This window comes from Sabethes cyaneus, chromosome 2 (assembly GCF_943734655.1).
Source record: "Sabethes cyaneus chromosome 2, idSabCyanKW18_F2, whole genome shotgun sequence".
Classification (NCBI taxonomy): Eukaryota; Metazoa; Arthropoda; class Insecta; order Diptera; family Culicidae; genus Sabethes; species Sabethes cyaneus.
In genome coordinates, this window is record NC_071354.1 from 106,993,220 (window position 1) to 107,137,398 (window position 144,179).

The window sequence follows — 144,179 nt, forward strand, 5'->3', positions numbered from 1 at the left end:
GCAGCTAAAAAAAATAACCAGATGCATACAAGCATCTTTTCAACTTTCTCCGATGAACGTTTACCAGACACCGCTAATACGCCCATACGCCATACCACCGTATTCCGAAAAGGCAGGCGCACACAAGCGAGTTACTAAAAGTCCCTCTCAGGGGAGCAATCGCATACAAACAAATTTGCACTGTCTTCCCAGAGGCGATCAAACTACGCATACCAGCGTGTTTCAGCACGCGAATCACACACAAAGCATATACAAAAAGTCGCCCTTACAGAAGCAGCTAAAAAATAACCAGATGCGCACAAGCATCTTTTCAACTTTCTCAGATGAACTTTGCCAGACGCTACTAATACGCGCACACCAGCGTATGCCAATAAAGTCTGGCGCACACAAGCGAGTTACTAAAAGTCCCACTCAGGGGAGCTTTCGTACACAAACGATTTCGCACAGCCTTCTCAGAGGCGATCAAACTACGCATACCAGCGTGTTTCAATAGACAATTCTACCAAAATCCCTCTCAGGGGAGCTATTGTACACAAATGATTTCGCACAGCCTTCTCAGAGGCGATCAAACAACGCATACCAGCGTGTTTCAGCACGCGAATCACACACAAAGCATATGTAAAAAGTCGCCCTTACAGAGGCAGCTAAAAAATAACCAGATGCGCACAAGCATCTTTTCAATTTTCTCAAATAGACCTTTGCCAGACGCCTAATTCGCGCACACCAGCGTATTCCAATAATAGTAAGACGCACACAAGCGAGTTACAAAAATCCCTCTCAGGGGAGCTTTCGTACACAAACGATTTCGCACAGCCTTCTCAGAGGCGATCAAACTACGCATACCAGCGTGTTTCAATAGACAATTCTCGCGTCACTTTTCATTTCGTCCAATGTAACAAATGTAAACAAATCCGGTTTATCACAACAAATTATTGCTCTTTTTAAACTCTATGTTATACAAAAACACCTGCCCAAATAGAATTATTTTGAGGTGAAAAAATTAGCATTATCAAAATGTCCAATGTGCACATTCGAATTACGAATGACTGACTGTTACTTCGGTCGTTCTCATCTGATGTCCAAAGTGCAAAAAAAATCAAAACAAACCCAATCTGTACATTGGACGTTTAGCAAGTGAAAGTTTTTTTTCGCATTATTTATGCATTTTAAGTGAAACAAGCGGTCTAATATTGAAAAATAACCTCGAAAATAGCGTAGCACGGCAACGCACGTATTTTACAGTGATTTCGCTTAATTTATGTGCAATAGCCTGGAAAAATCAAACCGTCCAAAGTACAGCATGAGATGGTAAACAGTCCAATGTAACTTTTTCCATAATAAACCAAAACTACTTAGTTTTAATTAGATTTTTAAAATCTCCGTTAAATATTGAATGTTATTATTCATCAACCACGTTGAGTGAATGAGTGAAAATTATTTCATTTTGAAACAATTTAAAATTCAATTCGAAGAACTTCGATCTCGTTTTTCTCAATATGGTGGAATTGTTACATTGGACGAAATCAAAAGTGACGCGAGAATTCTGCCAAAATCCCTCTCAGGGGAGCTATTGTACACAAATGATTTCGCACAGCCTTCTCAGAGGCGATCAAACAACGCATACCAGCGTGTTTCAGCACGCGAATCACACACAAAGCATATGCAAAAAGTCGCCCTTACAGAGGCAGCTAAAAAATAACCAGATGAGCACAAGCATCTTTTCAATTTTCTCAAATAGACCTTTGCCAGACGCCTAATTCGCGCACACCAGCGTATTCCAATAATAGTAAGACGCACACAAGCGAGTTACAAAAATCCCTCTCAGGGGAGCTATCGTACACAAACGATTACGCACAGCCTTCCCAGAGGCGATTAAACTACGCATACCAGCGTGTTTCAGTAAACCATTCTGCCTTCCCGGAGGCACGCGAATCATACACGCGAAGCATATGCCAAAAGTAGCCCTCACAGAGGCAGCTAAAAAATAACCAGATGCGAACAAGCATCTTTTCAACTTTCTCAGATGGACGTTTGCCAGACGCCACTAATACGCGCTCATCAGCGTATTCCAATCATTCCAATAGTCAGACGCGCTCAAGCGAGATGCTAAAAGTCCCTCTCAGGGGAGCTATCGCATACAAACAAATTTACGCTGCCTTCCCAGAGGCGATCAAACAACGCATACCAGCGTGTTTTAGTAAACTATTCTGCCTTCCCAGAGGCACGCGAATCATACACACAAGTATGTACAAAAAATAGCCCTCACAGAGGCAGTTCGGCAAACAACCAGATGCGCACAAGCATCTTTTAAATTTTCTGGAATAGGCGTTTACCAGACGCCACTATATATATTCAATTTACTATACTCACTATTTGGGAGCACTACGCCAATGTCGTGTCCGTCGGTTATTTCCAACCGAGCCCTCCGGAATACGGAACAACGTCCGTCAAAGTCTACGTTCGTCCAAAAACTGACTTATTTAGAGCATGCTATATCATGCCACAGTATGCGTAAGTCTCATATTGAACGATTCATTTCTCTCCTTGTCTCTCATCGTTCGTATGACGGTATTCTTCCTATGCAAGGGGTTTTAGTTACACTCAAGTAAATAATTCAGTTTCATTAGATTTGTTTTACGCTGATTCATCTAACTCGGCTCGTTCCCTACATTTTCCTCTCAGGGAAATGTATTAATCTGTGACCCTCTCAGGGGAATGTAATATCTTTTATTTTCCTCTCAGGGAAATGCAATACCTTTTATTTTCCTCTCGGGGAAATGTATTAATCCGTGGCCCTCTCAGGGGCATGTAATACCTTTTATTTTCCTCTCGGGGAAATGTATTAATCTGTGACCCTCTCAGGGGAATGTAATATCTTTTATTTTCCTCTCAGGGAAATGCAATACCTTTTATTTTCCTCTCGGGGAAATGTATTAATCTGTGGCCCTCTCAGGGGCATGTAATACCTTTTATTTTCCTCTCAGGGAAATGTATCAATCTGTGGCCCTCTCAGGGCATGTAATACCTTTTATTTTCCTCTCGGGGAAATGTATTAATCTGTGACCCTCTCAGGGGAATGTAATACCTTTTATTTTCCTCTCGAGGAAATGTATTAATCTGTGGCCCTCTCAGGCATGTAATACCTTTTATTTTCCTCTCAGAGAAATGTAATACCTTTTATTTTCCTCTCGGGGAAATGTATTATTGTATGACCCTCTCAGGGGAATGTAATACCTTTTATTTTCCTCTCGGGGAAATGTATTAATCTGTGACCCTCTCAGGGGAATGTAATACCTTTTATTTTCCTCTCGGGGAACTGTATTAATCTGTGGCCCTCTCAGGGGCATGTAATACCTTTTATTTTCCTCTTAGGGAAATGTAATACCTTTTATTTTCCTCTCGGGGAAATGTATTATTGTATGACCCTCTCAAGGGAATGTAATACCTTTTATTTTCCTCTCGGGGAAATGTATTAATCTGTGACCCTCTCAGGGAAATCTAATTCCTTTTATTTTCCTCTCGGGGAAATATATCAATCTGTGACCCTCTCAAGGGCATGAAATACCTTTTATTTTCCTCTCAGGGAAATGCAATATCTTTTATTTTCCTCTCGGGGAAATGGATTTTTGCATGCAAAAAGTACTTATTAATTATCCCTACAGGTAGCATAATGCAATAACCCTTACATTATTTCATCATAGCTACCTTAACTAGCAGCAATGACTTAAAAATTGCATTTCCATCTGTAAAAACGCAGCCACATTTATATTACGATAAATACCGAATGCTCCTTAAAACAAAATTTGAAATATAAATCGTTTTCTATTTCTGTTACCAAGCGATGCTATACTTCGCACACACACATCGTTACCCCCAAGCTTATTCCCCCTCCGCTGTAAACGCAAGCTTCCACAAACCATCGCGCTGCAACCAGCGCCCATAGCGCAACCGAATAAAAACTTTCCACTCGATGGCTGCCGTACGATGCCATACTTTCCACGCATACATCCTTACCCCAAACTGTTCGGCTACTGCTTTTCGTTTATGTATGTGTCACATAGCTAGCTTCCATTATCCATTGCGCTGCAAATAGCAGCTGAAGGCAAAAAGCAACGAATTAAAACTTTCCACTCACTTGTCAATACTCATTTGTCCCCGAACGAAACTGTACTTCCAACACACTCACACATCGCTATCGCAAGTTCATTTCCTGCCACTATTTCACCCGTATAGGCGCCTATTCAACATGGCCGCCATGCACACATTTCATTCCTATGCACCCCGTTTTTTACACCCATCTACCTATGTTTTCACTGCCAACATTCTATGAACATCGTTGAATAATCAAAATTAACACTTGAGGAAATAATCCAACCCGTGTATTTTTAAAATAAACATATTTCATCATCCTTTAATTTAGGCTCATACAACAAAACCGCGACTTTTCAATGTCTTTATCACGCGCACATTATCTAAAATTCCATTAACATCTGAGCCAATATTTCAGCGTCTAGCAAAACATCTCATTTACTTATAATAATTGAACATAATTCACTAATAAGCCTACCAACTTGCGCCATTGTGGTGATTTCGCGAATTGACGGACATTTTGTTAAATGCGAACTGTAAATGCGAAATAAAATACGTCTTTACGCGACACGATCAATCACAAGACTGAGTTTATTTCTCCTTTCTCCCTATTCACACCAGTATTACTCTCTCAGTGCGGAGAGTACGTGACCCTATCTCTACTGCTTCTAAGTCCTCAACCACAGACAAACAAACAATATTTTTCTCTTATCGCCCCGCTCGATCCCTACAATAAGCACACACACGTAAAGCGCATAAATAGCGCACAAAAGAACACCGGTACTGGAAACAATTTTCTGAAAAAAAGGTCTGGTTATTTATGTATCACACTAAACAAAACAAACATTTTTGTGATTAGTTATAGATGCAGATTGTTTGATTTGTTTAGTGTGGCTACACGAACAAAAACTGAAGTTTGCAGATATGAATTTCTAATTTCCTTACCTATAGAATCGGAAACTGCAACGAGCAGCGCGTGTCATCTCTTCCCGGTCAACCACTCGTGAAATTCCTTTGTAGTTCTTCATACAAAAATAAAGCTTTGTGACGATAAATCTTTACGTTTAATTTTCAATAATATCGATACGAATATTTGAACTTCTTCATAGATCGATACTCGCATTTAAAACATTATCTTTGTCAGTAATTTGATAAAAATCTTTAAAGATATTTCACTAAATTTTGTTCAGTATGAAAGTATCGCAAAAACTTTAATTTTCTTCACAGATATTTATCTAAAACTACTTCTGTTTTGATATCATTGTATCTTTTAACATTGATAAAAGATAATGAAGAATGGCATCGATGCGTATACATGTGCATATATGATGTATACAGTCAACCAAAAAAGTATTCGGACAGCAGCGCATAAAATTTTCTTTTAGAAATTTTGCACAGTATTTTTGCAAAGAATGGTAACACATATTTTTTAAAACAATGTTTAACTAAAGCATATTTATATGCACAACAAAAAATCGGGGAAAAGCTTTCCGTTTTGAAGATAGGCTACATATAGTTTGAATTCCTCAAAAATGCAGCCAAAAAAGTATTCGGACAGTTAACTATTAGTTGAAACAAATGTCCTTTCTCGCTCAACTGCTACCTTGTAGGACCATTTACATTCTTGATGACCTGTTTTAATCTGTTTGGGATAAAATTAACAATTTTTCAAATATCCCTCTGTGAATTGCTGACCATTTTTTTTACAAGAGCTCGGTTTAAGTCATTGTGATAAGAAATCGAATGATTTCTCATTTAGAAATGAGATTATCTAAAAAGATGTTCAAAAGGGTTCAAATCTAGACTGAATGCTGATGTTTCGATAGCTCTAGGACAATTATATGGTGCCTACCGCTTACAATTATCGACAGTATGTTTAGATTCAACATCCCGGTACAATATGTATGTACCAAACAATTACAATTTTGCTTTAATTTCACCTAAAATTATTCAGTTCAATTATGCTCCTCTTTAGCTGAACTGCAAAATTGAACAATGTTTACATTTTTACATTCGAACAACAAACAATCATGAATGTATCCATAGTAACTCCGTCAGGGCGAACTCGACGCTCCTCCAATGAATGTCAAAAGATTGTGCCCACTTGTGCTCAATATCCGCCATTATCGCTCGTGGAAAGCTGGATACCCAAGGAACAATTTTTGCTTATTAAACGTTTAACCGACAGCTTTTATTCAGCACATGCTGTATAGCTGCTTTTCAAGTATGTCTAAACACCTCTGTTCAATGCTTATACAGTTGGTTTTGGAGAATTTAAGCAGCACAGTGCTGAATATGGGCGTGGAAGATGCGTTTGTATGACTGTTAAGCAACGTATAGTAAAATGTTTATTCAGTACGTATAGATATGTTTATTAAACTTCTGCTGATGACACTGAAGCTACGTTTATTCCACAGCAGTTCAACTTTTAGACAAGCAAAAAGAAAAAAATATGCAGGAAGTATTTTTTTTTATTTTGTGGGTTTCGCTATTTTCATGGCCATTTTTGTATGCATATATTATAATTTAATAAGAGACTTTAGTAGAAAATCATTGGTTGACTCTAAATTGATCAAGCCTGCCATATACTTTTTTTATTCACCCGGGTTCGAACTTACATCCTATCGGTCGGAAGCCGTCAACGAACACATCTGAGATAATCTGACATATGACAGGCACCGAGTTTCCAGCCGATGTAGATTTACCAGCTTAAGTTTGTCAAGTGTGGAACAAAAATTGGCTAAAATACATTTAAGCGCTGAAGAGTAGTTTCTTAAATCATGTTTGGCATCTGCTGTACAAGATTACTTTAGAAGTATTTATTCCGCACATTTAATAAACCATTTGTACTAACATAAAGCATTTCGCTTGTACCACCAGCAACATAACACAGTCGCAACGCAGAGGACTTTTTTCTTTTGAATATTGACGACGGTGAGCGGTGCTACTGAATAAAATTAACTGGAAACCAGAAATCCAGAATGTTCGGTTAGCGATTGTTCATTTAGTTAGCAGTGATGTGACTAGCAGCAGCAGTGATTAGTTAGCAGCAGGAGTGTTTCGTGTTAGTACCGCAGAGGAGTACTTTTGTCACTCCGTCATTAGTTTACGCAGATAGTCCTGAGCTTCCAGAAAACAAAAAAGAGCAGCGGATGACACGAGAAGCAGTGGTGTTTTCGCGCACCGGCAGCGGGAGCAGTGGTGGTATCGCCACTATGCCACCCGATCATAACAATTCTGGCGGCTTTAGCCCGACGGAATTCATCTCGCTGAGTAAATCCATTGTGAGTAACTCGCAAAGCGTCAAGCAGCCGGCTGCTTTTGGATATAAGTTTGTTAAAGTTAAATTTCGGTACGACGAGGGACAACAACACACCGAGGGAAAAGATACACACCGTACAGGCAACACTTTAAAGGATTTCCACGACCAGCAAAGATTTGCGGCGGCTAAAAGTGGTTATGCAAATGTTTTCTATTCTTAATGTACCAAAAAAAAATAAAAATAAAGTGTACCTAACATAAATTTAAAGCATAAATTATAAAGTGTAAAGTATAAAGTGTAATTCAAGTTATTGGTGTTATTGGCTGCCATCAAGCACCTTTTATTCCACACCTGCTACTGCTACTGATACGTTTGTACGACGATTAATCGACACATATTCCACAATTCCTCTTAGCAATGCAGCTGATGCATTTGGGCAACTTTCATTCCACTCTTATTCCACACTCGCTCTCAGCAATGCTGCTGATAAGTTTGCGCAATGCTCATTCCACACTTATTCCACTTTTATTCCACACCTTCTCGCACTAACGCTGCGCAACATTTATTCCACTGTTATTCCACACTTGCTTTCAGCAATGCTGCAAATTCGTTTGTACAACATTTATTCCACTGTTATTCCACTTTTATTCTGCACTTGCTCTCAGCAATGCTGCTGATACATTTGCGCAACGCTCATTCCACACTTATTCCACTATTATTCCACATTTGATCTCCGTAATGCTGCTGTTACGTTTGCGCAATGCTCATTCCACTCTTATTCCACTTTTACTCCACAATTTCCCTTGACTGACACGTTTGCACAACGTCTGTTCGACATGCATTTTCATGGTAGCTTTTAAGCGACCATTATTCCACATCTGCTCTTAGCCGTACTGCCGATACGTTTGCATAACGTTTATTCGACTCTTATTCCGCATTTATATAACAACGTATAGATGTTGATTAGAAGCTAGAAAAAATATAGGTTATGACGTTTAAACAACAGACAATTCAGTAAATTCGCTTATTCAGCACCGAATGCTATCAAACAACTCTTATTCCACACCTGCTTGTTTAGGTGCTGCCGTTTTGTTCCTTGGGTAGGTACCAAACTGTTAATTTTGACAGGAACCAAAAAATTTGCTGGGAATTCCCTTTACCGAGAACTAGAGTGACTCGTTCTGTTTGACAGTTGGCTTATCCGCATTTTGACATTTGATGGTATTGCCCGTTTCTTTGGTAACAAAACGCGCTGCTCACTTTTCTGATAGCTTGAAATCGTCGCAGGGAGAATCTGCTTGGCTGTATGTAAGTTATAAGTATATTGTGCTTTCACTTGATGGATGGATTCCGAGGGCAGTTCAGGTACTGTTTCAAACGTTCCAAAGATAAAAAAAATGATTAAATTGGCAACACAGTTCGTAATGTTTTATCGCCATAATTGGCAACACAGGCTCATTGCGTTTCTGTCGCAACCTTGATCGTGACTTCGTGTTAATCATACAAAAGCATTAAAAAAATTGCTTTCGAATACGAACGTTATTGCTTTGTTATTGCTTGTTTGCCAAACAATGTTTCGATAATGAAGAATAAACTACGCTTTATTCACTATGAAATTTCGGCAAACCGGCTTTAAAAAAACAAATTTATTTCATGCTGAATTTCATTCTGTTTCTTCTGATAGAACGGTAATTGATAGGTTTATTTACTTTGCTCGATTGGTTCCAAGAATGAAACAGCGATGATGACACAATTTGACATTTTATCTGTCAAAAGCTAAAAACGACCCTTTTTACGACCGTTCAGAAACACGACTGTTTCAACCGTCGTGTCCAGTAAGGGAATGCGCGCACAATATATTATGCTTGTCTAGCACGTAAGCTATTGATTTACTTGACAAAATAAACGATATTTGCCGCCGAGACGATTCTGGCGACGGTTATACAGTGGATCCCCGTTCGTTTGAACGATTCATCATGCAAACTAACGGGGTTACTTTTTAATTTGAACAACTGGTAACCCGAAATATGCTGAAACCTGTGAACTGGCCGCCCTGCACTTTGTTATTGTTTTGGTGGTTTGTTTTAGTTGGCAGTTGCAAGCGCGAATATTGCATTCTCCGATCGGATTTCTATCTTAATCGTTGGAAAAACGAAATGTGAAACCGATTAAACACGCTAGGTCAGTACAAACAAATCGTGTTTATGTGCATTGTGTGCATAAACAAATGATGTCATGTTGAGAATGACATTTGAACCATTTTTAATTTGTACGTCGTGCAAACTAGGGGGGTTCAAATTAAAAAGTGTTCAGATTAAAGCGGGGTACGCTGCTGAAAAGTAATGGGTAAAAAGATAGGACAAGAAATGCTCAAGAAATCGATTTCTTTTACGATTTCTTAAGCAGTACGCACTTCATAAGAAATATTATTTCACGTTCAGATGGCGCAGTTTTACATGCAGGTGAATTAAAACGTCACTTTTCCGTACGGAATAATATCCGGCGCAATTATTACCACAAGAAAAAATGACAGGTGGTTGCTTGCATTGGAGTTGTCAGAATTTCTTCGGTAAATAGCAAGATTTTTTCTTGAGCTGTTTTCTTTTCAGCAGCGTACCCCGCTTAAAAATGGTCAAACGAACGGGGGTCCACGGTAATTCATCGCGTACGAAAGGGTGGGAAATTGATAATAAATATTAGTAGCGAAAAATCAGAAAACGACGTCAAACTACAAAAAACCAGCTAACTGGCACCTTTATCTCATTTGCTTTGCGTTGACGAGAGCTAGAGAGCCTTAGAGAGGCGCCATCTGAAACCCCTTTTGTTAATTCTATCTACACTCTTAAATGATTCTACCTGTAAATAGGTCGGATTTAGTTAAAGCTAGGTTGAAATTACTCAAAATGCCCTTAAAGTGTACAAACTCAAACTTTGGGTAAAAATTTCAACCAATTTTGGCTACTTGCTACCGATAATTGAATTATTCTCTATGACAAATAACGCAATTTTAAGTTCCTACTACCAATTTTTTGGTTGAAAAACTACTCAAAATCTGAGTTTGTACACTTTAAGGGCATTATGAGTAGTTTCAACCTAACTTTAACTAAATCCGACCAATTTACAGGTAGAATCATTTAAGAGTGTAGGAATAATCTAGCTAGAGTGACTATATACAGAGTGGCGACACTGTCAAAATTGGAATGATAATTATCTGTCAGTGTCATTCCAATCGAGCAGACAACCTATCGAACGCGTATGCAGGAAAGAGAAAGAAAAACCTAGGATAAACCGCATTACATACATTTGGGATGACTTGGCGCCACTCTGTATATACCCAAGGAACAAAACGGCAGCACCTAAACAAGCAGGTGTGGAATAAGAATTGTTTGATAGCATTCGGTGCTGAATAAGCGAATTTACTGAATTGTCTGTTGTTTAAACGTCATAACCTATATTTTTTCTAGCTTCTAATCAACATCTATACGTTGTTATATAAATGCGGAATAAGAGTCGAATAAACGTTATGCAAACGTATCGGCAGTACGGCTAAGAGCAGATGTGGAATAATGGTCGCTTAAAAGCTACCATGAAAATGCATGTCGAACAGACGTTGTGCAAACGTGTCAGTCAAGGGCAATTGTGGAGTAAAAGTGGAATAAGAGTGGAATGAGCATTGCGCAAACGTAACAGCAGCATTACGGAGATCAAATGTGGAATAATAGTGGAATAAGTGTGGAATGAGCGTTGCGCAAATGTATCAGCAGCATTGCTGAGAGCAAGTGCAGAATAAAAGTGGAATAACAGTGGAATAAATGTTGTACAAACGAATTTGCAGCATTGCTGAAAGCAAGTGTGGAATAACAGTGGAATAAATGTTGCGCAGCGTTAGTGCGAGAAGGTGTGGAATAAAAGTGGAATAAGTGTGGAATGAGCGTTGCGCAAACTTATCAGCAGCATTGCTGAGAGCGAGTGTGGAATAAGAGTGGAATGAAAGTTGCCCAAATGCATCAGCTGCATTGCTAAGAGGAATTGTGGAATATGTGTCGATTAATCGTCGTACAAACGTATCAGTAGCAGTAGCAGGTGTGGAATAAAAGGTGCTTGATGGCAGCCAATAACACCAATAACTTGAATTACACTTTATACTTTACACTTTATAATTTATGCTTTAAATTTATGTTAGGTACACTTTATTTTTATTTTTTTTTTTGGTACATTAAGAATAGAAAACATTTGCATAACCACTTTTAGCCGCCGCAAATCTTTGCTGGTCGTGGAAATCCTTTAAAGTGTTGCCTGTACGGTGTGTATCTTTTCCCTCGGTGTGTTGTTGTCCCTCGTCGTACCGAAATTTAACTTTAACAAACATATCCAAAAGCAGCCGGCTGCTTGACGCTTTGCGAGTTACTCACAATGGATTTACTCAGCGAGATGAATTCCGTCGGGCTAAAGCCGCCAGAATTGTTATGATCGGGTGGCATAGTGGCGATACCACCACTGCTCCCGCTGCCGGTGCGCGAAAACACCACTGCTTCTCGTGTCATCCGCTGCTCTTTTTTGTTTTCTGGAAGCTCAGGACTATCTGCGTAAACTAATGACGGGGTGACAAAAGTACTCCTCCTCTGCGGTACTAACACGAAACACTCCTGCTGCTAACTAATCACTGCTGCTGCTAGTCACATCACTGCTAACTAAATGAACAATCGCTAACCGAACATTCTGGATTTCTGGTTTCCAGTTAATTTTATTCAGTAGCACCGCTCACCGTCGTCAATATTCAAAAGAAAAAAGTCCTCTGCGTTGCGACTGTGTTATGTTGCTGGTGGTACAAGCGAAATGCTTTATGTTAGTACAAATAGTTTATTAAATGTGCGGAATAAATACTTCTAAAGTAATCTTGTACAGCAGATGCCAAACATGATTTAAGAAACTACTCTTCAGCGCTTAAATTTATTTTAGCCAATTTTTGTTCCACACTTGACAAACTTAAGCTGGTAAATCTACATCGGCTGAAAACTCGGTGCCTGTCATATGTCAGATTATCTCAGATGTGTTCGTTGACGGCTTCCGACCGATAGGATGTAAGTTCGAACCCGGGTGAATAAAAAAAGTATATGGCAGGCTTGATCAATTTAGAGTCAACCAATGATTTTCTACTAAAGTCTAATATTAAATTATAATATATGCATACAAAAATGGCCATGAAAATAGCGAAACCCACAAAATAAAAAAAAATACTTCCTGCATATTTTTTTCTTTTTGCTTGTCTAAAAGTTGAACTGCTGTGGAATAAACGTAGCTTCAGTGTCATCAGCAGAAGTTTAATAAACATATCTATACGTACTGAATAAACATTTTACTATACGTTGCTTAACAGTCATACAAACGCATCTTCCACGCTCATATTCAGCACTGTGCTGCTTAAATTCTCCAAAACCAACTGTATAAGCATTGAACAGAGGTGTTTAGACATACTTGAAAAGCAGCTATACAGCATGTGCTGAATAAAAGCTGTCGGTTAAACGTTTAATAAGCAAAAATTGTTCCTTGGGTAGTCACTCTAAATCTAGCAACAAAGCAACTGCGTATGTCAGTGTTGCCGCATGCACAGATTATTCTGTGATCAACAGACATTTGGAATAAATAATTTTTATAAAATCTGGATATGTAATTCCTTTTCATGATAATTTTACCACAGTTAATGGTCGTACCGTAAATAGTTATGCTGCTGTTGTCTGTTATTGCTAATTCTTTTGAGAATCAGCGATTTAAATTGAAGGGTTTGAGGTTCTCGATGCTACATAAAATAATAACATCCTCAAGGAACCTTCCTCTGAAGCTTTCATTTTTAATAATTCATAAAAAGCTGCTAAAAATTTAGAAAGATCTACTCAAAAAATGTTCTTGATTGGAGATGGCGTCTCTCTATCATAAACAGGCTCTCTAGTCGTTACTCTTTTTAAGGCTCTCTAATCGGTGTTTTGACAAGTCTCCTGAGTCCTGTTCGATTGGGCTTACTTTTGACAACTCTCGGGAAATTTTTCAAAGGGACTTAAGTCGCAAAATGTCAACAAACGGTTTTTTATGCTATGTTACTATATAACATGTTATGAAAGCACTTATTAGATTAGATTAACAAAAATCGACTCTTGAATAAGTTTAAACAATTTTGACAATATGACCGAACATCCCTACAGTTGCATTTTTTACTTGCACTTGCACCGCTTCGGGACGAATGTATGAAACGAATTGTCATTTGACATACGCTTTTATAAAATCAGCCGAAGTAACCAAAGAAAAAAGAAATGCACCGCAGTCATTTCCGTCATTTTGTGTGAACTTGTGGTTTTTATTCGGATAGCTTTATTTTACTTTTTCCTCGAGTTTTTCTAACTCACAATGATACGAACAACGAACCAAAACACAACACTGTTTACGTAAAAGCAGAGGTGGGCACGATTCCGCTAATCCGCTAACAGCTAATTAGCTCAGCTAACATTTTGGTTAGCGGTTAGCGTTTTCGCTAATTTTTATAACCGTTAGCGTTTTTGTTAGCTTCCGCTAAATTTATGTACCGCTAAATAAACCGCTAACTTTTTTTTGCAGAAGGAAAATTCGTGAGAAATATCACAAAGGCTTCGGTCGAAGGATTCCAAATACCAAACTTTTGTACGTACTTTACCAGCCAAGAGCCGCAATGTCACCCCTGGGTCCTGGGCTACTCGTTTCCAAATCGTTACGCGTCTCGGCACATGCAAGTCGGCTTCAACCTGGTTAAGCCATCTAACTCGTTTGGCCCCTCTATTCCAGGTGCCGGTGGGGCTCTTGTAGAGAACAGATTTTGCTGCACAATCGTTCGGTATCCTTGCGATGTGACCGGCCCACAGTAGTCTCCCAACTTTTTCCAAATAGTGACTACAACTCATGGTGCATACGCCTATGCCACTCTCCGCTATCCGTTTGTACTTCACCAAAAATAGTTCGCAATACCTTTCATTCAAATACGGCAAGTGCACTTCCGTAAACAAAGTTGCTGTCTCAAGTCCGTAGAGGACTACTTTTGTACGCGGGTTCAAATAAATCGATATTTAAAAAAATTCGAGGCCTCCTACATTCACTGAAAACATCAAGGGAGATTTTTCGATTTTCTCGGACATCACTAGTTTTATAAATTCATAAGTGTTGAGCCAAGTATCAACGCAATAAAGTTTTCACAACAACCAAGGAAAATTATTATAAACAAAATATGGTTTTACAAATTTTCTACCTGCTAATTCCCTTTATTCTGATTTAATTGTATTTTTACTAAAAATTTGAAATTTTATTACTACCTTTGAAACAAAAATTATCTTTTATTGCCGAAATCAGCGCTTTTCGCTTAAGTAATGTTGATTCTACAGTGCTGACAAATTTAGCTGTTAGCGGTTAGCGTTAGCTTCCGCTAAATTGTTGATTGATTTAGCGGTTAGCGGTTATCGAAGCTAACGTTTTGATTTAGCGGATTAGCTGTTAGCGAAGCTAAAATTTCGGTTAGCGGTGCCCACCTCTGCGTAAAAGCCTTTAATGCAGCATAATATGCTTATGTTTAATTCGACGTTAGTAACATTCGACTGCATTGAACGATGTAAACATATTGACGATTTTGACGCATATAACATGGATCATTTTGCGATGACGTCATTTTGCCGTCAAATGACACCACTTGGTGGTTTGTTTACATGTTTTTTGTCACATCAAGCAGTTTCGATTTAAAATTTCGTGAAGGATTACTGCATCAGTTGCTTTAAAATGCATGTAAGGTGATTTCTCTTAAATAAACACTATAACTTTTTATCATTATCTGCCGGACAAAGATAGAAAACTCAATTCAAACTTTAACACCATGTAAACAAACCACTAAGTGCTGTCAAAAAAGTGTGGTTAGGAGCTCCCGTGTAATGATCTATAACGGTTTTCAATCTGACACAACATTTTGACGTAAGGTAACGCACCAGTTTATAGCGTGCGTTACGCTAAGTGGAGAGTAATACGCTAGCTGTCATTATGTCTTATGATCGGGTGTATGTGTTTTTTACTGAACCGAAGCGTTGTATACTTTATTTTTGCTCAAAATTCAGTTATTTTTAAAAATACTTAGAATCCTTACTACAATAATGAAAAACCGTAGTAAAAAGTACCGTTAGGCAGTATCCACTAAAATAAAAATTGCCGGATTTTTAAATAGGATTTAAAATGATGAGTAAATAGTTTCAATGTTGATTTTCTCAGTTCGATGCAAATGTTAAATAAGGCCATTTGAAAAATTTCCCGAGAATTCATGACTGTGAATTATAAAGCAGGATAGACAATTGCAATATTTGATTATATCTATACCATATATTCAGGAGTATTTAGTTGCGTGTTATAAAAACTGCGCAAAATAGAATTACAAATAGTTGTCAAAATTTTCGCACGTATATCGCCTCCACTTTGGTACATATATGCTCTTATATGGCGTGAAATATAACTTTTTCGTTCAGATATGATTTCGTATACCTCAGTTGCAATCGAGATATACAAACCAAATGGTTTACTGGGTATATCACATTGATATTTTTCGGGGCAAGTGGGGCAAGTAGCTGGCAGGCAGCCATATGTTTTGGATGCCAACATGTTAGCGTTAGCGTAAACGAGGAATCATATATTCGCCACTCTTCACACAAGTTAGCTCTTCAGCTGTCAGTGGGGCCCACTAGAGTGACATATCAAAATTGGAATAATGATAATTATCTGTCAGTGTCATTCCAATCGAGCAGACGACGTATCCAACGCGTATGCAGGAAAGAGAAAGAAAAACCTTCGGAAAACCGCATTGCATACATTCAAGGGGTTTCCAGTAAGGCGTATTAGTGCGTAGTAATCAGAGATTACTTTTGAAATCATTTACGAATTAATTAGGTAATCAATAGTAATCAGTAGAGTAATCAATGTTAATCTTAAGTAATCATTGGTAATCATGATTAATTTATAGTAATCACAAGAGATTGATTACTATAGTAATCAGAGGTAATCAGTAAAGTAATCAAAAGTAACTTTTTTCAAAGGTGCGTAGTAATCATTGCTATTGGAAACCCCTTGCATACATTTGGGATGACTTGACGCCACTCTGTATCTAGTCACTCTAGGGCCCACGACTCCTGAGCCCGCCTGATGTTAGCTCTCGTCAACGCAAAGCAAACGAGATAAAGGTGCCATAAAGCATTGCACGCAGATGTCAGTGCGTTTTTTTCCTCCCAGGTTTGACAGTGTTGTGGGGTTTGTTTTGATTACTTATTCGCAAGACCCAGAAGCAAAAAACTGCCAAAAGGACAAAAATATATGTTGTACAGAACTGTTATCATTTTCCTGCTTCGGAAAAGTCGGGTATTTCCGGTTTCCGCAAACAAGTGGTACGAATTACAAGTAATAAACCCACTAGCAATAATATTAGGTTACAAAGGGAATCAAAACAAAACACACAAAAACGTCAAACCAGAGTTGAGGTTAGGCACCGTGCAAAGGTTTATAGCTGGTTCGGGGTTCGGTGTGGTTTGTTTTTGTAGTTTGACGTCGTCGATCAAAGTAAATTGATATATACCAGGTATGTGCCCATCGAGGGTTGCATTAGTGTGTGTAGAAAGAAGAAGAAATAGTTCTGAAATATGATGGAACTTGCATGAAAATTAAAACTAAATTAATTGTAATTAATGAATGCAGCTATATTATTCCAGACAAATATTTGAACATTTACAATGAAATGTAAGGAATATATTTTAAAGTCATTTGCACTTGTAGCCTTCTTTATTATGCGTAAAAAATTTGAGAACATGGGTGACTAACTATTTCGATGTGCAATTGAAAAATGAATTAATGTTAATGTAATACTTCACGATCAATACGGTATACGGTTGCTTGAATTAAAACACGTTCCATCCAACATTTTGCTTGCATGATGCTCTTGAATATCTGCCTTTGATGTCTTCTTTTAAAAAATAGTCTTATTCGAATAGATGCTTGTGCTACTGCTTGAAAAGTCACTGTTCCAAGATGATACCTTTTTATCATAAATTTACCCGTCTCAACACTACGTAGAAAACCATAAAAAGTAATCTTAGATTGCTACAAAACGGTCTTAGAAGATAATTAACACTTTAAAAGCTTACCAGAAATCAGACGAAAAATATCGCGGGCGGATAACAATGTTGCTCATGCTGCTTATTGAACAATCATCTCCGAGCATTTTAAAAAAAATCTTTTTTGTTTTACTACTTGTAGGAAAGCGATATAACGACATTTCTTTGAGATCTTGATACCGCTCTGACGAAAAAATTTCCGCTTGCAATTTGGAATGTTGCACTTCATTGTATTCATGAAAACACATACTAGAAATAATGTTCTAAGCATAAACATAAAAGCTGTAAGAAAAAAAAGACAAATCTTGCGTATCCAACGATTTTTTTAAAAAATTAACTAATTTTCCATACAAAATGCTCGAAATCTCAGAACTAGTGTAGATGTGTTAGTGCAAAGTGTATATGACAGCTCGCATTGTCATATACCTGGTATATATCAATTTACTTTGGTCGTCGATTCCTGATTTTTCGCTACTAATACCATCAAATGTCTCCTTCTTTCTCACCTCACCTTTTTAAACCACAATTTGTGTGTGTGAGTCCTAATCCTAAGTGAATAAACCGAGAAATAAGCATAATAAATACAGAAAACAAAAAATCTGGAGAGTTAAATTTGCTTATAGTTCTTATTTTATCCATGTATAAAAATTCAATTACATCAAAAGTGCCTGGCGATGTGAATCGCGGCACTGAGAGAGAAAAACAAGGATATATTAAGGACTTGCGTACGCTGAGTAAGGGAGAACTACTGGATCTCAAAAATCGACAAGAACTTTTATTGCACAACAAGTAAGCATTCAAATAAATTTAGTTACTAAATAATAATAAAAAAATTTCGGGGTAGAAATCGCATATCAAAGCTTCCGGACAAAGGTGCCAAAATTCTAAAATTTTATGAAGAAATTCTTGGATATCTCAAAATTAACGACGATGTCACGCAAGCTGCGGAGTTGTTTTCGGAACTTAACATTTCTGCTGTTGGCAAAAGGTCTTTGGCTAAGATGGAATGGAACAATAATCACTCTAGTTCTGCTGAAATAGATACAATAATTGACAGTGATGATGATTTGGATGATCTAAAGCCAAACCCTTTAGCTGTGTTGGCACATAGTGTTAGCACAGAGAAAAAAATTGTTCTTCCCGTGGCACAGCCTTCGTTAATTACTGATCAAGATTTGATAGAAATTGAACAGCTGAAACAGGACCCTGTCGAATATGCCGCGGCTAATATAATTGAAGTTGATTTGAAGCGTGTTCCTGGCAAAGTTAATGGCTTTCTACAAAAAGTACAAGAAAAAGAAAATGTTTCCGATTTTCGTGAAACATTCGATGCTCATTCAAAAAAACTCTGTAAAAAGGAAGTAATTTCTGGCACTAAAGACAAATTTCTTCCATTTCGTACGACAAAAAGTAATGTACATGATATCGATAAAGAAAGAAGTCGATTTTTAAGACATGCCAAAGGTTGGGACAATACGGCTGCAACACCGCCTTACAGTACTCATTGTCCAGCAAAATTACTCACTTTAGACGAATCAATACAAATACAAGCTGAAAAAAATAAAATGATTCAAGAAGCGGTGAACCTTCACGCCGAAGAAAGATTGAAAAGACGAGTTGAAATAAACGAAAAACTGCAAGGCGTTCAGCACGATGTGATTGACTTCAATGTCTACAGATCTTCGTCAGAGAGTGAGGACGAAATCGAACCAGATGAACGGTTTAATTCAGACGCTGAGTAAGAAATATTTATTAGACGTTTCTATCGTTTATTGTACAGCTATTATGATTAAATAGAATAAAATTGTGTTGCCGTTGACGATTGTAATTCTATCTGTCCCATTTTGAATTGAAGACGTTGTAGCCATTTGAGTAGCGCCTCTGAGACATGTAGATCTTGGTCGGTGGCATTCGGTACTGCGTCTCGACAATTTTGTAAGCGCACATGCAATGTCCCAGAAAGTTGCGTATTGGAGGACAACACCGGAGTCCATAGAGGCAGCAGTTTCGCCAATATGGTTGAACGAGTTTCTTTAAGCGCTTCTAATAAACTCAGGAAATGCAGGTTAACACTTTCAGAGAGCTGTAAGAAAATAGGATTGATTAAATTAAGGTAAATCTAAATCCTACAGCATGATTCATGCTGAACAAATATGGCTCATTCCAATGTTTGATCATAAGGTTGCATGCAGGGATACACGTTACGTTTATTGTTAGAAAAAACTGATCATCTGTTCGATCCTAGGACCCAAGGCCTATATTAGGCCAATTCAAATATTTTATAAAGTTTTTGTGTGTTGGGTTGCGAAAAAACAAAGGTTTTTTAAATTAGCATTAGCATTAGCATATGAGGTTGCACACATCGTAGATGGAAGATGGCTATATAATCGTATTATATACCTGGCTACGTCCGAACAAACGCAGGGGAAGTGGGTAGGAATGTTAGTGATAGCATCTAGTTTTGAAAGTGCAAGGAACCCATACTACTTTCATAGACGTTATTCAAAGAGGTGGAAAGAAGTATGTTTTGAATGAACAATATAAATAGTTTTTTAAAACAGAATTCTTGATATTTTGGGAACAAGATTACAACGTTCTGACCATGCGTTCGAGAGTTATCATCTTTCACAAACAAGAATTCATGAGAATTGTAAACAGATTATTCCGTCATTTTTACTTTTAGAGAAAAGATAATCAAGAACAAATTAATCGACCACAATATTTTTCTGAGAGTTGTTTATATACTTTATTTAAATTTTGTAATGCATTTGATTTTAAAAAAATATTCAGATATAGCGTTAGAGACATGGAAATCATAGACGAAAAGCATTAGCTCGAATGTACGTTACAGTAAGTTGATATCTTCAATAGTTTCGTCGCAAATATCTATGTCCGTCTTTTTTTGAATCCGTCCCACTGTGGCAGGTGACTTTGATTTTAAAGCCAGAAATTTTGCCACGGCGAAGGCCATCTACGCTAGACTGAAAGCGGAGGCTAGGAGGATTGGGCTTAAAATAAATGCGACGAAGACCAAATAAATGTATGCATGGTAGAAGCTCAAAGGAGACGAACGTGCGCTCTTCGCGGACTGTAACCATTGGCAGCGACGAACCAGAAGTGGTGGATGAGTTCGTGTATGTGGGATCGCTGGTGGCCGCGGACAGCGACACAAATAAGAAGATCTAGCGGCGTTTTCAAGCAGGATATCGAGCATGCTTCTCCCTTGCAAATAAAAAAATTGCAACTTCACAAACGCCTGAGACATGGGCGACGAGTAACCCAATATTGAGTCATTCAGCTTAAAACAACACAAACCACCCCGATTCTAAGCTCCTGACGATGACGCCGAGCATCGCACAACCAGCTTCGTAAATTTTCTTGTGCTCTAAACAGCTGGCAGTGAAATTTCAAGCTTGAAAGAGGTTCAAGCCGGCGCTATGCCCATGCTATAACGTTTTGTTGTTTCACTTCTATGTATGTACAGATTTGCTCAATTGTATCAACCGTGCCTTCTCAGGTTCAAAAAACAACGTTTATGTGTCGCATGAATGTCGTGACATGATTTTTTGCTCCTTTATAAGCCATGTTAATGGCCCTTTTTTGGGTTTTCTTGGTTTTGTCCGTTTTGGTTTTATTTCAAAATTTTAACGATAAAAATATTTTAAACATATTCGGTAGTACACATAAAAAGTGTTCAAAGACCGAAACATTTGTTCAGAAACGCCCTTTTTTAAAGGTCCCGCTTGCCTCGGGCGCTCTGAAATGTCGCCTTATTTCATACCCTTGAATCAACTTCGTTGGTCTATTGAGCTAAAGAACAAAAACTACTAAGTAAAAAGTCTTTTTCAGCACAATCTCACTCCGGTAGACCTATCTATTTGGAAATAAAAGAGGAGTTTACGAACAACATATAATAAAGACCATGAAAATATTGACCTACCTTTGAATGAGACACTAATTGTAATATGCAAGGAGTGACTTTCGCCCAAAACTCAAATAAAACGCCCATAGTAATATTATGAGTTTCAGTAGATGGAGCTGCAACACAAGCAATTTGTTCCAAGTACACTGTCCACAGCTGGCATAATGTAAAAGCATGGAACAATGATGACATGTGTAGAACTGATGTTTTGGATTGTTCTGCGAAGCCAGCAAAAATCACTTGAATGTGATCGGCGATGTGACAGCTTGATTCTTGTGGGACAGGTTGCGAAACAGTGTTAATCGGATGTTGAAGATGATAGTGTACGGCAGCACCATGCTGTCCGATCTGGCCACCACGTTTGGCCATTAGGGCGGTGTGTGTTAATGAGCCCATTAATAACCATGATAATAGGCGCATGTGGCCTACACAATCTGTGAACTCCTTGGGCCTAAAAAAAATCACATAAGATGAAATGAAATAAGTCGTTTGCTAGCATCAATACCCTTGCTGTAGCGAAGATGGCGCATTATTTAACCACGGAAGGTATCTTGACACTGTACGGTTATCCCGGGAAGTACCTCGTGACATTTCTAGTGCAAGATACTGTGCTATGGCACCCTTAAGTACACCTCCCAGTGTGTCTTCGCTTAATCCTGACGTTAATCCTCCAGTTTTGAAATTCTGCCGGGAAGTGAAAAAAATATACATATAAACGCTTTAAATGCATGTAACTTTTTTGTTATATTATATGCATATGCAGGGTTTATAGACAGAGTGTGTGACGACTTTTTGTAAAACATGTCTTAGAAAATTAACACCAGTTAGTCATATATGCGAGGAATGTTTTGTGGCTTATTCTCTTTCGTAACATATGGGAATTGTAAATTATTTAATTAAAAAAATCGCCTTTTTCAATGACTGTTGATAGACGCTTTCGGAAATTGCACGTTTTACCATGTTTCCATCCATAGACGTCATCACCCCGATGATATTAGCTTTGAGCGACCTAAGCGTGGTGTGAGGCGTCCTAATGGTATCTCGCTCGACGACGCCCCACACAAAATAATCCAAAGGATTGATATCGGGACTGCAATGGGGCTAAATTTCGTTCTCCTAAAACTCCGGAATATTTTCAGCAAGCCATTTTTGTGTTTTGTTGGCTTTATTAGCAGGTGCTCCGTCTTATTAGAAAATGAAATGACGGCCAGCAACAACCTCCTTCATCCACGGGACAACAACATCCTTCAGAACCTTCAGGCTGTTATCGTTAGTCATCGGCTGTTACCGTTAGTCCTTGTTCAAAGAAATACGGAAACATTCCTCCTCGCTGGAGACAACGCTTAGAACATCACGTGGGTCGGAAACTTTGTTGACGTGACGATAGGAACCTGACTACGATCTGGTGTAAGCTTTTGTCATCAGTGAAAAAGTTGAGAGAATCATTATGATGAGGACGCTTCAAACGACTCAGAAGTTTTTTAGCTTTCTCCAATCGCCGTGATTCGGTCGCAACATTCATAAATTGACCTCTGCGTAGCGCATACGACTTATAATCAAGGTTTTTGGCCATTACACGCTGGATTGAGAAGTCCGAACACCCGATTTCCCGAGGCATTGACTTAGCAGGATTCTTTTTAATTATTCTTCAACTCTGAAAATACAGTTTTGAGAAAAAGGCGTTTAAAGTTTCACGTTCCTTCTTACAAGTATTGTTCGCTACTGGAATGTTCTCTTGTTTTTTCATATGGGAAAATGGTTTCTGTATGCAGTAAAGTTAATTAGCAGTTGATGATCTTTCCGCTGGTGAGCAGAACTGCCCATGGATTCATAGTTGACGTAAAAACCAAAATTACCAAAATGTACTTTTTTTAACTATTTACTTTTTTAACTATGTCATATACATGATTAATGCTCAAACATTTGTTTGCTTGAAAATATTCGAGAAATTTGTCAAAATAGAGCTACTCTGCATAGTTGACGTAACTCCCCGCATAATCATCTAGCACAGCAACCTGCTTTTCATGGACTTTACGCCAAGCTATGAGAATAAACAGTCTGTTTATTCGCATAAATTGGCGTATGCATTTGTTGAATACAATAACCGAGAAATGAATCACGAAACCCCGTTGGCCCTCTTTTGACTCATTATCTCTACTGAATTGACAGGTTATTTGATTAAAACGTATACAGTTAAGATTATATGACCTTAAACCTTTTTCCCGATAAAAATGCGTTTTCTCAACAATGATGATGTAGGTCGTTACGTCAACAATGCATCCATGGGCAGAAAAGACTACAATTTCGTCACTTCATAGCGCTAGAGTATGGGTCAGTTTTCTGAATGTGTTATATACACGGAATATTCGGCAGGTCCTATTTTCAAAAAAAAGGGCCGGTGAACTAATTACGTAGGCGCTTTTCTTCATTTTTGAAACCCCCTCCATTTCCCCCTATATAAGATTTTGGTAATAGGATCTGGGAAAGTGCCTTGGTGGCGTTTACTAGCGTTAGAGCCGTTACCATCGTTTCTCGGCCATATCTATGAAGCTCTGCCGATAGTCGGTCATTGCCAGCAGATTTATTGGTCTTTCTTCAGCAACCCGGTTTCTTGTTTGACATCTTGGAGATCAGATGCTGGGACATAACTATCTTTCATGGGTACTCAGGCGTTAACTTCCATTCCGCCTCCTCTTACGAGGAGGAAGCCACCTCGCGCTCGTTTGTGATTAAATTTCCTCCCTTGTCCCTACACATGTCAGGTTTCAGGTCAGGTCAGGTGTGTAGCCCTAACGAGTTTGAGTGACCTTCTCGTATAACTTGCGCGTCATTAGCCTGGAATAGCTGTTCTAAATATTCACGATTACATTTCTCCTTTTGGTGGCTCTCAGACTCGTGGTCAATTGGTTTCTTGCTCGTTGCTATTTGACCAAATTCTCGCTAGTAGTAATGCTCAGATAATTCGTTTAATTTTTTTCTCCATCGTTTGAATGTCGTTCACAAAGGGTTATTTACTGTTTAAAAACCCTCGTCCACTTTCGTTTATACCGACTAAACTGCCCCGACCTCAAGCCTTGTTGGCATTCCCCATTAAACCAATCATTTTGTATGTTCCGGGGTTTTCATCTAGTGCTCTCCGATGGCCGAGCCTGTCCTGTCACAACCATCTTTGAGGATTAAATCACCTAACTCCTCGGAAGAAGGCAGTGCCCCATCCAGTATTCGCGCGTAGTTCTCGACACACTGTGGGTTATGTAGCTGCCTGATGTTCAGCCGAGGTGGACGGCTTTGACGTGTTTGTTATACGGTTGACAGTTTTGAGCGCACATATATTGCTACTAGGTGATGGTAACGGGTAGCAACTAAAATTTTTTCGCGGCCCTTATGCTCAACAACAAACGAGCACAGAGTGAAATGAGAGTATCCAGCTTTCCACGAGCGATAATGGCGGATATTGAGCACAAATGGGCACAATCTTTTGACATTCATTGGAGGAGCGTCGAGTTCGCCCTGACGGAGTTACTATGGATACATTCATGATTGTTTGTTGTTCGAGTGTAAAAATGTAAACATTGTTCAATTTTGCAGCTGAATGCGAATCAGCTGAAGTGGAACATATCTAAACGAATTCAAACTTTTATAGTGGTTTGCGGCCATAATTTGCTGAAGGCGCTGGCTCGGAATACTTTTTCACAATCGTGTGAATTAAACATTCGAAACATTACACATAAACGCAAACATTAACTGCCCAACAACTATTTGCAAGCAAGGTAGTGAAAGACTAACCAAAATTATGGACGCAGAAGGACATTGTTCTCTTTCTCGTGTCTTCAACAACAAGCCCTCTGGTTTGGCTATTATTTAAGATGCACCAGACGAAGAAAATTTTGATCTTGTTTCTACAAAAACATTATGCAGTTGGACAATACGTGTTTTGGCTGGATAGAGCATCATCGCATTACGCCAAAAAAACACAATCGTTCCTGAATACCCATTCGATCCCATTTTTATCCAAAAACCACGACCCGCAAAATCTGTCTTAGTGCGCCCAATCGAAGATTTCTTCGGGATTTTGAGTTGCTTGGTGTACAGAAATAACTGGAGAGCCACGAATTGCAAACAGTTGATTGGTAGAATCAAGAGAGTTGACATGACGGCCGTACAACGCTCCTGTTTCGATGTCAAACGAAAGCTTCGCCGAACAGCCGATTATGGACCGTTTCAAATGCAGACTAATTTTTTTCAACAATGGATAAGGCCATTACAAATATTTTATAAAGTTTTTGTCCTTCCGGTGTTCGGCCACTGAAAAAAAAAACAAAGTGAATTTTTTAATCGAGCAAAATAAACATGGATTTTAGGAATTTTTATATAAGGTTTAAACGTGAAAACCGAATCTATTCTTGCTTATAATATATACGTTATTATTTTCTATGCAAAAATATGCGAAAAAAGACAAAAACGAAGAAAAATTTTTTTGGACGGTTTTCGGAAATTCCATTGAACGAATTTCCATTTCTGTTTCGTGCTAGAAGCGTTAATTCAACTCGGAGACACATTTTTCGAGTTTTTCAGACTGTAGAGCCCACAGACAATTGATTTTATAAAAAGAAATTTGACTCATATCCTACAAATTATTTTTTTGCCCCCCGATTTTTCAAGCCAATTTCCAAGGGGGAGGTGACAAAAACTTTAAATATGATTTGCAATGCCCTAATGTATCTTTAATTTCGGTAAATCAGATCTTCTTCATGTATCTTTGTCTTTTTTTGACAACTTGAAAAAAAATTCCAAAATTTTAGTTGCCACCCGTTAAGAGTCAATATCCGCACCCAGTAGGGAACGTAGGTTCGTGATGTTAGAGAACCGGCCATCTATGATAACGTGGTCAATCAGGTTCATACGTTGATCATGTGATCTCCGGGTAGCTTTGTGAATATCTTTGTGTGGGAAAAAGGTACTTCGGATCACCAGGCCTCGGGAAGCTGCGAAGTTTATATCCTGCCCGACACTACAAAGCCCGTTCCCAATCTGTCACCGCTCTGGTAAAACTGAGCCTTTTTCGCCGCGGATCTTCCACACCTTCTCTCCTTTGCCACAGATTTCCAGCAGACCTCCGATGTCGAGTTTAAGCGTTTCAAGCTGTTCGAACAGCACTCGGTCGGCCACGCTATCGAATCTCGTGATGGGGCTGCCACCTGACAGCACAGTAAGGTGGCCCTGTCGGTATACGACCTTAGTTTCCACCGGGGTTAGTTACCCAATCTCCGCTAAGGTTGCTTGTATTTCCACTAAACACGTTGTACGTGAACGAACGTCATGTCAATGTTTTTTCAGTGAGGACAGTTATATTATGACTTAGGTAATCGGTAGTGGGTGCCTTCTTAGAAGTAGAGTTTACTCCAGAGTCTATACATAAAATTTATTGGTTTGGATGTGGTACCTACCTTAATTTTGCTAAGAGTATGAAAATCCGCCAGAAACTCCATTATGTCATTTAAATACGTTTGCCTCATACACTCTGCTATATTGCAACTGTATGTTGGAGCTGTATCTGGTAAGTCTTCAATTATTCCGGGCGGCATTGAGCCACCTGCGTCTTGCAGTAGGATGCCAACCAGAAGCAACAGGTTGCAATCTGGTATATTGGTTTTGAATTTCAGCGCTTGAACCAGTTCGAACACTATTTGCCTGCATAACTGAAGCTTATCACGCTCTTTAGAGAATGCTCTGGTGTTTAGATAGCATAGATCTACTAATACTTTATGGGTTAAAGTTAGATTTTGAATTCCATAGCTTAAGATTTTTGAAAATGGCTCCAGTACATTCTAAAATAATATAATTATTCTTAATAACGACCGTCGATACCGAAATAAGTAGTAAACTCACCTTTGAAAGCTGAGGCACTTTCAAAATAGATGTCATAATATGCAATAAATTATCCGCTTCGTCTAAGCTGGGAAGAATAAATACAATGCGGCGGAATAAACTGTCAATTCCTTGTACGGCTGTTGACCATACATTACCGCCGATACTGTCAATGGAAACACATTGCAAGTATTCAGATAAATTGCGTAAAATGATAGGTAGAATATCCACTGGTAAAGTTTTTTTCGAGTTCAATGTTTCAACCAATAGGTGCACAGGGCTCGTTGGATTGAGCTCAGAAAAATCTGTCAAACTTGTAGCAACACTTTTGAAAAACTTCTTGCGTGCCGATTCTAAAAAATAGAAAAAAAATAAATAAATGTGTAGAAATCTAACTCGAAAAGAAAAGATCTAGTATCTAGTTTTAATAGTTTAAATCTGCTACTCCTTCATCAGCTACTTTTATAAGTTTTGACGTAGGACTACGTCTTACAGCAAGGTTTGGCTGGGTAGGGTGTCATACCAAAAATAACTGGGAACATTCCCCTACATGCTACTATCGCTACAAAGAAGCTTACGTAGTCCTGCGTCATCTAAGCGGTCGTGTTTTGTACACAACCTCTCTGATTTTTCTTTTCGATTATGTTTCGCGTTCTAAAATTTTAAGATTCCCAAAAATAAGATTCACTAAAAATATATCTCGCAGCAAAATAGTGAACATGGAATTCCGCTTAAGAGTCCGCGACCAAGAAAAGGTTGGAAACCATGCAAATTGTAATAAGAAAAAAAGTTTTTAAAAATATTTACCATTCACTTGAGATAAAAATATTTGATAAAATACTCCATTTGGTGCTAGCTGATGTAAAACGCAACGTATAAATTGATGAGCAACCGATTGTGATCCACCTGGTAAATGAGTTGTGCTTTCACACTGCCATGGAAATGTGGAATAAAGGGCAACTCTGAAAATATATTATTTCGAAGGACTTTACATGGTGACAATATTAGTACATTTAGATTACCTGGAAACCGTGGTTAATACCTCTGGAAGAAACGGTGCAGCCAGAGCAGGTTCCCTATGGATAAACGTTCCCAAAATAATTAACATTATACCCATTTCTTCATCTGTATATTCTTCCTTAATGGCACCACATTCGGCGCATCGTTCACAGACGCATTCGTCACCAATTCGGGATGCACTCTGTAAAACCGAATACATGTTTGAACATTGCCACCAAAAATGTACGCTTTCATACCGGTTTTTCAGAGCTTACATTACTCTCGAGTTGCGGTTCTTCGTCATCCGAATATTCCTTGCTGGATGTAGCCCATGAACCTGCGTACCGCAATCTACCATCAGACGAGCTAAATGAACCAATTGTAAATGGTCCAGCTTTTCTACAGCGCTGTCTTGTTTGTCTAATGCCGGTGGTTTCGTGTATGGTTTTATCGGACCTTGCGTTTGTATTTCGTGCAGCGGTGCTATGCATATCTTCTGCTTGAGGGGGAGATTCTAACGCCACCTGTTTGATTAATTTCCGTGGCGACGCAGCCCGGCTACTAGAAGTTATATCTTCTCTATTGCTACCAGCGCTCTGTTTAAATTGAAAGAGATTACTAAAGCTTAAAGTTTCATGATCAGTATTACAGATATAGTCTTACGTCAGATTTATCGAAACTATCATGTTTTAAATGACGAATATCGGGAATTGTCAAAGCTTCACGAACTTTATCAGCAAGCGCCGATATGCTCTCTTTGCCTGGTTGTCCAATCGGAAGCAGACGTTCCGGTGTTGGTATTTCCAGTTGAGCAATACTCTTCGGACTCAGCAGTTCATCTCCAGTGTCCATTGTTAACGGCGGTATCATCAGATCCATCTTCGAGAGCGGAGTCTCCGGTGATGCATAGTTGTTCGTCCTACCAAACTGCTGAATTTGGCTTTTGTGAAATATTTTAAGCCCTTCTTCTACGCTAGGTTGAATGCCATTGTTAGAAGTTGGCGTACTTGCTGGAGTTAGACTTGGTTCAATTATGCGTTTTTGTCTGCCAAGTGTCCTTTGAGCAGGAGAAACAGATCTTTGTTCAGACCAATTAGAGTGGGGCTCTTGACTAGTTGTTAATGGTTTTGGTTTGTTCTGTCTGCCAGATTCAGCTGCAAAAGAATTTGTAAATATTAAATACTTTCTTGAAGAAATTCTAACTTTTTTCAAGACTAACTGACTTATTGCTTTGGAAACAAAGGCTCATTAATTACCAGTGGATCGCAGGTATTGGTGAACCTTTAGATCCAGTGCGCTGTGGTTTACAGTTTCAGTTACAGTTACAGTTACAGTATCTGCGATCCACAGAGCTCCCATTATAGGTTTGTTTAGTTTGTTCAGCGGATCCCCCGGTAAAGAAGAACGGTTAACCGTTGGTTCATTGACCGTCCTTTATCTAATTTTCGGTTTTCTACCTTTCACGGCTTGTACACATTGTAACTTGGATATTATAACCTAACACCTTTTATTACTTTCTTCTACCGTCTTTTTCGTCAATTGTACAAACTACCGTTATAAAAAAATAATTAAATTCTGACCTTATCATAAAGTTCATTGATTAAGAATTGGGAAAAAGATCAAAATAAACTACATATTTTTGAAAATAAATCTATTTTCACCAAATAGTTTATTGAAAACGCACGTTGTGAAATTTGAATTCGATTTTCTTCTTCAAAACTAAATGTCTGTCATGATGTTTTGATAAATGTATTGTTATAACTAAAGTTCCTTTCACCAATAGAGTTTTTTGCATACATACCAGTTATTATTTGCGTTGGTGAAATTCCTGTAACCATTTTTGAAATAGCTGTATCCTTCGGCTTATTGATAACGACTGATGTATCTTGAGTTACTATAACTGCTTTTTGAACATTTGCTGGAGGGTTTAAAATTGCCTGTGCCTTTGGTTGACCAAGCATTGAGGATGTTACCATCATACGGACGCCTTCTTGCACCGAACATTTGTTTGCTATTGTAGAAGGGGAAGTTTTGTGAACATTTATTCCACTTGTACCTGGATCTGAGCTTGTTTTCTCACTTCCACTTGCGGACGAAATTATTTTATGCAGCTTCTTCGAAAGCTCCATTTTGTCGTCTTTTTCGCCCGTTGTGATTGTTGAAATTGCAACCTGAGCCGTTGCTAAATTTGCTGTGGTAACATGTACGGTCACTTTATTTTTAACTTGGTCGGGCTTAAGTGGTGCACAAATGTCGTCGAAATGGACAGTATCATCGAACGATCCCTGTAAAGAGCATCGTGGTAAATATGTGAAAACACTAAAAAGCTTCATAACGCTCAATATTACAGAAATTGGTGATAAGAGAACGGAGATCCGTCGAGAAACAACCGAGACATGGCCCTTTCAGTGAAAACAGTTCTGGAAATGTTGCCAGTAACGTCCTACCTTTATGGTTATTTAAAACATAACTGAAACCATACCAATACGGATGTTAAACTTCAAGAATTTACGATGGTTGAAAATCCTGAAGTTTGACACCCGTATTGATATGGTTTCGGATATTCCTTAAAACGACCACTTCCGCCGGGATACCTAGAACCTGCTGCAAGGTTTGCCATGACAAGCTGTGGAGCTGGAAATGCTTCCAGTGTCAATGGCTCATAAAACCTAAAGTTTGATGGTCATATTAATATGGTTTACGATATGCCCTAAAATGGTAAGATACTTGCCCTTATTCTGCGAGTCACGTGACTCAATACGACAATTGTCACTCGCCGTGACTCGCCACGGCGAGTCGAGTCACCTAGGTGACAGCCGAGTCACCTAGGTAAGAAACCCCTGTCACCTAAGTGACAGACCGTGTCACCTAGGTGACAAATGTCACCTGATTCGCGGTGACTCCAAATAGTCACGTCACTCGCCTCGCAGAATAAGGTGATTACACGGAAATGGCCGTAGCTTGGTTGTTTCTCGACGTATTTCATTCCTCTTTTCGCCAATCGACTGAAAATGTAGTAGGCGCCTCCTTCATATGTGTTGCGTAATTTGTGAATGGTCTATAAGCTGCAGTGTTCTAGAGTAATAAAAAAACAAAATGGTGTATAAAAAACCAAGATGTTATCGTGGAATTTTAAACTTTTCGATCACGCTTTTGTAGAAAAGTATGGAACTCCTTTAGTCCCAATATAATGGAGACGCTTGATGCTGTTAGCCTAAATTTATGTAAGAAAAGGAGTAGTTATGGGTTTAATCCTCGGAAAAACTATATCATTTCATATGAAGCGACGTAAGTAATCTGTTGTCTGTTGAATTCTATATTACCAATGGTAGTGTAAGGGAAAGTCATAAGAGTTGTGTGGTACCATCCACACCAGTACAGCAAAGCCTAGGTGCAACATTTCGTTATCGAAACTTGACCTTCTGTTTTTATACGACAGACTTCGCAGCCAGTTGTTAGAGTGCAGGACAATTGCAGGACCAGTTGCTACGATCCTATTAACTCTAACAGCCTCTCCCAGGCGAGATTCGAACATACGACGACTGGCTTATTAGGCCAGCGTCATACCTCGAAACCAACTGGGAGGCATCCACACAAGTACGAATAATAGTTTACAAAACATGTCGCTTTTTCAATACCGACACTGGAAATATGCATCACAATAAAATCACAAAGGATCAATATACTGGTCGCAGTAATGGTGTTCGAATAAAAAGTAGGTATAATAAAACCAATCGTATCGACTAATGAATGTAATGAAAATTTTGACAAAATTTAAACGAAATAAGACATTTTAAGGTAAAACCAATTGTATTCGACGGGGAAATTTTTCTAGTTTAAAAATATTCCGAGATTTGGCAATGGCCAGCGGATATCGGAGATATTCCGGGTTATCCGGAGGGATGTCAAAAATTGATTTTTTTGCAGTAATTTTTTTTCCCAAAACTAAAATTAATTAGCAGTCGACTGATCGAAATCAGTTCTTGAAATGTTCCTAGTAACGTCCTACCTTTCTGGTAGGGTTGTCAATTCTGAAAATTACAAAAACCGGCCAGTCGGTCCTGCTGCCTTTAAAAAAAGCCGGTGGGGGGGGGGGGGATGTGGTAGCGTATTAGAGGATTTGCCTGGAGTAACCAGCATAGAGAGAAAGTGGAAGTCGAGTGACAGTTGTAAATGGGAGCAGTCAGTTTAGGGTTGCCAGGTGGCCGGTTTTTGGCCGGCCCGACCGGTTTTTCACTTGCAAAGCCGGTGGCCGGTCAATCCAGCAAAAAGGCCGGTTTTCTGACGTATAAAGCCGGATTTGTACTTTTTGCCTGGTTTGTTAAATTTTCTGATAAATTTATTACCAATCCTCAGTGTTGGGCACCGCTAATTCGCTAATTCGCTAACCGATACAATTTGCTCGATAATCGTGGAAATTTCGCTAATCACTAATCGCAATGGATAAAATGCTTTACAGTTTATTAATTTTAAAATAAACAGCGGCACTTCATTTGGAATCATGGCCCAGCAACAATTCGGCTAGTCTGAGTATAAATTATAAAGTATAACTATAGCGTTTCTCGATTGGTCGGTTAGCGAATTAGCGAATTAGCGTTGCCCAACACTGCCAATCCTGAACATTGGATCATTGAAGATAGCTAGTTTTGCAGTGATAATACCTTGCTTCTGGCGGTAATATACATTAAATTGTCCACTGGTGCACACGGACAATAACACTAATAAGGGGTCTAGTTGCGCATGTAAGCGGGAAATTAGGCTTCCTTTGCCCTTCGCAAATCGCTAGGTATACGCTATGTTCGAGTTGAAGGTACTGCGGACGATATTTGGCGGAGTACAAACTGAAAGCGGAGAGTAACGGAGACGCATGTATCATAAGCTACAAGCACTGTTTGGAGAGATTGCCAGCGTCATCTGGAGAAAGTCAGTAGGCTACAGTGCGACGAAAACAGTTCTCTTTAACAACTGCACTAGCATCAGGAACAGGGAGGCTCAACGTGCAAGATGGCTCGACCAGGTCGAAACTGGCCGACTTCTGTGACTGGGAAATTTGCGACGAGTGTCTTAAGATGTAGTTGAATGGAGACGAACGCTTGAAACAGCATGAGCCGGGATGGCTACTAAGCTACTGACGACGACGACAGCTACGCTTTTGCGATGCCTAGTGAAAAAGAAAATATCTACACAGCAGGAACATATACACTAAGTTTTTTCCCGGTTTCCAATTCCAATGAGGAAAATTTCTGGAGGGGGCCTGCAGAATTCTGGAGGGGGCCTGGTACCCCACGCACCCCCTCTAGCTACGCCAATGATCACCGGCTTTGCAAGTAAAAAACCGGTCGGGCCGGCTAAAAACCGGCCGCTTGGCAACCCTACTTTCTGGTCATTTAAGGACATGACCGAACCCATACTAATAAGGGTGTCAAACTTCAAGATTTTACAAGGCATGAAAATCCTGAAGTTTGATACCCATATTGATATGATTTCGGCCATGCCATGTCCTAAAATGATCAATTCGTGATTGAAAATCTTCTAGTCTAGTTTCTGAATAAAATATGAATGTTATGAAATTTTCGTTAGAAAAAGAGATACAAGCAAAAAAAGAATTAGTCTATGACATATCCGCGTTAGTATCTCCAGTGCCTACTGATTACTGCAAACACAGACAAACAGACGAGACATCGTCCATCGTGTATGCAAAAAGCACTCTTTTTTTAAAAAAAAAAAGCATGTTACGCAACATGACCACACCGCAGCGCTCGAGTCTTGCTTCCAGTACAAATGTAAAAATTCAGTATAAAACCCTACAAATATTAGTTACTCCGCAACATGCATAACAGAGGGTGTTTTTGTGCAAGCAAAATGTGTAGGACGATGGTTTTAAAACGTTTTCTAGTATGTATCATGTCAATTCATCAGTGCTGCAAAAATACTGAAAAACCTCGTCGAATGCAGTTAGTTTCATTCAAAAATATCTCATGTTGTAAGAGTTATGATCGTTTGAATTTTGTCAAAATTTTACTTATCCCGATCATTTTGTCTAACCCTTGTACATGAGTACAATATCTTATTGTTTTAGAACTTACAGGAGCACTGCTTCCTTGCAAGGTGCTATCAGAGAGGTCGCTTTCAGGAATGGCTACCAGTTCCGATTCCGTGTCATCAGCTTCCAAACTTGAATCCGGATACTTTCTGTATCCCAACGGATTCACTTTCGATGCTTTTTGTTTGGAAGAGTGTCCATGTGCATGAGATTGACCTTCTGAAGGAATGATAGGACTTGGAGGTGGAGTATCCTGTAATTTATCGTCTTCAGTACCTAATGAAGGCTGGCTCAAATCGCGCGATCTTGTGGTCGGTACGTCCATTACTACAGTAGCGGGTATTCGTTTACATTGATGAAAATGTGAGTCCAACGAATTCATAATTATACGAATCAAATTCTGGATGTGATCAGCATATGGTGGTTGGTTGTATTGATATTTATATAAAATAACTAGTAATGACATCATCCAGTTACGACGAATGTGACTTTCTATGTACCATAAAGAGAAGTTGTATGCTATGCTAGGCATTGATTCAGTTCCAGATTGCAGTAACCCGTTGCCTTGATTTGGTGCGTACAGCAAAACTTGTATTACAGTTGATAGCAAAATCCAACCCATTAAATGGTTTTGATCTAAAACTTGTGGTAAGTTTGCCATAAATGAATTGAAAACTGCCGATGTGCGTAGTCTGTTAGGGGGAATATGAAATATTTTCTCCGTTTGGTTATACCCCAGTAAAAGATATAGATGTCTAAGGACAATAGACTGCTGTTTCACCATAGGTTTTTCATCAGTTGGATAGGCCTGTAAAAATGGTGAGATAATAGACGATCACACAACGTACAATCTTAACAACTTACTAAATCAGCACGAGACATGAATTGCATTAACAGAAATATCAACAAGTGAATCGTTTCTTTATCTGATTCTTCGAGGTCTATTATGCGATATAAGCAACCAGACACATTAAATTCATCTCCATGTCCTCCGATTGAATGAATATGACCATCTACGAATAAAAAAAACTATTTATAACATATAGAGGATTAAATGCAGTTGTGTATATTTATAGAGAGGGTTAGGTGACTATAAAAGTAGAAGTGTTGTGACAAACAGTATAACACGACGCATTTAATTTGCGGGACTTTTTTTTCTTTCAAAGGAAAAGAAGCCAGTTTAACGTACCAGATTACAGATGAGTCTGAAAGAATAAAGTACACCAAATAACAATTTACTTTTAATTTGAGTATTGATAAGAGGCTAGTTACTGTTACTGGGATGATGCAATTATAAAATGCTTCAAGCGAGATATTTACTAAAAAACTGAAATATGAAAGAAGCGACAACACAATCACCTGGCCATACTTCTCGGAACCAACGCATCACAATGTAAGAAGTACGGTAAAGTGTCGTATAATAATTCAACTATCATTTTTCCAATTGAAAATACTGGAGTTATTTGAAATGTACCTAAGTATTCTCTGATGGAGGTCAAAAAAATATGCTTAAGGCAATCGGGAAATAAATATTGTCCTGAAGGTTTCTGTAATGTTTTCATAGAAATTGAGGATGGAATTATTATTGAATCTGTCCAGAAACCACTTCTTCAACCGCTCTTCCTGAACTAAAGTGGACAATATTACTATTATCTTCTCAAGAAGCACGTTGCATGCTCATTTATATACAAACACTACAAAATACCGCAAATCTGTCATGTATTAATGTACATTATTTCCAAGCGCATCCAGGCAGCAGAATTGCTTATGGTAGCTTTTTTGGGTTGGGATGGAACCAATCATCAATTCATAACTTTTGAATAACTAAACCAATTTTAAAGATTTTGGTACCAAAGATATTTGAGTTTTTGAGGAAAAATATGGAAGCTTTTGTGAAACCACATTGGCGTATTTTATCATATACTAGCTGACCCGACAAACTTCGTATTACCAAAAAATATGCTGTGTTGTACATAAATCGTGAATCTCGGATGACCTTTGTCGCAATCTTGAGTTTTACAAGTTTCTGAGGAGTTCAACCTTAAATGATTCATTTGGGCAGTTACGTAACTATGAAAGCATGGGTATTTTAATATAGAAAATTGCAATTTTTCCGCACAGTAAAGAAGAAAACAACTACTCTATTGCTTAGCCAGATAAAATAAAGCGGATAGCAATATTCGCCGTAATTGTATAACATTTCGCCGAATACTATTTCGCGAAAAACCTTATGCGGAATGTACCATTTCACAGAAAACCTTTTTGTGGAATGTACCATTTCGCAAGGGTGATCCTCTCCTTACTCGCTGTCGCTCATTCGGACCCAACTGAAGGAAAGTAATAGAAGTCAGTACACCTAGGAAAACAAATAAACCTAGAGGGTGGTGGTTTCTGCAGGGAGGCTCCCCTCCGCAGTGGCCAAAACACTCGCGGCCGGCGACCATCTTGCACTGAATCATCTTGTGTTACTAGAAATAGTTTTTGGTGGTCTTGCTATTGACTAATGCTTTATGGAAAAGTTTAAAATTTCTCGAGTTTGATTAGTTTTTGAGTTACGCAATTTTATTTGCATGAGAGTCCTCATCCCCCTACCATAGGTGTGAGGGGTCTCAAACCATAAAAAAATAAATTCATGCCTCCAAAATCCCCCACATGCCAAATTTGGTTCTATTTGCTTGATTAGTTTTCGAGTTACGAGGAAATTTGTGTTTCATTTTTATACTACCTCCTGTTAAAGGACGGAGGGGTCTCAGTACAGTTGGATTTCGAATTTGGCAACAAATGCGTGTCGCCTATGTTGCCAAACTCGAAACTATGCCGAAATCGAGACCTTTTTTTGATTTAAAAAAATTGAATGTAAATGCGTCAGAAATTGAGTAAATATTATTAATCAACGGTTGTAATCATTTTCGTCAAGAGCTTTAAAATTAAAAGTTCGCCAAGAGCTATCCGTCCGATGCAAGAAAGTTTTTGGCAACCTGCGGTGAGACGTAGTCCTACGGCAATAAAAATATTATTGTTCGAAACATTCTATTACAGCAAACTTTTTTTTCATGGATACACTGAGGGCATCATTTCTGCGTCATTTAAAGCATGTATGTGAAAACTGACTAATATTTAAGCATATTTTTGTAAGGGAAATATTTTGTGTTGCCAAAAACGGATACTTTTGTTGCCGAAATCGAGGCATGCCAAATTAGAAATCCTACTGTACACTATAGAAAAAATTTCTGCTTCTAAAAACCCCTAACATGCCAAATTTGGTTTTATTTGCTTGACTAGTTCACGAGTTTTGTATTTCATTTGTATGGAAGCCCCTCCCCCCCCCCCTCCCCCCCCCCCCTTTTAAAGAAAAGACGTCTCAATTTACCATAGAAAAAAAGTACCTACTTTACATCCACATTCCAAATTTGGTTCCATTTGCTTGGTTAGTTCTCGAGTTATACTTTTATAGGCATAGATATTCAAAATATTGAAAATAATCGTTTTTTTCGTGGTTTTCTGATGTACAGACTAAGGAACCCCCATTTTTTATATTTTTTAAAAGCCGAAAATGGCTACAAGTCAAAAGTTCAAAAATGTACAACGTTTAGTTTATGTGATACAATTCTTTAATGAAATACAGCTGCCAGAATGCAAAGGGAACGCGTGGTTTTTTCTACTTGCAATGAAATGTGTACTTTGGCAAAGACGAACTAGCAATACACATATTTTAAGTGGTGGAAACACACATTCACAGTAGTCAATATGGTCGAAAAGATAGGAAAGGAAGAAGGTGATTGATTTGGTCTTCTTTTACCATTTTACGTTCTGTAATGAAGCATGCTTCAAAGTACATTCATCATAAACTATATTACAGTTGCAAGGCGTATAAAATGAAAATCATAGCCGTAAAGTCTTTAAAAGATTCGACCACTTACGCATACGGAATGCACCCCTTAGCATTAAATATCGACAACTCCAAGAACACTAGTAAAGTCATAAAAAAAACAAATCGAAAATTCAAATTTTTATTCCAAAATTTGAACTATATAAGTGCAGAAAAGATTGAAAGTAAATAAGTCTACTACACCTATATAATTTTTTTATTAGATATCAGGACTTAAATGTTCGTTTTATGTGTTCCTCACCCAGAGGTGTCGGTCTAGGCAGCATGGTGCAAGTGTTCAAGCTTTTAAGAAGAAGGATCGACAACATACAAGCAATGGTATGTATAGTTGTTGCAGACGCAGGCACAAAAGTTAATTTTATAAACAAACATGCTCTACAACTTACCTGGCGCCCCCGTATTCGTTGCAGATGTGGATAAATTTTGTTGGAATAATGATTGCTGGAGTTGCTGGTTCGGCTGGGATGTTATTTGGTTGGGAATTGCAGGACAGGATGGAATTGTCAGAGAGTCCACACGATTGGATTGGTTATGAGTACCGCTAGAGTGATGATGAATGGTATAAATCGAGTGAGGTAATTGTTTACTATTTGAGGGGGCGCTGTACTGTGCTTTGTGTACATTCAATTGTGTATAATGATGCTGAGAAAAGTTCTGTACGTATGCAAGTTGTGAAGTTATTGAATGATTTTGGTTTGATCCTGATGATAAAAACTGACCCAGTCCAAATCTGGAGCTTTTCCGTTTCAATATCGGTGCTGACACCTGTCGGTTGTAAACCTTTTCCTTTTCTGCAATTAAAAGATAAAATTTCTCTATAATTATTTACGTATTACGATAAAGATGATATATTCACCAATTTTGGATTCCTGTCTGGGTATTATTGTTGCAGGTGCAGACATAGTGCGCTTATATGGCCATTTTGTTCCAAAAGAAGCACTTAATGTTTTAGACATACTACCAGACGTATCCGATTGACTCAATGCCTCTCGAGCTTTGCTGATTTTGGTAGATAGTACCTCACTACCGTTTTCTGAGTTGCGTAGATCACGTAAATGTGAGATATCTCCATTTTTCTCAAGATTAACCTGTGCTTCTACGAAAAGTGTATCAAAGCGATTCAAGAAGAAATCCCACGTTAATACTTTTCGATCTGACAGCATGTTATGTAATTGATACACTGACTGCAACACAACTGGTCTGTCTACAATAAACATGTCAAACTGGGATTCCAGACAAAACAGTAATGCTTGTATAGCTTTATCATGAATAGTTCCAAGATATAAAGTTGCACGTTGCGCTACATAAACATTTAAATCGTCGCACGCAGCAATAAGGTGACAGAATGCTGTTGCGAGTGACGCTTGCAATCCGACTTCGGATCGCAAAGGAGTTGAATCCAAAAATCTGGTGATTACTAGAAATAAACGTTCATTGCTCATTTCAGTGGTTAAAGATAAATAATCTCACCTGTTACACGTTCAACCGCCTGAAACCTAACTCTCCAATCATTGTCATGAAAAGCATCTTGAACAACATTCCAGAATACATCAGATCCTAGTGGCAAAGTAATGCTATGCAATAGAATCGGAACAGCTACCTCACAAATATGCGAATGGTCAGCATTGCAAACTTCCCATAAACTATAATGTATTTCACATGAGCTTTGTTACTTGGTGTCATTCCAAAATACTTCACTTACTTGCGAATCAACAAATTTTCTTGACACCAGATAAAAAATCCGCGATCGTCACGAGCTGCTTTAGTAAAAGCGTCACCATGCAGAACCATTATTTTCAAACACTGTAATATATAATATAAGATGTCTGGTTTTTCTATGGTTGGAATCTCTTTCAGTAGCTGATATATGTATTGCAAAGACTGTGGCAAATTGTCAATAGAAAATTTAAACTTTCCGACTGAAGTGTGCCAAAAATTATCTCGATCATCCAGATCGCAATGTGTATCAGCATCCTCGCAGTCCTTGAGGTCCTGATATGTGTCGCCCACAATGGTTGGTTTCGCTATCTGTACCGTCGCGGTGGCTGCACGTATGTTAACAAAAACGTTGTTAGTAGTTATCATTATGTTCATTATAATGTTATCACCGACGAAATGACGTGATGCAAGTAATTTATTTAAGAACTCGTAAACAAGCGAATAACCCCTTTTTCAAACAGAAGAAATAAAAAAGGTGTAGTTAGGACACATTTATGAAAAAAAAATTTCGCTTCAATAAAAATTTGTATGCATATCAAAGGACAAGTCCGAACGCTCCTCGTGCGTCACCAGCACGACTCTTGGAACTGGAACCAATTGACATATTTTTTTGTATATGTTTCTGAAGAACAACTGGTGCAAGTTTCGTCAAAATATTCCAACACGTTGTGGTCCAGTACAGAATGGAACCCGAACGACGTAGACAAATCTTGCACAGACGCCTGGAAAATCGAGAACGGTGTGGATGAAAGTTGGCAGTTGGCTAAAATGCTAACAATGTGAAAATCAAAATTAAAACGTTCTCGTATGTAACTGTATGTACACATATTTTGTTAGACGCGTTATTTAAGATAAAAATATTGCTAATTTCCCACCCTTTCGTACGCGATGAATTATAACCGTCGCGGGCAAAACCGTCGCCAGAATCGTTGCGAGGGCCAATATCGTTTATTTTGCCAAGTAATTCAATAGCTTACGTGCTAGACAAGCAAAATATATTTACTTATAACTTACATACGGCCAAGAAGATTCTTTTTGCGACGATTTCAAGCTGTCAAAAAAGTGAGCAGCGCATTTTGTTACCAAAGAAATGGGCAATATATATGAAGTTGTAAATTTGGACTGAAACGTGGAATGTGCAAAAATAGGAACCATGCACAGAATTAGGCGCGCTTACGGTTTATTGATTTCAAATTTCGGTACAAGAAAAACCGATGGGACACCATGTCGGTTCGTCAGTGATGTTACCACACTCACCAACATCTGCGTCAGATAGTGTAACTGATCTCGCTACTGCGGTGACAATTTTCTCTGAAGGAATGATGGCCGCCAAATCCAGTTGCTCGCTTACAGTCTCAACGGTAGCCGTCATTATCTGCAAAAAAATTGCAATCAAAACAATGCACTAGGCTTGGTACGACATCTAGGTAAGATCGGGTAACATCTAGACACTTTCATTCATGGGAACAAAATCTATTGTATATTTGTCAGATGATTTCTATACTTTGTTTCGACAAGTGTTCGAGCGAGCGGCTTGTTGTTGTTTTAATACATTATTGTTGTAAAGCAAAGTGAATTAAAAAAAAGTTGGCAATTGGTAGCGTCATTCTGCGTTACTCAGCTTATGTGAATAACAAATTTATGATGATAAATAAGCCAACTCATGAGTATATTACATTGACAACGACAAGTTATGTACCGAACTCTCAAACTTGTACGGTAATTTGAAGCTTTTAACCAGTTTTTTTTAATTGTGCTTTTGTACTAAAAAAGATTTGACTAAAATTTGTTTTTGAGTCTCTTTTCTACTAATAAATTCCATTATTAATTTTATTGCGAAAGCTTCGCATTTCGCCTACTATTTGCAAGTATCGTCAGTATTGATTAAATCTAAAGTCGAAGGCGAAATGCGTGTCTGTCGGAATAAAATTAATGGTAAAGTTGAATCGTGGAAAAAGTTTTGACTTTTCTAACCATATTAAAGGTTGTAATTTATTAATTTTAGTGAAAAAACGTTTGAACTTTTGGAATTCGAATTTTTCATGATCCATAAAATAAACTTGACAGTTTCCAGTGGAAACATATCTTATATATGTATTAGCTGACCCGACAAACTTCGTATTGCCACAAGTTAAACTATGTTGTACATAAATCGTTAGTCTCGGATGACCTTTGTCACAATCTCGAGGTTTGCACTTGCAAGTTTCTGAGGAATTCAAGATGATTCATTTTGGCAGTTACGTATGAAAGCATGGGTATTTTAATATACAAATTTGCAATTTTTTCTCACAGTAAAATAGAAAACAACTCCCCCCATTGCTTAACCAGATAAAATAAAGTAGATAGCAATATTCGCCGTGTTTGTATAACATTTCGCCGAATACCATTTCGTGAAAAATCCTACGCGGAATGTACCATTTCGCGGAAAACCTTTTCGTGGAATGTACCATGTCACAGGGGTGATCCTCTCCTCACTCGCCATCGCTCGTTCGGACCCAACTGAAGGAAAATAATAGAAGTCAATAGACCTAATACATTAAATAAACCTAGATAGTGGTGATAGTTGCCGGCAACACTCGGCAACGTCTCGTCCTGAATCATCTAGTGTTACCATAGATTGTTTTTGGCGGTCTTGTTATTCACTAATGTTTTATAGAAAATAAATTCATACCTCCTAAATCCCCCACATGTCCATTTGAGAAAATTTATGAGGAAATTTGTGTTTCATTTGTATGGAATCCCCTCTTCTTAAAGAAGGCAGGGGTTCTAATTCACCATAGAAAAAAATCCTGCCTCCAAACACCCCCACATGCCAAATTTGGTTCAATTTGCTTGATTAGTTCTCGAGTTATGAGGAAATTTGTATTGCCTTTGTATGGGAGCTCCCCCCCCCCTCCTAAGGAGGGGAAAGATCTCCATTCACCATAGAAAAAATTTTTGCCTCCAAAACACCCACATGCCAAATTTGGTTCTATTTGCATGATTAGTTCGTGATTTATGCAGAAATTTGTGTTTCATTTGTATGGGAGAACCCCCCTCTTAGGAGGTGAGGGAGGGGTCTCTAACTATCATAAGAATCTTCCCCGGCTCCAAAAACCTCTACCTGCAAATTTTCACGCCGATCGGTTCATTATTTTCCGAGTCTATAAGTTCAGATTCATTATTAATATTTATAGATATAGATGAGAGAATTAGTCTTTGTATTTTAGAAGCCGGCGACTATTTTATTGTTTCAAAGAATCTAAAACGAAAAAATAGTTCGTATAGAGTCCAACTCTTTGTATTATGAATTTTGAAAGACTAAACGATGCTGGTGCCGAGGTGGAGCTAGATGGGGAACGGTATAAAGTAGTTGAGGACTTCATATACCTTAGCACGCGCGTAACATGTGGCAACGATGTAAGCTGCGAAGTGAAATGACGAATTGCAGCCGCGAATCGGGCTTTCCACGGATTACGTAGCCAGCTGAAGTCGCGTAGTTTGCAAATTCGCAAAAAACTGGCGCTCTACGGAGCACTTACCCTTCCGGCGGCCCTGTTCGGGCGTTAATTATGGACGCTAAAGGAAGCTGACCGACGAGTGCTTGGCGTTTTTGAGCATAAAATTCTGCGATCAAAATGGCAAAATAGAAAATGGAGTGTGACGTTCATGCTCAAACTATATCAAGTATACAATATACAGCTAATATAGTAAATGTAGTACAATGTGGCAGGCTGCGACGGGCTGGGTACGTGGCCACAAAGCCCGGCGAAAGAGTGGCCAAAACCATTTTCATCAGAGAACCAGGAAGAGGACGTGGACTTCGGGGCAGACCCCACACCCGATGGATGTGTGCTATCGAGGACGACGCACGGTCGGCTGATGTTTGAGGGGATTGGAGAACGGCAGCCCAGGACCGACAGTGCTGGAGCACCATATTTCGTTCGGCGCAGGATCGATGACGATTGATTTTCTGGGTCTTTCACAACTGGAGAACTTTACTGTTTCACAACCGGGGCGGATGCCATTTTACAAAAAAATCAAATAATATTTTTGAGTCATTAATTGCACTTAAAATTTGTCTGTGTGATGAAATAGAGGACCAAAACTTTGATAATGCTGTGACCTCACACAGTTTCGATCAGTTTCTATACATTTTACTATTTTTTTCTAATCCATTTGATACACAAAAGATAAATCTTAAAAAACAAAAAAATTGGTTAAGATATATATTGTCAATTGCAAGAAAAATTGTCCAATCAATAAGTGCACAATCGCTCATAAAAGTGCTATTTCAGCTTAAATCGTTTCGGTCTCTTCGGCGCACTTATTGCTTGGAAGATAACGAAAAAGTGCTCCGAAGATACCGAAACGATTGAATGCAAAATAGCACTCTTATGAGCGATATCGCACTTTGGATGGTAGAATTTTCCTTGCAATTGACAATATTTTCGAACACATTTCCTACAAAACATTCTACAAGCTGTACATATTTTGATCGTTGTTTTCTCAAAAGCAAGAATCGAATAAGACGAGACGTGGTAGTTTAATAAACACGTCAAAAATGACGGGTGGTTCACAACTGGTGACAATTCAGTTTTCATGTTCTAGCGTCAAATGTCATACGGAAACTTTACATCGTTCTATAAACGATTTTCTTTCGTCAATAATGGACAGACAGCAATAGTTTACAGAAATATATGCTTGTAAACATTTTTTTCGGCCTAGAATAGAGTATTTTATCTTAGAACCAAGTATTCGAATCATAGAACATACTTTGAAGCTAAGATGCCGAGTAATTTTAATGTGTCAGAGAAATTGTATTCAAAATATATGAGTCTAACATTACTTTGATAGACGTTTTTGAGTTATCTGTCTACAATTTATTTTTGAAATGCTACAGAGTGAAAAATAGTCTATATTAAAATGTAATATGTACATTGACTTTAAGCAACCTCTATCAGAATGATTCAATTGAATAATTTGACATTGCGCAAAGATTTGAGTAATCAGTTAAGTACATTTATGTTTTCTCCACACATATACAAACATTTAGACATTAAATCTTCTGCAAACACTTCAAAACATGGATATGCTAGTGGAAATTTGCTTAATGACATAAAACACAAACACTTCAAGTCATTAATTCTAAACGAAGTGTATTCCAAAGACAAACGAAAAAAGAAAGCAATAGAATAGATATAACAGAATAATAAGAATCACACTGGTTACACTTCTGGTATAATTTCATACGAAAATACCTCGTCTGTGGCGTGTATGAATTGAGAAATATCCTTTTCACGTCCACGTTCGGGAATCTGAGAGAATAATATAATTTAAAAAAAGTGGGGAAACCTTTACAAAAAATAACGCTAATAAATGTAACATATAAAACGGTGCCAAAATGTTTCCTTCCAGTGTATGTACGGTATAAAACAACCAATCGAAGTTTCCTCGATATGATACGCAGAATTTTTCATTCACTGATTTCACCTGCTTTGAATTTAATCAATCTTTGCACTTATGCTGACTGCAAAGCAAAAATAACAATCTTTGCTATCATTTTATCATTTTTGCGAGACTATTTTTTATAGAGGATCACGAATAACTGCGTTAACATAACTGCGTGTAAGCGGATTTTACCGACAGTATGAAATGCTTAACCGAACCTAAGATTAAGACTAGCTTATAGTTCGAGCCCAGCGGCCCCCTTGATTCGCCGATATTGTGTAATACTTGAATTATGTGACCATTGTTATCACAGAAGATCAAAATAATGGTCGAAGTGGCCCTTTTTTAATTGTTTAAAATCATTTTTATAACTAAAGTCTCACCAAAAGACGAAAGGAATGGTAGAAATGAAAGTAATCAAACAAAAGTTTTGTAGACTATTCCTAGGACGCTCTGGGAAAAAAACCTTTTTTATAACTCTTGCTATATTACTCTATCGGAAAGATTTCCGTTAAAAAATTATTCGAAAAATGCCTGCCCTCAGGAAATTAAGACAAAATCACGATATTGATTCTAAACAATTGATTGTTCAACTTTGATTTTTTTTGTAGAAAAAACGCTTGTTATTGAATCTGTATTAAAAATAGTCTCAATGATCACATATAATGACAAATGCTATTTTAGATTGCATCTAGCATATGTACAAAGCTTAATTTAAATTAACATGGGTTGACTGTTCGGAATTTTTCGAAACTATCGTACAGATTTGGACCGCAGACTCTCAAAATTTCATGAAATTTTGCATACGGGCATAGTATACAAACTTAGTAATGAAAACTGTGTTAAAAAAATTCAATTTCTTCTATTTCCCCAAAAAACTCCAAGGATTTTTTTTTCAATTTTCTCGGATAACGCTCGTTTCAAAAGTTTATAACTTCTGAGCCAAGTATCGTGGATGAATATATTTTTATGGAGATTCAAGAAAATTTTCTCGGAAATCTTGGGATAATATTAGTTGGGAAAAGGCTTTTGCGACTTTTCTTTACAGTTTTCTACCATCGTGAAAAATTTTTTGAAACAAAAATTTTCTTGCATCTTCAAAAAAAAATTATCCTGCGAAACTTTGTTTTAAGAGTTACGAACTTTTAAAATAGGCGATCTCCGAGAAAATCGGAAAATCCGCCATAGATTTTTTAGACATTGTTTGCATTAAAAAGTCCATGAACTATGCTCGTATGGATTTTAAGAAATTCTGAGCCTCTTTGGCCCCTTTTCGATACGATAATTTTGAAAAATGCCCCGTTCTTTGAATGATACTGCGCGGAATTGATATCGAATGAATCTGGCCTTTACGTTAACAGGATTACTACTTAAAATAAATTATGATGAATAAAACATTATTATACATACAGAACAAACATGCGGCATATGCACTAAGACGCCACCAACCGAGTGAGGTTCAGGTTGAGGAACAGCTACCGGCACTGGCCCTGCGAATTAGGGAAATAGAAAATTTTTAGTGAGCTTTCGTTTATAAAAAATATGAATTTAACCCAAAATGAGCAATACTGTTAAATATATTTATTGAGTATTGATATGTTTAGAAAATATATTTTATTGTATCATGTATCAATTAACCCGTATTGATATGTAATAAGTGTCCTTTGGTAGAAGCTGTGTAAGTTGATGCTGAGCAGAATCCAAATGTGTGTTGTATCTAGTAACTACTATTACTAAAATGAAAACATATTTGTAAAACTAATATAAAAAAACATGCTTAGAAGATGCTATATATTCGCTAATATTCGCGCTCAACTAATAGAGATTGTAGATAGATAGATTGCAGGATTAAATTCAATCATAGAGTTTGCATATGGCTGTCGCAATACTTTTTTGTGATACATTCCAAATCAATTAAAAGCCTTTTCATTTTTCTGCGATTCCATCGAGAATCGAGAAAATTCAACTCGAATTTGGATATGTTCGAGTACGCAACAGGATGGAATTTATTATAGGAAATTAATGAACACGGTGAAGTGGATGCAATGTCCTGTTTTTTCCACTCGTAACATCGAATAAGATCGACGACTAGATGGAATTTATATTAATTTGGCAATGTTACTGACATACATCTGATGCTTTTTTCGTTCGAGAATGACATATTACGACTACAATGGGTCGCATGTCCGCAGGGTAACAATATTAGATTTCTTCCGAATTTCTACTATTTACAAACGACGATATAATTAATCTTGGATAGCTCTTGTGTAACACATAGCGACGGTTTCAAACTGTATGTTTCAGTAGAAAGCATCGAAGACATCTATAGTTTCAAATATTGAGCATATAGGGACCCTCTTCGTCATACGTAAACACGATCCAGACTTTATTGCGAGTTTTTATAAGAATTAATCCACAAGTACTCAAGTTTTTTACACCAGATAAATCTGACACATCTTGCCTGTACATGTATACCTAATTTGTTAACGTAGAGTACAAACTATCCCTTGGTGTTACCAAAATTGAAGGATTTCCGATTTACCGTGTATATAAACTTAAATAAACACTTTGCCTTTTATCATCATTCGTACCGCACGTATTAAAGTAAAATATCGCGCATATATCACAGCCTCTGATTTCCTTATATAATTAGCCTGAAAAAATATTTCGGAACTTACATTTGTCAGTGGAACAATTTTTCATGCTCCAGCGGCAGTTCGTCATACTAAAAATTTACTTCGTCATGAACAAAATTTCTTTCGTTTATCATGGACAGACAGCAATTATTTTAGCATTGGGCGATACTGTATCTGTATCGAAAAAATCGATACTTTTGGGCCGATACATCGATATTTTGGATCGATACTGAGTGTCCCGATACCGGTCAGTATCGATGCTAAAACGCCGATATTTGTATCGATACCTTTATAATAAAAGCTAGAGAAACTAAAATACTTATCCTAATTAATAACCTTTCCTAATGCGATGTCCGTTAGGATTTCACCTGCATAACAAACTCGGTCCATGGCTGTTCGCCTCCAATTTCTCGAATGTCCCACACTTTCCAGGACTTGCTCCATTAAATGGAGTCCATTTGGTCTAACCGTCGAGCACGCTGCGTACCTCTGCGCCTTGTACCAACCGAATTCGAGGCAAACATCATTTTTACGGGATTATTTTCCGGCATTCTCACAACATGTCCCGCCCATTGTACCCTTCCAGCCTCAGCAACTTTCTGAATACTGGGTTCGCCGAAAAGCTGCGCCAGCTTGTGATTCATGTTTTTCCTCCATACACCGTACTCACATATTCCACCAAAGATGATCCTAAGCACACAACGTCCAAAAGTGGCCATGGCCGCTGCAGCGCTTTCAAGTCTCCGTCGAGCATTGGCCACGTTTCGTGCCCATAGACTATCGGTCTTATTTGCGCTTTGTACATGGTACATTTGGTACAAGGATGAAGCATGCCAGATTTTATGATCTTGTAGAATCCGTAGTAAGCACGACTTCCAAGAATGGTGAGGTGCATTTCTCTGCTACAGTTGTTATCCGACGTCATCGACGACCCGAAGTATACAAACTCGTTCACTACCTCGAACTTTTAGAAATTAAAATAAGAGGTGTACCTAATTCAAAGTACGGCGGCTAATTTTTTTCGATAACTCTAACTAACTAACTCTGCAAAAATAGATGCATTCCTAGTTCCAGTCTTAAATCAAATTTTAAGTAAAACTTCAATTTCAATTTGAAATCCAATTTCAAGTCGGATTTCTTGGGCAATGTAAAAAATCAAATTCAATTTCAAATCCTATTTCAAGTCCAATTCGAAGTTCCATTTTAAGTCCGATTTAACTCCAATTTCTGGCAAAGTTGTAAGCATAATTTCTAGTCAAATTTTACATCCAATTCAAGGTTAGTTTCAAGTAAAATTTTAAGTTCTCTATTGTGTCCTATTTCAAGTTCAATTTCATGTCTCATTATAAGTCGTATTTCATGTGGTGATTGTGGTGCTCTTACGTTGCACAAAAAATTTATTTGTTAACTTCACGTCCAATTTTAAGTGTAATTTGAAGTCCAAATTCAAGTTCCACTTTTAGTTTAATTTTAAGTTCAATTTAAAGTCTTAATTCCAGTTCAAATTTAAGTTGAAATTGATGCAAACTGAAGTTCAATACCATTTGATCATCAATATCCCGTATTTTGCACCGGTGTTCAGCGCAGTCTAAAAGTGCGACTGGCACAAAAACTGCGACAATGCGAATGCTATGAGTGAGAAAGAGAAAGAGTAACAACTGCAATGTTGCTGTTTTGTTTTGTCATATACATTGGCATTAGAGAAAATAATCTGGATTAATCCAGGTACAGCTGCAAAGCACAATATCAATTTGAAGTTCTATTTTAAGCATAATGCCATGCTTAATTCTAAGTTAAATTTCAGTTCCCATTTCAAGTTCAAGTTTAATTTCAGATTTTTTAATTTTCAGAATTTCGATTTTAAAATTAATTTCAAATGCGATCAATTAGACAACTCGCAAGTTGCTGAGAACTACGCGCACTTGCTGAGTGAAGTTTTGCTTTCCTCAATGGAGCTAGCTGTCTTGGCACTCGAAGATGGATGTCGTTGGATACGCTAGGCCGTCAACCGCGTTGTTAAGTGAAAAAACCCTGAGTGCATGGAGTGACTTTTGACGGAGATGAACTGGAAGGGGTTGATGAATTCATAAATTAGGGATCTTTGGCAACCGCCGTTAATAATACGAGTAAGCAGATTCATCGACGCATTCTAGCTATATCTGGTCTACTTTTCCCTTCGTAAGTGATTTCGATCAAGGAGCATAAACCGTACGCAAAATATAAGTGCATTTGCGGTATTTGAACGCAAGGTGTTGGTAACTGGAAGCAGAGAGCGGTCCAGGCGTATAAACCACGAGCTGCAGGCACTACTTTGAAAGATTCCCATCGTACACCTGCCAGCTGGCATGATGTACGAATGCCCCATCGGCACCAGGTTGAAACTGACTTACGAGTTCTTGATATAGCACAATCCACCCCGGCTCGTTACGACGTAGCATTTTTTTCTTGGCTCTCTTGCTGATAGCGCCATCACTGGTCTGCAACGTGCATTCAACCAAATTTCAGCAATGTTTGACTTTCATCTGTCTCAGCAAGTGTTACGTTCTACATTTATTTTAATGTTTCGATGTTTACTGTATTAGGTGTTAAGGGCCATTGGGGCATTGTTGCCTATTGGTAAAGTTATGATAAAGTAATAAATGTTTTTCTGATACTTGACAGATTTCTTGTCGGCTTTTGCACTGGTTTTCGGTGCACGTGCAATTTCCATGATAGTTACGATTAGCTAACTTCGTCATAGCGTTCATACTAGAAAGCATTTGGCTCCATAGCGCGCACGAGCACGAGGCACCTCGGTTAAATTAGATGTACCCTCAGCCATTAAAAAAATAATTTACAATTCTCCTCCACCTCAATACAATCCGCATGTCGCACGGATCATTTCTAAAAGGGGCAGTTTGGTCATCGCTGATCTGAAGTCTCCAAAACACTTGTAGAGCAAAGTGTTTAATTTGGTTATCTGTATGGTTGTAGAGGTACATTCTCACAGTCATCATATTTATCCAGCTTTGTATGGCTTGTACCTTCTGTAGCGTAAACAGAAGTGGAAGGGGGTTAAATTAGTTGGTTTGTCGAATCTAAATCTTAACCCGCATGTTTGGGCAGAAAATGTTCTGATTTTTTAGTTCGACCTCGTTTAATATTTATAAGTTCCATTTCTAGCATTTTTGTCTGTAAGGTTGCTGAGTGTTCGATTTCTGGCCGGCCCGGCCGGTTTTTCACTTGCAAAGTCGGTAACCGGTCAATCTGGCAAAAAGTCGGTTTACCGACTTATAAAAACGAATTTGTATTTTTTGTTCGATTTTTAAAATTTATTTTTTATTTCCATCATTCCGCTAGATTTTCTAATAAATGTATTAGCAATCCTGAGCAATTCGTTGCAGTTTCCGGTCAAAAGAGTTTAAAACCGCATGCCTGACCAGTCCGACATCAGCTATTATTTCGTTCCTAACAAGATTTCGTATGAGTAGGAAAGAGAATCAACAGCAGCAATAGCACACGCATATAATTTTCTAAAAATTAAGCTTATTTAGCTTAATAAACTTAAACAAAAGTATGGTTTTCGTTGTGGTTGCGTGTACCCTGCCAGTGTATCGATACCGATATCGATACCACTGGTATCGATGCTTGCGTCCGATATTTCAGTCAAATCGATACTTTTGGAAAATTTGTATCGATATTCGAAAATCGATACTTCTCGGAGTATCGCCCAATGCTAAATTATTTACTAAAATCTATGCACGTATTCCTTGAGCCGTGTCCAAGAGCTACCCAACTACTACAAAAAGAGTGGAAATAGTTTGAATCACAGCTCAAAATTTCTAGTAGTTACTCTTCGTCATACTCAAAACTGGTAGAAAAACTGAAAGGCCTTCTATTTTTTGAACAAATATTGAAAAATAGTAATTTGCTAACGTAATCTTTTCCTCGATAGAGAAGAGACAATCCAAAAATATCAATACCAGGTTGGTTTGACTGTAATTCGGATCGAAATTGATTATAATAGGGTAGTTGATCCAATAGTTGTGGTAGTACCAATAGTTGCGCTACTATTAATTATTAATGCATATTTTCGTCACCGTAGCATTTTAGATAAAACAATTACATTCATTGTATAAAACAGGCTTTTAGAGTTATTGGTAGTTAGACTACACCATTTAAAATTAATGCATTATTTGCTAAAATGCCAATTTTCCAAAATCTAACGCGCAGTTGGAGCGCACAACTATAGGCGCTCATCTATAGTTTTGCTACGATGTTTTTTCACTTAGCAACCTAGCAATGTATATGGAATAACACAATTAAAGGAACATCAAACTTAATTAAGGATACAGCGCAACTGTTGGTACAATATAATTGAATCGGAAAATTCATTTTTTCTTTCTAAAGCTTCTCGTACAACGAAAGTAATTATTGTCTTGCGTTGTGACAAATACCTTGTATTTGATAAATTTATATCCCACAAGCATTAATTGAAGCATATACCTCAATCGGTAAACAAACCCGTCCGAATGCTTCGGACAAACAGCTACTGGCCACAGCGAAAGTACAATTTGCTGGTCCACCATCAAATACGGACCACCCAATTGCAGGACTTTCAGTGCCAAAGTTTATTGACTTTCAAAAGGGTGAAATTCTAAACCCCTACCACATGGGCCACCAGACAAAACACAATAGAATTGAATCACCACCAGCGGGAAATAGCACTGCGTCAACACCATCAACGTCATCATCGCACTCAACATCTACCTGGACACCCGACCCGATGCGTCCACCTATCGTCAGCTTAACGCAGCAATCAGCTGGCGGAGACGGACGTTTCCTGAAAGCGCGACTGCGAGATCCGAAAATTATGTATCTCATTCGTCTTTACCTGGCATACATGCACGACAAGGAACCGACGTTCTGCTACGAAGGTATGACGAACACCAGCATAAAAATGAATTTGGCTTCAGAAGGACTACCGGTCTCTGCGCAGGACCTGCAGAAAATCTTTTTCGAGGTACATGAGGAATTTGGTGTACCGAAACAGGCAGCATCTGACGACTTGGAAGGTTATCGACGGCATCTCAACAATCAGAGAATCCAGTACCTGCAACGTGCGAGGGAAAGCGCCGGTAAATTTAGCCATCCGGTCCGAAGCACCAACCAGAATTTTCGGAAGTGACGACTCCTTTCGATGAGAAAGAGGTAACTAATTTAAGTATTTCTTCAACCGACCCTCTTCCGTCAATTTCTTCACTAAAACAGAATGTGACTGAAATTTTGATTTATTGTCAAAATTTCAATCGCATGAAAAGTCCAGCCAAAATGAAGGAAATTTATAAAAATTTACATAGCTCATCCTTTTCTGTTATTCTGGCAACTGAGACAAGCTGGAATGAAAGCGTAAAAAGTGAAGAAATTTTTGGAAGTGCCTTTAACGTATTCAGAGACGACAGAAATTTTCTTGAGTCTCAAAAGAAGTCGGGTGGCGGAGTCCTCATAGCTTTGTCGTCTAATTTCAATTCCGAAATTATAACGACAACAAAATTTAAAGAATTCGAGCATGTCTGGGTAAAATCACATTTAGCAGGAGAAACACATGTATTCGCCTCGGTGTATTTTCCTCCAGACCAAGCTCATAAAACAACTTACGAAGCATTTTTCCAAATTGCCGAACACATTCTATCACAACTGCCTCCCGAGGTTAAAGTTCACATTTATGGAGACTTCAATCAACTTCATTCCAGACTCTGAAAATGAATGCCTCTTACTCCCAATCGTTGGGGAGAATGAAACACTGCAGTTTATTTTCGACAAAACTGCCAATTTGGGGCTGAACCAAATTAACCATGTTAAAAACCAACAAAATTGCTGTCTAGATTTTTTGCTTACGAACATTTATGAAGACTTCTGTGTGACTGAATCATTAAATCCACTATGGAAAAATGAGGCGTTTCACACAGCAATTGAATAGAAGTTTTTGAATACGAAAAGGCAAACTATGAAAACATTAGACGTAGATTAAACTGTGTTAATTGGCAACTTATTCTCAAGAATGAAGAAAATGTCGAAGTTGCTGTAGACACATTCTATAAAATTTTATTAGAAGTAATGATACAGAACATACCGTTAAAGAAAAGAAGACGTCACAAAAATACAAAAAGTCCAGTCTGGTATAACAGTAAGATTAAGAACTTGAAAAATCGCAAACAAAAGGTCCATAAAAATTATAAAAAACATGCCAGTACTGAAAATTTAGCAAGATATTTGGACGTATGCAACCAGCTAAATTTTGCAATCAGCAATGCGTTTGAAGAGTACAATTCAAAAATTGAACTTGAAATAAAGTCCAGTCCTAAAAACTTCTTTAATTACGTGAAAACTAAACTAAAATCTGACAATTTTCCATCCATAATGCATCTTGATGAAAATGTTGGGGATAGCCCGGAAAATATTTGTAAGCTTTTTGCAAAATTTTTTCAAGAAATCTATACAACATTTTCTGAAGAAGATCGCGATCGCGACTATTTTGCATTTTTTCCGGATTCTTCAATGGATATTGGCGTTAACCAACTTCAGGCTCAGGATATTTTGCAGGCTTTGAAAAATGTGGATGCCTCAAAAGGTCCTGGGCCTGACGGAATCCCTCCAGTATTTATAAAAAATCTTGCAATAGAGCTCACTGCTCCTCTGTTTTGGCTTTTTAACTTATCACTAAAATCCGGAATCTTTCCAAAAATATGGAAAAGCTCATTTCTGGTGCCTATCTTTAAATCGGGCCGGAAATCTGACGTACGTAATTATCGTGGTATTGCCATTATCTCTTGCATTCCAAAACTTTTCGAAGCTATTATCAATGAAAAACTATTCCTTCAAATTAAAAACAGAATTACAGAAATGCAACACGGTTTCTTCAAAGGACGTTCGACTACGACAAATTTACTGCAATTCATAGACCACTCACTGAATGCAATGGATAATGGAAACCATGTAGAAGCACTCTATACGGACTTTAGCAAGGCATTTGATCGCATTGACATACCAATGCTGCTTTTCAAATTGCAAAAAATTGGAATTGAGCCAGGGCTCCTGAAATGGCTTGAATCGTATTTAACTAATCGCCAACAAATAATTAAATTTAACGGAAAGACCTCGAATCCAATTCAAGTCACTTCTGGTGTTCCTCAAGGCTCTCATTTGGGACCTCTTCTTTTTATCTTGTATGTAAACGACATTTCCTTCATTCTCAAGGAACTTAAGTGCTAATAGTGCAATAACGCACGAAGAAAGAATAGAATCAGTACAAAAACAATTTCTCTTATATGCTCTTCGTAAATTAGGTTGGACAGCATTTCCTCTTCCATCATACGAAGCACGCTGCATGCTTATAAATAAACAAGCAAAATGAAGTTATATTGTGCTTAGTGGCGCAACTAATGGATCATCTACCCTACTGGTTTCTGGTCGATATGTCTAGAAAGTAGACGAAGACCTGCCGTAGACGAATCTATCCAGCACCCTATGTGTAAAATGTTGATCAGCTCACCGAATGCAAATGGGTGTTGCATCAAGAGTTTTTGCAAAATTAAAACATAAGATTTACATCACTTTCATTTCATCACATTTTCTCACAAGACATGAGTTCGGAATATATTACACGTAAAGCCCCAAACACAATGCATACGGATTTTACTACGTTGCGGCAATTTGGCAGTTTTTCCATGGGTTTTCTGTCAAATTTCCGCAACGTAGTAAAATCCGTATGCATTGTGTCTGGGCCTTAACCGTCAAACTTTTGCGCGTGCCGTATAAATAAACCATATTCAATGAAAAAAAATCGGTTCGCTTTTAAGACATCACCTTAGTCTAGCTTCAAGCGAAAAAAACAATCTCTGTCCTGTTGGAATGGGGAAACTGTTAATTTTTTTCGTAAATGGAATTATTAGAAATTCACGTCGTAGCATGTGTTTAATTGTCGTCTGCAGCGATGTCAGATCTACGGATTTTTGCGCATGCTTAAATTTGGGACCCTTCAATTTTCTCAATTTCTGTGAGTTTAGAATAGAGCAGCAGAGTTCAAACAAAGAATACTTCATATAATTTTCATATTATGTACATGTTCAGACAGCATAATTTCTCTGATCTCGAGTAAAAGAGTGGGTCCCAAATTTAAGCATGCACAAAAATCTGTAGATCTGATATTGCTGGTCGTCTGTGCTTGGGAACCCGATCAGATGATTCTAGCAAAAAAGTTGATATTTCTATCAAAGTTTGTTATAAATGTGATAGAAAAACTTGCGACACACAAAATGTTTCATAAAGATTATATCTCATTCTGTTAGTTATAACACGATTTGTTGCATTTTGGTTATAAAGCAGGGCAGAATGCTGCTTTTTGTATCTCTAGATCAAGTTATATCGCAATTTGATATATTTTTGATATGCGCAGACTGGAATTTGTTACAATTTTTGTTATTTTAACTACTAGATCAAATTTATAACAAAACGCGAAAAAGGTTTTGTTATAAAAAATTTGTTATTCAGAGCTCATCCTGTTATAAATTTGTTATTTTCATTTGATCGGGAAGCAGAACGACCACATTGAAAATGCATGAGAAATTTTGAACTTGATACTATACGTTGGTTTACACTATTAATCAATTGTAAAACAATATTATACTAATTTCTATACAAATAGTACATCTTTTAAGAAGCGATTGGTATATAAACCGTCAATATCTGCTTAAAACCGAGAGTTTTTTTTTCTTCTGTGGACTCATCACTGCGACCAGTACAATTGATCCAATGTTATATCGCCTGGTGGATGCTGTATGAGCTGCACTGCATTTCTTTTTGCTATAATCGCTATTGAATGAGCGATATGCTTATTAAATTTTATGCGTGCCCGTGTGTATTAGGGTTTACCCTTCCTTCAAAGCTTGATCTATTTTACCCACTTATTCCTCGCTGCCAGTACTATCCCATATTATAGCCGTCCCTGGCGAGGACTCGTTCGTTCCTCTGACCAGTCCACTTAACTATATAGGAGGGACTTTGGCACTGTCAAGAGGCTTCAGTGGGTAAATATAGAATACAGCATGAAGGAAGGGTAAAATGAGGGGCCTGAGAGTAAACCCAAGCTAAAGTCACTTGACATCGAATGGCTTGATTCTACTAAGATTCAAACCCATGACTACTCGCTTGTCAAAACAAACTCGGTAACCTTGCGGCTACGAAGCCCCTCTGACCGAGAGAGTTATTAGCGTTCAAGATCTTTCATTATTTCGTGACGCTGAATTTAAATATTGAAATGACACCCTGCGGAGAGACGTCAAAATATTCTTCATATCTCTGTCGATCAAATTTATTCGAAACTGCAGTATAATAATAACTTAATAAGTATTTATCACATTCTTAAGACTATAAAAATAATTTTCCATAATTTGTCCTCAGTATTCCTGATTTTTTTTTCTGTATTCGTATAAACATCGTATCGCCGAAATGCGAAATTATTGCTGGGCAATAACTGTTCATAACTATTTTTCTACTCGGTTGAAATATCGCGCAGTTTCTCTTTAAAGTGTATTATTTTCACCCTGTGAAATTCGTAGTTGTGTATTTTGTTTCTGCCAAAATAAACGCGAATTAAGTAGACACGTGGAAAATCCAGAGCTGTGCTTTGGGCAAAATGCTGAAGATTTGTAATTTGACCATCTTAAGACTGTTAAAAAGGTCAAAGGATCGATTGACATTGGATTACAAATCAAGGAAACCAGAAGTTTGCTGGAAGACGGAAGGAAAAGTCAAGGTTAATTTCAACACATCGTGTTGCCAAGGATGTCGTTGTTTCACAAAGCTACTCTAACAAAGTCAAGCCAAATGCTGAATTATATGCATGATGCATATAATGTATAGAACATCCCATATCGCGATGCCCGAAACCCGCCCTAGAAAACTACTATATGGAGATTTTGACCAGCTATAGCTGCTGTGTGAGGGATGGCGAAACATACGTCAAAGCTGATTTCCAACAAATCCTAGGACAAGAGTTCTAAGTTCAAAGTGGATGATCGCTTCAAAAAGAAGAAATTGTCGAAATTCGCATCGAAATATCTAATTTGGCAGGCTATCTGCACCTGCGGCAAGCGAAGTGAAATTTCCATCACAAAAAGCACCATCATTAGTGAAATTCACGAGACTGAACGCCTCCAAAACCGTATTTTGCAATTTTTAAACAGTACATAGAAAAACCACCATTTTGGTTGGATTTAGTTTGATGTTACTGTCATAAAAACGTGTCGGAATAGTATGAGCCTAAAGCCTGGCTAAAGGTAATTTGGACGCCCCTGGTGCGCCATCGACACGCCCCTTGGTAGGAACTGAAACCATTTGACATAAATTTGTTTACATGTTTACGTCAAAATATTTTACCACGTTGCGGACCAGTACAGAATGGAACTCGAACTATGTAAAAAATCTTGCACAAACACATGGAAAATCTAGAGTGGTTTGGATCAAAGTTGACGAAAGTGCTAAAAATGCTAAAACAGCGTGTATTGTTCTATAAGGTTATAAGGTGTGAAAAGGCGGCAAAGAACTTTTATGAAAACCAGAACAAGGGACCGAAAGCTGAGAGGGAAGATATCGAGGTACATTAAGTCCAGCCGGGATAGGGCTAGAAGGTACGATTCCAACTATCAAACCAAGTGGAATATCATCGCTGTAGAAGGCTATAAGTCTTACAGTGCCAATTGGCACTTGAAGCAGAATTCGGTACCCAAAAAGCGTGCTTGGCGTTTGTACGAACAAGTTTTGACGAAATTCACCGGATGGACGACGCAACCTACGTGAAAACGGATTTCAAGCAACTTCCCGCTCAAAAATTTTACATTGGATTTGGGCGTGGCGATGTGCCAGGCAAGTAGAGTATGGCGGGGCATAAGTGCGATGTTTGAATTTGTCATCAATTTTCATGAGATATAAAGAAGCACAACAGTAAAATTATATTTTATATTGATGCAATAACTCAATATCTTCACATTCAACTATAAATCATCTGGGGTAAAAGTGTTATGCAAAATAAATTCTTCATTTTTCTGATCAAGTGCTGAATCGAACTTTTGCCCCACCTGCGGCCTGCGGGGCAAAAGTGCGAAGCTTAAATCTATGAAATTGGTACAGCAGTAGTTAACAAAATCTTAATATCTTCAATCTGCGATAAGTTTAAAAAAAGAATATTCTCAATTTGCACCTTTTGTATTTTCCGCTGGTGTACTGCAGCCTCCGCCAGATCGAAACTTTACCAAACCTTTATTTTTTGTATCACCACCGGATGACACTGTTTTACTTCGGCCAGCATCTGTAGAGCACACAGTATCCTGTCGATCTTCCATTTCTAGTGTCTGTAATACAGTACCTAAACCGGAAAATAACTACATATGCATTTTGGCTTCGTCCATGAATCGAACTTTTGCCCCGTTCGTGAATCGTACTTTTGCCCCGCTAGGCGCTTGACGGGGTCTGAGTAAATTGTGGAAAAACAAAAGATATTTTGCAAATTGTTCTCAACACATTTTTAAAAGAAGTGATGTAAAACGCTGCTACAATTTTTCGACAAGCAAAATCCTCCTGTTGATACCGTATTTGCCGTATAAGGAAATATTACCACAGAGAACAGACTACCAGGTAATTGACAAAAAGTGTGTAAAAGGTTTTTATGTAATCTACGAGTAATCCTTCAATAGAGCACTTCTCGAGCAGTAAGTGGCAAACTAAATCTTGATGTCGCTGCCATCTCTGCTATGTAACTCCAGCACAAAGAAATATTAATAAAGGTACATTTATATTTTTTGAAGCGTTTGGCAAACTATTTCTGGAGGGCGCCACCAACAGATTTTACACACAAAAATTCGATTACTTCCTTTGAGCCTGTTAATCTGTTCTCTGTGATATTACATCAAAACCCCTCTAAAATACCATTTACCCATAACTCAGCAACTATGCTTCGTAAACAACAAATGTTTACGATAGATTCAAGCTGTCAAAGTAGTCACTCATCCATGCCAATGTAGTCAATTTACTCGGAATCTGCACGGATAAATTATTGAATCGCACTTTTACCGCTCCTTACACTATAGTTGGTGTTTGCTGATAAATTCTCAAAGAAGGCCATGATCTGCCAAGAAATATGTAGCTGTGGACTGAAGACTGAGCCTTTAATCACTTCCCCAACAATGTCATCAAGTTTATACATGGAAAAAAGTTTGAAGAAACGGGTTTTGCCATTCATTCGTAAACATAAGGCTAATGTTATATCCTGACCCGATTTAGCTAGCTGTCACTGCTGTAAAGTGGTGCTAGAGTGGTATGCAGCTAATGACGTTAATTTTAGTGCCAAAAGAGATGAACTCTCCAAATTGTCCGGAGTTTCGACTCATTGAAAAATTTTGGGCAATTGTTAAACAACGACTTCGGCGAAGCAGGAGGACAGTCGACTGTGCTAAAGAAATGCGATCAAAGTGGAAGAAACATGCCGACTCAGTTGCATCATCAACTGTGCAGGGTATGATGAGTTCTATTAAGAAAAAAGTTCGAGATTTGATCAGAACCAGAGAAATGCAATAATGTAACACTGTGAAACTTAAAGCTGAATAAAAATACGGCGATCCAGTCATTTATGGGTGGTTCTGCGACACTCCGGTCCCGAGGTAAAGATTGTTCTATGCGTCCAAAATTAGTTTTAGCCAGGCTTTAATTCAGTTCATTTTGCTCTCAAGAACATGAACCCAATGAACTGCTCTGAGCTGCGTCCAATAAGGTTTTGCAAGGTGACGTCACGAATGAACCGGAATGAACGCAATTCACCCACTTGACATCCACTCGTGGTTTGTTTACTATTTGTTAGGCGAACGCGTTATGCATAAATTGGAGTTAAATGTTATAAAGGCGTATTCAGCAGTGTCGCCATCCAAACTACTCGGAATGGCAGTTTTTGTGTTTTCTAACTTGCCGTTAAGGCCTTAAGCAATATTCAGTTTCAACATGTTAACCCATGTTCCAAGTCCATGTAAACAAACCACTGATAGACGTCAAAGAAGTGAGGTTATGCTCGCCCGTGCAGAACCTTATTGAAACCTTTACGGCCATGATGTAGCGGGAATTCAGAAATAGTCAGAAAGTTAAAAAATACAAAGGACATGCTAAGAAAGTGGAAAAAATGACAAAATGGACCAGATCGACTGTACAAACTCTTATGCACGGTGTTAAGCGCAAGTGTCGAGTATTCGATGACCATATTATACCAAACGACCTCTAATGATTGATATCATTTGTAAATTAAACTTAATACATGTATAAAACTGCCCTTTAAATTTGAAATTGATCCGATAAATACAAGAGATAGTAAATGATAGTAAATTTTCTGTGTTGCAATTATTGCGTATTCACCCTTTATGCAGCAGTATTGTTAAGATCTGAGAGAGAGGAGCCAGCTGGGAATGTTTTTGTTCACTGAACTGTCAGCGCGACCGGGTATGAACTGTCACTGTAAACCAGACTAACTTGATGGAATAAAACAGGGGAAGTATCTATTGGCGACAAAATTTCAAACTACTCACAAACCCGGTATACTGACTTGATTTAAATGGTACTATTCGAATTGTATGCATGAAAAATAAGCAGAAGAAAAAAAGGAAAACAATAAATCTGTCATTGAGATGGCTTCTCTCTCACAGGTTAAGATAATGGAAGATTGATTAAACTATCCGAATGAAAGCAAGCTGTGATCATTCTTAAATTCTACTCTGAAACTTTACATGGCAGATAAACTAGGGCAGACTACATCTGTGGGAAGTAGTTTAATTTATTGCATGTGAACATATGTGCTACGTGAAATTATGAAAAAGCGATGTGAAAAAACTCTATTTAAAACAACTAGCAATTTTCAGTCTAATAATGCAAACTGTAACTGTTTGTAACTGCAAAGCAAATTATGCAACTTTCAGCAATCTGTGCTTCTTCAATATAATGCAAAGATAACTAATATAAAAGCATTTCCAATGCTAGCAATTTTGCAATGATTCCTGGAAAATGTTTATTGTGCAATCACCTGCCATAATTATAATTTTCCCAACGTCATCTAGGAGAGAAGGTACAACTATTGTTTCAACAACAGGCAATTTTTGTGGTGTAATACATAGTTTAGGAAGATGAAATTGATAGATGAAAATAAGAGAAAATTGTGATTAAATATATCATAAAATGCTGTTGCGTGATAGGTATTAGACAAATGGAAACTATTTTGTTTAAGATTTAATGATTCAACTACCGTGTTGAATGGCTCTGAGTTTATAAAGTAGTCAATTGAATTTAAATAGTCTTACCTAGAGGCCCGAGAGGTATAGGCAAGGGAGCCATTGAAAGTGATACGTCCCGATCACGGTTTTTACTGTCTTTTTCCGACTCCGGTGGACTTTTTCTAGATGGTTTTTCATCCTCAATAATTTCAAGCAGTGGGGGCTAGAAAAAAATCAACTTTACTTGGTATATATAACAAATTACATTTTTCGCAATTCACATCTGGCGGTCGAACTGGATTTAATGGTGCTAAATATTGTACTAGTTTCGTAGAAAGCTGATGCCACATTACCGATGCTTCACAATATCCACATTCCTGTTTAAAGAAAATAAAACGGTTATCATACTACTCGGTTTCATATCATTCGAATATACAGGACAAACAATAATACATGAGAAAAGCTCGTCGACGTCTGATTCGATATCAATAAACAGGCCCCAAGCTCTTATTTACCTTCGACGAACATATATGATTTCCCAATCCAACTTTTGCAGCTGTGACCATGCATTTCAGCAAACGACAAACGCTTTCAGATACTGTTGTGTAAATCCCACTGTGTTGTTCTATGTCTTGCAACTCCATCTGTAAATGAAAAACAAAATATGTTGTATTTTATATTCTAATTTCACGCAAATTAATTAGGTCCTTCAGGTCATTACATATATAAACATAACATAAAGTTTGAGTGCTTCCGCTGTTGGGCAACTGAAGGAGAAGGTAAAGAAAAAATGAGATTAAAAAAACAAATATTTAAATGTTTTAAATGTTTTCACCTCAAGTTTAAAAAGTGTTATTCTAACGAATGCGAAAACATTTGCAATCAAAACTAAATTTGAAATTACTTTTACGGTGTGCGAAGAATAGAGCCTCCCTTTCAAATTGGCTTTAAAAATCGGGGGCCAAAAAAGTTGGTTGAAACTGACTAAAACGTTTGTAACTACAGTCAATTGTCCGAGGGCTTATATTATAGTTATATTATCTTTATATAACGAACTCTAACTCTAAGGGCCCAAAACAGAAAAGAAAGTTTGAACAACGCATTGATCAAAAAGTGGCAAGGTCATTACAAATATTTTATAAGTTTTTGTCCTTCTGCTGTTGGGCAACTGAAGGGAGGGTGGCGCAAAACAATGAGATTTTTAGAAGCAAAAATAATTAACGATTTAAGCGTTTCTACTTCAAGTTTGATTATTAAAACATCTAGGTATTGTTGCTTTTCTGTATGGCCGGACAGGCCTCTATGCCCGGTCACTGGCGATTTCTCGAAAACAAGCAATGATAAAAGTATTTGAAAAGAATGGCACAATAGTACTTTAATGGTACTATTGTCCTATTCGTTCCAAATAATTTTATCATTGCTATCGCTAGTGTCTGAAATCGCTAGTGTCTCGGCATAGAGGCCTGTCCGGCCATACAGGACTTCCCCCTGTACACTTTATTATTTTCAATGTAAAAACCCACCAAACGAGAGAAAAAATGTTGACTCGTTTCCTACAAAATGTTTTTTTTTTGTTTTTGGTTTTTTTGGGGGGTTGACAAAAACTTTAGAAATAATTTGCAATGGTCTAAATTCGATTTGGGCCCTCTTTTGCAAGGTTTTCGCACGGAAACCGAAAACGCAAACAAAAACAGATCATAAATAAAGTTGAGGTAGATAAAGCGGCAGGTACAGATGGGATTTCCCCAGCTCAGACTCAAAATGGAGAATCAGCGCTAATTTCATCTCTGACCAAGATTTTTAAGGCAAGTCTGATACTAAATCATATTTCGTCTACGTGGAGAATGTTAAAAGTTGTATTCATACCAAAAGTAGGAAAACGTGACAAATCACTTCCAAAAGCCAATTAGTTTATCATCACTCATCAGTATTGTTGAAAACTATGGAAAAAGTATTATATAAATACATGATTAGATATCATTATCGAAACACCAGTTTGCCTACCAAGCTGGTAAATCTACAATCACATCGCTACACACGCTCGTGACTTTCATTGAAAGAAACCGCATTAGGTGCGTTTCTAGATTTCGAAGGGGCCTTTGATAATGACCCATTCCTGCGTTACAGGACACTATCCCTACTATGCAGCTCGGTTCCTGTTTCGTCAAATCCCTGGCATTCTAGTGGAAAATAAAGTATTCTTTAAACAAATTTACAAGGTATTTGCCAAAAAACTGGTGAAACAGGAGGCGATTCACACGGTAACAATGCTCCATAATGCTATACAATTCTGTGATGGAAATCGTATGAAAATCAGTCGTCATCATTTTGAATGATTGCATATAAACTAAGGTGCGATTTAATAAGCTTTGTGTACAATTTAGATTTTATTTAGTGGGCATAATAATATACGATTTGTGGTTTGCTGGGTGATGATCTTCTGAGAAGCTTAGAGGCAAAAGGTTTGGAAGTTGTGGGTTTTGCTGATGATGAGTTCGAGGAAAATTCGACGACCTGATATCGGATAGAATGCAGAGGGCGTTAAACTTTACATTGCCTTGGTGTAATGAAGGCCTGGGCATCAATCCGACAAAAACAAGAATTGTTCCTTTCACTAGAAAGAAGAAACTGAAGCTACAGTCTCTACAACTTAGGGAAGAAGAAATTAAATGAACCGTCTCAGTTAAATATCTGGGAGTTATCCTAGACACTATCTTGGAACGCACACTTAGATTCAATAATTAGCAAGGTAAACACTGCCCTATGTTCTAAAATGGTAAGAAAAACATAGGGCCTCAAACCAAAAATGGTGTTGTGGGTCTATATCGCCATTGTGAGAGCTAGGATAGCATATGCTTCGTTGGTATGGTGGCCAATAACTAAGAAGGCCACAGCTATTCAAAAGTTGAACAAACTTCAACGATTAGCATGTATGGCCATAACTGGAGCAATGAAACGTATGCCTTTAAAGGTTCTAGAGGCTATCCTCCACTTGCTACCCCTGAATCAACATGTTCAGTTAGAAGCTAAGAAAAGCGCCCTAACACTTAAACAATTGAAAACATTACTCGACGGAGATAAAACCAGTCATTTGAGTATCCTGAATTTTTAGCCTGTTGCTGTGCAGTGATTGGATGGAAGCTAGAACCAACTGTGACATCCCGTGTATGGGACGTGTAAACGAACCCTCTCATTCGGTATGGTATGGGGAGGACCAAGTGTCCGCAGTGATTCAATCAAATTCTATACCGACGGGTCAAAATGGGAGTCAAAATAGGTGCTGGAGTGTACGGCTCCAGAACAAGAATGCCTGTAGCTATCGGAGACTGGCCAACAGTCTTTCAGGCAGAAATAGCTGCTATGTAAAAACGTCCTTTTTAAAAGGAAATACAGACATGCTAATACCTGCATTTTCTCTGACAGCCAAGCGGCACAAAAAGTTCCTAAAGCGTTTAAGTGCTCCTTAAAACTTGTCTGGGATTGCATTTACTTCTTACGGCAACTAAGCCAAGTGAACTCGGTAAATTTATACTGGGTTCCTGGTCATTGCGGTATAGAGGGGAATGAACTTGCAGACGAACTAGCCAGATGTGGCTTTAACTCTCCATTCACGGGTCCAGATCCATTCTGAGGAATCTCTGACTGTGTGCTGAAGGGTATGCTGAAACAATGGGAAAGCCGAACAGTCATGGCCAATTGGATAGCCGTATAATCGCACAAACAATAAAAAAAAATTATAACGCCAAGTATTAAGGTTACTCAAAAGTTGCTGAGTCTCCATAAAAGGGATCTCAGCACGCTTACCGGTTTTGTGGCAAGACATTGTCCGAGTAAATATCATCTTCAAAATCTCGATTTCGTACAAGATGATATTTGTCACCTGTGTAATGCCGAGAGCGAAACCTCGGAACACTTGCTCTGCAATTGTGGAGTACAAATAGGACAAAAAGCAAAGCAAAGCCATGTGTATAAAGGTCCTGTTAAGAGCTTGTCCCTTCTTTAGCGACAGACTTCGCAGCCGGCTGTTAGAGTACATGACAGTTACAGAGCTAGTGCAACAATCCTACTGACTCCATCTAGCAGTACCGTCTAGCCGAGATCCGAACATACGACGACTGGCTTGTTAGACCAGCATCGTACCTCGAAACTAACTGGGCGGTGTTAAAAAAATCAATATTATTCGAAATTATTGAATTTGCTTTAATTTAAGAAACAACAATCATATTGTACTCGAATTTTTCATCTTCGTGTAATTTTGGAGTCAAAACAATTTGCTTTTGGCGCTAGAGACATTAAAGCGTTCATATATTACTAGCACTAGAAGAAAATTGTTGTCTCTCCAAAACTGGCTATCTTCAATGATTAATTATTCCCAAAGCTGTAATTTACAACATTACTATTATTATCTATTAAATACGAACCTGCTTCAGCAATATATCAAGCATAAGGATACAGCATGTCAAATTATGTTCCGCGTCTGTAGAAAATTCGGTGTGTCTCGAAATAGGTGCTTCATCATCCGAAATGGCAGATGTATTACCGGAGTCGTCTTCTTTAACCGGAGCTGAAAGTTGTAGAGTTTGACATCATTATAAGATTCATTGCACTATACTAAACGCTTACAAATCGAACTTCGGCGTGTGGTGGATCCCTCTTTTTCTTTAGCTATCTTACTCGCACTGCCACCTTTGCCATCTCTATCTTTATGGAAATCAGACTGCATGCCATGTTTCATGATTCGAACGCCATCGCCAAACATTGAGAAGAGCTGCTGTAGAGGAATCAAGATTTCTAGCTTGGTAAGGTTTTGCAACCAATGTAACGCTTGTTGTTGTACTTTGGCTGTCGTTTTTTCGAACCGAATCGTAACAAAACTGTACATAGCTTCCGCGTTAAGTCCTAGAGGGGACATAACTGGGTCCAATATTTTGCTGAGCACTATTTTCAATTCGGGTAATTCTTTTTCTGGAACATCATTAGTAATTGCTTCCATCCAGTGTGGCATGACAGTGTCCCAGATCTGCTGTGTAATGGTTTCATACGGAATCAAACAAATCAAGCGTTGCAATCCTTCCTTCAAATGTGATGTTCTAGAAGCCAACGTGTCCCAGTGGCCACCAACTCTGGCATACTCGGGTGGATGGGGCAGAAGGCAATCAATGAATTCTTTATAATGACTTGCGCAGACGTCTTTCAGCCACCCACATACATGATCATGTTTTAATTTTTCCAATGTACTCTCTACTTCACTGTCACAGGAATACGCGGTAACATGAAACCAATGAAATAGCATAGATAGCAGGCGACCGAGAATTTCAACTGGAGTATCTGCAGTGGGCTTACATCTGCCTACTAAAAGCCATATACCATAGCGGCCCAATAGCTGACGATCTTCTAGAGTAAGCGTATCTTGAGTACCATTGGTTGTATTCATTTTCGCGTCATTAGACAACTCTCGTCCGAAATCCAAATTCAAAGGCTTAGCTTCTCTTAGTAGGCTTATAACTGCTTCAACCATGTATGTTTGCATTTCTGCGTCCATCATCATCATTGGTGGGAGACTGCGATGAACAATGTGATCAATACCACGTCTACTGTTGTGCCGATTTCCGTGACATTGTGAGCAATATCTAATTGGATGATTGCCATTGTAGCTGGCACATTCACTCGAGAAACATATAGACACCGCGGACTTATCAGTAGATCTACAATTCTATTAACGATGTGAAAAATAGAAATATGTATAATAATAACAATTAAAGGAAAACATGTCACATCAATTACCTTGTTTTCGCAAATCATGGAAACCTGCTGCATAGGATGTAAAATATCACCAAATGAAAGATCGGGATGATCCCTATGTATTTCATTAGCACATTCGATACATAAATAAAGTGGGGGAGGAGAGTCGACCGCATATAATATGCTAATGCAATGATTGTAGCACACTTTCACGGCCTCCGCGTTACCCGCATTGGGGCATGATTCACGTTGGCAAACGAACGGGATTAGGTTATTGGTAAATTTGCACAACAATCCTTTACGATCAAATAAGTTCGGATCAAATGCGGGCCAATAATAGAACAGAAGTTTGGCAGCTGAAGCTCTACTGGCTGACGTTCCGTAAGCAATTACGCAAAGCAAATCTTTTACAACATTGTGTTTCAATCTCATCAGAGACTCCAATAGTTGACAATGATGGGCTGGGTTGTTCGAATACTGAAACACAAGCATGATGACTGCTGACACTGATTGGCAAGCATGACATTCTTGGTCATCGTCGCTTTGACGAGCTGTAAGAAATAATTTAGTTAATGTATTGTAACGAAATAGTCGAGTGCCTTCCGGGGCGTACTTATCGTAAATGGTAATATATAATAGCACAGATAGTTTATTATATCTTGATGTAGCGATGGTGGTAAAACCGAAATGCAAGATGCAGTAAGATACGGTAAATTGTCGATCAGATCTTTATCCAGAAAGGGCAAGATGCACCCAAGACTTTGTAGAAAAGCTTTTCCAAACAAGCTTAGCCCGTTTTGAATATTGGAAGCGACATCCAAAAGCATAGTGAGAGCATTGTATAGATTTTGATATTCAAGGTTCGGATAGCTGGACATCCTAGCTTGATCAAGCGATGGATCTTTGATCATTTCCAGTGGCGAGCATGGTACATCCTTTAAGACAGCTGAAATGGATTAAATGGTAGGTTGAGTTTATTCAATTGATGTGCCTGTGTCTTATTTTTAATTTCAATTTTACAATCACAATTTTCAATTTTTGAGATGGCATTTTTTGGCAAATTAACTTTTAGTTTATACAAATGTATTTTTTTCATTTTAGGAATTTGGTTTTAGTTATTTCAGTATTTTTTATGATAATTCATGAGATTTTCTAAAAATCAACCATAGATTATTTTTTATGTCTTTTGTTTTCGAGTTATATCTTATTTTATAAAAAAAAAAAACAAAATAAAGTGAGCCCTTTCCAAAAGTTAGTCCGGACAAATTTTAATAAAATAAGCCACTCACCCAGCTTGTATTTAATTCTAAAATGGCCATGCCAACCAGCTAGTATAGTTGGTGTAATGCCTGTCATTTAACCCTGTATAAATAGTTGCCAGTGGCAACTATTTTGTCACCAACGAAAAATATTTATTTTGCTTCTATAATTATATTGATGTTATAATAGACGCAAAACAAATACTTTTCGTTGGAGACAATATAATTGCCACTGCCTTATAAAGGGTAAACAAAATCGATATTTTGCCAGTAAACTTCAAAGGAAATTTTCTAATTCTTACAAACATAGCTTATTTTTAAAGTTTATTATTTATAAACCAGTTCGGAAAGACTTACTTACTTTTGGAAATTTTTTATATTGTTTTGCTGGTTTGTGATAATAATTCATGATAATAATTTGTGTTGTTTTTGAGTTATAGCCTAAAAATTCACGAGTGGTTTTCGTGAACATTTTTCTATTTGGAAAATTCAAACATATCTCGTGAGCAGACATTTGTTCATGCAAATACAAATAACTTTTATTAGCGCTCTTTAAAAAATGGTAAGGGTATGCGGGGCAAGACCGCCCGCCTAAGCAAAACCACATGTATAAAAAAAAGTTGTAGCTCAATTTCTAATTTATCTGCTTTAAATGAACAATTGATCTATTACCTACATATAAAAAATAAAAACATAAATATCTGTAATGATTTTCTATTTTTTATTGCGATTTGGAAACACGTCCAAAAAATAGAGTATTTTTTCCAAGCGGGGTGAAACACGCCCACTAACGGGGTAAAACCGCCATAGCGTATAACTTTAACAATATTCAACCGATTTGAATGAAACTGGTGGCATTGGATTCATGAATTTATCTAATTTAAACAAATTGAATCAGTTTGCTATCAAACAATACATAGTTCCCCGAGATTCGCAAGTTCGAAAGAGTGTCCGGCAACCACTCGTATTGGAAGAATATCAGTAATATAGGTACCAACAGTCTTGAAATTGATACCGTGTAGTTTCCTTAGACAACAAGATGGATCGGGTTAGGCATCCTGGAGTCAATCTTTAAGGACTAGAGAGGATCTAAGATAAAATATAACAATATGGGTATTAAAGTTCCTGGAATTGATCCGGTAGGTCATTTTTTGACCTTTCAAATTGTTCTGATTGATAAAGCAGATACATATTACTTTTCCATTGCTAAGATAATTTGCTATATTTTCATAAAAAATATGTTTATTCCATGTTATTGGTTCCAAGAGGGAGGAATTATTAAAAAAAAGCTATATCCTAGAAAACAAGATAATGTCCATAGCGCCCGCAGGGAAAATTGGCGATTTAGATTTTTCTAAACAGTCCACCAGCTATAAACTAAGCACATTTAAATTGTTTTATGTAAATCTGAGATCCTTTGGTCCAAACTATGCAATTATTTTAAAAATCTCCTTATCGCACTAGCATTATACACGACGGTCTTGCGCCGTTCGTTGTGGGCGGTTTTACCCCCAAATGACCGATTTGCACATTTCACTATTTATTTCAACAAAACTGCATGAACAGTTACCTAATTTAGGTACTGTCGGATGAAGACAGGATCAGAGAAGCGATGTGGGTTGGATTTACTGAAAGTTTTAACGTTTTGAAGAAAATAAACCCTAAGTTCTGCGGGAACAAAGTTATAAAAAACGAAACGATTATAACGAAAAATCTATTTTTATTTATTTCTCCGATAGTTTATACGATATTGCTGTACAAGGTATTGTAAAATATTGCGTACGCATTCAGTAATATGACTGTCATCAACATTTAACACCAATTTGAGCAAGGCCCTGTAAAACCATGGTGGGCGGTTTTACCCCGGCGGGCGTTGTTACCCCGTTTACCCTTATCTGAAAAAAATTTTGCAAAAGTTTTCACGACGGTGGAAAATTCCAAAGTAAAGTTAGAAAAACTGTGCACTACCTCTTTGAAATAATATATTTTTATAGGAATTTTTATAGGACTGAATAGGAAGTAGCGGGCGCTTATGTCTGTACTCTTGCCTGTATTAGTTTTATTTTCACTACAGTCAGTAACATCTAAATGGGTAAACAATTATCTTAGAGTTTTACCCACTTTGATGTAAGTTTCATGCATACTTCAATCGGAAAGCGCTGAAATTATGGAAGACATTTCATTTTAAAAGGTTTTCCACCGAGTTGAATCACCTCACTTCAAATTTCATTAACAATTTCTACACGCTTGACCTGCTTGATAAACAAGAGTAATTTCTATTATAACGAAAAAATCTGTTTCCATAATTCTTTTTAGTTATGTATATAAATTTTCCAAATCAGTAAAGTTTATTTTAATGAAAAAATATCAAGATCTGTAATTGTCTTATAAAAATTTGTGCCAATTTCTAGAAGACTTCGCTAGTTATCATGTTTGCCAATATTGGTCCTATCGGTAACCAATATAGCACTTATGCGTGTTATTAACGAAACGGTTTGTATTCTTAATGTACAAAGTGAAAGGTAATATACAAAGGTTTGGAGAAACAACAGCAGATGAAGAAATTTCTATACTTCAAAAGTATTTTCCAATCTTTGGTCTGATATTCACATGACTAATATCTGCCGTCGTCAATTGAAACAGCCACCAACTTTAACTGAAGCTTGCTTGAAACGTTCTGTTCAACAAATGAAGCAAGTCACATCATGCATGAAGCGAAGGTAAGAGGAAGTCAGTCTCATTTATTTGTTTCGACGATGCCGGGCCCTGCAAGTGACACAAGACTGTCGGGACTTCTCAGCCGTTATCGACGTCAGCTCCTATCCAAGCGCTAACGTTGATTCGGACCACTACCCAGTGATGGTTAAAATGCGCCCAAAACTCTCCGTTGTGAACAACATTCGGTACCGACGCCAGCCTCGATTAGGTCTCGCACGGACCTAATCCGGACGCATCCAGACGTTGCCGCAAACTACGTGAACTCACTCAAAGCTGCGCTGCCGGAAGAGGACGAGCTGGATGTAGCCCCGCTCGAGGACTGATGGAACTCCACAAACAGAAAAAGATGCAGCGAAACCAAATCTTTCGGAAGAAAACTCGCTATCTGGAAGAGCAGGAATATGCAGAGTTGGAGCGGCTGCTTCGCTCTCGGGAAACGTGAAAGTTCTACCAGAAACTGAACGGATCCTGCAAAGGTTTTGTGCCGCGACTCGAAATGTGCCGGGTAAGAATGGCAGTAGTTTGACGGACGATCGTGAGGTGCCCGATAGGTGGAAGCAGCACTACTGGCGCCCAGGTAGAGAACCATGGCGGTAGAGAAAGCGATTTCGACGGTGCAACAAATGGGAGCGAGGTGAAGTTAAGAAGGCCATCATGCAGCTAAATAACAGTAAATCAGCTGGAAAAGATGGCATCGGAGCTTGTTAAAATGGGACCAAAAAAGGTGGCCGTTCGTATGCACCGGCTAATTGTTAAAATTTGGGATGTGGAACAGGTACCGGATGAGTGGAAAGATGGGGTTATCTGTCCGATGTACAAAAAGGGCGACAGGTTGACCTGTGAGAACTATCGAGCGATCACCGTTCTCAATGCCACCTACAAAGTGCCGTCCCAAATCATTTTTCACTGACTGTCACCAATTGCGAACAGTTTTGTTGAAACTTATCTAGCCGGTTTCGTCAAAGGCCGGTCTACAACGGATCAAATATTTACACTGCGGTAGATCCTCCAAAAGGGCCGTGAATACAGAGTTCCCACGCACCATTTGTTCGTTGACTTCAAAGCCGCATATGAAACTTCCCCAGGATGCTTATCAAACCGATTCAATCTACGATGGATGCTAGCTTTAGATGCTTGGGTCGAAAAATTTTGAAGGTTGGTGTTTGGTTTGAACTAAAATTTAAGTACTCTTCAAAATTGTTGTATTAATTTTTAATAATATGGAAAAATTAACACTGATCTCTTCAGTTTTGTTTATTTTATCTATTTGTCCAGATATATGGGCTTGCCCGTCAACTAATTTAAAATTAATATAATTGGCCTCTTAAAAATAGCCTCAAAAGTTTTTGCTTTATAGTGTCCAATGACATATTAAGATTAATTACATTTCTAAAGTTATTCATGAGCATCATGTATCGATAAGCTGGCGTATTACGGGCATAATTAGGTCGTCGATTGTCTAAGGTGAAGAGCCTAGGTCTCCTACCTAATCACATTTCCATCTAAGGTATAATCGAATCCAACTGGGCTCGAACAACGGGTAAACGGTATTGTAGAACATTTTTCGTGATTGATTTGTAGTTTGCATCTACAACAGAATTGCCAAAAAACTTGCCGGTCACTTTGGAGCATTAAGCAATCCTCCCTTTTTCTAACTGGATAAAAAATCTTCACATCGTCCGCGTAAATTAATATAAAAGCATTGTTGATTACGGTGGGCAGCTCACTCATTAGTAGGTTTGATATTACAGAGAGAAATTCGGCCAAGTATCGACGAGCGCGGAATGAGTTGACCACGATCCTGAGGAGGAAAAAGCGCCAGAAGGAGGACAGATTCGTGAGCATCTGGAACAACTATTCCGGGCTAATGACACGACCTGTATTTGTTACTTGTACTCCAGGGGGAGCCCTTTAATAATATTTTCATAGACCTGGACATAAACTTTTTATCAAATATTTTGCTCGTATTGATATTGCACGGTAAAGCTACGATATATCAGTAGTAACAAAACATTAAATTGTGTTATATTTTTACTGCGCGTATTTAATGACTCGAGCAAAGTATGAAGAGAAAACCAATATTTATGTTAGTATATCAACTGATATTTTTTAGTGGTTCATTAAAAAAATATTAATTGTGCTGTCTTTAGAAATTAGGTTGAGAATAGGTGCGAGATTCATATTTCGAATCTGCAATCTAAATATCGTTGTAAACCAGAGTAATCCGAATAGAGCTTTCCTATGCTAGATTTGAGGAGAATGACTCTCATTCGGTTCGTTTACATTTGTAGATAAAACCCATCCAACAATCAAGTCCAAATAATTTCTTTTTTGTTTTAATTATATCCCAATTCAGATATATTTTACCATTGCAATGATGTTTCTTTTTCAACTAGCTAAACTTAACAACAAGTACTCAATCAAAGTAACAACATAAAAATTGAGGCAGTAAAGGTCGAGCAGTAAACCATAAACTGTTATGACTTTGATGTCTCATTGTTTCTAGGTCACACACATCAATGGTATACTTACTAAGTAAAGTCTGCGAGAAATATTTTATGGTATTTCCAATATCAGACCCCGAAGGTGCAGGAATTTGATTACTCAGAAGGCGTACATGATACTCGTGTAAGCAGCGCAATTTGGCTTGAACTGAAAAAAGGCATAAAAATTATTGCAATGGTGGTGTTTAAAAATAGTCAGGCAATCTTACAAGCGGCTCCTCGAGTGCCCATATTTACGAGCTGAACCCTAAAACTTCCCGTCATTTGTTCAATGTATCGTTAATTAACTAATTTCATACACTACAATCACTCTGTGGTTGTTTTCTGGACATACATATGACTGAACAATTAATATCCAAAGGTCTAACAAAGATTTTACACATTCCGAAACAACGTACATACGTTTTTAATCACATTTCTTGCATATCAAATCTTCCATATTACAGTTAGTTGTATTTTTATATATGAAACACGAGGAAACAGCTGGTAATTCCTAAGTAAAATAAATTTTCTTCAAGAGTGGTAACTTCCAACTTCCAAAATGGAAGATGAGATGAAAAATCAATATTTCATGGCATGTATCGGTATGCATTTATTCTCCGTTGATGGAAAATATTCTGTTAGAGAGGGTGGCAATAGCAGAGATGCAAAATTACAACACATGCCGGTCGAATCAGCTGTCTGCTGAGTTTGCGCCTTTCAATCGTTTACATTATATTGTAAGTAAGCGAAGCACGTGATATGAACAGTATTGGTTTGCATCCTTTAGTAAAACATAACGGTAAATTGTTTGTTTGGGTGTAACTTCTATATGGTTAGATGCTCTTATCTTAAGGCTCAAGTAATCATCATTAAATTTTTGGATATCGAAAACTTTTCTATGCCTCTGTGTATTCTCTCGGTTTCTGTGTCATCGTTTGGCGAATAAAATAAAAAAACATAAATATTCTGTTTTTTTTAATTTGTTAAAGTAAGGCTATTGTAAATTATTTTTAGTTTTTGTCACCCTCCCTTAAACTGGATTTAAAAATTGGGGGCAAAAATATTTGTTGGAGGTGAACCCAAAATTTTTGTATTAACGGGAAATTAGCAGTCATTAACTTTTCGTCGGAGAGCCCAACTTCGAAAGCAGTTTTTGGGCCCAAAAGCGGGGTTCTGTTGACAGAAATGTATTCACTACATTCTTCTTGCCAATCTGAACAGCGAATATATTTTCATAAACAAAATTTTCGTTTCAAACAAAAAAACTGCTTTTGTAAGTTGTAGAATCGATTACGACTAAATTCACCTTGAATCTATAGAACTCGAAAAAGTAATGTTACCGCTTTTAGCACGAGACAGAAGTGGAAGTTCAAACAATGTAATGACCAAAAAATGATATAAAAATTTCTTCCGATTTTGTCCTTCTTTTAGTAGATTTTCGCATCGAAAACAATAACGTGTTGTATACGATAAGCAAGAATAGATTTGGCTTTTACAATTTTAGCAAAAACGCTTGAGTCGCTTTTTTATTAAAAAATCCTAGCCCTTTTTTATTAGAGAAATTTTAAACCTAAGAGGTTTATTCGCCTCTGGAGCGAGGCCAAGCTATTATGTAGAAAACCATTTGCTTAAGGTGAAACTAGTCGTCATCGATTCTGCAAATTTCAAAAGCAGTTTTTTTGTTTGAAAAAAAAAAATATATTCACTGTGTTCAGATTGGCAAGAAAAATGCAGTAAATACATTTGTATAAACAGAACTCCGCTTTTGGGTCTAAAACTGCTTCAGAAATTGGGCTCTCCGACGAAAAGTCAATGACTGCTAATTTCCCGTTAAGCAATAAATGTATTGCTTATGTTTCAGAAATTTCTTCCGAATTAATTAATTAATTAATTTAACTAAGTAGATATTCTTGTAACACAAGACGAATTTCTCGCCAGGTCTCTGACATCGGGAGTCGACACGCAGTTGTCATTTATAGGCACACCGAGGTTAACTTCAGTTGCGTCTCCTATTGCTATATCGCTATATATTGAGGTGCTCATCGAAATACTGCTTCCACCTGTCGACCATCTCTCGCTCGTTTGTGATTAGATCCACTCCCTCGTCCCTGCACATGTCAGGTTTAGGTGTGTAGCCCTTATGAGTTTGGTTCACCTTCTTGTAAATCTTGCGCGTGTCATTAGCCCGGAATAGTTGTTTCAATTCCTCACGATCTCTGTCCTCCTTCTGGCGCTTTTTCCTCCTCAGGATTGTGGTCAACTCATTCCGCGCTCGTCGATACTTGGCCAAATTCTCTCTCGTGGGTATGCTTAGACAGTTTTTCCAAGCTCTTTTTTTTCTTCTCTATCGCTTGTTGGCATTCCCCGTCAAACTAATCATTTCGTGCACTCGAGGTTTCCACTCCTCCGCGGTTGCGGCCTCGTGTCTATTAGCACATTTTAAAGCAAAATTTGTCAGCTTAAGGTGTAACTCGTAGTTACACCCCAGTTTCCCCTATCTAGCTAGTTCATGCTCCAACAGGGAGGGGATCTCAGGGTCGGTTATGCTCACCACTACCGCGATCGGCAATCATGTGAGCCACAGTGAACAGATCTCAGTGGACGGAGGGGAACTATCTCACCTAACTAATTTTTAGTACACGAACTAGCGAGCCGCCGTGAGCAACATCCCAGAACGGAATCTAACTATTAGGGACTGCTCAAAAGCCACGTATGCTCGCTTCCGAACGGACTTAGAACCTGCTAGGAATGAAAGCCCCTTTTGACGGGTTGCGTATGACGAAAAATAGCAAAAGAAACAGGGTAAGCTTACTAAATATTCCGTGTTGAGCGAACGCACTTAAGCTATAATTTATACTTGAATTCTAAGCACTCACGGGCCACCAACAAGCCGTTCTATGGTAAGTATTCATGGTGCGGGGGGAGGAAGAGTCCGCCGTTCGTTGCGAGGGGTTATCCCTTGATGGTCCGCAGGAGAGAGTACAGTGGACTCTCGGAAAAGTTAACTCTCTGAAAAGTTAATTGTTCAGAAAAGTTAAGCGAATGTCAACTCCCATGCAACGCTCTAAAAAGTTAATTTTTGCCTTAACTTTTCTGAGAGTTTGAATTTATTGGTTGTCCAAACGTTCGTCCACACACGTGTGTTTTCATTCTATCTTTATTTCTCATTTTTCGGTTCATTGTCGCCTTTTCACAGTTTCAGACAGAGTCGCATCATAATTGCGATTAAATTAAATTCTTGTACCGGACAGTTGCAACAATAGTTCAATACGGGCACATAGTTCCTTCAGGATTATTGATAACATACTGGAAAAGCGCCAACTCAAATTGAATTTTAAATGCGAAAGGAGGAATAGTAAGGAACTAAAAATAAGTGCATTATCAAAACGTAGTCGCAGACTACGAAAAAACAAAAGCTAGTGTAACCGACTATTTTAAACTTACTTAAAGGAACTAAGTATTATTTCATAAAGATCTTGCTATATTTTTCTTCCCATTACAACTTTCAAATACATAAAAATGTGTATCTTATACCCCGAAATGCATTTTTCGCTTTGGTATTTATCATTTTTACTGAATTTTAGGACTACTCGGATAAGTTAATCTTTCGGAAAAGTTAATCGACCCATTCCCCAATCGATTAACTTTTCCGAGAGTCTACTGTATCCGCAACTCGATCGAGGTTATCGTTTAAGGATGTCCCTTCGAGTTAACCGCACCGTTCGTTGTTCCAAGGTCGGTTCGATGGTATGTCTTCTTCAGCCTTGTTAAAGTGATATGCGGTACGGTTATGAAGTGGGCTTTCATCCAGTTCGAAGCCTAAACCGATCGGGCGAAATCGTTCAATTTTCCGTCCAAATTAGAGGTTACCAAGAGGGTTGTTGGTTGGCTACGAAGAAAGAAAAGCCGGAAATATTTTCCGATACAAAGAAAAGGCCCTGATGGACCTTCTTGTTGTAGCTTTTTAATTAAAACGATGTTTATTCGTGAGCTACTCGAACACTAATGATATATTTTTCAATGATTGTCATCCTTATATAAACTTCTACTCTAAGCTATGCCTACTATACCTCCTACAGTTCGGCCATCCTGACAAAGTACATCGTCCTCGATGTACATCATTCCTGTGTTTTCATAATTTAATATTTGCAGAATGGTCTTCGGGCATCGGGATGCAAAAAAATAAGTGGAAATCCATCAATTCTTCTTCAGAAGCTAATTCCTCCTGCCATATACTAGAAGCTCCAGAACTCACAATCATATTTGTGAAATCACATCCAACTGCTCCAACAGTTATGTTGATTCCGCTAGACGCTGCTCCAACAGCGCTTCTGACTGCTCCAACAGTCATACCAGCAGTCGCACCAACGGCTCTGGTTTCTTCACAAAAAATTGTCTCCGTAGTTTCAATTACTTTGACGACGAATTCAACTGCTCCAACAGTTGCGGCGATTTTACTAGTTGTTGCTCCAACAGGGCTAGTCTCGCTTTTGATAGCTCCAAGACACCCAACGGCTCTGATTTTTTCATAAAAACTATTGTTTGTACTGGTAATTTTGCTCCAAATGGACATCTTCCTTCGATTGCCTTGAGGAATTTCCATTTGCCGATAAGCTTTCGGTTCTCAAAAAAATTTCTGCATCGTTGATTGAAGGCACTCACGAGTAGAATCCCACTTCTAATAATTGTAGCTTTTTAATTAAAACGATGTTTATTCGTGAGCTACTCGAACACTAATGATATATTTTTCAATGATTGTCATCCTTATATAAACTTCTACTCTAAGCTATGCCTACTATACCTCCTACATTGTATATTTTTTTTTATTTGCTCTCTGTGCTTACACGTGGTGTTCGTCGTTCCTTTTATTTCACGATTTTAGTTTGATAAGAAGATAAGCTTTTAACGTGTTGTATTGTTCTACCTTTAAGTTTTATCACTCTCTTTAAGCACTCTGTACATCTTATTCTACGTTTTACTTCTAATTTTAGCTGTGTGCGTTTTATTACAGTAAGGTTTTTGTTATATTTCCTAATTAAAACGATTTGCTGGTGTTTAACAATATATTTATTGTTAAATATTTATTGTATTGCTTGACGAACTTTACCATCTGACTGTACGCGTGAGAATGATGGCGGGTCTAGACTATGCGTATTGGCTATTTGCTCAAGAGTAATATATATTGAAAAGGTGTGAACCAAGGTGAGTTAAAATAGGTGATCTAGTTTTCACAGTTTGTAGAACAGAAGTGCGCGGTACGATTAGCAACCATCGACGTTGTTAATACATTCAACAGTTTCCGCTTTGAAAATTTCGGTGATCGTCAAGGGTAACCCAGCGGGGGTGAAAAACAAATTCGAACATCAGAAAACCTCTCTTGACTAACCTTGGTGTGAACGCTAAACCTAACAAGGGGTAATACATCAATACTGCAACATCCTCTCTTATCTTTAAAAAAAATTAATTCATCAAAAAATCTTTAAATTTAACAGGAATACGCAATTCCCTTTTCGGACGGTGTATCAGCAACGGTGTAGTGGGACAAATCCTCTTTGACTTCGAAACTGGCGGCACTGCTGCTTGCGGTTGTGTCATCTCAGCAAACATTTGCATCGTCGGCTGCTCGAGTGTTGTACGACCCGTAGCGGGTGACATTTCCCGTTCGTTGTTTGTGTTTTTTCGATCGACGGAATTCATCGGATTCATGTTTTGGTTACCTGTTGACAACCGGTGATCTTCCGAGCGCAAAGACGGACACTCCAAGACATTCGGACAGGATGACGAATAGCGGACCGGCGGCGAATCGGGCTCTTTACGCGGTTTCAGATGTACCAGGGAGCGACGGTACTCGGTTCCTTCCACATTCACCAGATACGAGCGATCATCAAATCGTTGCGAAATCCTTCCCTCCGTCCACACTTTATTGGTTTCAGGATGAAGTTGTACATAAACTGGCGATCCAATCTGCAACTCAGGTAAATTACGTGATTTACGATCATAATGTAATTTATAGTGTCTACGATTCGTTTCAATTTTAGTGGACACATCCTCCTCTATCTTTGGCAGCAACTTTGCTGCAGAAGCTGGTACACCACACCGAATGAAACGAGATAGTAGTCGAGCTGCTGGACTCGAGCCTATCTTATTTATTTCTCCAATGCAATAAAGCGTACCAAAAGTCTGTACCGCTTTCGTCGGATTTTTTCATCAAATTCTTCGCTATCTTAACTGCCGACTCAGCCTTACCATTCGCTTGTTGATGATGCGGTGCGGAAGTTGCCAATTCGAAGTCCCAGTCTGAAGCAAATTTAGCCATTTTCTGATTAGTGAAGTTGGTATCGTTGCCCGTGACGGCACGTTGTGGGACTCCGAAGGGGTGAAAGGGGTGAATTGGAATATAGTGGCTTTTCATCTCCGGATTTTGTTGTGATGCCGCATATTTAGCACATACACTACAATTTTTCACTACGTCCTTAATTTGTGCCGACATACCCGGCCAAAAAAGATTTGCTCGAGCTAGCTTTAGTGTTGCTTCAACACCATTGTGACTTGCATGGCAGCAAGTGATTAATTTATTACGAAGCACAAACGGAGTTACAATGCAGTCTTTTCGAAAAATCAAACCATCTTGAAATGATAATTCATTCCTGAAGCCAAAATATATTTTCTCGCTGTCCGGAACCGCTGGATTGAGGCCAGCCATTTTGAATATAGTCCATCACACGTTGCATGGACTGGTCTGCTTCCGTTTCCTGGATGATTTCTTCAATTCTTGCACTAAAAACCTGCAGATACTTGCTGAGCTTGACTTCTTCGATTTTATCAAAAACTTTAAAGATATTTTGTTTCTTGTATTTCCTCACATTGTCGCAGATTCGGTGAAGGGGCACGAGATAGCGGCGGCGATTACATTTTCTTTCCCAGTGACGTATTCAACGGAAAGATTGTAACGCTGCAGATTCAGCAGCATATACTGCAATCGACGGGGTGCTGACAACAACGGTTTTTTGAAAATATTTAGAAGAGGCTTGTGATTCGTTCGAATTGTTGTCTTGGGATTGCCAACTACTAGCTGATCAAATCTAACGCAGGCGAACAATATAGCGAGAAGTTCTTTTTCAATCTGCGCGTAATTTCTCTCGGCTGCCGTGAGCGTTCGTGAAGCGTATCCAACGATACCATTATTTTGGAATACAGCGGCTCCAAGACCAATGCAGCTAGCGTCACATTCGATGAGTAGCGGTTGGGAAACATCATAATAACGCAATGTTGTGAGATCGGCGACTAAAGCTTTGACGTCATTAAACTCTTTTTCTTCAATTTCCGTCCACTTCCAGGGTACAGACTCCGAAATCAGTTTTCGTAGATTCGCCAAATTGTCACTAAGGTTTTTGATAAAGCGTCCCAGGTAAGTGGCCATACCCACGAATCAATGAATTTCTTTTCGGCTCATTGGCCTCGGGAAATCTCTGATTGCAGATACCTTTGCTTCATCCGGTTTCAGACCTTGATCGGTGAGAACGTGCCCGTAAAACGTAATCGATCTTTTACATAATTTCAGCTTGCTCTTATTCAACTTTACGTTATTTTCTTCTAGGCGACATAGCAGTTTATCCAGATTTTTATTGTGGTTTTTGAGAGCTTTTTCAAATGTTTCTTCAACCCCGTATATAAGAAGGTCGTCAGCGATACACTCTACACCTTTTAGGCCTTGGATCACCTCTTGCAATTTGAGTTGAAAGATTTCTGGTGCTGGTGCTATACCAAATGGCAAACGCGTCCATCGGTATCGACCGAAAGGGGTCCAGAAGGTAGTTAATTTACTGCTTGGTTCATCGAGAGCTACTTGCCAAAAGCCTTTTTTGGCATCAACAGTGGAGAAAATTTACGCTTTGCCCAGTTCCGGTAATATCTCGTCCAAGGTAACAAATTGCAGACGAGGTCTTTTCAGCGCCTTATTCAAAATTACAGGATCTAGACAAATGCGAACCCCAGAGCCACGTTGGACGATCACAATATTACTCACCCATTCAGTGTGTTCGGTTTCTCTTACAATAATTCCATCCTTCTCGAGGTTTTCCAGTTTGGCTTTGAGCTTACTGCGCATTGCAATAGGCACACGGCGAGGATGTTGTATTGACGGAGTGATGGTGTCGTCTATCTCCAGTGACACTATTCCGGGAAGTTTTCCGTAACCGCTAAACAAATCTTTATGATTCTCCACAATCTGCTGCGCCTTTACTCGATGTATGTTAAGCAGGCTATTGTGTTGAGAACCGGTAGCTGGTTCAGGTTGACTAAATGAGATCGTGTTACAAAATTTGACGAGACCAAGTTCTCGTGAAGCGTTCGCTGATAGTAAAGGACGATGGTCGACGTCTACTACTTGCAAGACAAGAACGAAATTTTTACCGAAACGTCGACATGGCACTTTGACTTGGCCCAACACTTTGATGGAATTTCCACCAAAACTTTGAAGTCGGAATTCGGAAGGCAAAATGAGTGGACTCTGCGCATCGCAAAGTTTGACTAGCCAAGAGTGACCAACTAAGCTAGTATTAGCACCCGTATCTACTTCACAAAGAACAGGTTTCCATTTTTTACCGAATTTTAGATTTAATTCAGCCAGCACACTTCCACCTGAGTTCGAATTGTCATAAATTTTACCGATTTCGTATTCGTCGTCCGTTTCCTCGCATGACGATTCGCTGTCTGCAGACGATGTGTCTGATTCAGTAGCATTCTCCTTTATTTCTTTTACCGTTTCGACTTTCGTGGCTTAGTCGTCTTACCAACCTTACACATTTTCTCGAAGTGGTTTTTCTTCTTACAACGGTGGCAGCGTTTTCCTAACGCCGGACAGGAACCTTTTGAAAATTCGTGGTAGTCTCCACAGAATTTACATCGCATTGACTTTTGATTGGATTTGAAGACTTTATTTACGTCGGACTGTAGTACAGGCAGACCTCCAGCTCATGAGATCGTTGCGACACTATTTCTTCTGTCCTGCATAAATCGACAGCTTTATCCAGTATGATATCCGTATCAGTCATCATCTTAGTGCGGAGGTTGGGCCATTTATTCGCCGTAGCTACGTTGAATGCGATAAGCTCAAGTTCTAGGTCTCACAGCTTAGCCACCTTAGCAAGTATTTTGAGACGGACTACGAAATCATCGATAGTTTCACCTGGCGACTGAACAGCCGAGAAGAAATCGAGTCGATCAACAATGATATTTCTCTTCGTCACGACTTTATTTTTAATTGCTGACAAAGCAGCGTCCGGGTTCATTTGTTGCTCTACGGTTAACTCAAAGTTAAAAAACTTTCTTCTGGCTTCTTCACCTATGACCGACAGAAGCACGCTTACTTTTCTGCCATTGTCCGCTGGTGGCCATTTATCCATTCCCATGGAACTTGCGTAGTTTTTCCAATTCCTTTCGAAAAATTCGAAATTGGCAGTCATATCTCCTTCCAACGGCAATGGCGACGGTTGTGGCACTGGAACCGTGGCGGATCTAGCATATTGTTCAGATTGTGCCCGGTGTTGCTGTGCTTGGACGGATATGGTATTCATCAATTGTACGAAGACATTAGACTGATGCTCCAGGAACGTCCGAAATTGGTCTGGATCCATTTCAGATGAGGAAATCCGAAAACCAACGAAACAAAATGGCTGCCGACGTGATTCGACACGTTCAAACACGGCAGTTTTTCCTCGACAAACGAAAACGTTTTCGCGATTTCACAAAAACCGAAAGTATCCCCGCGGGTTTACGACGAAGACTTTTTCCGCGATTTCACTCGATGACGCCGGAAAGATACTAGAAGTACGCGATTACTTCTGACACCATGTTATATTTCCTAATTAAAACGATTTGCTGGTGTTTAACAATATATCAGAGATGCCATATTTTCTAAAAAAAATGTCTGCAACTGCTCGAAAACCGAAAAAATCGAGCAGTTTTCCGGCTACTCGAATTTTCTGGTTTAAAAATAATCTGCGAAAATCTGCACACTTTTTAGGAAGTCTGTGAAAGTTTAAAGAGCTTCGAACAAAAATCTGCACCAAAACAATAAAAGTCAGAAAAACTGCAAATATCTGCAAATTTATAATGATCTGCAAGACCGTTCCAAAAATCTGGAATTTGCAGACAAATCTGCAAGTCTGGTATCCCTGCAATATATTTATTGGGCTTGACGAACTTTACCATCTGACTGTACGCGTGAGAATGATGGCGGGTCCAGACTATGCGTATTGGCTATTTGCTCAAGAGTAATATATATTGAAAAGGTGTGAACGCTAAACCTAACAAGGGGCAATACATCAATACTGCAACAGTTTTAGCTTGACCACTAGAATAAACTATTTAGTAGAAATTCGCTATTAGTGGGCTGTTTTTAGGTTAACGCAGCATGCTTTTAATCACCTTTTAACGTTGTTGCCTAACTTTTAAGTTTTAACACTGCCTTTGAGCACACTGATCCTTTTATTCTACGCTTTACTTTTAACTTTAGCTCTAGAAAAACTCATCACACCAAAATATTTTAGCTAGATTACACTACTTATGGTACACACTTTATATATTAATTAACTTTAATTCCCGACGCGCACTTCTATTCGGGTTCAGAGTCAAGCACGGAAAGAAAGCATCCCATTAGATGCCAAGCCTAGGAAGCTAATATTGTAGTTAGATGGACTAAAACTCGACAAACTGTCGAGTTTTGACATTTTGGGTCACATCCGTTCCGCAACATATCCCTTAGTGACGTCGCTAGTGAATTTCCCCTAACGCTACCAACTATTTATTTATTGGAGTACGTTCACACCCTCTCCCCGAAAACTGTTCAGTGTGGACGAGGCTTGTGACATCTACATTGAGATGCGCACTCACCGCTCTCGCAATGTTGACAATCTGGTCAGGGGCGTATTCAGGGTGTTGGGACTCGAATACTCTGATCAAGGGCAAGAGGATTTGAACTTGGGATGGAGTCACAAGACTATGCTGATTGGAACCACCGGTTACAAAGGCACGCACATGGTTACTTTACAGCTGCTCAAAAGTCATTGATATACTCCACCAAAATCTCTATACATCAATCCTAATTAAAACTTTGGGAACATCTCGGAAAAAAAGTTAAAAACCATCAGATTTCCAACAAAAACGATCTTAGAACGCACCTGATGGACGGAAGGGGCAAAATTACCACCGAATACACGAAAAACCTCATAGACAGCATTCCAAAACGACTAAAAGCAGTTGCAATGAGCAAGGGATACCATACTAAATACTAATCCTTGCAATTAGGTCATATCTGCGAAATCAAAACTGTCAATTCGAATCCCGTACAAATATGGATAAGATAATTAGGAAATTTTTCCAACCCCAGATATCATTCCTAAATATTAACATTAGACACTACGATTTTACCTAAATAACATGCCCCTAAAACTTCTGTTAAACTTTCAAATTAAGAAGGACGAATTCTGCATGTTGGTGTATACGAATACGAGTTTGTGTCACTGTAGTGGTTTAGAAAGAATTGTTTCTTTTGTCAAAAATACACTGGTTTTACTTTTCTCTTGCACTTACTTATTTTATTGATAAAACAATTTCAATTCAGTCAATTGGTTCAATATATTATATAAACTTGCAATTTACAAAAATATGTAAACTGTTTGACTTAGTTTTTTCTTCTTTGCTTATTATTTAATCTGTTTGAATATTTAATATAACCTATGAACTAAGAGCTAAAATTAAGTATGGATCACAATACTTTTATTTTTCGTAATCTAAGCCATACTCACGACAGTGTAGTGATTATCTACTTAACTCGCAATGCTGATATGGTATTGTTAATACTCGATGAATACAATAGAGCAACTCGGCGATATCGCATGCAGTCACCTTTGCGACTGTTTGCTGCAGTGTATGCATCAGGTGTTAGTAGCGAATCACATGTCTGTTGCGAGTATTCAATTTTAAATATTATGTTTGTCATGAATTTCAGTTTATTTGTTTACACTATAAGAGAACAGATTATCACAGTAAGCCATGGTCAAAATACATTTTTTGATGAAATGCTTACAGCTGTCATGGGTTGCTGTGATTGTGCGAAATACACTTGTTCTTTCAACTGGCAATAACATTATTTATTTAGAGAAACAACGGAATAGTTTAGTGTTCAGGTTAACTAAAGTGGGTTGTCCAATCAATCTGCGATGGCTTATCGCTTGAGAATTAGTTTGAATTTTCCTTATACTGATCATAAAACTCATTTATGGCAGTGGAATTGTTTGAATAACAGCGCTATACTCTCAGTCAACAAAGCCCCCTCGATGGTTTAGTTCGGGAAGGAATTTTGTTAAGTACGAGAATACGACTGCTCAATACAAAATGATTAATTTGGCCTAAAGCCTCGCGCAGTTGTAGTCGATGGCTGACAAATGCATTTATATATAGTTCCGCTAATCGATATGAGAAATGCAAAATAAAAATAAATAAATAGATTAGAAATTCTACCAATTTATACAGAGTCCATTTCAAGTGAGTCCTGCATAGCAGAACTTTACACATATACAAGAGATTCTGCTGGAGATTCCATGCAGAACACTTCTCTCGAGTGTCTTGACTTAAATTATCTAACCTAACCTGCTCATAAAAATGTACAATATATAGTGTTGTATTTAATTGATTTTATCGTCAACAGGAGATATGGTTGAGTTAGAGATGTGGCCTTCATGAACTGTTGGAAGAAAACGTTGTCAAAACCTTTTACTATAGAATACCTAAAATGCCTGTCTTCCATTCGGTTATTCTTATGGCATTCTGATCAATTTTGTATTTATTGTCAACCAAACAAAATTTTCATACCAATATTTATATTTAAAACAACAATTGCTTAAATCAATGTATATTGGCATGAGAACAAAATAACTGCAAAATCACTTTTACGGTTGAATATATACATCAGATTTCATTATGAGTTTAGTATGATACAATATAATCAATGCAGAAATTGTGAACTGGCCTTCGACGAGCTTTGTAGTATAATTCAGTAACACAATTATAACCTTCGAAGTTAAAACACAGTAATCGAGATCCATTTCCATGCGGAAATCGAAGTTAGCGAGGCTCGTTTGATTATTTTTGACACGCGTGTACTCTGGTTCAACACAAATGATGCTTCATTTAGTTGCATTTCCATGTTTTAATTTAAATTTGTAATAGGTATTAATGTACAATGTGCAAATTTGGGTCTGCATCTTGATGGAAAATTTATAATTACAATTTCTGCTCGATTTTTTTTTCTTATTTGATCAATTAGAAACCTTAACTAAGGATGTATCAAAATGACGTTTTTGATGCGCAATTGAAAAAAGAAATAAACAAAATATAAAGATCAGTTAGCATTCTACTTTTCCTGCTCGTTGTGATTGTTGGAAATAATTTAGGTTTAGCGCATATTCGTTTGAATAAACGAAAGAGATCTCTTAAAAGAAATTGTTATAAATTTAAAAAATCCGTAAAATCCTAAACGTGTGGTGGACTGCATGGACCGACGGTCTGTCGGTTCTGCAGTCCTGTACTCCATCGAGTGTTACATAAACTGGCATCGGATAGCACCGATATCCGCTTCTCCGGCATCATGTCTTTGGTACTGGCCGTTGCTGTCGATGATGTCGACGAAGTAGCCGTAGCAGGTGTGGCGATGGCTCCAACTGCTGACATTTGCGACGACTGCGGCCCTCCTCCCGTCAAAATCATCTGCGATGCTCGATGCATCACCATTGGGTCGGTGTTTAGTTGTTTCTGTGATTTGGCACGTTGCAGAGTATTTGGAATGGGAGCCGCTTGATAGCACTGTTCGCTGCTGCCGGAATTCGCCTCACTATAGGTAGTACCGGACATACCACCGTACAAACTGCTGTTCATCAAACACCCATCATCTAGACTGGCCGAAGCTGCCATATTGTTAACACTTTTGTCCCACGTATTTTTGATCATATGATGTGATGTATCCAAATTAGTTAATGCACTGTTGCTGCTTCTTTTCGATGATGACATAGAGTTCTGATGATGATGCGTCATATGTGACGCGTTCTGTTCATTTTGCTTACGTGCTTCTGCGTCATCCTTTTCTTGTTCTCTGCGGCGCTTGCGTTTCATGCAAATCACTACAGCCGTAGCTATGAGTGCAGCTAATGGTACCGCTACCGAGAATATGGCAATCAATACAATCTGTCCGCTGCTGAGACCATCGCTGCGCCCACTCTGCGCTTCGTGATGAACGCTTGCGATATGTGCCGAAATGCTGCCGGTCGCTGAGTCCCAACTAGTAGAAAGAGCTTCCTCTTCGCATGTTGCGCCACGGAATCCGCCAGCACAAACACACTGGAAACTGTTGACACGATTAACGCATGTGCCTCCATTTTTGCAAGGTGACGAACTGCATTCGTCAAGATCGACACTACAGTCTTTTCCAGCGAACCCGGCACGGCATTTACATTTGTAGTCATTGTTTAAGTTCGTGCACGTTCCTCCATTTGCACAGGGTTTCGTCAGGCACAGATCTACTTTGTTTTCGCAAAGTGATCCTATAAAGCCTGGAACACACTGACAGCGGAACTGGTTAACCATGTCTACGCATGATCCTCCGTTATAACAGGGATTTCCTTGACAGTCATCAATATTTATTTCACATCTTACTCCACTGTAACCGCTAGGACACTGGCATTTGAATGTATCTCCTTTGTTGAAGCAAGTACCCCCATTTTCGCAAGGACTAGGATTACATTCGTTTATTTGTATTTCGCATGCGACTCCGCTGTAGCCAACGGGGCAGTCGCACTTGAAGCCTATATTCGTATCCTTGCAAGTCCCATGCACGCACGGTTTTTCTGCACACGTTACCGTCTCTCTCTCGCAGTGGGCTCCGATCCATCCTTTCGAGCATTCACATCGATATCCATGTTTCTCGTCGTTACAGACACCACCGTTAAGGCAGGGTGTAGCTGCACAGTCACTAATACGAACTTCACAGTCCGTTCCGGTAAAACCTGGCGGGCACTTGCATGTGTACGATCCTTGACCGGTGTTGAAGCAGGTGCCACCATTCTGGCAAGGTTTGTGATTGGTACAAAAATTCAAATCCTGATTACAGAAGAGACCGCCCCAGCCTTCGTTGCAGAGGCATTCCCAAGGTTTCTTGCACGTTCCATGCATGCAGCCAGGGTACGGTTCACATTCATCACACAATGGCCCCTTCCAACCGGATTGGCATCTAAAACAAAAAAAAAATAATAATAAAATTGTAATGAATCGTACCGGTAGAGAGTAACATAGTTTGAAAGCATCGTAAAAAAAACCTCTGCTGAATGTAATAAAACGTGCTAATGAAAAGGGTCAAGTCGGTTCTTATTCTACTAATGTCAGTAAATTCAATGTAAAATATTAACGTTTCTTAGATAATGTCAGCCTGCATATAAACGGAAATAATTGCAATCAGACATATTAGATAAAAGTAAACAATGAAAAATGTTACAAATGTAAGCAATGTAATGCACATTTACATGATGTGTTTAGTGATAATAAATTTATAAAACAAATTTTAAATTTACAAGTCTGTAAATAAAATTTATAATAAAACAAATTATTTTTGTTGCAAATCTGTGCAATTGATAAATAATTTAAAAGCCGGAAACATTCATTTAAAAGATAGCAGTGTACACAATGTCATAATCTGTAAATGTATTCACTCCCTCGTTAACCTGCGCATGAATATTGGTACCTATCAACAATAGACATATACGGAGTTTCACTTCACTCACGTAGCTATTTCTGTTGAAAGGTAGAAAAGGTTACATCTATTGCCAACGGCAATGTGAAACACATATATTTTTACGTTTGCTCATCAAACGTACAACCGCCGGAGATGGCGATCCAAGAAGGTATTTGTTTTAATTAGACAAGTCCACCAGTAGCAAGCGGCATCTGTCATTGTATTCACTATTTAACAGTAGTTAAGTTGGTACATTGGCGATTCGCGTCGAGCATTCAAAATTATGTGGCCTTGATTGTCTTGCACTTGTTAGTGAGTGGCGCAAAGGCTACTCATGAAACACAGTTAATTAACGAAATATCAGGGGCGATCCGTGCTTTCCAATTAATGTATAATTTATATAAATAACACCAAAATATTCAAATACAATTGTAATTTGAGAAAATAGTTTAGGTAACACGAATTGACGATATATTCATAGGCAACCGCTCTACAGATGTTCAAGACTTGTGTATTAATCGCGCCACTCGTGGGACAGAGGGGTTAAGGATGGTAATCAGTTATAAACAGGTTTTACTACTTCTCAATTAGTAAGTGCATACGGCGTCAAATAGGTTTCAACCGTAAATCTTATGCATTTTACATCTAATTGAGCCAACTCAGGGTTTTGATTAGCAAATTATTCTTCGATGCATTTAAAATTCGAAAAACTGTCGTTATTTTGAGATGTGTTTTTGTCCCACACTAATAAACGTATCAACGTATCAAGGTACCGGAAGGCATACGCGAATTGACTGTCGATTGCGGAGAATATGACCCTAAAGCTGGCCAATTTAGTTACGAACGCGTGCGAAAGAGTAACGTCAAAATCAAGGCGTGAGAAATTTCATTCAAAATGTAGCGCTTCTTGCAGTGATCAGCAGTAAACAGTCCTCGGCTAGCACGGAGTGCGTTCCCGTTCGCATCAACTGCTTTGTTTATTCCATTTTAATATCTTTTGCCGAGTTCTCACTGCTGCTTATCCTGCTGCCTCTCGCTGTACATACATTGATTTTCAGTTGAATGAATATATAGATTATAAAAAAGAGATACGACAAATTGATAAGATCGATAAATCAATTTTAATGGCTTTACGGCGGAGGAAGAAATATATTTTGTCGAGTACCAAAACCAACATGATCATGATGAAAAAAAAAGTTTTCTTTATTTTACCTCACTGACTGGCTCATCAACTTACATTCAACTACAGGGTGTGCGAATATTATCCTTACAATAAAATGATGTTAGAATTATTGTTTATTGATGACTAAATAATCTAAATACGAGGTTAATAAAGTCATATGTTTACAACAAACAAGCAAGAAACAATCACCACGATTCTTGTGGTAGGAACTGGAACCATTTGACATAAATTTGTTTACATGTTTATGAGTAATAACTGGTACAAGTTTTGTCAAAATATTCCAACACGTTGCAGAGCAGTACAAAATGGAACTCGAATGACGTCATAAAATCTTGCACAAACACCTGGAAAGTCCAGAGTGGTCTGGATCAAAATTGGTGAAGTGCTAAAAATGTCAAAAACAACAGTGTGTGATGTTCTGAAGAGTTATAAGGAGAACCTAGGTGTTGAAGGGCGTTGAGGAACTTTGAAGAAAACAGGAACTAGAGACCGGGAGCTGAGAAGTAAGATATTGAGGTGCATTAAGTCCGATCCTGACAGCTCCATCCGGGATATGACTGGAAGGTACGATGCCAACCATCAAACCACGCGGAATATCCTCGCTCGAAAAGGCTGTAAGTCCCGGAATGCCAGTAAACATCCAAATTAGCACTTGAAGCAGAATTTGGTAGCCAAGAAGCATGATAGGCGTTTGTACGAGCAAGTTTTCAAATGGCAAGTTTTTACGTGAAAATGGATTTCAAGCAAATTCCCGCTTAATAATTTTACATTGTAACTGGACGTGGAGATGTACCAGGCAAGTATAAGTTCGTGTTTGGTGACAAATTCGCAAAGAAGGCCATGATCTGGCAAGGAATATGTAGCTGTGGACTGAAGACTGAGCATTTCATCACTAACAATAGCGCTCAAGTTGAAACATGGAAGAATACCTGAAGAAACGTATTTGGCTATTCATTCGTAAACATAAAGGTAAAGTTATATGCTGATCAGACTTAGTTAGCTGTTGCGTTTAGGTAATTATAACGATTTCTTGCCAAGAGATAAACCCTCCAAATCGTCCGGAGTTTGGACTCATTGAAAAATTTTGGGCAATTGTCAAACAACGACGTCAGCGAAGCGGGAGGACAGTCAACAACACTAAAGAAATGCGATAAAACTGAAAGAAAGTTGCTGATTCAGTCACATCCTAAACTTTGCAGGGTATGATGATTTCTATCAAGAAAAAGTTTGAGATTTTGTCAGAACTAGAGAAATGCAATGAGATAATATTGAAAAACTGAAAACTGAATAAAAATACTGCATTCCAGTTATTGATGGTTTTTTTGCGACATTCCAGTCCCGAATCATAGGTTGTTCTTTCCGTTCTATCGAAATTAGCTTTTAGCCTGGCGTTAATACTTGTTCATTTCAAAACGGCCACCCCGCGCTGCCGCAAGTCTACGAATATTCTCCCACCATCACTTAAAAGCGATATTCAACTGATTCATGCGCGGTTCTGCAGGCTCTTGGCTCGAAGATGGACCATACCAAATAGTCGGATTCAAGTCCGTGAGTTGATAGAGCCCAATTGAGTCGGGCAGAAGACCGCACTGCTGTTTGGTTAATTTCTTTTGACGATGAAGATCTTGTTCTACTCAAACCATAACAGGAACGGGATGATAACTCCTTAAATTCTGTTCTGCTCTGCTTGCTTCTGCTAAAAGTTAACTAAACACTTTTTCATCGAAATTTGAATTCACAAGAGTATAAAATTTACTATGTATGAAAACAAGACGACAAGATATTAAACCATGTAGGAATACCCATTCATTTCATTTCCAGGCCGTGGTTTCCTCAGCCGTAGGAAGAAGTCGTCTCCATTCCACTCGGTCCATGGGCGCAATTCGCCAGCCCCGTAGTCGGCGTAGGGTCCGCAGGTCGCCTTCCACTTGATCGATCCATCTTGCTCGCTGCGCGCCCCGCCGTCTCGTTCCAGTCGGATCGTTATTAAGAACTTTTTTACCCGGGCTGTCGTCCGACATCCTCACGACGTGGCCAGCCCATCGCAGGCGACCAATTTTTGCGGTGCGAGCGATGGGTGGTTCCCTAAGCAGCTGAGGCAATTCATGATTCGTTCGCCTCCTCCACGTTCCGTCTTCCATCTGCACTCCGCTGTAGATGGTGCGCAACACCTTCCCTTCGAAAACCCTTAGGGATGCGTTGGTCCTCCACGAGCATAGTCCATGCCTCATGGCCGTAAAGGACTACTGGTCTAATCAGCGTCTTGTAGATTGTTAACTTAGCGCGGTGCCGAATTTTGTTCGATCGCAGCGTCCTACGGAGTCCAAAGTAGGCACGATTTCCTGCCATAATGCTTCTTTGTAGTCGGAATAACTAGCTTAATGCGGCTAAAGGTACGCTGTTAAAGCCTGTACGGATAATATTGGCACACCCTGTATATATGTATCAAATCGCAACATACACGCACATTAGCATAGAGACAGTAAATTATTATGCAATAGTTAGCAACCACAACCCCTTTAGATCTTGTCTCGTTGTTATTTGCCATTCTGGATTTTATCACTCTGTTTTATTTATATGTTTTTAATTCTCTGCCTACAGTTAAGTTACGCTCAAAAAACAATCGATTCAATGAGCAGATTGCTGTTTCCCTTTATTATATTTCAAATGAGCAATTAAATAAGAAAGTCTATGCACTGCAATTTCTAAAGCAGGAAAAAACGATTTTTTTAATCTATTTACAGAACTTTTTTGTCTTATAATACCAAAGTCATTGATGATTATTCCCAAGAAACATTGTTCTTGTATAACAGCTTATTAAACAGTTATTTGCAGGAAACCAGCGGTACAACAACTGAATAACGAAAAATTTTTGCTAGTTTTATACCCTGATGTAGGTCAATTGATATTTTTCAACTGGATCACATTTTCCTGAGCGTGTCATGAAATAAAACGGTCTTTTACCTTTAAGTATTCCACGCTATTTTCCACTCTTACATTTCACCATTAAATAGCAGCATGGTGTCGCGCCGAAACGGAATTAATTTCATTCATAATAATGCTACATATTTATAAGACGTAATTGTGCGCCCACCGCAAATGGACATTTGTTTACCGCGACTCGGGCGAACACAGCGCGGAACAAGTTGCTGCCTGTGGGAATAAATTGAAACTTTCGACGGTATGTATAGGTTGCCTCGCCGAGCGTTGGGATGCATATGAATGAATGAGCGAACGAACGGTATCAAACACTGGGAGTGATAGAAGGGCATCGCAAAAGTATGCACCATAAGCTTTAAAACATTATTACAGGTATTGTTTTTCCGTCATTATTATGCCAAAACAGGTGCATTTTTAATTATATTGGCCAACGTTGGTAGCTGATTTGATATGATATATATATTTAGTAATAGTTTAAATTCGAAATTAATCGTTCTATCGTTCTATGTATACAATAAAAGCAATTGATATTTGCTCATGTTTTTAACTATACTAGTTAATAAATGATTATCATATGAACAAATAAAGATTTTTTAGTTTTGGTTAGGCTCTTTATGGGTGAGAAATTTTTCGAAAATCCTTCCAATTTCAGAAAGACGCCTTGCATTCACCGTTTCTGTTTATTCTGTATCGACGGATTCGACCTGATTAGTACGGATGCAGTGAAAAAGCAATTGTCTAAGTCCGTGAGCAAGGAACCTGTTCGACATGAAACTAAAAATAATAATTATTAGCAATTATGCACAATTTATCATTTAATTATTTACTGTTAACCAAATGTATCGATGAAAAACGTGACACGAGGTTGTTTTTGAATTTACAATAACGGATTAGGGATGTTTAAAAGATTTCTAACTATTCTAACAGGTGAATTGCAGTCGCGTGTCAGCTACTGAATCGGTTTCACCCAAGTGTAGAGATCCTCTAGCGCGACTTAAAACGAAAAACTCAATTTGCACATTTGCTCCAAGCTTTGAAAATAATAATTGTGATAATAGTATTATGTGAAATGAATGGAAATTTTGCTGACACTTTTTCACAGACATCAGATGATTTCTGACTACATATTCGAGAAACGGGTAAACTCAAAAGTCAACCATGGAACCGCGTTGAAAGAGCTTGGCGTGTACTTATTGAATGGCAATAAGATGTGAGCAGCGCCCACCGCGGAATAATTTTACGAGAAGAATCGTGCGCATTCCGTCTATACGAATTTATCAACATAAATACAATACTATATTGTTGGTTGGTTGGCTGATCGTTATTTGTTTGCCTTGCGTTTTACTCATTCCTACTTTCGATTTTGCTGCCTTTTCTTCCACCTTCATCTGCTCGTTTTTTTAATTGGACAACCGTGCGAGTATTTTCTATTAGCAGCCAGATAAATACCAACGGAAAGACGAAAGAGTGTGTAGCACGACTTACTTAGGCACCACGGCTTACCCATCCAATTTCTTCAAGCTGTACTGTTTCGGGAAGCTTTTAACGCCCTCTAGTTAAAATCTGACGGTTCTAATACAGGTACTGGGAAAATTAACGCTTTAAATTATTCGCACTCATTATATCCCGCTCTTAATCACTGAGTTAACATGAAGTGTCAATGAACTTCCCAGTTGCATCTTCTACAATAATCTCGTGGAAACTGCACAGTTTTCGGTTAACTTATAATGGTTATTCGAATAAAATTTGAACGCAGTCAAAGAATTTAATTCGTTAAAACCACACGGTCCCCCAAAAGCGCATTAGTTGCTGTGCCCATCCATGTACACCGACATCTGAGTAACAGACAGTCTGAGTGAAACACAACTGAGCAGATTTTCAAAGAGGCTATTAAATGGTGTGTTGCTATTTCATTATTATTATTATTACTATCATTATTACTATTACCGTCGCTATGACACGCCCTTCTATGACGGATTTCCCACGGCACGAGACACTCCACACAAACACAATACAGGATGTAATATGTCGAACGCCAGCTGTTCATCGTTCGAGTAAAAAGCAACTTTGAAGCCAAATCTATTTGAACTGTATAGAGACATCCATCGGATATACAACAAATCAATTGAAACATATACATGCTGAATAAAAATAGACAGCTTTTGTTAGTACTGAAAGATTCTCTGTATCGAAATCAGAAATTTGGAAAATATTTTAAACATTAAATGTACTTAACTCGTTAAAAAAATCAAATAATTAATCATTGTCAAAGTATTTTGCCCAACTGTTCAATTCGTTAGTCATTAAATTATTAAATATTAAACACAAACTTTTATTAAATATCATTCAACGCTACAAAGAGACATTTTTTACACATTGAGTGCACATGAGATATTTTAGAAATTGGTGAAGAAAACTTTTTCCGAAAGTTTTCTTTTATTGGTGGAAATTTTATAACGATTATGTTGAATTCAGACGCAGTTCGCTTTGAGTACTTTCAATGTTTCAAAAGTGGCGATGTCGACATCAGTGACAAAAAATGTCTTGGTCAAGAGGAAAAAAGAAATGAAAACGAGAAATTGGAAAGCTTCCTTAGTGAACCAGTCATGCTAAGCTACAAATGCAGCATTAACATCCGTTTTGTCAACGTTAAATTAAAAATTGAAAAAAAAAAATGGCTGTCTAAGGATTTGGTTGATGTATGTTGTTTGATTCAGATTTTTGAATGAACAAAAGTTAACGCACAGTAATAATTAATGATACTTACATGCATTCATTCGGTTTGCTGCAATGGCCATGCTGTTCATTGCATCCCGGAGTGCAGCGTGCTGAAAAAATGAAAAAATATTTACTAAATATATCAAAGATGCGTCAATATAGATAAATATTTAAAACAATAACTTCAGTTACTAATATTTAACACTATCATGGATGTTAGTGTCTGTTTTATGATAAAAAGAGACTAAAAAGTAATCGTTGGTTATAATTTGACTGTTTATAATGCGCGTTTTTTTACTGCAGTTGTTTTTGTCGTAATATATTCTAACGATTTCTCGAAAATGATGATTTCATCGATATAAAAATTGTGTTCGAAAAAAATTGGAGACTCAAAACAGGTTTTAAAATATTATACTGAAGGACGATTTTCTCCAAACTTGGTTATGTTTTAGCATCATTGCTGTATTGAACTTCTCCGTTCAACTCAAACGACCGCACCTTTACCTCTTTTCATCAAGGTTTGGAGTTTGAACAGTGATTACACTGTCATTGCCGACTTTCATCGTTGCAAGTTCATTTTCGATCTCTTTTGGGTTTTTACAAGGGATTTTTCCTAAGAAGGCTCAAAATTTCTCAATAGGGCGAAGTTCCGAAATGTTTATGGGGTTATTTTCTATTGGTACGAAAATAATATTATTGTTCTTATAAGTCCAAGATGGGCCGAACATAGTAGCAGGTTGGCGAAGAACTTCCGTTCTGGCATTGGTCTGTGGTCGGGAGTTTCATCATCCATCACTCGATTTTGTGAGCCACTTCCTATACAGCTTCTTTGCGTGAATCCAGGATGTGTCGTTGTGTTAACCTTTTTTGCCGCATCCCGAATCTAAATGTTCGGTTAACGCAGTAGTTAACTACAATCCTGCCCTTCTTCGGATTTACTGTGTTGCGTTTCTTGCCGCTACAATCCTTCTGTTCGGTCGTTTGATGCTTCTTGAACGTTTGATCACGCGGTATACAATTGTGAGTGGGATTCCGAGCTGTTTAATTTTTGAAGTTAGTGTTTAAATTTTGCGAACGATTCTTGTTAAGAACTCATTACTGTAATCATAAAATCGATTTTGATGAAACTTTGCTAATGTAAACAATACACTCTCCGTCTATTGTACTATTGGGATTATTGGAATCTTTACGATGAGAAGTTGAGTTCGAATCTCGAGTTGGGCCCGATCAGCGGATACCGCAGTTTGGGTAAAGAGGAACGGTATACAACTTCTTAAGCGATGCCTTAATGACATTTTGACCCATTCTGTTTGGGGTAATTTTTACAATTAACGGAGAAAACAGTAGAAGAAAGTAATGAAACAAAGAGTCGATAGGGTCTAACAAGTCTATTTCTGTTCTACACACTTGAAAAAAAAGCACCGAGATCAGTAAATTTTACCGAACTCTGAGGAGCAGAACGTTCGGTAAATTTTTTTATGATGCCAAACATTACTAATGATCCGTAAACGTCGATTGGCATTACCGACATTTTTACCGAACGTTCGGCTGCTCAGAGTTCGGTAAAATTTTACCGAACTTTTTAAGTGTGTAGAGTGTGTTTTATAGTGTTTAGTGTGTAGATATATCTAATGATTCAATATAGCCGATTTGATTTTATTGAAGAAGTCTAGCCAACTCGTTAAAGTTTGTTTTAGATCGAAACGCCAACTCGCGAGCTTCAACAGTGAAATACCACATTGTTAGTGAAGGGGCATGCACATGCTTATTGCGGTAGGCTCAAACCCTCACCAGATCGTGCTAAGACGGCACGCATATGGATAATATTGTGGCACACTTCAGATGCCACTCATCACTTGAACCCGGTTCGTACAATACTAGTAAATAAACTAGAGTAGGATGGATTGCGCAGGTATCTTCTGTGCACAGCGGGTTAAGAAGCATTGCTACTCAGCGACAGCTGCAATTTGAAATCACGGTTTTTTACTCCTATATATCTTTACCAGCCAGTTTTTCAATTTTTCACTGGAAGTTTATTTTTGGAAGATGTAATAGATGCTTTGAGCAAACAGAGAACATATATCTTTAAATCAATTTGCTTGAACATGATATTAAAGAGAAACTTGTTCAAAAATATATGGCATACTTATTTACATTATCAAACCAAGCTCGCGGAAGGTAATGTTTGTCTAATACTACTGGTGCTACTGCTGAACAGGAATTGCGAATAGTATTTTGAAAATGCATGATATCATTCTTCATGCAAACGTGCAAATAATCGTAGCGTTACGTGAAATATATAAAATATATTTTGAAACATATACATAAAATGTTAAGAAACGGGAATTATACATAAATTAACACTTTATAATATTCCTGTAATACTGATAATGTATATTTCAACAGTTAAAAGTTAATTTAACTTTTCAATTGACATGCAACGTTACAAAGAAAAGTACAAAATCGTTTTCGTGGCCTCTTTTTTTGTGTTTCAAATTTCCAATAGACAGCCCGTCATAATTGTGTGGATTAATAATTCTGTCGCAAAAGTCTCGTTCTCCACCAGAAGAGTAGACTAGATTTTTGTTTGATGATATGCGTAAATATTTGATGAACCACATTTTGAGTTTCATTATTGCTGAGTTGTCAACAACTGACACATGTGGGTATCTTTATTCTTAAAAACCTCGCCGACATGATCGGACTGACCATAGAAGCAACAGTCAATCTCTCTGTTGACGCTCGTTTGGTAAATAATTAATGATCATATTCAAATGAATAGACGAGTGGAAACATTTCTTTATATACATTCTATTTTATACCTATTATAAATAATTCTTTTTCTCTTCCATTTTCGGCGGTTTCGTGGCATGCTTTATCTCTCATGTCTGTGCACCGATCGACCGATTTTAATTTTTATCCGCCATTCGATCACCCAAATTGATACACCAGAACTCCCGTTGGGAAACTTTTCTACATAGGTTAGTGAAGCGCAAAAGCACCTTTATTCAGAATATGTGTATACACATGTATGTCTATACGCACAAACATGCATACAAACAAGGATGAATCAGACAGACCGGTCGAATTTGCACTAGCTACAATAGACGAACGGGGGATTGAATCATCTCAAACGAAGTCCGATAAATATTTTCAAGTTAGCGTCACCTAATCAACATATCCGTTTACAGTACAAAGAATGATCTTGTCATCTGCCAAGGTATATACTATGCATCGTGATAATGCTGACGATGAAGATAACTATCAAGAAATATAACGTCCGGTTGAAATATCGCGTTAGCATCTGAGAGTGAAGGGGAATGTAAATGTAAGTAAATACTAATAGAGACAAACGAATCCCAGAAAGCATATATCATTAGCCATACATGCTCGAATAAGAATAAATCTAGCACTCAAATAATCTTTTTTTTCAGAATACGTACCGACCAGAATTTGCCAGCTCTATTATAGATTATAGTAATTAGAGATAATTCATAAGATTTATTCATATGCTAGCCCCAACATTCTTTCAAACACCACTATGTTCCAGCGTTTTCTTTTTATTCACACGGAATTGTTGCTAGTCATTATTGCATGTTTACCGACTGCGCATTAAACATCAAGCGATGATCAGAGATGCTGAGTACGGAAGAAAACAGGCTAACATGAGCTTTTCGGAAGAACACATTTACCGCGTGCAATTACCTGAAGAACAAGTGCAGCTTTGTTTTGAACTTTTGAATTCAGATGGATTTATTGCAAAATATAATTTACGTTTGACTTTACTTGAGATGGTAACTACGCCTTAACCAGCATAGGCACTTTAAATTAGAGCTTCTAATTAAGAAACTTTGGAACCGATCTTTAATTTATGACACAATTGCAAAGCTAGTCTCCTAACTCAATTACAATTGGGATTCGTACACACGTAACACACTTACCGAACACCGTAATTTTTTGATGAAATTAGAACTGCTGAACGTTCGGTAAAAATTTCGGTGATGGAAATCAACGTTTTCGGATCTTACGTAACGTAACGTAACGTTTGGCATCATAGAAATTATTACCGAACATTCAGCAGTTCTAATTTCGTCAAAATTTTGCGGTGTTCGGAAAAAAAATTTAAGTGTGTAAGTTTTAAAGGCCTTGAAATCACCGTGAGAAGGCATTTTTATAATAATACGAAAATAACAGTTTTAATTTCGTAATGGACATACATCTGCTTAGTGAGCATATAGAAATGTAATCTTTAAAACCACCTCTGCGATTCAAAAAAAAAAAAAAGAAAAAAAGGCACAGACAGCCATATTGCAACCTTTCTCAAGAATGTTTTCAAGAACAGACCTGAGGCAAACCGAAATTCCGAAAATACAACATTATCGTCGTCATTTCAACAGCTGCAAGTCTACAATAGTTGCAGATGACTGAGGTCCTATTCATCGCTCACACACACTTTCGAGGATAAAGAAAGAAAGCAAAATGCACTCTGTTGCTTCTAGTAATAATAGCGACCAGCGGCTCCCGGCGTGGGAAGATGATAAAAAATGCCAGTAAAAATCTGAAGCTGAAAACAAGACAAGAAGAACTGGAGAAACGGAAAAGGTGTATATTGTGAGAGAATCTCAAAGTAGTCGAAGGAGGATATAAAGGCAGGCTCTTTTTTTCCTAAGCCAGGTATAAAATGTTTAGAGTAAACGGAAACTCCACGGCAGAACTTATTTATCTTAACGTTCATTCGTTCTCATCGGGGCTTTTTTTGCTCCCCGTACAGTAAAGGAGCATCTCCCGCTAGGTACCTGGTATATCGGGACAGCTTTGAAAACTGGTCGCCCGTTTCCCGCTTGTGTATAAACGCAGCTTACGATAGCGATTCCGCGGTTTAGCGGATGGAAATCTTATTTAGTAGATAAACAGGCATATTAATTTAATTCATCCCGTTGTGTTCACAGAGCTAAACGTTATAAAATGAATTCGTGATGGTGTATCAGCTTAGATTTTATTAAAAATTGGTTGTGCTACTGTACAATCCGAAGATATTACTAAACGTATTTTTTTTTCATAATCGTGTTTGTCCTGCTTTATGTAAAATAGTTTTTGTTATGAAGTTTTTAAATAATGGCCTGGTCAATAGGACGTCAGAATTAGAGCATTTATTATTAAAGGTGCCTCTTATTGTATACATGTATAAGTGTTATGCGGTTTGTTTTTTACACGACTGTTTTCGGAATTTATGCGTATAAACGTTAAACCCAAAACTACTGAAAACATTATTTAATTACTTTGCAGCTCACAGTCGGTAGCAACTGTGAAAATTAGTTCTGAAAAATTACTTCAGATTCAAACTGGTGCAAACTTTATCATCAAACATGAGAAAGGTAAACGGAAGTTAGTACTAGAGTAGGTGCGTCGTTTTGATAGAAGAAACACGTTTGCTTCTGTTTTATCCTTTAACAACGTTCACTGTACTTTTCAAAGTTGCTAACACAAACATCAACTCTTCAAGGATTTGAATTTGGAACTTGAAGCTTAAGCATGCATTTGGCATACAAAAACAGTTGCTTTTACTTGTTGGAGAATTTCTATTTTGTGAATATCATCCAATCATTTGCATCAACAATGGCAAATTGCTGGAAAACATGAAGTGTTTGAAATCCGGTGTTTGCTGATGCGGTTAATGATTGAGAAACAATAATGGTAACTATCGAAAGGCCAGCGGAATTGAGAACAGTTTTGAAACATTGCTCGCACTGCTGTTTACACCAACTATAATTCAATCGACGTGGTGTGGTGTTTGGTAAGTGAGCTCATTTGTGGTTGGCTGGTTATTTCTTTCGATTGTGGATCACACATCCTCTCACCCTCTCACTTTGTACCCAATTTTTGTGTGAAACTTTGCCAATTAAAAAACGCTTCATCCATTTTTCACTTGGTGGAAGCACCATCTTTAGCGTGAACTAACGTAACTGAGTTGAATTGAAAAATAATCAATGAGCCCAGATTTTACCTTCTTTTTTTTCCTATACTTTTGCGTCTGTTGACGTATCTGTATCTCGTTCATTGCACGCGTATCCCAGATACGATGATAAACGTTACGTTTTTTAACCATTCCCAACGCTATCTCGGGTTACGTACGATATGAGCACACATGTGGTTGCGGGCGGTAAGTGAGCCCCGTTTCTTAATTATCACACAGATGAGTGCAATATTCGAAAGTAAGTGTAGGTTTTATAGGCCTTATTGCACTACGGGCAACTTCCAAACACCGTATTAATTACGGTTATTTTTGGATACTTTTGAAGGCAAAGGTATCTTCCTCAATTGCAGGGAGTATTTGAATGATAAATGAAAAGTGAATACGGGGCCTTTCTATTTTAGCAGCACTCTGCAGTTTTTGCTTCTCTTTTTTCTGTAACAGCCGTGTTTTATGGTGAATTCGTTTATTAATATGTGTTCGTACCTGCTCTAACTCGGAATTAATTAGAGATACATATTTGAAGATTGACGGATCGACCCGTACACCATAATGCTAGACGGTTTATAATTGCGCTTAAAATTAACACTTTTGGCTAAGTTTTAATTGTGTCCGTGTTTTCTACCTTTTCATTGCGAACTAACAAATTTTCATTTACTCATTTAGTATTGGAAAAAAAAGTTACTTACCAGTAGTACAATAATCGCCTTGCCATCCCGCGAGACATACTCGTTCACCGGTCGGTGAGCAAGTGTAATGGCCAAATTGGTCATCGCGCTTTCGACAGAGATTGGCACAACCTGCCCCATAGTAGGATGCGTCACAAGTAACACGAAATGCGTACTGCATAACCGCGTGTGATGTATTGTAACTGTCCTCGGTCCATTCCGCCGAAACGTCCAGTACTCGTTGGATTGAGAGTCGAGAGATCAAGACACCTACAAATGAAAGGATAATAGAAAACCTCAATTTCTCATTTCATTGAAAACAAGGTTTAGATGGGTACGTACATAATGCGAAATATTTCGTGAAAGTGAAGAAAAGGGTTAGCCAACATGCTCAGCAGGAAATGAAGAGCTATTTTTTCGCCTTCAAACTCCCACAGTACACTGAGCAGACAATGCAGTAGCTGGATCTTAATTTCAATTGATTAGGTACGAAAGAGAAGCCCAAATTAAACAAATTTACCATTAATTTCGACTGCTTCCAATATCGAATCTAGTAAAGTAAACCACGGAAAAGCAAGTGGTGATCGAGAGCGAGAAACGGGAGGGATAATCAATCGTATTTCACTTCCTTCTTCTTACGGTTGCTTACAAATATTGATTTAACCCAGATATCGTTTGATACACGAAAAGATGGGCAGAAGGCGTTGGCAACGTAGGGAAGTAATGAAGAAATGGCAAGAAAATGAATTGTAAAAAATACAAAGGAAATACATTATGTGAAAATGAATTTCCAACTTTGTGTTTTACTCAAATTATTTCTCCCGAGTTTCGGCCATTCAGTTAATGAGTCTAGAAAAGAAGACCGGCCGACCTCGCGGCCGACGCAATCATAAGTTCAAAGCAAGCAACTAATGAATAATAGTCCGATGCTGGCCGATCAGTGAATCAAACGATGAAAAAAAATCGTCTTATTTCTGTTAGAACTAACATTATTTAGTTTCGTTGCAGTCGTTCGGCAAGCGATAATAATTTGCCTTTATTTCAATTCAATGCAATCCAGGTGAATGTCGTACAAATTAAATATTTAGCTTTCATTATTGTACGCTGTAATTGGCATGTATTTTATTTTTATTTTATTTTTTTGCAATCCGCACTTTATTTCTCACAATATTTTTTTCAATACAGGAGTTTTTACTACTTAAAAGAGACGGAATATTTCTTGACACTCAAAAAATGCCCAACTGCTCTGATAGGTGAGCAAAAACAGGTTTTTGGCCAGTAGCAATGGACCCTGATTAGTACCTTTACCGAATGTACCTGTAGGCTTGAAACATGCTTGTTGGAGCGCAACGTGTAGTGACTGTAGCAATATAGCAGACGAAATACAGCAACCTGTGCTATGTGAATGAATGGAAGGAGAGCGAGCGACGACCACAACGACAACGACGACGAACCGTCTCATCGGAGGGTGGCAGGGAAGAAGGTTGGGAGGGAGGAAGGTAGGTAGAGAAAGAGAGAGAGAGAGAGGGAGTTGCTCACATCCAGAAATAAAACACCTGCAGATTGCTTGCAGTTCGTTTTTTATGCTTTGGCAAGCGTACATTTCTAGAGTACCGGTATCCGCCAGAACTCCAGCCACACTAGCCAGTCAACCAGTTAGTGGGCACCGCTTCTCAACATATAACGAGTTATTATTGGGATCAGCGAAGCAACAGTTGCTGAGCAAAAGAAGAACACAACGAAAAGACAATATATGTCGGTATATTTGCAGCAATATGCATACACGCGCCAATATCATGGTTCGGTAAAAATGTTTCAATGGTGCTCCTATCTCCGTACTTGTAGTAATTCTGAAGTCATTGGTGCAATAAGCTAGAAAATCATTCATGTATTAACCGTAGACTGAACTTCGTTTTTTGGTATATTTGTGAAAGAAAAGCGTAAGCTGTCAATTCGCTATTTCACTTCTCTAAATACACTTATAAGGCAATAGAAATTTCTGCATAATTACATTCACTTAGGTAGGAAAGTATAAGCAGCCGGACATTTTTCGACCAGAGAGAGGCTTAGTAGTATGCAACACGTGCGTCCTTATTGGAGATTTCAACAGCGGTATTGGTTGAAACCTGAGATTACAAAGTCATTTACAGTTGCTCTACATAATAATAATAAACGAAATTACTTTACTGTACCACAACTTTATTTATAAATGTCTATTTCTTAACTTTTATTCATAATTTTTCATTCAATGACATTTATCGGTAGACAAAAAGAGTAAAAAGGAAAGCAAAGTGTTGGCGCTACATTCCGATGGAATTTGGCCTTCTGCTTTTTTGTTTGACAGACTTCACAGCCAACTAGTGCTACGATCAGAGGTAAACTATCCATACTTTAACGAACGGTGTTTGACAGTCGACTTAACGAAGGGCGCTATTTCAGAAAAAACGTCCATCTGACAGATAAATCTGCTGGCAACATTGTCGAGGAGTGAAACGCATGCGGTGACTTGCAGTTTCTTTTTTCTAAGACGCTCACCACCATAATAACTTTTAATCAATAAACCTAGCGCCATCGCATGCCCGTGGTTACGATCCAACAACCTTTAGATCGCGATTCGAACCAACGACGACTGGCTTGTTAGAGCAATGGTAAGCCTCGAGGCCAACTGGGGGGCTTTGTCGGTAGTTCCGATTAGTAAATCCTGCGGTTGTTCTAACTTTCGGCAACGACAAATCTCTACGGAAGCATTTGCATAATGACATGGTACAAACCACGCGGACAAACTGGAGCGGGGGAGTGGGAGTTGAGTTAATATCCACGGTTGTCCACGGAGGTGGATGGGGGAATGAAAATGGGCTTTTTGCTGTCCACTTGGTATTTGGATATCCCCGACCAGTTTCATACAAAGTTCCATTAGAATGGAAAAAGCAGTTCAACAGTTAGTTATGCTTAAAAATGTGTTTTGATTAGGTCTCACATTCGCCTATGTTTCTCAGAGATGACCAAACCGATTTAGGGGAACTGTGGGTAAGACGAACAGGGTGGGTAAGACGGACAGGTGGTTGATTCTACCAATTAAGCATTAAAATTCGCAAATGTTTTGATGCCATCCAACCATTTTGCTATCTCATGATGCGTAAACGATTCCATCATCATTTAGAACTTTGAAATTTTGATAAAGTACAGAAAAACTGAAAATTGGAAGTGATTTTGCGTTTGGATGAAACTTTTTTGCCATCGAAATTAAGTTTTTTGAATGGTTTAATTCTAAAATGTTACCTATAATATGAAGTATTTCAATTTAATAGCTTTTCATGTAACGTCTGCATTGAAAAAATAGGTAACTTTATTTGCATATAAAAAATTGTGAACGCTTTAGAAAAATGTATAATGATGGGGTGAAATGGACAACTGCTAGTGTGGGTAAGACGGTCAGTAAACATATTATAATAAAATGGTTGATTTTGCTTCTTAGTAATATCTCATGCATATAAATGATAATTTAACCGGCAAACGTGGACTTCAAACAAATTAGCAGCGGCCGGGCATGAACTAGCTTTTGGAATGCTTGTTCATATTACCACTGCCAAACAATTTTCGATTAACAGCCCCTGATGGGAGGGAGTGGACTGCCCACTTCTCTTTTTGCACGCTACACCACCATATTTTACGTATTCAATTTGTTAAGGGTCAAAAATAGTAATATGCTCTCAGTTGGGGCGATTTACAATACCTGTCCACTCCATCTTACCCCCACAGATTGTCCGTTTCACCCGCAGTACTAAACAGTTCACTTTTTTGGACCATTTTTAATACTCAAAATACACATTGAAAAACATTTTTTGTTAAATATTTCACTAGCTGCTTTTAAACACCCTGTTGAATTGAAGTAAACTGTATTTAGGTTTTATAAATCATAAGTTCTCTGTATTATATTTGATGTTCTTCTTAACCTGTTCGTCTTACCCACGTTATTAATCTTGTTTGAAGGATAATATAGCCTCATAGATGTATTTTCTTATGAGGGAATAAATGTGTTTTTTGTGAGAAACGAGCATTCGATGAACTGGGAAAAATGATATGCAAACTGTGAAAAATAATTGAAATAATTGGTCCAGGTGGAATTTAAACCCATAACTTGCAATCTTGCGTCGAGTGCGTTTCCGATTGCACCACCGTTCAGTTTACATAACATTTTTCCCACTTTATCCAATGCAGCACTGGACAGAAAACCGATTGGCGATCATCTTATATCTTTACAAGATCATACAGCGAGTTCCAGCTTCTTGACAGGTCCTTTGAAATCCATTCCGGGCTTGGATTAGGAAAGAAATAAACGTTTATGATATGGAGGCTTCCAATAAACTTGTCCATAAACCGGAAATATGGGATTTTGAAATCCGAAATGTAGAACCTAGGCTTTGCTTTGCTTATGTTTGTCTCATGTAAAAAAAGAACTAAAATGTATCAGTAACCGCTGAATATTCAGAATAGTTAGTAAAACTTTTATGAAACAAGCGTACCGTACCAATTATAATTATCTCTGACAAGGACTCATTATGCTCTACTGAACAGTATACATACTCTTCGTAAAGGTGAGATTTTGAACTAGGGTCCGGAGAATTAACCCATGCTTAAGTTACTTGATTTCGAATGACCTTTATTCTATTAAGACTGCTCTATTCTATTCTATTAAGACTGCTTTATTCCATGCCAAACTGCTTTCAATTGCAATTGCAAGACTCGGGAATTTTGCGGGTACGGAGTTTCCGATAATCTAAATGTCAGCCATTACTGTCGAAATTTTCGTAAACCATCTGATAATTTGAACCTCTTGGGAATATTTTTAGAGTGCTAAGGTTCGTTCAGTGCAAAAGTTATGTATGAAAATGTGTATAACAAGCCAGTTGTCGTATGTTTCAATCTCGGCTAGGCGGTGCTGCTAGATAGGATTGTTACACTAGTCCCGTAATTGTTCTGTCGCTGCGAAGTCTGTCGATAAAGAAGACTTTGAAAGACGTTTAAGCCCAAGGTTGACGATAAATTCATTGGAACTTCGCCCTCTCTTATCTAGTCGATTTTATTGCTATTGGTTTACGTTTAAGCGCTGCGGATTTTGGGTGGAAATCTGTTTGAAATGAAAACGATTACCAGGTTCTATGCTGTACGGTATGATATGTCAAATCATCCTAAAACTTTGCTTTGGCCGAACAGTTCATTTAAAGTTATTAAAGTAGTTAAAGACTTGAAATCCAGTTTACAGTACAGGCTCACATTGTGGACCCATCTGCTTAGCACCCATAAGATTATGTAGTCAAAATATTAATTTGAGGTGGCCGTGTCGCTATTCCAAGTGTCAAAGCTAAAAGAATAACAGCCAAATCGGAGGACGTACACTTAAATTTAATTTCAGCGATCAATGAGAAATCACACAGTCAGCACAACGAATGTTACTTTATGCACTGTGACAGAAGTATGCAGAAAACATGTAAGGTTTTGCTACTATCGCTGAATGTTGCAGGTACTTCAGGAAAAACCACTTCAAATCACCTAATAGTAAAGAAATGCCTTTCTTACACAGTCTTATACAACTCGTTTGAAGACAGTAAAGTTGGGCACAGTAAATTATCGAAACTAGGGCGACCGTATTCGTGTACTGAAAATAGCACGATAGCTGTAAGACAGCTGACATTATTTTAAACTTTGAATTTTGAATTCAAAGTTCAATCTAATTAATACTATTTATGAGTTATCAACAGCTCTACATCACGAGCGATCAAATCGGTCAATTATGTGAGGAAAAATCGATCATACCTACAAATATTCATACACAAACTAACTGATTCGTTCGCACCAACTTGTTCCAGCCAAATTAAAGGGCTGACTTTTGACGCGAAATTGTAGCTTTTCCATCGTTGAGTAAGACAAAGCTGTTAAACCGGCACCGACCAACACTAACGAGAGAGGACTTTAGAGGGGCTAAACGATTGGAGCGCTATGAGTGTATTTGGCGGATTTCTCTTGTTTCTCGATGGTATGGATGGAATGTCGTGGCAGGGATAACCTTACTCTTAACATGCATCGCTTTTCGAGGCGGTTCTGCATATACCTTTAAGAGATTTAGCTTCTTCGTCTGCGGATTTTCGCGCAAAGATTTGAATGTGAAAGATTTATTCGTCCTATGAAGGCATTTAGAGGCCAGTGCAAAACAGGCGGGACAAGAACTTTTCGAGTATATTTACAATATTTTATTTGCTAAATCGGAATCTTGGTTGCCTCCACACCATCAGCGGTACCCTGTCACTTTTAGATTACGCCAAGAAGATTCAATGGGGTGAAGAAGAAAATACGAAAAACCATCTGCGAGTCGTCGAGTGCGCCCGTAGACGGTAACAAGCATTCCTAACACACAGGGAGGGAACCAACGATTGGTTGATGAGTGAGTCGAAGTAATATTGACTTTAACACGGCATATTATGTAGGAAAATCTCGTCTGCCGGTTTATACAAGTATGCGGTAAGATTTTGTGCGCTATACGATACATCCAACCGTTTGGCGAATTCGATAAAAAGAAAAACAAAATATTAGTAGGAATGCGGTGAAGTATCAATCTTAACTCGCTTCTTTCGTTCAACTTGTTTTTCGATGGTATAGAGAGATTTTTCAATACTAAAAACTAATTTTATATGCAGTGAATTGAATGAAGTGTATATTGAAAGTATCAACAATGGTTATCGCTTTCCTTGATTGTTCTCCTACCAGTAGCTCAAATATAAAGAACCGATGAAATTTTCAGGTTACCATCTATCAAGACATTTTGAACGCATCTTCCAAGCACTCGCACGACAAATGGACTACTAGCTATACTTTTGAATGGCAAATTCTCTACAAAAAATTAAAAAAAAAAATTTTAACAAAAAAAAGGCTTTTTTTCAGATAAACTAACACATCTAGCAGAAAACATAATATGAACAAAAAAAGAACGTAAACTGGAAGCAAGGTGGAAGTGATTATTTCGCCCACCCGTGCAGCTCGGATATCCTCAGTACTTAAAAGCTTGTATTCATACCCTTTCCTTTTTCAAGTGACACTACGGAGCCATGTGTTTAATGTAACATCTACTGTCTCTCGAAAACACCCGTCAACCACACGTTACAATAGCAAACCGGTGAGGATGTTCCCTTGATTACCGGTTATAGGGAATAGTTGTCGTGGGGAAGCACAGCGAAGTATGTGTTTATACCGAGATTTAGTTTTCTTTTGTAGGGTGTATTTGATGGATAACTTGAAAACGGAAGTGAATAGAACAATACCAAATGTTACCAGACGGTGTAGGATTTCTTTTGGCAAACTTTGAATCCATCGTGCGTTCGGTGTGATCTTCTGAAATATTATTTCATACTTTCTATGAAGACAATTAAAAAAACAGTTAACCATCGCAATCCCTTATGAGAATTGGTTTGGTACATTTTCAAGTATATGTAAAAATGAATGAACAATTAGGTGAAGTAAAAGACTGACTGCTCAGGAATATTAGTGTTCTTGCTTTTTTTATACTGAGCACGGTAATATAGAATGAAGAAAATAATAACTACAGACCGGAAATTTCACAGCAACTGCAACGAAACGAAAACGATTTTGCTTCGTTTCAAGTGGAGGCATCCCTTGTGTGTGCTCTGTCACGTGTGCATTTTTTGTTAACCGGGGACTGCCGTCTTCCTACTACATAGATGTATAGATGTGGGTTACCATTACTGACTGGCGGGAACAGACCAGATATCATCATCTGTGTTACCAGCCAGCAGTGCCGTGAACCGTTGTTATGCCCCTCGAAAACGTTGCTAGTCGAGCATGGTTTGATATCCGGAGCGAATAATATAAAGAAGGTAAACGTGTCCCGTGTTGAAGAATGAAGCGGAAGAAAAGGGATTAAAACGACATTTTCTATTTGAAATGGAATCTCTTTTGTCAACGATACCACAATAGGAAACACTTTTATGCAATTCGCTTTATTCGTTGCTATTGTTTGCATTGCTGTTTGGCCGATACGAGGGAAATGGAGAATCCTTATGCTACAAAAATCATTTCGATTTGGAACGACCAGAAAGGAAGCGAATTCGTTTGAAACAGAACGAACGTACGGTCTTATGTTCAGCTTGAGCGATAGGTCGAGTCCGACGGGATTAAGCGTTCCCAGCGAGCTAAATCTAAACATTTGAAGACATAAATTTCGTTATTGAGATTAAATATTCGTATCTGGGGGTAAAAGATACGAGAAAAAATCTAACCGATTGGCTATTATCCAATTCCTTAATCACTTAATTAGACATTCGGAGTTATTGAGCTTTAACAAACTTACCAGGCGATCTCGCTGTCGTTTCGTTGGTATCAAGCCAGGCTTCAACAATCAGTGTAAATGTTCCCTGAAACGAGTAAGATTGAGATAAATAAAAAGATACGTTAGTAGATAAAATTAATAAACGATTTTAGCAGCCAAAAGTACGTCAATGACATCATCATTTCTCTATAAAGTGAAACTTTTGATGCTCGTTGAGGATTCATTTAATCGACTATACATTATTGAGTATTTCAGTTTCAATTACACCTTCTCAGTATACGGCAACGAATTAGCCGTATTGGTGTCATGCGGGGGTTGATTTTCAGCCTCTCATACAGGTTTTCACCATAGGTGTGTTCTTCGTTAGCGATCTCTATGAAGCATTACCCACGCGATTGCCAATGGTATATCTTAGAGCTGCAATGTTTGATTGAAGTGAAGTTTTCGAATCTCTAACTTATTTATTCCGTTGCTGTGTGAGCCATACTTTTGAAAGGTTACTTAGTATTTTGTTTGCAATTTATAATTCTTGAAGAATTAGATTGCATTAGCATTCCAGTTACACACACTTTTCTAAATAGCTTAATTAAATTACTAATACCTTTATGAAAAAATTGATGATTGAGATCAATTCAATTTGTCTTGGTTATGAAGAAGTTCAAATCTGACACATAAATATACATAAACTAACGGCAAAAACCGGAAAACCTCATACCAAAGACCGAAAAAGCATTTATGAGCAAACTGTCGAAGAAAGGCTTGAAGAAGATAGATTCTTAAAATCTGCTGAGAAAATGAATAATACGGAAACTATTACCAGCTCCTGGCATTTGCCAAATCAATTATCTGGTCATCTGGTGAAAGTCAAAGTAAGTGAAATGTATATATGTGCAGCCAGTATATTATCCTATCGATGTAATCGGTTAAAAGTTTATAATATATTGGTACTTAGATAACAAAAGGTTTAAGTAGTACATATTTAATTTTTCTTTCACATAAAAATTATTTGACAATTGCAAAATGCTAACGTATTGCTCAGAAAGGCTTATACTTAGCTACATTTAACATCCATAAACATAAATTGTGGAACCAAAAGCGGTAAATAGCAATAAATAACAACATACTTGCCTTTTCCGATTTCTCTTTTTTGTTTCACTAAATTCAACCAACAGGCACACTATTTCGGCCGGATGATTGAAAGTACGTGCACGGAGCAACTTTTCCAATATGTGTAATTCAAAAGAGCGCACGTTTAAACAGATCATTGTTCCTCACTGTTCGGGCTGTTTATGAAGCTAAGAGGAAGTTGAAGCAGTATCGAAAGAATAGACACTTCAATCGTTACTCGATAGCGCTAGCGCGCGCCTTTTCAACGACCACTTTACGTGGCTCAGATTCCAACCTCGCAGCTAGATACACAGTTAGAATTAAACCCTCGAAAAACAGTAACGTGCTTTGTCAGTACCACTTTGCGGATCCATACATGACGATCATTTAATTGAACTTTCGGCATCCGTTATCTAAGGTTTATTGAAACTCTCAAAAATTTCGAAAAAAATGTATGCACATGAGATAAGTTCAAAAATATTCGCATCTTTTGCAAAGCTAGTGACGTACACTAAGATTTTCTTATGTGAAGTTCACTTACTGATAGCGAAAGAATTTATCTTTGTTTGTCTTGCGAAACGTCAAAAATGCATAATAATATCTTTGGGAAAAAACTTGTGTGTACTCCAGCTTAAATGGCCATTGAAGGATTAATGAAAAATAAGTACAGCTGCTAATTTCTTGCAAATGACAGCGAGATAAAGATAAACGTAAAGAGTAATGTTCGGACAAGTGCCACGCACAAACGCTAAATCTTGTTCACACACTTGGGTTCATTTGATGTGCTTATAAGCAGGTTTGTTTGGTAAACAAAAGTGCAGTGAAAAGCACAAAACAACAAGTATAGTACAGTTCTTGAAACAAATAAACATTTCGGTTTGTTTATGTCGAAATCAAGACCACAATTAACTTCGGCTAAACAAACGCGCTTTTTACTTCGTTGCATTCGGAAATACAACTGAGATGTCCGACGAGGGAATGTGCAATATTCAACGCTTGTGATAATTGAAATCGGTCACATAAATACACCATTGGCTGCTATAACTAAAACTTCGAACAAGCAAGTTGAGACAAGGTTTGGAAATAACCTATAGCTCTGCGTTGTGACCTAAAGGTCTAAAAATGTTTTCTCTTCTAGCTAACATTTCAAAAATAGCCAAAAATGTGAAATGTAAAAAACTAGTAGCCCCTAGAAAAACTATCAAAAAGAGGCCTCTTTGATCCTCGAACCATGGAATAAACGACTTTTATATTCTTGCAATTATAAAAAACACCAATGCTTAGTTAATATTTTTTTTTTGAAATCAAACCCTTGAAATGGGAATCTTAAAGTTGTTCAAAAGTTATGAACTTTCAAAAACAAGTCTTAAGTAAAAATAGACAAAACACAAAACTGGTGATTTTTCGGACCACAATAACTCAGAAGGAAGCAATCTAAGCGCCAAATACATATAAAAATACGGTTTTACAATTTTCCAAACAAGTCAACAATATCTTAAGAAAATTGGAATACTTGTTACATCGAATTGCTGTACATCTGTAGATGATCGAATTTGCCGTTCAACATAGCATTAGAAGGTGCTATTCGAAGGGCAGGTATGCCCGAGAAAAAGACCTCTTCGCTAAATGGTTAAATTGATTCTTTTGAGCGGAAGTGTAAGCTAAAACAAAAAAAAAATAAATGAAGATTTTTTTCGAAAAATGCAGATATCAAAGTTATCAAATGATAAAATTGCTAACTTCTAGAGAAGATCGTAACGATGAATAAAAGCAAGGTAAATTAGTCGCCATTTTAAGATCAGTACACATTCCGACAAGTAAATTTGACTTTCGATGCAAGAGACTTATTGATAGGAGAGAAAGTGGACTAGTAAGGAGTTATGCTCAGTAAATTTTAGTAGTCAATTTTCTAAATTTTAAAAATTTCAGGTATTGTAACAATTTTAATTCAAGTATTTAAAATTTATGCATTTAGCTTTTATAAGAACTAGACGACAGCGGTTCACAATCATTTTTGCGAATGAACCTCGTATTGACATTTCATGACACCACTTTGATGAAAAAAAATTTACACTGATCAAAATAATTTGCAAAAGATAGTAAGATAGTAATAATTTTATAATATTAATATTAATGAACATAAGAGAATCCTTCTGTCCACTATTACCGCCCAAAAAATTTTGTAACCCCCTTCACTTCAATAACTAACTTCAACAACTTTTAACTTTTGATAATGATAAGGTTTTGTTCAAATCGATAATCGGTATGAGTCTATGTAACAACTATACGTTTCATTTGCACAGACATGCAAAGATGATGATGTGCTCGTCTAATTCAGTAGCCATTGTTGAAGCAAAAGAAATTCAATTCGGATGAAGTTAGTATGGATATCGCAAAGGATATGGGTTATTGTAGCTTGCACGCAAATGCAGATTGTTTACCAAGCAAAAAAAACTCTGCATAAAACGGTTGCTAAATCAATAACCGTACATATTGGGGACAACGGTTTTATTACTATTATACATGCTTTCAGTACGGTATTATGGAAAAAACTAAATGGATGATTGAAGATTGAATGTAAGAAAAAAAATGGAGCTCTGTGCCTATGGACACGAACGAGAAATTCACGTAGAACTACGAATGTAGGTACAATTCGACAATACTTGACATTTTGAAATTATCAGCAGTTTCTCGCGCAAATTTATAATTTACTGTATTGTAATAATTGTAATATTGTTTGCAGTTGACAAAGTTAACTTGCTTAAGGAGTTTGCTTACAACTACGATTAAACGGGAAAAAATATTAATTACTCTGGGTTATCATTTGTCAATTTCTACGTTAATATGTTAACAGCACCAACATTGTGATAGATTGATTTGAAATATAATTGCCTTTCAACCAACATGTGGACAACTAGTTACAATATCATCAATTGCCTAACGTCCTCTGCACCTCGACACTCTACTTTTCAGTTATTTTCATACTTGACAGTAATACGATTAAAACTACAGTTAATCATGGGTCATACACAATTGTGGGTCATTTTAGCTTTAGCTGCTGATTAGCGTTTAAATATCACCTAATGATTAATCAAATTATTAGTGCTACTTATGAGTAACAATTTTAACAATCATTTCGTATAATATTCACGCATTAATCTGGAGAAAAGGCTAAAATGACCCTTGATTGTGCACTGACTGTATGTAAAGAATTGCAAGCAACTTAACTAACTGATGCAAAGCAGCGAATTAAGCTCCCAAAACTTATTTTCGAGTATGACAGTCGCTAATCTTTCCTCGCCTTGAGAATTGCTGCGTTACGCAATATGTACGAATATCTCGTCAGCTCTTTTTTCATGCAAAACATCAGTTTGGAATAAGTTCTTGCAGTATATGGATGCAATCAGGCAAAAGTAGAGGGTGATCAGTCACTTTTCTATAACAGTTCACTTTCAGAACATCAATTTGGACTAAGTTCAATTCATAAAAGATAAAATTAGTTGAAGAAAACGGGGTGATCTTACGTTTAACAAAATTGTTTACTTGCAGGACATCACAATGGACTAGCTTAAATCGAAAAAAAAAAGAAATTCTGATATGTTGGATGAGGAGATTGTCCCTTTTTAATAAAATCTTTCGTCACGATCCGGCAAAGCAAAAGCTGGCTTGCATAGTTGGTTGGTTGGTTAATTTTTACCAGTCCTTGATAATTAAGTTTATTTCGATAGTGACTAGCTAAATACGATCTTTTTTACCTTTGGATAAATGCGCAAAAGATTTTTCGATCGACCGGTGTAAAAATATTGAAAATCGACCAGGAAATCGTTGAGTTATTAACGTTTAAAACCTGACCCCTTTTCGCGTAGATTTTATGAAATGACCCCGTGTTTCGTGTATAGATTTTTCGTAAGACCTAGTCCTACGTCAAAAATTTGAAGATTTGCCTATTGTTAACAGCTTAAATTTTAATTCAATCTTGCGACACACTTTCCAGTGAATCCCAGACGGTTGGTGCAAAAATAGCAAGTATAAAACGGTTCTGGCTTGATTCATTCCACAGAATCTCATATGGCTGTCTGACTCCGCACCCTAGGGAAGAATATCATTTCATTTGATGTAACAGTATCTGGCTCTGTTGGAGGTTCAGACGGCGTTATAAAAAGATAGTACATTGCAATTTTGAGTCGAAACAGATGGAGAGAGAATCATCTGAAGGTTACACGTATGCCGGATTTCTAATAATGAAAGGACGGATTGATTCCTTCTAATAAAACAATGCAACTACACGTTCGGTGGCGCGTGGCTACATGTGTATAGTGTTTGTATAACATAACAATAACACAAGTTGAGTGGAAATCTAAAAGAAAAAAAGCAAAACAACAATATGTCGGAACACATTGGCTAGCAAAATCATCAATGGAGGCACCCTTGTTAATGTATGTGTTGAAGAAAAGTCGTTACACAATTATTGTGTGTTCTACGCATGATATTAACAGCCGTAAATTACCCTTGCTCATTCGGACAAATTATTAGCTACACGAATATGTATGTGTGTGTGCATATTACCACACTAAAGCAACCGTTAGCGTAGCGTTTCAGGCGTTACAAAAGTTACCCGCATGCCCTCCACATTTATGAAAAAATAGGAACGCGCCGGGCAGGAATAAAACTAACAGCACAGCTGGCTTTTAAAACGAGTTTTAAGGGAAGGCATGAATGTAGGGTTCCATTTTTATGTTGCAGTATTCCTCGCTTGTTAAAGTTTAGCATATGCAGCTTGAAAAATATTGTTTTTCACAACACATTAACTGGTTGAATTGTGGAAGTTCAGTAGTTAAAGCCGCAAATCTCTATTAAAGTCTACACAGTCACTGCTAAGCTTTACAAAATCAATCAATGTTTTAGCCGTAACATATCATCAGAAACCAAACTAATATTCAACGCTTATTGTACATGCTGAAAAGAACTACTTATTATGTTCCTCATACACAGGTCCAATACAACGTACATACATTCAAAAAAGGGACCTGCGCGTCAGGCTTTTTTTTTAATTTGTTATGAAGGAAAACCTGAACAGCAGATGTTTCCTTGTTGCGACGCAAACGGCTGCTTGCATAGTAAATGAGAAAAAGAAAACTGCCGTGCACACATAAATTTTCTGCATATGGCTTAATCCCAATTTCATTTTACATATAGGACGACACATTTCGAAAATGCCTTAGTGTTGAAATGAAGTATTCGCCGCGCGTGAAGTTTACAGCAGGCTTAATACTCATTATGACAGTGTTGTTAACTCACCAATACAGTTGTCCGGTATGACCTCTTTTAACAATGTGTTCTTGGTGCAACCCCGAAAGTGCTTTTGGATACGAGTACACAGGCACGTGTGTTTCTATTATATGATAGCATCACTTAATCCAATTTTATTGACCATATAACGAAAGAGGTTAGGTCATTTCAGCAAACATAAGCAAATCCAAGTAGGTATGTATATAAATGTCAGTTTCGCGTGTTTGCACGCAGGTCACGGCTATTAATATACATCTCAAAGAATTATTTTATAACCTTTTGCCATGTAATCCGCGTAGAAAATATTGATTATGTTTAGTTACTTACCGGCCACCCAAACTCAAACGGAAAGCGGATCGGATTTTCAAATCCTTCTTGTTTGCTTTTTTGGGTCAAATTCAGCGAGTTTCCTTCTAACGCAGGGGTTGTGAAATCTCCAAACGTGCATGGCGACGATGTATCAATTTTGGCTTGATAGTGTTTCAAACACGCACGAAATCGAGTTTTGCACGCACCGATACAGTTGCCATTTGAGTCCGATCGTCCTGAACAGCAAGCACCATCGTTATCCACCCCTCTTTCGTTTGTGAAGTGTTTTAGCTTGAGCTCAAACAGTCCCGAGCCTTCGATCTGAAAATGAATCAAGTGGATTGTTCCGATTAGAGAGGTCATATTTTTAATGTTACCATAGTGTATCTCCCAGAAGCAGACCTATAAAAAGCTACAGTTTATAGGATTGAGAATAAGAAGCACAGTTATCAAAAACGTGGATTACCGGACCCCGGCATCATCATACGGTCATGTATATGTAGTACCACACAAAGCAAAGACAAGATGATGTACTTGACTTGTGCCCTTAACACCCAACAAATGCCAGACTACTTATACAACAGACTTAATTGGGAAGCTGTTTCCAAGAAAAAAATAAAATAAGCTATATCTCGAAAGAATATAAACTATATGAACAGACCTGAGCGCTATTAGTGGCCAGATTATGGAGGCTGATTTCTGCGATAAAACGAGGAACTTTCAGCCAGCTACTTGTTCCCATGAGATAATTTGATGTTTCTTTATAAAATTGTCAACATTCGAAACAACAGAAGACGTGTCAAGACAAAATCTCATTATAGTAATTAATTCAACTAAAGATATAAGACAGCACAGCCGTAGCAGCGACAGCCGGTTTAGTGTTTGGTAGGTCAAAAGTATGTACAATCTACGGCAACACAGTCGCTGCGGATTCCATTGTCCTGAAAAATAACAGTTTTATATCGCGTTAGGTTTCGGCGGCAATAATAGTTGTTTTGCTGCGGATCATTTTCCTATCAGTTATATTTGCGAAAACAATTTTCTTTTTTTCCATTTTGCATTCATCAGCAAATTGACCTAACCATTCGAATCTAACGAGAATAATCGGTACTTTACGTAAAAGTTTACGAAAAATGTTTTTTTATGGAATTGATAACCATATGCTTTTGACAATTAATTCCTTAAAGCACATTAAAAATGTTACGTTTAAAATGAAAATATTATTTTTCATATTTTTGCAAAGCTTCGACTGGACTTATACTAAAATTGGAATATTTTTGCAAGCAATCGGCATTATTAGTAACCAACAGATTCCAACAGTGAACCCATACTATCATTTGTCCAGTGGTTGTATGATAAACTTTAGTTTTTGAATGTATTTAAGAATAGAAAATTTGTGAATTACTTTACATATTTGTCACACTTAAATTTGGAATTGATATGAAAAAAAAAAACAAAACCAGTTTTAATTAATACCATCGGAAATGATAGTCAGTTTTTATCATTAAACATCATTCCTGCCAGTACCACTAAAAAGTGACATCGCAGCCATTGACGTACGTTTGCCGACGTCGGCGACAGTTCTATCAGCACACATCTTTATCAAAAGAAACGTGCAACCGTCTTCATATGATTCCCTACTGTCCTTCAGGTAGCAGCAACAGGCAGCCCAGCTTGTAAGCATCTTTTATAGTTTCACAGTTATCAGCGTCAACAAGACGGACGCCAATAGCAGGCTTACAGTCGTACAGAAAAAGGGACTTTCTTTTGCACAAGAAAGCCGACCGACTGGCTCCACCGTGTCAGCATACTGCCTTGTTGCCCTATGTTCGTCAGCTTCGAAAGATGATCGATTGGTGGTCAAATAAAATGCAAAAAAATAAAAAGAAAATCAGCCAGCCAAATCCATCCCGCGAGTTTTGGTGCTTATGTTTACTATAAAAACAATCGATGCAAAAAGAGTTTTCATCTATTAGATTTTTTTTCAATAAAGCGGCAAATTTCGTTTTCTCAGAATGTTATAATTATAACGAAAATTGGATGAAGATAATTGCCTATCAGTTCGAAAGCTATTCGAATTTCCCATAAACAAACCATCTGAATGAATACAACACACATGTACACGATGGTCAAGAACGTGTTTTGCAGTTGTTGCAACAAATGCAGCCCATAAAGCAAGCTGAAGGTTCCACGCACAAGAAATAAGTCTGGTCAGTAGTCTTTTGCTTGCTGAACCCTTGCCGTGTTCCGGTTCTACCAGATTTTCTACTTCTTGTTGGTATCCGAGCGTGGCTCCAGCTGGAGCCATTTGCACCGTTCAGCAGCACAGTGGAGCCAATGAATGTATGCCGACCGACCGTCGTCTTCCCACTGATAGTGGATAACGCAAGAGAGCGGGGCAGGCAAACAAAAATAAGCCCCCTCGAAGAAATGTATTCAATCATGGGAACAGAACAAAAAACAACAGGCTGCAAAAGCAGAAAAACTGCACGATCTGTTCTTTTCCTTTCTTCTCGAGAATCTTTCAAAGTTTGCTGCTCGTTCCTGTGTTTGCACGTCCGTTTCGTCATCATCTTGCACGAATGGTCTTCCTTTCATTCTTATCTTGATTTTGCCTCATTTTATAATCTTTGGACTAACTATCTCCTTGCCATCCATGAATTTTTCGTCTCTTTTGGAGCAATTTGAGCCATTTGCTGTTCGTTCAATATTCGAAGTCTTGAGTCGAGTTTTTCAACATTTAGTAGTATTAATGGCCTCCCAGTTCGCCTCAAGGTGCAACACTGGTCTCTCTAACAAGCCAGTTATAGTATGTCCGAATCTCCTTTAGGCAGAGACGGTTAGAGTTAAAAGGATTGTAGTACTAACCGTTGACATATAAATAATACCTGCACTAGTTTCACTAACTAAGAGAGATATTGTATATTCCTTTCACAACAGACTATGACTGACACTATAAATATTACTATAATTTCTTCGTTTAGATGTTTTATGGCACAATGCTCAAATAGGGAATTGACCCCGGTGGTGAAACGCCCATTATTTTTTACCTTTATATTAAACTTTAGCGCTGTCAAGTTACTACCAACACCGATTCTCATAGTCAGTGCTGCGAACAATCACTTTATCGAAATTCAAAACGATTGATTTTGAATCAATTCATTATTAACCCTTCTAAGGTCTACATATCTTTTATAACCGCAAAATTAACAAAAATGGACGTAATTTCCTATATCTTAATATTTTTTCACCAGACTTTGGAATTTGCCTGATTTTTTTTTCTATTTTCTTAAATCCTGCAGAGCGTGGATACATGTCACATGGTCCCGGAGTTATTCCGGTGTTCCTTGAGGGATTGTGACATGGCTTGTATTGAAAATATTGTCAAATGTTGGAAATGTTGGAAAGTTTCAAGCACGAAACGGATTTCGAAGGAACTTGTCCAGTACCAAGATTCGGCCATATAGCCATTGAGAGACATGAAACAATCGCCAATCGCTATTTTGTGGTAAAAATTTTTTATATGCTGTTGAATGTCCTTTCACGGGAACCGGTTACGGATTTATAGTGTCCCCCCGATGGTGCGAACCATGGTTCCTAACTTCAGCAAAGTAACTGATATGACCACAGTCGATGATTTGTTTAAAAAAAATCAACAGGTTTCATATATACATACATTTCAAACATTCCATAACATTTTCTTAAAAACATGTCTCAGTCCTCCAAAGAACACCGGAATAACTCCGGGACCATGTCATATATAGTCACAATCGGTCGGAATTATAAAAATAGAAAAGATTTTCGCCAAAATTCAGGAATTCGGTACAAAAATATTCTAAGATAAAAAAATTACGGCTATTTTAGGTAATTTTGTGGTAATAAAAATGACGTAGACCCTTGAGTGGTTACTCTTTTCTCTTGAAAGAATTTCCATGGTTTCCTTTCCTCCTCCAGGACAACGCAGACTACAATGCAGCGTTGCCGAACAAAAACTTTCTCTCTGCATTATGTAGATATATTAAAAACAAATTTTTACACATTTTGCTAAACTTTCTTACTTTGTATGGGTCATGGAAGTCGTAACTAAATCTTTTTATAAATCCTAGCATACTGTTAGCTATGTTGATAAATGGGTTATAGTGTTCAATAAATATTAGTTTTGAGTTTAATATAACTACTAAATCTCTGATTTTTTCACAATTTTCTTCCGAAATATTTCCTAGAGAAATTTTAATGTTTGGCATGTTTCTTTTCCTACTAAAGGCTATTAATCTACATTTTTGAGTGTTAAGTTGAAGAAGACTTTTGTTACACCAAATATAGAAAACCTGTATTTCGAGCTGGAATACTCTGACGTCCTCCTTGTTTATTTCTAAAAAGAGCTTCATATCATCGGCATATATTAAAACATTTCTCAGCAAGAAAGAGATATCGTTCACAAATAAAATAAACAAAAGAAGGCCTAAATGTGAACCTTGGGAGCTCCACAGGCTACTTTTAGAGGATTTGACTTTTTTCCTTCAAATTTGACTATTTGCTGACGGTTAGTCAAATACAGGGGATCAAAAATCACGACCGCACAAGAGACAAAGATATTGTCCCTACTTCAAAACATTGCGACAATGTATGATGAAAGTTTGTCACTATTGCATGGAAATTAGGACAAAGACAAGTTATCGTAGCTGTTTATCGTGGATACATATGTTTCATGACAACGATGTTGTTGCATGCGAAAAAGACAAAATGCTGTATGCAACACGTATTGTACGCAACAAAAGCAATCCTTATCATGTCACGCTGTGTCGGCAGCGGCAGTGTTTGGTAGTTACCAAGGTAACGTTGGTAACTTTTGTACGCCAGACTGTCGATCAAAGCAAGCTGGTTTTTTTCGTAAGGTTTTTGCTGTTTGCCCCCCTTAATCAAGTTGCGGATAAAGTATTGTCTTTAACCAGCCGACTTGCGACAAAGATATATTTTATTGTATTCGCTATGTAAGCACAAATCGATCTCTTGTACTCTCAAGGAACTGCCATATGGAAAGTTTGTGAAGATTTGGTGCAAAGTTTTGTTTATCCTTTTCACTCTTTAACAAACCTGTGCACAGACTTCACAAATATAACAAACTTGGGAAGGTGGCAGCACCGTTTCGCGCACATAGCGAATACCTGCATCCCCAACAACAAGCGTTTGTGAGAGCGAGTGTGTATCAAAATATATTCTCACCGAAAGCTATCATTCTCACTGGTGTTAAGGGACATTCCTATGTCCTAATATTTTGTTATCGTGATACATTTTGGTTGCTATGTATGTTTGTTTTATAGGCAGAGAATAATTGGTTTATCGCTCTTCGTTTTTGTCGATTATTTCTGCGTATGAACAATGATATTTTGATTCCCTGGTCAAATAGGACTCGATCCATTTGAGCAGATCTGATTGGATTCCTATTTTTTGTAATTTGAATAATAGCATATCATATGGGTACATGTTTGATTGAAAAGATTTATATGTTTTTCCCAAAATCTAGCGCACGTGTGAGTGCACGTGAAGAGTTCTTTACTGCGATAACGCATCACGTTTACACTAAATATTGAAACCATCGTGCAATTAAAAAACAAAATTCGCTAGTTGCATTCCTTCATTCGAACAATTAACAAACGAGTGCTGTACTTGTACTCCTGCTGTAGGTAGATATTTGGTAATGTCGATCACAGAAGGCTTTATATTTTGTAAATTTTAAATACACATACCACATGTACCACAGCATGAGTTTTATATTTCTAACATTTCAACGAGATTACTTCGATTAGTAATCAATATTATCAAACATGTAATACGCAATTTATGATTACCTATACCGCTACTATACCGTGAGTGAGCTGCAAACACATTTTCATACAAAGCATAGTACGCCGTTCGTATAAATTAATTACCGAATTCTGATTCCCTATATTCATTCTGAGCCACACCACGCAGGAAACTCACATTGAGCATGCGTTTTTGCGATGGTAATAAATGTTAGTGACCGAATTATAAATTGATATTTCCGTTGCATTTGTCTCTCCATTTGGCATGTTTTCCAACAAGAAAATAATTCATTGCTTCTTCGAACTGCTTTAATTTCTCTACTGACCGTTCAGCTAGAAAGTGAGTAACGTACATACTACGATAATAGTGAGCATCAAGTGGTTTGACATTAATGAGAGCGGCTGGGAGGCTATAACTTTTCTTTCCCAACGTGAATTTTTAAATTTAGTATGCAGAATAATATCATATATACCTACGAAATTTCGACAATGTGTGTCCGCAAACAAAGCCATTCGATTTTCTTTGCAACGCTAGACCAATTTTACTAATCTTGTCATTACTGTGGATAGGCGGTGCTGCTAGATAGAGTCAGTAGGATTGTTGCACTAGCCCCGTAACTATCCTGTACTCCAAAATCGGTATGTGAAGTCTGTCGATAAAGAAGGATTAAGTCTTAAAAAAGATGTATGTTTAAACCCAAGTAGAGATGCCAATACCAAGGGGGTATTTCGAAAATCGGTCTTTCGGTATTGATAAATTCAATACCGGTAAAACCGGTAAAAGCCAATACTTGCAAAATAAATTTAAAAATTGTAAAATTTGTAGAAAATGTTTTCATTAGTCAGTGGTACTCAATTTTTTGGAACAGCTAAGTGACTAGCTCTCTTAAAAAGAAATAAGTACGGAAAGAGTGTTTATCGTGTCAACTCTAAAACGAGACAGACTGTACTGGGAAACTGCATACAATTTTAGTAATACCAAAATATATGGTCTTGTGGTCCAGATTGACAGCTTATTTTCTTACTAATTTTATTAAAGCCCTGTTCATGCTGAAACATCTGTGATACGTGTGCCTGGTAACTGAAATATTTACTGGTTTTTCGAATTATCTTGAGTGACATAGAGCATTAGTAAATTTTAAGACACGCATTTTAAGGCGGAGGATAAAAAATTGATCAGGAACTGAACATGGTCGGAAAAAACTGTATAACATAGCTCGTTTCACAGTTCGCAGTATGAATGGTTCTTACAAGTCAGTCTACGCTCGCAGCGATGAAATCTTTGATGGTGGTTTCTGAAAACAGTCATCCTGTCTATCCGTTGAGGATTGACAACAACGGGTCTATAAACGAACTCCTCTTCCTATGACATTTTTTAAAGCACTCCGTAATTTTTCACTGAAGATTTTCTGAAGAGCTACAATGTGAATCGCACATTTTTACTGTTGCGCAATTTTCTTAATTGTATTTTTGTTAAAGTCACTATCAAAGATATTTAGATAAATATTTGCCGTTTGTTAAAATTATATAATTGAGCTCGAATCTTTGAATTGCATTCGCCCTATACGTTAACAATCTTAACGGCAATGGAAGCTTCTTGAGTTATTTTTTCATTAAATTTACCATGTAAAAAACACCGAAAATACCGGTTTTTGATCGCGTAAAAACCGGTATTTCGGTATTGAAAAATAGCACAGTAATACCTGTAAAACCGGTAAAGCATCCTAAAACCCAAGGCTTTACTTTTTTTTACCATTACTGTGAAGAAATTAATTAATCCATATGGACTATTATTTCATCGAATGTTCAATTGTATAATGGTTGATTTACTCTTCCTAAAGCAGTAAATGCAGCTGTATAGATTGAAAAATGAATTACCCAGAAATATAACGGTCAAACTGTGAAATATTTGACCCCGTTTACCCCTCCGTACAAATATATTCTCAATCATCGCTTAAGATAAATGAGCACAATTTGACATTTCAAATATCGACAATCCAGTTGGAAAACTGAACCTGGCTGAAAAATAGGGAGTTGTGAGCTCAAATCCTTTCTACAGAGTAGTGTTTATTTGGCTTACTATTTTTCTAATCCTGACAAAATAAATTTATCTAATGGGTGAGATAAGATTCCTTGATTTGGCTAACAGTTATGGCATTACTAATTATTTAAAAAGTAAGGGGCAAAAAATTGGTTGGACGTAAGTTTTGATTGAAGCTTTTGGAGCGTTTTAGTAGAATACGAGATCTAAAATTAAAAAAGAAGAAAACTTATCCAATTTAATTCTACTATGTATATTTTATTCACGACAGATACGTATTTTACCTACGACTTGCAGGCTTCCTCAGTGTCTGTTTTCGTAGGCGAAATACGTATCTGTCGTGAATAAAATATACATAGTAGAATTAAATTGGATAAGTTTTCTTCTTTTTTTAATTTTAGAAAACTTTTGAAGTAAAATCAGTTGTCCGCGGGCTCTATAGCCCAAAGAACTCTAGAAGTGAGTGTGTGCACAATGTTATTGCTTGTGGTACAAAATAGTAATAGAAGTGCGAATAACACGATGAGCAAAAACTGGTAATAAATACTCTTTAGATTTTGTCCTTCTATTGGAAGGTATTCGTATGGAAAGCAATAACAGCAATATGAGTTTGCTCCCTTTCGTAGATACGCTTTCTAAAGGTGCGTTCTTTACGCAATACATTGAATTTTCACTTTGTTTCCATAAATGAAAAAGACGTGTTCTTCTAGAAAAAAGCACATATGCAATATGATTGAATAGGCCTTTGTAGGTAAGGGATGCATTCACTATCAGATGGATTGGAATATGCCTTACTTTTCTTCAATTGAATCCAGTTTCAAAAACAGAAATGATGAATCATTGAATAGAATCCAACCGGACTAGAAAGTGCTCCCCTTCTTTCGACCCGGTCTGTTTGACGCGAATGATCATATCTCAATAACTTATAAAGCGATGCGGTTTGAATGGACGAGGAAAAGGCACACAAAAATACCAGCCAGCAAAGACACAAACGCGTGTCGAGATATTTTTTCGCTGAAAAATACTGATAATTGGAAAATGAGCACCAGATGTTTTTCTTTGCAGCCGGCATATTCAGATTTCCGTTCCACGTAGGTTTAAGCCAGGCGACGCATACGGCTGCTGCTACTAGAGGTCATAAAAAGAGATTATCTCTCGACTTTTGCAACAGTCAAAATTTTGGCACCTAGAAAACACACATTATTATATATCGAAATGTGAATAAGTTATAGGATGTTGGACTTTTTTCTGTTGTACCTAAGCCAACATAAAACTATATCAGATAAGTATAGGCTATAACATATCATTCATACGCCACTAAGCTAATTAATTCGATAGTTAATGCGTTACTTTTTATTTTCACCACAAAAACTCAACGTTTAGTTGAATGTTTTGAGTGGTTCGAACAGCGGCAAGCAAAAGCATAGTTATACGGAAAAGATTTACAATAATTTTTGATCAGCATTAAAAATAGATATTTTTATATCAGTTCGCGTAAGTTATCTTCAATATTCAAGGTACAAAAATCGATGGATTGTATGATGTTGCAATTTGCTACACATGACACGAACTAATCCATGTGCAATGGCTATAATAAAGAACCACAATGATTTGAGTTAACATTACGTTGTACAAAGAAATGCTCTTGTTGATTTGTTCATATGTTTAATTAATTAAAAAGCTCTGTTCTGATACACAGATCATTCATTAGGCCATTACAAATATTTTATAAAGTTTTTGTCCTTCCGGTGTTGGTCCACTGAAGGGGGGGCGAAAAAAACAGAGATTTTTTTAATCAAGCAAAAAAAATTGATTTTAGGCATTTTTATTTAAAGTTTAAACGTGAAAACCAAATCTTTTCTTGCTTTTAAAATATACGTTATTTTCCATGCAAAAATCTACGAAAAAAGACAAAAACGAAAGAAAAATTTTTCGGCCGATTTTCGGAAATTTCGTTGTTCGAATTTCCATTTTTGTTTCGTGCCAGAAGCATTAACTCAATTCGTACACTCATTTTTCGAGTTTTTCAGGCTGTAGAACCCACAGACAATTGATTTTATGTAAGAAAAAATTAACTCATACCCTGCAAATTATTTTTTCGCCCCCCGATTTTTCAAGCCAATTTCCAAGGGGGGATGACAAAAACTTTGAAATTATTTGCAATGGCCTTACTACATTTTATAAAAACACTTACCCGTTTCACTCTGACCAAAAGTTGCTTTGAAACACAGTAATTATGATATGACTGAAACTATGCAAAAGCAGCGTTGTTTGGTATTGAATTTTAGCTGAAATTTCCAACCCATTGATTTAATGTATTGAAACGCTATTACGGTTTTCGTCGTTTTCCCTCATACTACAGTGCAAGCTTCACCAGTAAAGGTGAAATGCTAGCAGTAGGGATAGTCAGCCTCCAATACCAGCTACGGTTATATGACATGCATATAAACAAACGTCTCTGGAGTCGAACGATCATCACTATTAATACCTTATATTTATTGGCTATAGAGGCAATCCGTTCTATTTCTGCAAGTGACACTAACAAGTTAAATATTTACCGATAGTCGCATCCACCCGACAAAATATAAATTCGGCTTATTACGTAGAATGAATGAGCATCTGCATGCTGACACGTTATGTAGAGGTGAAAAGGAGAAGTTGGGGAATATGCAAAATTCATTTAATTAAATTAATTCGTGCGTTTAATACAAATTTATACCTCGCAGCAACATACTGCTGAAGTCACCGGTTTTTTCATTGCAGTATTCTTCTTTTTGTAGCTGCCCGCGAAGCTTGCAGCAGGGCTCCGCTGACCAGCGAATCGTGTGCCGTGGGAAAACAATTCGTTCCTTCTATTCTTTTTTTTTCTTTCAAGCTGCTTCATACATACAGCTTTTTTTCTTATTTTATGTTCATTCGTTCACATCGCGAAACAAACCGTGTGCGCTTGTGTGTGCAAGCAGACGATCAGCATTCGTTGTGTTCGAAATACTCCAGCCATGCCAGCCAGCATACTGTAGCAATAACAGCAACAGCAGCAACAGTGAATCAGTCTGATGACCAAAGCAATGCTTCGCATCAGCATTGAAGCGGAGAGTGATCGAGCAAGGAAAGAGAAGGCGAAACATAAAACTTATGGAGCAAAAGAGAAAGCGCGAGAGTATACCTGTTAAATAAAAAAAAAAGAGAAGAGAGGCTGATTTGCAAAGATAATCTATTTGACTGGATCGGGGGTCCAACAATATTGATGACAGACAACAGACAGACGTGCAATATCAACAACTAAAATTTCAAGAATGCAGCCATGTACAGTAATTATCGAATAAATTATTTAAGGTAAGGTTTATTTACATGTTATAAAATTTTATTTAATTTTTAAATTGAAGTCCTTTGGTATAAAATTTGAAAGTTGTCGCCTGCGGTATGTGTGTCTGCTTGGCAACGTATATGTACACTCTTAAATGATTTTACCTGTAAATTGGTCGGATTTAGTTAAAGCTAGGTTGAAACTACTCAAAATGCCCTTAAAGTGTACAAACTCAGATTTTGAGTAGTTTTTCAACCAAAAATTGGTAGTAGGAACTTAAAAGTGCGTTATTTGTCATAGAGAATAATTCAATTATCGGTAGCAAGTAGCCAAAATTGGTTGAAATTTTTACCCAAAGTTTGAGTTTGTACACTTTAGGGGCATTTTGAGTAGTTTCAACGTAGCTTTAACTAAATCCGACCTATGTACAGGTAGAATCATTTAAGAGTGTATACTGTACAATAAGAATTTGTAGGGTAATACTAAAAAAGTATAATACTAAAATAGGTCAAATTAATAGACAAAGTGATGAAAATCTCAATCAAAAAAATTTGTGTATAAACTAGATTATTATTTTTTGTTATAATTTTGGTTATTTTAAATATCGTTAAACGGAAGTAGCATATTCACATATTATGAAAATATAGTACAATTTCCTATCAAAACAATAAGATTGAGAATGGATCTTTTATGCAAATTTTGTTTAGGCAGCTGAAATCTATGTAAAAATCGATTGTATATTCCTTTTTTGTCCTTTTAATGATGGGCATTTCAAAAATTGAAGGGATCCTAATGCTGGAAGGAGCTTCTCATAACTACCACACCGCCTAACACTTTTAAGCCCTTCTGCAACAGCATTAGTGTGAATTTTATTTAATAATCGAGTTTTGATCTAGTGTAAGCCTACCCACATACATTGGCATTGGTGGCTTCGAATAACAACTTCGCAAATACTAGAGTGATACCATTCTTTAGTGAGATAATGATAACTGAATTGTAATGGTTACAGTAAGTTTAAGAATAAACACTATATTTAGTAATGGGACTAGAAACGCTAATTATCGTTGCGCGCTGATACAAAAACAGCTAACAAATCTCGGATACTATTCAAACCGAGAAAGTGCGCTTAATTTTTTTTTGCCAATCTGGTTAGTTGGTCTGGGCCGGCTTCAGCTTCATTGTGGTCCGGTTCTGGAATTGTCATATAAAATAAACATTTCTATACAAATAACTTTTGATCTGAACATCTAATCAATATATAGCACATTTAACAGTTATAAATTAACCTAAAACGTTTTCAGGATGAGCCCAAGAGCATCCAAATCGGTGAAACCATTGTCAAGAACATTGAGCATTCAATATGCTTCAATAGTTGAATAAACTTTGAACTAAACATCAAATTTAAAATAGTGCTTCTTCAAATGCAGCTAAGAGCGTTATTGAGACACGTCTGGTTTAAAGTGGTACAGACATTTGCTCAGTTTTCAGAACTGAGTCGGATGTAAATTTATAACCTTTTTTCAGGGCTAAAAAAAGAAAAGGAAATAAACTTTAATTATTTATAGTGATTCACAATCATCGCGTCCACTTTTCCAGCCTTAAAGAAGATTATTCGGTCCGGTCCGGTTTCGAAACGCTTCGTTCCTGTTTCGATCCGTTAAAAATCGGACTTTCACTTTTTTGTGTTCCGCTCGGACTTTGGAATGTACAGTAATACCTCGATATAAAGCAACTTCGATTCAAAGCAACTTCGATATAACGTAACTCGATATAAGGCAATTTTTACCTCGATATAACGTATTTTTTTAAAATTAATAAAAAAAACTGAAATAACTTTCATTGTGGTGTGACCTCGCATTGCTACTGTGTGAAAATCATTTTTATTTTTAAAATTTTGTAAGATATGATACAATTCCGTTATTTAGATTTTCAAATTTCAATTCTTAATGTATCCTTCAAACTACAAAACCAATCATTATAAAATGTGTCAGTTAACGGTTTGAAAGGCTCCTATTTCATTTGCAATCAATTTCGTGCGAATCGGAATAAAAATATCGTTTTTGCTTCGATATAACGTAACGTAACTTCGATATAACGTAACGAAAATAAAAATAAAGTTGCTTTATATCGAGTTATTGCTGTATTTTCCAACTTTACCCGGTCCAAATAAACAAAAAAATAATCATCAAAAAATATTTAACTAACACACGTAGACGTAAAAAAGGTAATTTTCGCGCAATAATTTTATTCGAAATTTTCCTGAATTTTTATTTTTGAAAGATGATAACTTTTAAACGCATGGTCAGAATGTTGTAATTTTGACATCCAAATGTCAAGAAATCTTTAAGAATTTAGAAACATAATTTTTTCATGTTGTCAAATCAAAACAAACTTTGTATGTCACAATGAAGCTCCAAATGCGAAGGCCGTCTGTAGACGGCCTTACCCGTTCGAGGATTAAAAAGCTCTCTGCTGGATAAAAATGGCAGCATATAACCATATAAAAATTCTTTCTTGCGTTATCATTTGAATTACATAGCTGTTTTTTGTTTGAAAACATATACCTATATTCATTGTTAAATTGTAAAATATCGTCGTTTAAGTTGTTGACACTAAAAATATAAAGGATTGGACAGAAGCTAACAATGGAAATCACATTCGGAGACCCCTGATTCCAATCTACAAGGGTTAAGTTAGTGTTCGTAAATTCTCGATGCTCGTTGCTCAAGCTGATCAAGCCGGGCACCTTTCTATCTTTGCACCGCCAGTACACTGGTATGGGTGAGTTTTGTATTATTTTATGCTTTACTTAATTGCACTGAAAAGTATGGGTCGAAAATGCGGCTTACGATCAGTAGCATCAGAGAAGGTAAAAAACCTACACCCTGAGGACGATACTCAGGTAGGGAAACAATATACAAGGTGGGTGAAGCTCTTTTTCTGACGAATATATGCAAAAGAAGAAAATAAAAAAATGATAACTGGAATGAAGAAGCACCCTAATTCCCATCTCGCCTTTCTCCTCTGTCTGCAGTGCAGCTGCCGTATGGAAGCGTACATATTCGGTGCGCAAACCACCGTGAGATTTCCTCCCTGACCTGTTATGAAAAATGGCTCTTTGCAGATTCGTTTGCTGTGGAGCCACGATCCGCGCGCCAACCAATAAGCGAAAGAATAAAGTAAAGTAGAAAGCAGGATAAAAGCATTTCACGTATAAACACGGTCGTGTCGATCTTGTACGAACAATTTTAACTTTATTGGAAAGAATTCAATGTATGTACGCTGTCGCACGATAAGGGTAAATGTCAACGTGGCAAATTTTGCACAATTACATGTTTTCCAAGCTATTTGCTTTCTTCTTTTCGATAGCATCTAACATATTTCTAAAAGATACATACATAAAACTAATTAACAAATTAAAATAAAGTAAATTTTATCAATGTATTTTTTGTACAGGAGTTGTTACATAATGTTACATATACACTGTTACTTCTGGTAACTAAAAATTTGTTTGGAGTTGATGTATAGGAGTTATTTATTATATTTTCGATATTCAACTGTTTAGTTGATTGTTGTCTAGTACCAAATCTGATATATAGTCGCTAAAAGACTGGCCGAAAGTTTCGATAACCGTAGGCAATTTTTGAGTTTTGACACCAGTCTTATAACGTACCTATTATTAATTTCTATGATTTAGTACGGTGATTTAGCAATTTGAGAGGTATGATCGAAGGGAGACCACACTGAGTAAAAATTGTCGAATTCGCTGAAAAATATCGCGTTATTTTTTTTGAAAAATACCTTAAAAAAATTTTCGAAGTTGATAATTTTTGTATAAAACTAAATAATGTATCAAATGAGCAAATTGAGTGAAAATTGCGCGAGGTAAGTTGAAAAACTTGCAGGATAGCTCCACCAGATGGAAGATGATCTGCAAAGCCTTTGCGGGCTGCAACACTGACGGCGTGCAGCCATGAACCGAGTTGAAACGACTTCTATGTACAACAAAGAATACACGTTCCTCAGCCCGATTGGTCGAATCTTTATTAATATTACTATTTATAAAAAACAGGATGTGTTTCTAAAGCAAACTGTTATATGTACATATTACGTTCGAAGAACTATTCCTAACTGCAGTTTTTCATTGGTTAAAGTTGTTTTTAGGATCTTGTCTCGATTAACAATAGAATGAGGTGCTATAAGTATAGTTTTGAGATCGACTCAATAAACATTTTAGCAACAGCAACAGAGTATCCCCAACGACATATCTTGACATAAGCTGGACGTAGTACCGAAGCTGTTTGCAATACGAATGCTAATGCAATTTTTTTTATCCCGGGGTAAAACTGAATTATTTTTATCTGTCAAATAGGAGCTCATCGAGGTTCAATCCGTATTGAATAAACAAATTGAAACTCCAAACACCTGCACCCTCTCCTACATCTACTCTTCGTTCCGCTCGCAAGTCCAAGCATGTGTCGTTCTTGCTATTGATGTCAACGTGAATTTCTCTATTAGGAATCCGATAAAACGCCTTATTTTAGCGAATTTGTTTATTCAATTCGGATCCGGATGAAATAAATGTTTTGGTTTAAATAACGCGTTTTTAAAATGCTGGTAACATGGTTGTTTAATGTGATAATTTGATACGTATTTTTAAGATAAAGGGAGCGGCAAGGTTACCGAGTCTGCTTTGACAAGTGGATGGACATGGATTCGAATCTTAGCAAAATCAGGCCATTCGATGTCAAAGTGACTTTAGCATGGGTTTATTTTCAGGCCCCTCATCATCCTTCCTTCATGCTGAATTCTATATTATCCCGATATGGCCTATTGACAGTGCAAAAATGGCTCTTATAGACAAATGCACTGGTTATCTGCGCTATAATTGGGGACAGCGCTGTCATGCGGAACGAGGTGGGTAAAGTAGAGAAAAGCGTTGAACGAAGGGTACCCAATTATCACACAAGCACGAATAACATTATGCTTATTGAATCGCTCACTCAATAGCGATTATAGCAAAAATAAATGCAGTCCGGGTTATACAGCAAACACCCGGGAGATATCACAATAGATCAACGATACTGGTCGCAGTGATGAGTCCATACAGGGAAAAAAGTTGTTTTATCATAATACATACATATAATGATTATATCCACAATAGAACAAGTACTTCAGCTTTGTGTGCGATTATCTTTTCTTTTCGTCTTTTTGTCACATGGGACAGTTATGCGTCCATTACATTATTTAGATTTTTTTTAAACACGATACAAAAACACTATGAAACGTTAAAAACAAATATGTACTACGCAAACGTGAACTCTAACTTTAAAAATGTTAGTTTATGGTGGTTTAAATTACTGGCGGGTTCGTGACAAACACTGAATTGAACTGCTGAACTGGATCACGATTTTACATATTCGCCAAATATATCAACTCACCTACTCTAGTGATTCGGTATATGTTGCGACATACTATAATTTTTTGAGTGGTAATAGGGCCATTGCAAATCATTTTTAAAGATTTTGTCAATCACCCCTCCTCCCACCCGTGAAAATTGGCTAGAAAAATCGGGGGGGGGGGGGGGGTAAAAAAATGATTTGTAGGGTATGAGTTGAATTTGTTAAATTTGTTAAATAAAATCAATTGTCTGTGGGCAACAGTCTGAAAAACTTGAAATTAGTGTACGAGTTAAGTTAACGCTTCTAGCTTGAAATAGAAATGGAAATTCAAACAGCGGAATTTCCGAAAATCCGCCAAAAAAATTTTCTTTCGTTTTTGTCTTTTTTTCGTAGATTTTTGCATAAAAAATAATACCGTATATATTAAAAGCAAGAATAGATTTGGTTTTCACGTTTAAACGTAAAGTAAAAATGCCTTAAATCCATTTTTTTTGCTTGATTAAAAAATTCTCTTTGTTTTTGTTTCGCCTCCCCCCCCCCCCCTTCATTGGCCCAACACCTGAGGGACAAAAACTTTTTAAAATATTTGTAATGGCCTAACCGAAATATGATAATTTTGACCACCATGCAACAAAAATTCGGCTGTAACGGTGCCCAGGTTTTCCTCAATATACATGTTTTTTTAAGTTTGGCAAGACCGGCTTTATAGGGATTCATAGAGACTTTTGCCTAGCCCGCCAAATGGCGGGGTTGAGTATTATAACATTAAAATCATAGACAAACGAAATATATAATGTTTATTTCAATGGATCTCGCGTTTGAAAATGATTAAAACGGAATTAAATACTGAAGAAAACATAAATTTTACTATACTCTTTTTTTTTGTTAGCCAAGTTTACATCAGCCATTTAAAAAGTAGCAATAAGCTTGTTGGTAGTACCTATATACTCTTAGACGGAATGTGTCACATTAAACCTATTGTTGACTGTACATTATGTTTCAAAGCTAAACGTATCATTAAATAAATATGTATTGTTATAAATAGTAGCAGGCATCGAAAAATATTAACAAAATGATTTCCAAAAGAAATGACGCGTTAATGGATACCTATAATGTTAATATGTAGCGGATAAGCAATTCACAAGCAAAAGTTTAGGAGTAACAAACAAGTGACAAAAAAACGCAATTCTTACCTCCGTGAATAGGAACATTGAAGTGAGGTATAGAACACAGAAAAAGTAACCCCTATTCATTGTGCTACAGCACGTTTCCGGCCTCATTGGTTTAAGTGCGTTAAGGAAGCTGAGACTGTTGCATCCAGTGTCCCAGGTAGTGGATATTGGATGTTAGTCGCGTAGTAGGATGCAGCTGTAGTCGTTAATCCGGTAGCAAAGATGGCAGCCTCAGTAGGTGAGTCGATTACGTTGAGATAGTGTATACGCTCATTTGCACTACATCACAAAATGACACGTTTTTTTTATTTTCTTCTTATTTTGGGCAGCATTGCAACTTTTGTTTTCTTCTACATACACCGCACACTGTCACGCACTGTAAATCACCTATCCGATCATGATTTAAAAGTTGTTCCGTTAATGACAATATTATAAAAACAATTTTATGTATTTTTCAAGTAAACCGTATTTATTGTACTGCTGCTACTGGTGCACAAAGTAATCCAATACTTTTTTTTATTTTCACCACTTGGCTTGTTGCTTCACTTGCCGGCTTCACTCGAGATCCAGCCAAAGCCTTTTATGCATGACCACGTTGTTTAACACCACATTCCGAATTACCAATCAATCACTACTTTCTTTTATCAATATGCAAATTCAATAAGAATGACACTTATTTTGCGTCAGTTAGTTTTCAAGCACGTTTAGATCTTCTTTTGCGGTAAACTGAGTGAAGCAATTGAAATGATTTTTGCACTATAAAATGAACGCAAAAACTTCAAACCGACGAATCACCACACCGCGTAACGTTTCCTTCCAGACTAACGTGGGCAAAGCGCTAAAGACAGGATTGGAGTGAAACTGTTCGGCAAACTTCGGGTGCAGGCTTTCGGCAAAATATTTGTCTCTCACTCACATTTACTATTCACCTCACTTTCTTGCGCACTGTTCTTTATTCATACTGACGTGCAGCTGTCTACACTCTGTTGCGTACGCCTTGAACCGAAAGCAACCGGCAGCTTATGCTGGTGATACGAAATATACATGGAAAAATGGAGTTCAGCATAAATAATGTACACTAGAGCGCCCTGCGGACAATACCGGAATTAAATTTCCAGTGGCGTGTGTACAAAATTCTTTAGAAGGGGCTGTTTTCAAAGTACAAGCTAACGTGAACGGAGTTATGACTGTTATGCTATCTGCTATCAATTTCTGTATTTGCCTGACTGTAAATTAGAATACCTAAAATTGTATAATAATATGAAAAATATGGCCTCGTAGTGATAACAATTGGCAGCGAAGCCTGTTGAATAAAAACAAATAGCCAAAACTTTATAATGGCTGATAACGAAATGTAAATTCCGAGTCATCCATAGTCAATTTTATATCGTTTTCATTTTGTACTGATATTGCGTTACGATTTACGACTCCTTTCATAAATTAGTCATGCTGAACTTTTTAGAAGAACTGATAGTTCTGCTCTGAACAATGGATTAAGGGGAGTTGCCAGAAAGACAGGTACCTGTAGAGTTTTACTAGAAAACATTAATTAATTGTGTTTTTAAACAGTAAACATGCTAGTACAGCAATACCTCGATATAAGGCAACCTCGATTTAAAGCAACTTCGACATAACGCAATTCGATATGACATGACTCAATATAACGTAATTTTTGAAAATTAATAAAAACAACTTGCCACTATGGCCCAAATTTTTACTTTCCGACAAATCCTCCAGAAATGTCGCAAGTACAACGTGCCACGCACCATATTTTCGTGGATTTCATGGCAGCATACGATACAGTTGAACGCAAACAGCTATGGCATGGATTCCAATTGGATTGGATTCCTATTGAATTGGATTCCAACTGGATTGGATGGATTGAATTGGATCCCAATTGCAATGGATTGCAAGATTGGATTGGATTGGATAGGATTGAATTGGATTGTATTGGATTGGATCCCAATTGAAATGGAATCCATTTGAATTATACTGGATTCCATTTGGATTCCAATCGGTTTGGAATTGGATTGGATTGGATCCCAATTGGAATGGATTCCAATCGATATGGTTTCCAACTGGATTGGATCCCAATTGGATTTATTTATTTTTATTGATTTATTTATTTATTTATTTACTTATTTATTTATTTATTTATTTATTTATTTATTTATTTATTTATTTATATATTTATTTATTTATTTATTTATTTATTTTTTTATTTATTTATTTATCACACTATTTACAAAATAAAACAAAAAGCGTGAGCTCAGTAAGCTGAAGGTGATTTTTCATGTGAAATTGGCCGCTGAATCCGAAAATGTGGTCAGAAAAATTTAAAGTAGGATAGTTTTGTCCATATAATGTCCGATGAAATGGAATTCTAAGGAAGTCAGTAGAACGAAGAACTCTCGAGGGTACGTTCATATTGACCCTTGGCAGAATCCAAGGGGCATCAATTCTTCCACATAATATCTTTCCAACAAATACAGCACGCATATCATCCCTTCCCTTTTCCAATGTGTCCATGTCCAGCAACTTACACCTGAGTTCATATGGAGCAAGTTCGACTGGATCCTTCCAGGGCAGATCCCGAAGTGCATATCTGATAAACCTTTTTTGTACAGATGCGATCCGTGCAGTCCAAAGGCCGGTGTAAGGGCTCCAAACAACAGCTGCCATCTCCAATGATGAGCGTACAAGTGCGTAATACAAGGCTCTCAGGCAGTATGGATCACGAAACTCTTTTGCAATTTTCATTATGGGAATGGGATTCAGGTTCTTAATATTTTTTTGAAACGATGATTCTACAATTGATGAAGGGACGGTAAGGGAAAGTAATGAAGAAGGATTTTTTCGGGAATGAAGGGGAAGGGTGGAAAGGAAGGGGGGGGGGGGGTAATAGGTAGCTATGCTTAACAAGTTGTCGTTGTGACTCCTATCTTTTGTCCAATGCTGGAAGGTGCATGGATCGAACCAAGCTGTAATCAGAGATTATAACCGGATTTGAACCTACAACACCTGCCAGGGCGTGTCGCTCACTGCTACCCGTGTACCTTTGAACCACAGAGGCGCTGGACAAAAGAAGTCTGCACAACCCCCCTTATTAACCATAGCGCGACATGGGTTGGTCTATTTTTAGAAGGGATTTTTAGTGTTGTGGGTTCAAATCCGGTTATAATCTCTGATTACAGCTTGGTTCGATCCATGCACCTTCCAGCATTGGACAAAAGATAGGAGTCACAACGACAACTTGTTAAGCATAGCTACCTATTACCCCCCCCCCTTCCTTTCCACCCTTCCCCTTCATTCCCGAAAAAATCCTTCTTCATTACTTTCCCTTACCGTCCCTTCATCAATTGTAGAATCATCGTTTCAAAAAAAATATTAATATATGCCTGACCGCATTTCAAGGTCATGACTAAAGTCACAAGTTTGGTCAATTCAGGTTCTTGTTTGCTTGGAAATGATGCCACTGTAATGGTCCTGAAATGTAAGCTCGGTATCCAACAGAACACCAAGATCCTTGACGACTTCCAAGTAACAATTTGGGTTTTATTACACTCTTATGATGGCATTTAAGACCAAAATTGGTCTTGAAGACTACCATAAGAGTACAATAAAACTCTTGGGCTGTTACGCGTCAATATTCTGGCCGTTTATGAAATAACTGTATTGGATTGGAGCCTTCTTTCGGCTGTAATTGATTACTGAGCCGGTTGCATACACACCAACCATAAAACAAATCGATTAGCTTTTGTAATTCGATGCAATCAGCGATTGAGTGAACTGCAAGGTAGGTTTTGAGGTCATCGGCTTACACGATTCTGCGTCCTGGAGGGAGTAGCATGCAGACATCGTTGTAATACAGCGAAAATAGCAAGGATCCAACGTTGCTGCCCTGAGGCACACCTGAGGTACTCCGGAAGTAGGGTTGCCAAGTCTGAAAATTACAAAAACCGGCCGGTCGGTCCAGACATCAAAAAATGCGGAGGGGGGGGGGGGGGGGGGGTAATAGCAGTATATTTGAGGATTTGTCTGTAATGTGTAATGTGCGTTAGACAGTCGCCGGTAGCATGTAACCGGCATAGAGAGAAAGTGAAAGTGGGAGTCGGTTGACAGTTTCCCGTGTAAATTATTGAAGATAGTTAGTTTTTGAGGGACAACTACTTACTTCTGGCGCTAGTGGACAATTTAATGTATATTACCGCCAGAAGCAAGGTATTATCACTGCAAAACTAGCTATCTTCAATGATCCACTTTACAGGATTGCTGATAAATTTATCAGAAAATTTAACAAACCAGGCAAAAAGTACAAATCCGACTTCATACGTCGGAAAACCGGCCTTTTTACCAGATTGACCGGTCACCGGCTTTGCAAGTGAAAAATCGGTCGGGCCGGCCAAAAACCGGCCACTTGGCAACCCTATCCGGAAGCCGCAAGACTCAGTGCTCCTCAATTTCACAGAAAGACAGCGGTTTTCAAGAAAAGATTAAACCACCGGACAAAAGCAGCAGAGGCACCGAGATGCTTTATTTTAGCAAGCAGTATGATGTGGTCAATTCGATCGAACGCAGCTTTGATGTCAGTATACATCGTGTCGACTTGTGCTCCACCTTCCATATGTTGTAGACAAAATGAGCTGAACTCCTCCAGATTTGTGCTGATCGAGCAACCAGGAAAAAAGCCATGGTGAACAGTTGAGCAAAACTTCTCTGCCACGAGCCACCAATGAGTATCTCAAATAATTTCGAGCCCGCGCAAAGCGACGTAATTCCGCGGTAATTGGCGTTTCCCTTTTTGAAGGAAAGATATAGGATTTTTTCCAGCATACTGGAAATGTTTCCTGAAGAAGTGTTTGGTTAATAATAAACTGTAAAGGTTTCGAAAGAGTAGCTGACACGTTCCACGCGCATCTATCCAATGAGAGCAAATTTTGAAAATAGTAATATTAAAAATATTTGTATGTAGTATGTTCAAACATACTATAAAGCTTTCAAAAATCCTGAATCGCCATATTGTTTATTGACAATTCATGGTAAAATGCACCTTACAAGTGGGAGGTTAACAATATAGATTTTTTCATCATGAAGGGAAGGCTGAATTTAATTCTCTGTCAATAGTTTTAAGCCAAAATAATTTAAAACTGTATATCGCCAAAACATGTTTCATTACTAGGGTAACATTTTGTTCATACAGAGTTTTTTGAAAAATGAAAGCGGCCAGATAAGCGGCCAGGTACTTTTTTAGTGGTGTCCCGTAACGAAAATTTTGCATTTATTTCCATATACTAAAGAATTTAAAACCGAATTTTTTGAAACTATGGATTTTCTTTAATCATATATGTATAATCAAAATCGCGCTGTGCTTGACTTTTGATAAGTATTTCTATGTAAAATAAAATAGGTGCTTCAAAATGGTGTCCCGCAACGTTTTGTTTGACGCAAAAAGTAATTGAATGAAAAAGCACTTATCACATCATGATTCAACTAATCTTCATCGACGATAACAAATCTATTATTTTGATGACGGAATGCAAGTAAATATGTATTTACTATAAGTATGTATAAATATGATTACAATATAATAATATATTGTAATATTAAGGAATGTGCGGTAAAGACGGGCACCTCAAGATTAAAATTCAATATCTACACAAGTATCTCAAATTAATGCGTTGAAAACCAAATATATGGTAGGAAGAGGCTCCCGAGATAGTAACGTTTGCCTCCCACGGACAGTGACTATTGACGGCGATGAGTTGGAAGTGGTTGATGAGTTCGTATATTTGGGATCTCTGGTCACCGCCAACAATAATACGAGTAAGGAGATCCAACGACGCTGGAAGTCGAGCCCACTTTTCCCTTCGCAAGACGTTTCGATCAAGGAGCATACGCCGCCGCACAAAGCTGACGATGTATAAAAAAATCAGAGGGGTTGTGTACAAGACACGACCGCATATATAGGTGACGCAGGACTACGTAAGTCTCTTTGTAGTGATAGTAGCATTTATTCATGCTTGTAATCAATCGATTCTTCATGTATACATGCTATATGCAACATATATACATGCTACATGCGTTGTATGTAACGTTTATCAAAGTAGTAACATTGCATACGTTCAATTCTCAAAAGATTGTGCATTTGAAAACAATTTAACAAAATCAAGAACACAAACTATTACTTTCCTGCTACCTTACTGAAATTAAAGATTGTTTTTATTATCCATGGTTTCCCACGTTGAAGGGATTTTACCAATTCAATCCTATTTTATCAACAGCACATCTTTTCACTACACTTCTAATGAAACGGCAAGCATGCGTATTCATACAGAGCCGTATTATAACCGAACACTACAGCTGTAGCACATTTTACCAACACAGATATCAAATTCGCCGAGGTTTAATCGTCTCGCAGTAAAGAATTTTCAATCTGTTGGGACAACGAACTTGTGTCATTTTTTCTGGCACACTTCCCTAACACAGACATCAGATTGGACTAGGTTTAATCGCGTTCGTAAGAAATCTGTTGGCACGAGGGGGCTTTGTCACTCTCTCTGGCGTACTTCCCAAGCAAGGACATCAAAATGATCTGGGTTGAACCGCGGTGTTAAGAAATCTTGTTGAAACGAGGTAACTTTGTCACTTGTTTTGGCTTACTTCTCAAGCACAGATATCAAATTGGTATAGGTTTAGATCATCGTAAAGAATCTTCCAACCAATCAATAGGTCAACATCAAGAATCCATACTTTTCTTCAGTTGGGTCAATTCTTAGAAGATTTTCCGATCGATTGATGTAAGAATATTGAAAATCGATCGGAAAATCGCTGAGCTATTAGCGCTCAAAACCTTTCATTTTTCGTGACGCTCGCATTTTTCGATTTTGTGGAATGACACCCTATCTCAAAACTTGCCGTAAGACGTAGTCCTACGTCAAAACGCTAATCAGATCGGTAGTCCTCTACGGACTTGAGACAGTAACCTTACTTACGGAAGACAGACGTGCACTTGCCGTTTTCGAACGAAAGGTGTTGCGGACTATTTTTGGCGGGGTACAGACGGAAAGCGGAGAGTGGCGGAGACGTATGAATCACGAGCTACAGGCACTGCTTGGAGAGATTCCCATCGTACACCTGGCGAAAGTTGGGAGACTACGATGGGCCGGCCACGTCGCAAGGATGCCGGACGACTGTGTAGTGAAATCCGTTCTCTTCAAGAACCCCACTGGCACCAGGAATAGAGGGACTCAACGTGCTAGATGGCTCGACCAGGTTGAAGCCGACTTGTGTGTGTCGAGACGCGCAATGAATTGGCGACGAGTAGCCCAGGACCGAGTACAATGGAGAGGAATTCTTGATACGGCAAGAGCCACCCCGGCTCTCGGCTGAATAAGTAAGTAAGTAAGTAAGTAGTACAAGTATCTCTGTTTGATATAGCCATACTACTAGTAAATTTTGTTCAAAACTAATACTTTATCATCAAAAACATTACCTAATAATCATATTTCCTAGACATTGTGCAGAAAAACGGACACATTATATGAAAGGTGGACACCGCACGCTATGTCTAAAGGCACTTATTATTTAACTTACATCCACCTCAGATTTCTCTTCACAGGATGTTAGTATTAATCAAAACAATTAATTTAGAGCAGGT

At 37.8% G+C, this 144,179-nt stretch overlaps 3 protein-coding genes across 3 annotated transcripts; 1 reads left to right on the forward strand and 2 right to left on the reverse strand.

Annotated features, from left to right (window-relative positions):
- The first annotated feature begins 17,957 nt into the window (after positions 1-17,957).
- On the forward strand, positions 17,958-19,316 carry LOC128738667 (uncharacterized). Its single transcript, XM_053833979.1, has 2 exons — positions 17,958-18,291; positions 18,347-19,316. Exons 1-2 carry the CDS (start codon positions 18,140-18,142, stop codon positions 19,242-19,244), a joined length of 1,050 nt encoding a protein of 349 aa, XP_053689954.1. The 5' UTR covers positions 17,958-18,139; the 3' UTR covers positions 19,245-19,316.
- Positions 19,292-74,774, reverse strand: LOC128735827 (protein unc-79 homolog). The gene is made up of 29 exons (XM_053830312.1): positions 74,720-74,774; positions 74,539-74,658; positions 68,643-68,975; positions 68,072-68,580; positions 66,911-68,000; positions 66,709-66,851; positions 62,803-62,931; positions 62,569-62,664; positions 62,375-62,510; positions 62,101-62,148; positions 46,783-46,862; positions 41,200-41,317; positions 39,926-40,268; positions 39,694-39,866; positions 39,080-39,640; positions 38,943-39,014; positions 35,199-35,347; positions 34,378-35,142; positions 30,348-30,576; positions 30,093-30,302; positions 28,955-29,445; positions 28,549-28,887; positions 28,315-28,493; positions 28,100-28,254; positions 27,314-27,645; positions 26,872-27,252; positions 21,930-22,108; positions 21,443-21,875; positions 19,292-19,585 (listed from the first exon to the last, which is right to left on the reverse strand). The coding sequence occupies exons 1-29, from the start codon at positions 74,772-74,774 to the stop codon at positions 19,292-19,294; spliced, it is 8,142 nt and encodes a 2,713-aa protein (XP_053686287.1).
- Positions 74,775-86,095: 11,321 nt separating this feature from the next.
- LOC128738343 (neurogenic locus protein delta) lies at positions 86,096-137,331 on the reverse strand. Its single transcript, XM_053833395.1, has 6 exons — positions 136,544-137,331; positions 118,815-119,117; positions 112,113-112,176; positions 103,775-104,023; positions 97,164-97,224; positions 86,096-89,775 (listed from the first exon to the last, which is right to left on the reverse strand). Exons 1-6 carry the CDS (start codon positions 136,628-136,630, stop codon positions 88,026-88,028), a joined length of 2,514 nt encoding a protein of 837 aa, XP_053689370.1. The 5' UTR covers positions 136,631-137,331; the 3' UTR covers positions 86,096-88,025.
- Positions 137,332-144,179: the final 6,848 nt, after the last annotated feature.

What these genes read in the sequence shown, in the direction of transcription:
- LOC128738667 (XM_053833979.1), top strand. Translation starts at nt 18,140, where the DNA reads ATGTATAAAAATTCAATTACATCAAAAGTGCCTGGCGATGTGAATCGC. An exon ending in GAACTTTTATTGCACAACAA is followed by an intron (nt 18,292 to 18,346) that starts GTAAGCATTCAA and finishes ATTTCGGGGTAG; the next exon opens with AAATCGCATATCAAAGCTTC.
- LOC128738343 (XM_053833395.1), bottom strand. Translation starts at nt 136,630, where the DNA reads ATGAGGCCGGAAACGTGCTGTAGCACAATGAATAGGGGTTACTTTTTC. An exon ending in CGTTTGAGTTTGGGTGGCCG is followed by an intron (nt 112,177 to 118,814) that starts GTAAGTAACTAA and finishes TACTCGTTTCAG; the next exon opens with GGAACATTTACACTGATTGT. An exon ending in AGGCGATTATTGTACTACTG is followed by an intron (nt 97,225 to 103,774) that starts GTAAGTAACTTT and finishes TCATTTTTTCAG; the next exon opens with CACGCTGCACTCCGGGATGC.
- LOC128735827 (XM_053830312.1), bottom strand. Translation starts at nt 74,774, where the DNA reads ATGACGGGAAGTTTTAGGGTTCAGCTCGTAAATATGGGCACTCGAGGA. An exon ending in ATCCAGTTCGACCGCCAGAT is followed by an intron (nt 62,511 to 62,568) that starts GTGAATTGCGAA and finishes ATTTTTTTCTAG; the next exon opens with CCCCCACTGCTTGAAATTAT. An exon ending in ATAGTTTCGATAAATCTGAC is followed by an intron (nt 28,888 to 28,954) that starts GTAAGACTATAT and finishes CAATTTAAACAG; the next exon opens with AGCGCTGGTAGCAATAGAGA.